This window comes from Metopolophium dirhodum, chromosome 7 (genome assembly GCF_019925205.1).
Source record: "Metopolophium dirhodum isolate CAU chromosome 7, ASM1992520v1, whole genome shotgun sequence".
Classification (NCBI taxonomy): Eukaryota; Metazoa; Arthropoda; class Insecta; order Hemiptera; family Aphididae; genus Metopolophium; species Metopolophium dirhodum.
In genome coordinates, this window is record NC_083566.1 from 14,650,365 (window position 1) to 14,794,543 (window position 144,179).

The 144,179-nt window shown below is 29.3% G+C and overlaps 7 protein-coding genes across 11 annotated transcripts in view; 4 read left to right on the plus strand and 3 right to left on the minus strand.

Moving 5' to 3' along the window:
• Positions 1-918: 918 nt before the first annotated feature.
• LOC132948434 (anion exchange protein 3-like) lies at positions 919-60,687 on the minus strand. Of its 4 annotated transcripts, none has more exons than XM_061018884.1 (24): positions 60,466-60,687; positions 51,255-51,542; positions 26,841-27,024; positions 26,217-26,323; positions 26,036-26,121; positions 19,923-20,110; positions 11,356-11,458; positions 10,541-10,656; positions 8,846-9,000; positions 8,519-8,696; positions 8,243-8,451; positions 7,906-7,956; positions 6,959-7,399; positions 6,615-6,804; positions 6,295-6,519; positions 6,043-6,191; positions 5,748-5,942; positions 5,510-5,625; positions 4,862-5,012; positions 4,246-4,502; positions 3,933-4,147; positions 2,893-3,101; positions 2,350-2,523; positions 919-2,280 (listed from the first exon to the last, which is right to left on the minus strand). In XM_061018884.1, the coding sequence occupies exons 2-24, from the start codon at positions 51,318-51,320 to the stop codon at positions 2,200-2,202; spliced, it is 3,846 nt and encodes a 1,281-aa protein (XP_060874867.1). In that variant the 5' UTR covers positions 51,321-51,542; positions 60,466-60,687; the 3' UTR covers positions 919-2,199. The 4 variants fall into 4 exon arrangements, with proteins under 4 accessions (XP_060874867.1, XP_060874866.1, XP_060874869.1 ...); XM_061018883.1 differs by lacking the exon at positions 60,466-60,687 and adding an exon at positions 59,656-60,413; XM_061018886.1 differs by lacking the exons at positions 51,255-51,542; positions 60,466-60,687 and adding an exon at positions 36,160-36,352.
• A 12,029-nt stretch (positions 60,688-72,716) lies between these two features.
• Positions 72,717-74,487, plus strand: LOC132949097 (ADP,ATP carrier protein 2-like). The gene is made up of 4 exons (XM_061019880.1): positions 72,717-73,012; positions 73,167-73,428; positions 73,527-73,761; positions 74,057-74,487. Exons 1-4 carry the CDS (start codon positions 72,820-72,822, stop codon positions 74,297-74,299), a joined length of 933 nt encoding a protein of 310 aa, XP_060875863.1. The 5' UTR covers positions 72,717-72,819; the 3' UTR covers positions 74,300-74,487.
• Positions 74,488-80,757: 6,270 nt separating this feature from the next.
• On the plus strand, positions 80,758-90,640 carry LOC132948433 (uncharacterized). Its single transcript, XM_061018882.1, has 10 exons — positions 80,758-81,571; positions 82,276-82,635; positions 83,290-83,514; positions 83,628-83,879; positions 84,624-84,791; positions 86,053-86,691; positions 88,954-89,313; positions 89,724-89,948; positions 90,043-90,294; positions 90,424-90,640. The coding sequence occupies exons 1-10, from the start codon at positions 81,040-81,042 to the stop codon at positions 90,588-90,590; spliced, it is 3,180 nt and encodes a 1,059-aa protein (XP_060874865.1). The 5' UTR covers positions 80,758-81,039; the 3' UTR covers positions 90,591-90,640.
• A 1,812-nt stretch (positions 90,641-92,452) lies between these two features.
• LOC132948732 (DET1- and DDB1-associated protein 1) lies at positions 92,453-96,548 on the plus strand. The gene is made up of 4 exons (XM_061019357.1): positions 92,453-92,999; positions 94,079-94,208; positions 94,483-94,544; positions 95,994-96,548. The coding sequence occupies exons 1-4, from the start codon at positions 92,997-92,999 to the stop codon at positions 96,084-96,086; spliced, it is 288 nt and encodes a 95-aa protein (XP_060875340.1). The 5' UTR covers positions 92,453-92,996; the 3' UTR covers positions 96,087-96,548.
• A 2,086-nt stretch (positions 96,549-98,634) lies between these two features.
• LOC132948731 (uncharacterized) lies at positions 98,635-134,039 on the minus strand. The gene is made up of 5 exons (XM_061019356.1): positions 133,761-134,039; positions 107,198-107,748; positions 104,279-104,891; positions 102,560-103,019; positions 98,635-100,740 (listed from the first exon to the last, which is right to left on the minus strand). Exons 2-5 carry the CDS (start codon positions 107,741-107,743, stop codon positions 100,026-100,028), a joined length of 2,334 nt encoding a protein of 777 aa, XP_060875339.1. The 5' UTR covers positions 107,744-107,748; positions 133,761-134,039; the 3' UTR covers positions 98,635-100,025.
• A 4,142-nt stretch (positions 134,040-138,181) lies between these two features.
• On the minus strand, positions 138,182-142,772 carry LOC132948891 (amidophosphoribosyltransferase-like). 2 transcript variants are annotated; one of them, XM_061019576.1, is made up of 9 exons: positions 142,634-142,772; positions 141,727-141,868; positions 141,100-141,221; positions 140,724-140,872; positions 140,284-140,539; positions 139,991-140,197; positions 139,739-139,866; positions 139,334-139,676; positions 138,182-138,783 (listed from the first exon to the last, which is right to left on the minus strand). In XM_061019576.1, the coding sequence occupies exons 2-9, from the start codon at positions 141,858-141,860 to the stop codon at positions 138,644-138,646; spliced, it is 1,479 nt and encodes a 492-aa protein (XP_060875559.1). In that variant the 5' UTR covers positions 141,861-141,868; positions 142,634-142,772; the 3' UTR covers positions 138,182-138,643. The 2 variants fall into 2 exon arrangements, with proteins under 2 accessions (XP_060875559.1, XP_060875558.1); XM_061019575.1 differs by having other exon boundaries at positions 139,991-140,200.
• Positions 142,773-142,780: 8 nt separating this feature from the next.
• Positions 142,781-144,179, plus strand: part of LOC132948892 (bifunctional phosphoribosylaminoimidazole carboxylase/phosphoribosylaminoimidazole succinocarboxamide synthetase) — a 2,553-nt gene continuing 1,154 nt past the window's right edge. Inside the window, exons 1-5 of the mRNA XM_061019577.1 lie at positions 142,781-142,920; positions 143,044-143,266; positions 143,343-143,537; positions 143,667-143,851; positions 144,109-144,179. The exon at positions 144,109-144,179 is cut by the window's right edge and continues 134 nt beyond it. Coding sequence (XP_060875560.1) covers positions 143,245-143,266; positions 143,343-143,537; positions 143,667-143,851; positions 144,109-144,179 — 473 coding nt within the window. The 5' untranslated portion in view covers positions 142,781-142,920; positions 143,044-143,244. The remainder of the gene's footprint in view (positions 142,921-143,043; positions 143,267-143,342; positions 143,538-143,666; positions 143,852-144,108) is intronic.

Genomic DNA, 144,179 nt, shown 5'->3' on the forward strand with positions numbered 1-144,179 from the left:
AATGTTAAAATAATGCAATAATTACAGCCGCATACTAATAATAATACCAATTAAATATTAATATTACCAACTGACTTTTTAAACCAGAAATGCCTCCCATGCGATAAAGTGTGAGACTTTAGCTGTTCCGATTTTAATTTTGCAAAATCCTTAAGTTAGCTCGACATCTCTTTTAGAACTTATTTGTTGTGTTTTTTGAAGTATACTTTCTATCTTAGATATACAGGAGTAAAAATTATTATAATATGGACATTTAAACATTTTATTTAGCAACAACTAAGTTAGAAATTAATATTTTATAAAACGTCTCTATCAAGTTTTAGAAAATAATATGTCACATGCCTTAAAGTTTTTACAAAATTGAAATTGGTATGGCCAGAAACTCATAGTGTACACATAGAAAGGTCTAAAAATATTATATTTTTGACTAACTAGAGTACTAGACCAACCACAATTAAACAATAATAAATAATTTTAATAAAATATATCAATATGAGAATGACAAAGGATACAATATGTTGACAATTATATAGGAAAAAAATGTTTTAGGGTTTGTAAGATCAGTTGCATACACAGAAATTGGGTAGATAAGGTTATATTAAAAAATTATATTAATTGTATCAATATTTGTTTTATAAAAACATTTTCAAGTTTTTGGTATAGGTTTTTTTTTATTAACTTGGTTAATTAATGTTGATTCTATTTGATTAGATCTTTTTAAATTAATAATCGTATAGAATTTTCCACTCTGACATTCCAATTACGCATAACCCATTGCATAAGTGGGTCATCCATAGTATCATAAAATTCCACATTTACTTGTATCATGTACAAATGGAATGTATAAAATTGTTTATATAAATAGGCATATAAGGTAAATAGCATAGACATGTATGTGGGTTGTGGATACCATCTATTATTTATAAGATAATAAAATTAACGTTTAACATTAATTATACCTCTTTATTGGTTTCAAACACAAATTTTCAATAAGATTTAATTACTAGAAAAATAAGGTATTTATGATACAATCGCCATAGGTAACATACATTAATCCATATTCATATTATAATTTACAAAACTATAATTTAAAAACAAATATATATCGAAAAAATATTCAACAATCCAATTACATATAAACAACACATAGGTACCATTCATTAATTAACCTGCAAACGTTTTATTTTAGTCTAAAAGTATCATAATGAAAATAAAAATACTGAACATTTTTGAAACTTAATACATAATTAGGTATTTGCATATAAATATGCATAATATAATAATTCAAATACAATAATATTAATAATAATACAATTCAACGATTATAACACATTTAAATGAGTACATTTTCTATTACTATTATTAATACTCATAAATTTTATTTAAACTACATAAACTCAATTAAAGCTTAATAATATTGCACCACAAATACAAAAATAATAGGACTCAGCAATAATATTATTGTACAATATTTCAGATCCATGTGTTATACGTCTATTTATTTTACATAACATAATATGTGAATAAATATTATGTTAGCAGTGACGAAACGTGTATTTAGGGATTGACAATGTTATCGAGATATACACAAATATATCATTGATTATTGCTAGCTGGAATGTATGGGAAACAAACTTTTGGCAACAAAATGAGCAAATCTATTGACTTTAGCAATAGGTTGAGAAGACTTAAAGCACTTATCAATTGATTTTCAGATTTTACTATGAGCCAGTAAGAGTTACTGTTATATTTGTGTTAGGTTAATAGAAATTATTTTCATAAAAAATCTCCTAATTTATTACATAAGAAATAACAATTAATTATTACCATGACAAATTAATATATCCTATATTATATAATATAATATATCCTAATAAGATCGATAGAATTTAAATTATTTTTAAGCGATTTTGTTTTTAAATAGTATACTGTATACTTGTGTATTATATTATATAAATCAATAATAGTAATGATAGATGCATAAATAGTAAAATGTTTTGAAAGATCGTGGATATGTAAAATTGTTATCCATTTTATGTCAATTTCAGTTGTAAGCCTAAAGTCAAATACGCGCTATTCTTCCAAACCATATAAGGTATGCTGTCGAACATAAATTAATTGTCACAACATTTAAATAAACAAAACATTCATTTAAAAAAAAAGGAAAAAATTGTATTATGACAGTAAAAAAAAATATTATTATCCCGGTAGTCGAGATTCAGCATAGAAGTCGGGTTCGTCTTCATCATTATTCATGTTGGTTGGCTCATTGCTGTCCAGCTTAAGTTGAAGAACAAATATAGTATTAAACACAAAATAAAAAGTAATAATTAATCCAGGGATACTTACTGCTCGTAATTCTTTTGTAGTAAATATTTTATCACATAGTTGAGATCGCACCGGTATCATCATGATTAAGAAAAACGGGAACAACAAAGAAAATGATGACGACTTAACGCTCCACAAAATACACAAACATACGAGTTGAATTCCAGTGAATAGATGCATTTTGTATGTTTGTACCTGAAACGCAAAATCCGCATGAAAACTCATTAATAATTAATCAATTAAATTAATAAGATTCGAAGCCAAAGTAAAAATTATTTCAATATAAATTAATAGTTTTCAAAAATATTTTTTAGTTTATTCCAGGAATCTGGAACATGTATATCGTATATGTATGCACTTGAATTTTTTTATTTATACACAATTAATATAATATATTATAAAGCGTTTGTGAAGCATGATTTATTTATAGGATTTCTCTAAACGTGTTTCTAATACGTTAAAGTTGTATTAAATTAGATATTATATGATTTGATTAATATTAAAAATGTTTACCTACCAATAACAATGAAGTTTGGCTGACATTTAATATATTAATACACTTACATGGCGAACGTACGGGGCTTCTGAATGATGTTTCACAGGCATGAAAACCAATTTGAGACGTTCGAAAAACTGTATACCGTCAATAGACGATATTCCCATGTACAGAAAGACGCCAAAAAGTACAGCCATTGGTATCAATCGCAGTAAAGGAGACATGACAACTGAACAGCCAACCATTATGGACACTAATAGAGAGCTGACTCTTTGCTCTAATAATAAAAAAGTAATAATTTAAAAATGAGACTAAATAAAATAAAACATAAAATAATACATAAGAGCCGAGAACTAATACTTTATCTTTATTACAATAATATTTACAGTCACGAATGGATTACGTTACATAATTTAAATGTTATTTTTGATAAATACCTAGGTATCTACTCCAAATATTTTATAATTTCTATCAGTTTAAAATAAAAACACATCCAACTTCCAGATATTTCAAAAATATGTTTTTTTTTCTTTTACTTAGGTACATCTTATTAAAACTTGTAACAAGCCTGGTACAAGTTAATGATAATTTTTAATTAAATTAAATAAAGTTGATAGAAAAAATTTAAAAAAGTTTAAAGGTAATAGTTATCCTAATTTTTTTATTATACATAAATAGCCAGTAATACGGTTTAAAATAATAAAAAGTAAATGTTTATGCAACATGTATCATCAATAATAATTTTATTATATATATTATTTAATTATTTATAAATTAACGTAACTGGTTATTTTTTAAGTTTATTTATCAATTAAAATCAGTTAAGTTAAAAATTAAGTTAAAATTAACTTAACCTTAACTTTTTAACTCGTTTATGCCCAGACTTGCATAAAGATTTATTACGTATTGATACGTACCTATCTATATTGATAACATTTTTTAATATCGCAAGCCTGTGTTATGTTTTTTTTTTCTAAACCTCGTGTGTTTGGACATGATTTTACTTGGCGTAGGTACTAGGTATACAAAAACATGTGGATTAAGTCTAAAGAAGTCGCAAAAATATTTTAAACTACATTCGTTTGCGATACAATTATTTTGCACGAACCTTTTACTTCAATAATATGAGGCTTTTGGCCGGGGGCGTGAGTTCGGCTCATCACTGTTAGCGATGATACGTGCGCTACGGACCTGACGGTCGCGGCGCTCATCCATGGGGCGCCAATCACTCCACACATCAGATTGATGAAATTTACTAGAACGATATCCAAGTGAAAGCCGCTGCCCTTCTGAAGTTTGCGTTCTTTTTTGGCAATAATTAGCCTGTGAACCGATAGAGTGGTCAGTTATATTTGTAAGTTGTATACATCAAATTTCACTAGCACTAGCACGCGCGTCCAAATTAGTATGGGTATACATACTCGCTGATGTGGGTTTCCATGAACATGAGAATGTAGACTAGTATGGCCGGCACGATGGCAACAAAGGGTACCCAGGGTTCGATGGGCCTCTTTAACCCACTGGGCGATATGAACCACCCACGTGCTGCCGGATCTGATGGCGTTAAACCTTCAGGAACTTTGAGCTTTTCGGTGTAAGTAGTTGGATTGAAATAGTCGGCGGCTACCATCGATATGATGGCTATGGGTACGCCAAAATCACCCAATGCTCTACGGATCTGAAATTATTATGTTACCTGTAAATAATTTATTGCACAGACAGTTGGGAGTACAAAGGGGCATTAATGTTACATACAATCCTAAAATCCATAGCTCATTTACTAAATTTTGTTTGTTTCATTCATTTTATTTGATTATAAATAAACAAGTTAAGTTTTGTGTCCTATTAAAACTGACATAATCATTTGTAGTTATACAAGACAATGCGATCCGTAGGTAGATCCATATAATATTATGTAAAAACCAATTAATGAAACATAATATTGTGAAATGGAATGGACTTAGTCATTTCGTCAATATTATACTCTATACGCACAATTAATGAAGACATATTTTAAAATAATGAAAATGTACTCACATTTCTTCCAAGAAATTTGCTATTTCTGAAATGCCGAAGGTAATAGGCAACGAAAAATGTTCCCAGTGCTAAGATAGTGCATAGTAGCGCAGTATTCGGCTGCTTTGTGATCATAGGTTGGTGATCTATTGGTCTAAACAACTCTGTATCGCTGAACAAAATTTTTATAGGTTCTAATTTATTCATAATTATGATCCACAATATATACAATTGAATGGCAAATAATTATTTTAAAATAATTCAAAAATATATAAATATAGTAAACCAGTTTAAAATAAAAATATAAATAAAAACCTATTAAGAAACATTTTAACAAAAAATAATTATAGTTAAACTTTCCATATATTTGTATTTGTATTGAAGTTTTTAAATATAATAAAAATATTCCACAGTGCAAGAACAAAAACACTTAATAGGTTTTTACTATTTATCGATAAATTCAGTTGTTTTATAACATGTTAATGAACGTTATACTTTAATTAAAAATACACGAACAAAAAAATGTATTTATTTTATTTTGCATTCGAGTACATGACGGTCAGCTATTAATAGTAATAATGATAAGAATATATTGTAATATAAAGAATTTTTTTAAAAAAAATGTAGATAATAACAAACAAAATAGAAGCTAACGAATCAAGCACTCACTTAGATGTCGAATTATAGGAAGTAGAGTTTGAGAGAGAAATGTAATTTTCACTGCCTGATAAATTGTTTTCTTCACAATACTCCTTCAATGGTAACAGTGGATGTTTGATAAATACCTTTAAAAATAACAAATATTTTACGATTGCACATACATTTACATAGGTATCTTGTATGCGAATGTACCTATTCAATGATTAAATAGTAACATGAAAGAAATTACCATCATTATTATACTTACGTTAAAACATTTTGATAAACTTTCCCATATGTAAATTAACGATATGAGAGACGCAAAAATTTCTTCAGTAAACCTTGTGAATACTTTTACTAGAACACTGCCTTCAACGCAACTAACAAGTAGAGCAATGATCACCAACCATATGCCAATGTAAACTCTCATAGGTAAGAATTCGATGTCGTTGCTGCGACAAAACTACAAAATACACGACAAATACGCACGATTTTATTAGAGTGATATTTAGACATAGAAAAGGGATCCGAAAACTATCGAACTGCATTAAACGCAAACTCACAGTGAACAGTGCTTCGTCAAAGAGCAACAAAGGTCCAGTGGTTCCGACTATCAATAATGGCTGTCCGGAAAACAGTGAAAAGACGACACCGGACACAGATGTGGCGACTAGCGTTTCTGATATCCCGATGAAGTTTTTCGTTTTGTCCGCTGAAAAATAATGAGAAAACGTTTGTATACTTAAAAATCAAATCCTCAAATGGGCGGGAATCATCAGTTTGTTAATCTACAACTATTAAGGTATTCTACTGACCCATGAGACCGCCAAAAGTGATTGCTGCTGACAGAGCGGCAAAGTATATAAATATTGCTGATGCTATACACTGCAAATTTAACCCTTGAGTGAAGTCGGATTTGTAGTACGGTAATCGGCGTTTTATGTCCTTCACTAAACCTCCCCAAGGTTTTTTTGTACGTCTCAAAGGGTCATCTTTGCTATCGTCGCTCTTTTCACTTGAAGTTGAAGTTAAGGTCGTGACTAAAAATAGACCATAAATATATGATGGATTACTTTATTTGTTTACCTATTTGAAATGAATCATTGATCCATACCAATAATTGATAATATTTTACCTTTTTGTGAGGCTGCGCGTGTTTTTCGCCTCTTGATCTGTTCGCTTTTTTCTTTGAGTTCCCGTAGAGATAACAATTCTTCTCTTTCCCAATCACATGGTGGCAATACAATACTGCTATCGAGAAACTCATTCAATAAACTAATCAGTTCTTTACGTTCCGCCGCTTTGTACGCTTTACAATGAAATTCCTACAATTATCATAAAATCAAATTGAAAATCGTTTAATTTGTTCGTTAAATATTGAATTTTAGCAGTTTTTATACATATTTCTTAAGCTGTGTTTCGTTCGGTACCTACGTAATTAAATTTGTTTAGTGGTTATAAATAGAGAACATTACTTACAGAATTTGACATTAAAGTTGACATTGATCTTCCAACTTCGTGATAATCGATATCTTTTGGATCAGGAGGACCCAAAAGTATAAACATAAATCGTACTGGTATTGTAACTTCGGTCAATGAAGGTATCACGATACCCTCAGCTAAACGTACAAAAGCTGCGGTCCTTTTTTTTAAAAAATCTACAGAACCAACTAACACCGTAGTGGCTTCAGCACCAATTGGTATTCGTTTAAGAATACTTTCCTTTTGAGCTCTTTTCACCATGTCTTCGGTTGACGAGGTATAAGTCTCTTCTTTCATATCAATATTAATATGATTTTTGTCCAAGTCTAGGAAAGAACGATTGTTGTTGTTATTGATGACGCCAAATTTAGGGCTTGAATGCATTTCATGGCTTGATAAAGTACTTTTCATTTTTGACTTTCCATCGTCATTAAGATTCTAAAATTAAAAACAGGTAAATACTATTGAATTTTTATAGTAAATGTAACGCATAGAATATAACTAAATTATAAACTATAGGCTTTATTAGCTACTTGGTATTATTTGTTTTAAACAATTTTGAAATCTAAAAAATAACGAGTAAACTACACAATTAAAGCATTGCATTTCAAATTGCATTAATTTAAATATATATATTATATTATATTATATTATATTAATGGTAAAAAGCAAATCGTGAATATGTTATAAATCGTTGGCCTATAGCCTCAATCTGAAAGAAGTTTTAAAAAAAGCGATTCAGATATAGTTGTAGCAGGCGGACACTTGTCAATCAAAGGATTTTATCTAAATATTCTATTCTACTATAAAACAAACAAAAAAAATTCTTAAATGTTGTTAATAATTTAAAACGAATGATGCACATTATTATTATTATTATTATTGTTATTAATATTATTATTATTATTAAATATATTTATATCCAATCAAGAGACTTAGTTTACATTGTGTGTAAGTGATGCCGACCGCTTAGCCAGAAATTCTGCCTCAAATTGCTGTCAGAAAAACAATATTCAAACAAAATTATAGACATATACCTATTATTAAATCTTATAAAAATAATCGTGGCTTTCAAAATGTTTTAAATTTAAAAATGTTATGTTTATAAATTATATGCGTTCAGTAGAAACATATAGCGAACATTCTATTTCAAAATTATTACTGTATAATTGATTTTTTTAACAATTAAGAAAAAATCCTTGAAGATAAATAAATAATCCAAATAATAAACGATATTCTGAAGCCATTTTAAAATAAAATGAATCAATAAACAAAAATTACCGTAAGGCTTGTGTAGCTGGATGTGTTTCGTCTAATAAACCTACTAAACTTGTCGCTATCTTGTTGGACGTGTTTATGTCGAAGCAACAACAATCTCATGACCGCAGCTTTGTCTTCTTGGTTGATCAGTTCCTCGACGGCCATTTGTTCGACCACCCGATATATTACACCGGGTAGGTCTTTTTCTTCCAAGTCCAGTAAAATCACACCTTTAGAAATATTACCTGATAAGTGATAGCTCTTGGTGGGTATTGTTAACGTTTTTTAAAAACACACCTGACTCCAAAGACCTTCTCACGTTCAACAGTGAATGGAAACTCAAAGAAGCCACGTGCGGACGTCCCCATCTGTCCGTGCCTTCTTGCACGTCTTCCTCGTACTTTATCCATCGAGCAGTTTCTTTCCATTCTCGTTCTTCTCCGGTACCTTTTAACTCGTCTAGTTGAACAAAAACCTGTACAAATAAGTCAATCATTGAGAAAATATACGCGTGAACAGCTCGACACATAAATAAAAACAACACACATTTTATCTCAAAAGGTGTCTCAACGAGCAATGTACTTGAATATTTTAATCATAATCATAGTAATAATAATAACGTACCGCATGAGGACTATGATCTACGTATTTCTTAATCACTTTTATTGGCAAGCCTGCGATTAAATTCCCCTCTATATCTCCAGCATACGGAACCAAAAAGGAACTTTTATTTTTGCCGCTGAATCTCCTTTTTTCTTTATTGCAGTCGTATCTATGACCTACGAATAATAATTGAAATAATTATATTATATTTTTATCATATTTTTGAAGAAAAAAAAATTTTAATTTTAATTATATTCTAATTAATACTCATGTTATCTTACATCATAAAAAATCTGTTATATTAATTAACGTCACGAATGTCAACAATGTTACTCAGGTGTATGAAATAAATAAATACATCTGAGATTAATATAAGTTATCAAATATGTATGGTTAACATAAATATAGTCACTAAATAATAAAATAATTATTATTACCTACCTATTTAATTTCAAATTAATTAAATCAATTATTAATACGATAACAGGAGTGGCGTTTTAAATAACGGCTAGGTATCTACCTATATTGTCTATTAACTATGAAGTATTCGGTAGTATATGAAAATACAACATTAAGTATCATCGAAAAGATAATAAGGTGTTTAATTAACAATTAAAAAAGTACTTTATCGATATTTAGAACGAATACTATATACATAATACATATAAAAATAGTCTATGTTTATTATACAAATGTTAATATCTAAATTTTAAGTATGTGTTTATTCTTCCAAAACAACACTGTACTGTACCATACAAACCAGTCTGCTTTACGTTTGTCTTCATGTAATTTGTCTAAGATCATATATTGTCATTATTATTTTATGCTAGTTTATAACATTTATACTATGCCAAAAAAAATATACCAAACAGTAAAAATAAGTATGTAATAAAAAATAAATAAATATCAATAATGTAAAAATCAGTCAAAGCTATTTTCAGAGAAGTTTTCATAACTGTAGGTACCTTGCTTCGTATTTTTTAATACACGGGTACAACAACAAAACATTTATATGTTTTTATTTCGTTAGGTACATTTTTATAAATAATGCAAGTTCTGTTGTAAATGTAAAATACGGTAATAATAAAAAGTCAGAAGCCATGTTTTATATAGTCCAATATTCAAATATTCAAATTATAATTTGTTTTTAGAGCGACGGAGTGGCCGAGCGGACTAAGGTATCGGTTGCGATGCACACCGTCGTCGGTTTGAACTCGGCCACGGGTGGCATTTTCTTCGGGCAGTTGCGGTGTCCGAAGAAAGAGGCCGCCATCCCCCACCCGGGCATGGCAGAAACCTACAGGTGCTCACTTAAAAATTCTGCCAAAACAAAAACACACGTGTTCAAAACCTTCAGTACCCTCCTCCACAGTTCCATAGGCTAATGACCTCAGTTGTCGACCCCCCTCCCCCAAAAAAAAAAAAAAATTGTTTTTATTACACAATGTTAAATATTATATGTATAGATTCTTGAGAATAAATTGGAACTTTTAGATAATTATTATATATTTTATTGCCTATTATTATATTTATTATTATTATTATTATTATATAAGTGAAATATTTATTTAAATTGGTAATTAAAATTTTCAAAAGTTTATCATTTTCATTTGAGTAAAAAATGTTGACTATTAACATTTGTATGTGATGTAATTTTTATATAATATGATAGTTTTAAGCTGTTAATCATTAAAAACAATTTTTAAATGTTCTTACTTGTTAAATCGTCTTGAATGAACTCATCTAAATTTTCATCCATTTGTAAATCATCCTTTGGTATAAAAATTTCTCGTTCATTATTCCTATGTCGGCTATGATGACGATGGTGATGTCTACATACAAAATGTAACAGACCGTAAATATAATTAAAGAAGATTTTATGTACATAAAAATAAAAACAAAATTTTACCAACTGTATTGTCGTTTTGATAGATATTATATATAAGTAGACAACATCATACAATTATAAAAGAAAAATGCAAGTTATAAGAGTCTAAACTGAATGATTTTTTGATTTATGGGTTGTCAATAGCAAGATAAAACAGGTAGAATTTGAAATGTTAGATTTAAATTCAAGAAAATTATTTTTATTTGTCAATTTATCGTATACCTATAATGAATGATAAATATTTTAATTTGAATATTATGGAATAATAAATAATAAATTTAATTTAGGTAACTAGATTTTGAAAGATTTGTTTTGGTTGATTGTTTTAAATTGCTCAACTTTAAGGAATAACTAAATACATTTTAAAATGTATGCAAGTAAGAATTTAACAATAAAAATACAAAATTTGAACTTAAAACAGTTCAGTATGTCGAGTTTCTAAAACTTCTATGTCGAGTTTCTAAGGCCGGACATACTTTTTATAAAACTATTTAAGCCTTTAAAAATGCATATGGAGTCAAATATACTATTGCGGCGTATAGATGGTTATAACTTATAACATATAAACTATATTATGCATGCTGTTTAATGTTAATATGACAATGAATATAATACAATAAATAATAAAAATGTATAAAGGTACCTGTGTTTACGTTTCTTTTTCTTGAGTTCTTGATGTGGTCCTTCTTGTGCATTTATATCAAGTTCTCTGTGTTGATTGTAAGCTGCTTCATCATTTTTCTCGTCTATAATTTAAGACAAAAAAGTTGCAATACATAGGTTTTTTACTAAACTATTTAAACTTATCAAACAACTTTTTTCTCATATAGTACTTTTATATACAGGGTGTACCAGACACAGCTGATGAAAGTAATTAACTAAAACAAAAATTGGTGAATATGTGGTTAACGGTACTAACATTAGGAATAATCCAGTACCATCTGTAATCTGTATTATTGATTTTTTGTTGCATTACTAATAATAAGACTATATTATGTAAGCTACTGATGTTTTATTTTATTTTATTTGTATTTCTTTTTTTTATTTGTCACGATTTAATATGTATACTCTGTTACGGGCTATGAATCCTACGAATTCATTGTAATGTATGATTGACTATATATATCTGATTAAAAATAACTATATACATTGTACTTAATAGTAATCTGTACCTAATTGACAACTCACGTGCGAGCAGTCCACTTTTTAATATTATATTTAAGTGGCCCGGTGCTGATTTTTCAAATTTTCCGCAATTCTATAAAATTTGAATTTCATATTTTAGTTGCCACCTTAATTATAATACTTTTTCATTAATCTACGACCCAATGACTATTTAAGGGGGGGAGGGGTTATGATAGGTGTATTATATTGAAAAAAATTACTACACGGGAATAATTATCAGGCCTTGTAGAATTATCAGATTTAAGAACTGTTTTTTTTATCTGAAAGAAGAAAATGTCCTATAGGCCACACTGAACTCAGATTTTTTATTTTATTTCAAATAATGGTAAAAAAAAGCTTAAAATTGGATTATTTATGAAGTTATGTTATAAAGTTTAAGATTAACATATTGAAAAACAGAATTAAATGCAGCCTGTAGAATATACCCTCTATAAGTTAAAAAAATATATAAAATTTGGTTGTTTCTACAGAACAGGGTCATTATTTCCATAGAACGTATTTTTGTGGAAAAATTACTTTGGCACTGCGTGCCTTAATAAAGTTGTTTATATAATAGCTATAACTTTTTTCAAATCAATATACCAATATCAATATACCAATATCAATATATATTTTTTAATTATATAATTTACAATTATCATATAATATCTAAATAAAAAATAGTAGTTATAGTAGTTAGTTAATTACATCGGCTGTGATCAGTCAGATCTATCTCTTACGTGGTGTAAAACCTATATATTATATAGGAATTAAGTGAAAACACGGAATAGGGGTGAAATATTTAAGTTAAATACATAAATATCCTAACGTTTTTTTTAAACATAATAAATATCATACTTGATCTTGATATCAGCATGATAAATAATCATCTCATATGAGAAATACATAATATATTAATAATATCATAATTAGATACAAATCGCTTCATCGTTGAAGCCCCGACCATATTTTATATAAAAATGAAATTATATTTCCGATGGATATCCGATATCTTAAAAATAAAATTCGCAATAGTCAAAGGGTGACGACCTCAGCAGTTGTAGATAATAGATGACCGTTTTTAGAGCATCTGACAATATATTTAGCCCTAGATGTAACGGTGTCATCGCCGAGTTCCTGCATGTTACTTGCGTCCCAAAAAAAGGTATATTTTTTCAGGTAGTAAATTTGACTGGTAACTTGCGTCCCGTTTTGCGTCTCAGTCAGCTATATAATTATTATCGATATTATCTACTAAAATCACTAAAATCGATAGTTTATAAACTGTACTGTATTTATTAATTTTTTTTAAGGTATGAAAAAATTGTGTAGTTCTAAATTGGTCACGATTATTGTTTTTTGTATAATTGATAGTTATAAGTTTGGATATCATAAAACATTAAGGAATAACAATTTTCGATGGAAGTTTATGAATAAAAGCTGTATGAAACTAGATATTCATGACAAGTTAATAAGTGATCCTACTTCACATACTCCATATAAATAATTAACAATGTATTATTACTACATATTATCATTATCATGACAAAATGTTAAACATGAATTTTATATTGTTAATATTATTATTACCATAAATATCATGACAAAAGTTATTATCATAACATATGAGTTTTTTTTATTTAATATACTTCTATATTATAATTTAAAATAAACCATCAATGTATTTTTTTTAAATTTAAATTTTGATATCGATTATATTGATATTTTTGAGACGCAATTAGGTTATAAAAAAAGGTATACCGGGACGCAAATAGACTATGACCTTTTTTGAACTATTTTTTGAGGGACGCAACTCACTTACTGATAATAATTTCGGACACAAGTAGAGTGCACCTGCCGAGTCCCTACGAATGACACTGAGGCCCGAGACAAAATTTTCAATATCACTGTGGAAATAGGTATAGGTATTAAATATACGTTTACCTGGGCGGATTATATTATGTACCTACTTTTTTTTTTTTTCATGCATTGGTTTTTCTCCCAAATTTATCAGATATTTTATATATTAGCTCTATTTTGCACAGTATGTAATCAAATCTGAATTTGATGCTATTAAAAAACTACGTGGAAAGGAACCTTGTACCTATTTCAAAATTTAGTCATCTTAATAAATTCTTTTAACAATCTGATAAATAATATATAAATACAGTTATTTTTTACAGACATTAAAAGTTTAAATTTTAACAAAATTTCATATTAAAACCAACAATAACGATTTTAGTTATTTTATTAAGTAAAAATATTATTCGTGAGTGTATGAAAATTTTAGGCTATATATTATATTTTATACACACAATGACATTTTCAAATGTAATTTGTTTGGCAAAAACGAATTTGACCTACTGTTGTACTAATGCCTAATAGTAAAATAAATTACTTTAATCACAATAATATTGTCAAATATTGTCAAATTATCAATATATCATAGGCTGACTGACCGTCTTCGCTCAGAATATTCCGGAAAAAAATTACAACACATTAAAATACAGTATCTATAATCTACATACAAATCATACAAATTTCATAATAGGTTTTAACGTTAAAAAAAGTGTTTATGAAAAGTGACCAGTAAAAATCGTTAAATATTATATTAAACGTATATAGTATACTGTTATACTTATAACTATACAATATAATATAGTAGTTCAAGTACTTGCGTGTTAATTGTGTAATTTAAATAAAACTGCGATAGTAAATGTTTACAAAAAATAAAAATGAAACGATTCTATAGTAGTTGTGTTCATTAGCTGGAAAATAAATTACATTATGTAAAAATAACAATAAAAAAAAGCAGGTAAGTGCAGCGGGGTAGTGGAAGTTTTAAGGCCCTTCGGTCCTCGGACGGGATATAGTGTATTATTACAGTATTCGATTAGAATGCAATGATTGCATTCAATAAAAAACGATTCTGAGCGGAGGAAAGAAAATTGATGAATCATGAATATGTATTAATAAGTAACCATTAATTGTACATAATATACCTAGTTGGAATTAGGTAATTTTTAAATTTTATTCGTTTCTATGGTAATAAACAAAGCGTTAGAAAACAAATGTTGGTAGTTTTTTCCGTGGCGTTAAAAAACTATTGAGAAAATCAAAAAATGACGTCTCTAAAGTACAATCTTGATCCAATTTGATAAAAGATAAAATACTATATGTTGAAATCAAAGCACTCCTTCTGGTAGAAATTTTGTTTACAGGATAAAAAAATATATATATAATATATATCTGTAGTATCAAATACGAATGCTTGGACTTTATCTAGTTATGACCATTTTTGTAAAGTATCATACACAGCTGAATATATTTCATATCCTGTCCCAGAAGGTATTTGAGGGACTTCAAGAAGTTGTTCAACATTCATAACTGTTGAAATAATTGGCAAACAATCAACATTATTCTTTCCGGTAAGGGCTGGAAGTATTATTGAATCCCAATGGATCACTACATAATTTAATTTTTTTTCGTGAAATTCGGAATTAATATTTTCCGATATTTTTTGTCGATAGTCTTCACGAGACCTTTTAATTGATGTTCGGTTTATTAAACTATGAAGACAATATCGTAAATGTTTTGATAAAAATATGTGCCAACGAAAAAAATAAGATAAGATAAGACTTAGCAATATTATTCAGTGGTAACAAGGGTAACAGAAAAGTTGAATTCTAAAAATAATTATTTCCATAGCCACTGACAAATGTTTACAGTATTTTTTCGACTGATTAACTATTACATATTAAATCAAAATTGTACTGTTATCATACATCCATATATATTTATATTATATGCTTTTAAATAAAAGAGAAAAATGTATATTACAATACATTGAATATTTTTATTATATAGTTTTCCATGAAAACCAATGGATATGCTTTTTTATAGACAATGTTAAAATCTATCATTTAGCTCTTTACATATTTTCGTTAAATACTATACCTTCTGAATTAAATAAAAAAAACAAAAAACTACCCTCTTTTTCCATATTTCAACCCTAATGCGGCACCAGAAGGGGTTGAGTGAGATCTTCCAAATTTTACCCAAATGACTAACTTATATAACTTAACAAATTAAGGGGGTACCGTGTTCAATTTTCAAACAAAAATATTTGACCCATATAAATAAGGACCACCCTAATATATATCATTGTAAAACCACTAGCTTCCTCGCTCCGCTCAGAATCTAAAATTGATTTATGGCTTTGCAAATACGTCGATGACAGTCAAATATTTTTAAAAATAATTGACTCAAAAGCGTGAATAAAAATTATAGAATTTTTAATATTTTGAGTGTAATTAATAAACAGAATAATATAATTTCGTTCCCTTTTTACATGTTAACAGAAAAAAAAATACTCCGGCAGAATTGTAAAATAAATTATAAATAGCATCTCCTAACTCCGTTCTAAATATCGAGTGGTTCAATTTGTCCAACCTTTTATTTCTATATAATATGAACCAAAAAATATTATATTTCGTAGGAAAAGTCATACATCTCTAAACATTCTATGGTTAGTTCTTTTTTTTATTGAAAAAACTACATTAATACACATACACTCATATATTTACAATAATCCAAAAAAAAAAACGACGATTAATTTTAATTAAAAATATCTACAACTTACTTATTTCTATGATAGTATAATTAGGTTAAAACTTTAAGTGTTTAGAAAAACTTATGGCTTTTATATTATGCTAGCAGAACGCAACATCCATCACATAGCTACCCTTTGGAAATGGTCTACAGTGTACTTCAATAAAATAAAAATAACGTAGAAATTGTACAACCTTATCGCCCGACTTACAAATCGTCGTTGATCACAAAACATTCCGAAAATCTTGAGGGCCTGTTCGTATTTAGGTATATTAGTGTTTTGTTTTTAATCTTTTATTAAAATAAGTTAAATCGTACACATCCAATTATAAGTTAAATCAGTTGTTCCGTCGAATTTATGAATTTCTATATAGTTGGATTGAAATATGGGATGTGTTCAAAGTACCTACCTAGATACAAAACCATTATGCCAATAGAATTGTTGATGGTAGAGACTAGAGACCACAGGTGGCCAGCGATAAGAAAGTCGCTAGCCGTACAGTATACTGAAAAATATGGTAGAGCCTTGGCAGGAAAAATAAGGTTCTCAACCATCATAAATAAGATAAAATATTAAATGCAATAAAATTAGTAGAATGCGAAACGATATGGTAACGTAGGTACAATAAAGTCAGATTAAATTTGGTATGGGATAATTTTGTCTTTATTATTACCTATATATTTATATATATTAGTAAAAATGTTTTGCGTCTTACAATAAGACGCGATCCGCTGTTTAGCCACCTCCGGTATAATCTATCTAAGATGACAATGATGATCGAATTGTTACACCGTTATAGTTATAGTTTATACCGAAATAAACGCCACACTATCGCTGGATATAATAATGACTAATTTTGTAGCGATCATTGTACTTATGTTATCTTATATCGAGTTACACAGATAGTAGAATAGTAGATACAGGCTCAGCATTCAATTTATCAACTACTATTTAATAGTTTCATTTCGTCAAAACGTTGTAATTTTAATCAATCAAACATCACAAATTATTATTATATACATAACTGGTAATCAGTACCGGATCTACAAATTATGTAACCCGGGACACAACATAATATGAGCGCCCCTATGCTATATGCTTTATGAATTATTTGAAATTTGCGCTCCTCCCCCCTGGATTCGGTACTGCTGGTAATAAGTTTTAGAATTGTATAGGTACATATTTTTATATTCTTTATGAAATAAGTTTTATCTATAGTATAATACTATTACTAAAAAACTAAAAACTTTTTTTTTAGATCAATTGTTTGCAACCAATTCATTGAACAGAAGCATCATTGGCTTATATTTATTATCATCTTTCAAAATGTATACTGTTAATTAGTTCTTAAGGACACAAAAACATATTTTAATATTTTCCCGGGCCAAACATTTCAAGTTACCCACAGTCTACAACTCTGACTTTAATACTAGAGTGAATTAACCATATTAATCTATTAAAAAACTTAAAGTAACGAACATTGCTTGTGTTTGTACATAGAATTTTTACAAAATTTTGGTTTTTAAACTAGTGACGAGTACTTTTGTAAAAATAAATATTTCAATAAAACAATTTTAGAAATTTTCTTAAAATTTAAATATCGAAAGCCACCAAGGTTCAAATACAGATAATGTTCCTATCTTTAAGTTTATAATATGACAATATACTCTAATCTTAAAAGTAGCGAATATAAGAAAAAAATCAATCGTATTTAATTTTAAGCGAATTTTCGCGGTGAATTGGTGTGAATTTTTTGTTTCACGTATGAAGCTAACAACAAAAAATTGCTTTTGCTGAACACAAACAACTATGCTGTACCTTTGGAAGTCGAAGACAAACAAATGTAGATGTTACGTCCTTTTAGCATATTTTTATAAAATGTACCTATTTTAGTTTTACATTTTTGATTTCTTATTGTAAAGATTTACAAAAATGTACAAAACAATAATTAAAATATATTGTTCTATAACCTCCTTATGTTTGAAATAGTCATATAAATTAAACTTAAACTGAAGGTCACAAATATTCATAATATTTCACGTTATTTTTCAAAGCATATTGTACCTAATTATTCACATCTTATAAATATATAATCTACTACACTTTAATATCAAAATGATCTTATGCATATGTTTTTTATTTAGTTTTTACAAGTTAATATTTGACATTGATTTTGTTGACTTTAATTCATTTTGTACATTCTTTTACTGAACAATGATGTGTATAATATTATAAGTAGGATTTTTTTTAGCTGGTGTCAAATCATATATACAAATTTATTATTTATTATTTTTTAATGTCAACACATAATATATTATAAATGGCCTATAATATAGGTAGACTGTTTAGTGTTTTGTATTTTTGATGAACGTTATTATTGTTTTTGGAGCTCCTCTAGATCCTATCTGACGTCTGATGATTTCAATTTTCATAAATGTGGAATTCACGTCGCTTGTATTTTTGTAACTTAAAAAGTTTGAATTTTAAAGCGATTCACAAGTTTGTATGTCAATACAATTAATTACAATTTAAAAATGGGGGGACGGAGTGGCCGAGCGGACTAAGGCGTCGGCTGCGACGCAGCCGGTCCGAGTTCGATACCTTGGCCGCGGGCGGCATTTTTCTTCGGGCAAGTCACGGTGTCCGGAGAACAAGTGCCGCCATCCCCCACCCGGGCATGGCAGATACCTACGGGTGCCCAATCAAAAATTCTGCCAAACTAAACACATACGTGTTCTTCCCCCAACCAACTTAACAATCTACAAACTAAAAAATAGTTAGTGGCCTCAGCTGCCGGGCTCAAGATCAATAAAAAAAAAAAAAATTTAAAAATGCTCCTGTAAAATGTACCTATATATTTTGTACAATACTAAAACCAAACATTAGATATAGGTGGTATTATATAATATTATAATGTAGTTTAATTAAAATAAAACAAAATTATTAAGTAAACCAAACATATTCATTTTATAGAATATGTATACACGATATGAGAAATTTCGTCGTTCTGGAATTTTGAAAATAATATACAAGCATAACTTATAAGGTAACAAGGTACCAAAACAAACTGGGCCCCTCCCCTTAGACACCGATATAAATATTTATTTTATACTATATACATTAGTATATAGGGTTAATTATACATCTATTTCAAATATACCGATATATTATAGTATTTTTAATTTAAGACCCCCCTTCCAGAAAAATGTTGAAAATATACTACTGGGAACACATATGGTTAAAATCTGGGTGGCTAGAAGTATCAATTAACACGTATTAACATAATTTATTATACCTACGAGGTTAAGTTAAGAAATAATTAGGGGAGTAAGCCCTAATCTCTCCCCAATTTACGTCCATGTGTATTTGATAACTTATTATGCATATATGTAATACGATTAATTAATAAGTTAATTTAAGTTTTTTTAACTTACCGATGTTAAATTGAACGTGTTTGTCCACGGAGTCCTGTCTAAAGTAGTGACTGAAATTTGGTTTTTCGTACATAGGAGTATCACATTCACTACTCAAAAGTCCATCTTCGACCCTCGAACCGTCTGATTCGATGTCCACAAAGTTTGGACTAATGCCAACAGCCATGGAAAGTAACGCACCACTGTTGCTAAACCATATTAAAAAATTATGATCGTATATATTATAATATACATACATGTGTTACAAATATAATATATTTATACAACGTACAAAATAAATTACTGCAATATCCCACTCCTTCAGTTATTCAGTTATAATAAAACATTTTAGTATGTTTTTAGAAAACTTTGATTTGTATAATACATTTTTAATAATTTAGTACAATATAAAATAATTTAAAAATGCAAATATAAATTACTATTTACGTGAGTAATAAATTCCGTTTTCCACGTTTTCATAGCATTTAAGTAATATTTACTAATTGATACAAAATAAAAGTAAGGACTCTCTGAGTTAACATGTCCCATGTTCATGCAAGTAGTAATGTTAAATATTTTGGTTTCAAGTGTGGGTTTAAGGTAGGCAGGTAGGCGATGTGAACAAGTTCCCTTTACCATAAGGCGTAAGCTAGGATTTCATAAATATAGCAATTATGCCGTATTATATCTTATAAAACGAAAGTAAAATGCCAGTGTCGGATCGTCATTCGAGAATATTTTCTAAAATTTTTCAATATTGTTTACATAGACAACATGATAAATCTTAAATGAAATAAATGAATAATATTATAATATAAACGTAATTTATTTACGTTTAAAATATATTATAAACGTCTTGAGGTTGATGTTGAGAATTTGTTAACAATTGAATAAAAAAAAAAAAAAGTTAATCTTTAAGAAACCATAACTTTATATTTAATAAATAAAACAATTTATAAGCACCTTTTTCAACAATTCAATATATTATTATAATATAATTCTCAACATTTTGCAACTTTTTCGTAATAAATTGATTGAAAACATAATATATTTATTGATACGTTGTGTAACTAATTGATTAACTATGAAAATAAAATACCATTCATCAGTTTGAAAAATATTTTACTTTTTTACAAATACCTTGTACTCAATTATAAACGATACCATATCGGTGGTTTACTGATATCACTAATTGTGTATTTTAATTATCATTTAGGTACTACCTACCAACCACTTTATATTTTGACTCATTATTTAAAGAATAATTATCTATTAATTTAGTTTGACAATACCTACATTTTAATTTAAAATGTTTTCTGATGATTAATTTGTTTGTTAATAAAGCACACGCAGACCAGAATGATTTTCCACTAGTTATAAAACAAAATCCAATAAGCATTACATCACCATCATAGCTATAATAGCTAGCTACTAACTATGTATAATAACCTAACAGACATTTCGCCATTTCGGTTATGTCATATTGAACTACAGAAATAAATCTTATTATGTCAGTTACGTCTTATATCATGAAATTTAAAGTGTAATCATATAAAATATACAATATGGTTGGTGTTTTTGCGCAATAAATCTGAATATGTAACATGATACAATTTAATTAAATTGATCAGATTTGATTCGCGTGATTTATATGTATATCTATGTGGTATTTACAACATATTTGTTTGCTGTAGAACCGAACGTTTTTATTAGGTACTAACTAATGTCGGAGTAATATACTATTACCCCAATTAAACCAATAATATCCTATTAAACCAATAGACCATAATGCATTGAGAACATTGTGTTGTAGGAAAAATATAATTGGTATAAAATATAAATTAAATGAAAAATTAAATTATGTGTAATTTTTTTCAAATTTATTACTATTATTATTCTGCAATTAAAAATTAAGTCCATTTTCGAAATGTAAATTCTAAATACCTACATAAATATTATATAATATTCTTATCTTATATTCTTATATCTCGACGAAAATGAAATTAATTTTATTGTTTTATGATTTAATATGACATTTGGAAATTAATACATTCTTCATCTACTAATTTGTCTCAGAAATACTCTTATGTTTGCATAATAGATTTGACATTGTGATAATCAAATATATTATATTTCTGAGCTCTTAATTCATTAGCCAATTAGAGAAAAGACCTAATAGCAATGCGTAGAAAAAAAACAATTTTTCATTTAATTTACGCTTTAACAAAAAATAATTAAGTTAATTAACTGGGCTTCTATACTTGATAGTAAACATTCACTTATTTGACAGTCGTTACATTTATTATATAAGTAGTTGTCAACATTTACACCAACTTTATTTTAAATGTAAACACATTTGAACCAAGGTTCGCGTACTGAGTGTACTGAGTTACTCATGTAAATATTATTTAAACCTAAGAAACATTTCATTAGAAGAAAACGATGTATTTTATAAAACTAAACATTATTATATTCATTACATTATTATTATCATCATATATTTTAATTAATAATTTCCTATTTCAAAAATATTTAAAATTGTACTATATTAAAGTTTAAAATGTATAGTACCTAAAATAAATTGTTAATTGAATGAAAACTGTATGAAAAACCTTTAACATGTACATTGTATAACGGTAATGGCAATAACCTTTTAAACATTTCAAAAGGCGAACACAGAAAATACAATTTTAAAGATGTACCTATAATAATATATTCCTATTCTTTTAAATTCTGATTTTTAAATTGAGGATATTATGATGTTTTGTTTTATTTTTGTCAGTCAACACATTTGGAAGCGTTACATTTTCTTCAGTCTTCAACTTTGAGAGTAGTTCCGAGAAATAAATTTTATTTATTCGGTACTAAGACCCTTAAGGTGTCAAAAATAGTAATATCCTACTAGGTTCCTAAACAATGGCAAAAGTTTCTAAAAAAGGTTTAAGAAGTGGGTACCATTCTACTGTACAGTAGTTGTCAAGTATGTCATTGTAATGGATGTGTTAAATTTGAATTCAATGGTAAACCATTGTATACGAAAACCGATTCTGAGCGGAGACGGTGCGTGTTATCCTAAAATATTTATATAAATAATCAAACTTAATAATGAATAAAAATCGAAAATATATCAAGACTATAAAATAGCGTTACTTTTCGGTAAACTTTTATACTGTTGAAAGCAGAAAAACTTATGTGAAATGTTCTATTCATCTTTCTTCAACAGTATCTTGTTCGATGGGAAAGTGAATCTAGTTGGTGCATTTACGAGGTAAAATTTTAAAATTCTCAATAGTTTTCAAAAACGCCAAGAAAACAATATAAAAATTAAGGAAAAACGGGAATTTTTACGCAAAATAATCGGTTTTTGTTAAAATCGAATTTTAGGTTTTGGTGTAACTTTAAAACAAATTAACGTATATACATGAATTTTTCAAAGGTTGTTTATATTTGCATTTTCTATACTCGATAAAATTTTCAAAATATTTTGATTTGTTTTGAACTAATTAGGAACATTTTAAGTTTCCAATTTTATTAGTATTTTTTTCTATAAATGTCAATAAAACTTTGTTTGTTTGGTAAAAAAGCTTGAAAATTTAATACAAGGCTCCTACTATATTGTTACAATGACATTTGAAAAATATTAAAAATCCTTAGTCACAGTTTTTATTTATAAGCATTTAAAGTTCAAATATTGACAAAATACGAAAAAATCACGAAAATTAGCAAATTATTTTGAGTTGAGAATTCATAAAAATTTTATTTTTAAATCTAAGTTTTGAAAATGTAGTACAAGATTATCCATAAGTTTTTCTACCTTTATCAAAAAAAAAATGTCTACTAGAAAGTCAAATTAAATTTTTATGAGCGTTTGAAATTCACGTTTTTACAACATTTGATATTTACTCGATTTCTCATGTAACGATTTCCTTATTTTGTTGTAATTAAAAAACGTATGACTATAAAAACTTGAAAATTTCACTGAATGTTTATATTAGCATTTTCTATACACGATAAAATTTTGAAAATAATTTGACTCTTTTTGAGCTGTTTACGGACATTGTCATTTTTCGATTTTTTTAGTTTTTTTTTCTATAAATATCAATAAAATTTTATTTGTTTGGTAAAAAAGCGTGAACATTTAATATAATAAGGCTCCTGATAATATATCGTTCTAATAGCAGTTGAAAAATATTAAAAATACATAAGCACAATTTTTTTATAAGCATTTAAAGTTCAAATTTTGACAAAATTTATCAAATTTATAATTAAATAATTATTTTGTAGTTAAAAATTTATAAAATATTCAACTTTTGTAGCTAAAGATTGTAAATTTAAAACAAGGTTCCACGTAAATAGGTAAATATATAAATTACTTTATTCATAATAATATCATCAAATATACTTAGTAATATCATAGGCTGACTGACCGTTTTCGCTAAGAATCGTTTTTCTTATACAATGATATTATATCATTGAATTCAAATTTAACTAATATCATAGGCTGACTGACCGTTTTCACTAAGAATCGTTTTTCTTATACAATGATATTATATCATTGAATTCAAATTTAACACCATCCATTTCAGTGACCCACTTGTCATCTACTGTACAGCAGAGCGACATCCACTTACCCACCTTTTTTTTTCGTTTTTCCTGTCACTTTAGAAAACTACTGTGAATTTTCAATATGGACCTTCCGAATGCACCAACTAGATTCACTTTCCTATCTGAAAAGATGCTGTAATCGAAAATCGAAGTATTTTTATTTCACCAAATGTTAATGACAGACAAACAAAATACTTCTCAAACGCTTTCGGTTATTTAATATTTTGTTGAAATTTGAAAATATTAAACTTTAAGACTTTTAGTGTTAGATACTTATACTCAATGACATTTTAAAAATATTTAGAATTTCCTTTGATTTATTTATACTACTATTCTACTGAATAGTTTGACATAAATAGAGACACATTCGTTATTATTGTCGAAATTATTTTAAGCTACCATATTAAGAAATTACTAATAATATAAATATAGTAAAAGGTAAACAATCTTAAGAAATAGAGCAGCTGATCGAATCATAGTACTATCGTAGAATCGGTTTTTCTGTATAAAATAATCATTGAATTTAAATATATCGGATTCATTACACTCAATGAAGAGATACACTCGAACCTATACAATACAGCAAAATTAAGTTCTTTGGCTCTATATCATAAAAGTACCTATATTAGTTGTTCTGCTTCCTATAATGATGAAAAAAAGCTATTTTAATATTTTGGCAATAATTTGATAATACAGATTTACCATTTGCATTATGTTCGGTATATTTTATCGTTATGTTGTCATTGGGCATCTATTTGATATTTTTATGTATTAAGGCGCCCGGTGCCGATGCCATTTTGTCCTCAAAAATACAGTCTGCGGCAATAACGATACCGTAGAATCAACCAAATTTCATAATTTTTTTTTTAATAGCTAGAGGGGAATATTCTATAGCCCTGCATCGATCTCTGTTTTTCAATATTTTATTCTCAAACATTATAATATGTCTAAAAAAATACAAGATAAAAAGCATTTTTTTTAAATTTTTTTAATACAACTATTTGAAATAAAATACAAAATTAGAGATCGATGCGGGCTGTAGGAAGTCTTCTTCTTTCAGATAAAAAAATAGTCATTAAAATCCGACAATTCTACAAAACTTGAGAGTTATTCCTGAAAGTAATTTTTTTCGATATAATATACCCTATCAACCCCCTAAATAGGTATCGGGTAGCAGATAAGTGGAAAAGTCTTATAATCGAGGGGGCAACTAAAATATAAAATTTGATTTTCAAATTTTATTGAATTGTAGAAAACTTGAAAAACTGGCACCGGGGGGACCCTTAAACTAAATGTAAATGGTACATTTATGTAACGTTTTATTATTATGTTAATATTTGTTATGATTTAACATCTATATTATATTATTATATAATGTTATAACAAAAAAATCCTCGTAATAATTTAGCGGGGATTTAAAGGTTCACATTACCCAGTAAAAAAAAAATCATTACAAAAGTATTTTTAAATTTGAATATTTAATTAGTTTCAAAATGTTGAAATAATAGTAAGTATCTAATATTATTTACCTGGATGTCTGTTGACTTGTGGTTGGCGGACTCATTGCACTGTCAGAATCTGTTACATCTCTATGTTCATCAGTCCTCTTAAATTCCTTAATAATTAATAAAAAAAATTAAGAAATCGTTATGAACATTTAAAAACTATTAATAAAATATGTTAAACAACAATATTCAAAGTAATTTATACCGTCTCTTGATCTCTTGATTTAATTGATGTGGTCGATTGTTTTCTTATGGATTTTGGGATGGACTTGAGTGGTATGTGAACGAGCGATCGGCTGTTATTTCGATGAACTGCAAACAATAAATGTGACGATTGGTAAAAATATAGCTTATTAAATTGGTTTAAAATACGAACATCGAGGTCAAGTTTTAATTAAGAGTAGTAACTATTAACTGTTATAATCCTTGTAGATGTAGATCCAAGATCAATAAACCAGGACGGCCGTTATATACATATTATGATTTTATTGCAAATTCATAGTATTTCTTACTGAGTTGACCGAATTTGGAAAATATTAACCTTGTAATAGATAAATTTCAATAACCACATTTTTTTTATTATCTTACTGATTACAATGTCTGGATTCTACTACATCTGTTATATTGTCTGTATTATAATTGCAAATAATTATGAGGATAATTAACAATAAGAGTCTCCTAGCTTAAATATAATTTATAAATAGGTAGCTATAAAATGGCCTGTCCTGTGATATATATACCTAACCAGTAACCATGAATCAGAATTTTATACTTTTTTAGTCTTTAAGTCCTTATAGAACTATACAATTAATAGTCAACGAAGACATACCAGTGTAATCGTCTTCGCTAAATCGCCTATCCCCTGGCCGAGGTGACCGATCGCTAGAAAATCTGGATAAACCAAATCGGTTAGCATCGGCTCCACTGGAAACGCCGGCAAATACACGTTCCATCTCTTCGTCTAGATCGTGTGTATCTCGATGCACTTCATTAATGGATTTACTGCTCTCAGCCTGTAATAATAAACATTTAAAAACATAAAACTAAAGTCTAAAATATAAACCACATTTATAATGAACGTTCTAAATAACTAAATACATAAATTATCATTGCAATAATGAAAATGCAATAATTATAATCTCACAATAAAATTAAAAGGAAATTATAGATGAAGAAAGTATATTATAATAATATAGTATCCTATATCTATATCTATATATACATACATTTATGAGTTATAATATATATATGTTATACTAATGGAGAGCCGTCAGTCATAACTCACACCTAAGTCATAACTCATAACGTAATATATTGCTAAGCATAATATTAAATACTATATACATCAAAATTTTCATTATGGACTTGCTAAAACAAAATATTATTAAAAACGATTTCCCGGGTGTTTTTAAAATTGTATATAGGAACGAATAACGATATATTTTAAGCTCTTTGTATTATAATTTATAATATTATAACTATAACAGACGATTGGTTCAGAATGCCCAACTATAGAACGATTATATTTTTACCTATGCAGTGCAATGTTTGAAATTTGTTCTCTCATTATGATATGACATGGACCGTCCATAATTGATCAACAAAATATAAAATATGTACCAATAATGAGGATATGTGTCGCTATAGTCATTGCCATGAAAGCAAAATGCAAGTGTCTACTGTCTAATATTAACCGAGAACGCACACCCTTTTGTAACCGCGGGCGATCGATTGTCTACCAACAACGTATTGTCATTAGTAGGTATACCAAATCGCACGGTTAAGCCATGGGACTACTTCGTCGCAGATATTCTACGGTATAGGTACACGATAAAATTACTTTCAACGAATCAACCAATAACTATCCGAATATTTTTTTAACATCAGACTTAGTGTAATGCATAAAAATATAAAATGGTTGTATATACCTACTCGTAACACTATATTACGTTATACTATAACAACCTTTTAGGGGGTGATATAAAAAAACGACATTTTATTTTCAAACTCTATGACTAAGGAACGCCCTAGTGTATATACAGTGTCAGATCTAATAATTTATAATATATATATATATGCACATAACAGGACGTGTATTTATTATAATTATTAAATAACATTAGAATGTAAAAGAGCCAATAAACACTCAACACTGAATATATGACAAGTAGTACCTAGTACCTATACCTATTGATTATATTCTCTAACTCAGGGGTCTCCAATCTTTTTGTACAGCGGGGAAAATCTATGATACGCTTCGGCATCAAGGGCAAACATTTTTAATTAGGAATAGAGAGATAATGAAATTGAAGATAATATATAAGAACTGATATAGTTAAAAATAGGTACGCTTAAAAATAATAATATTGTGTATGTCATACTATTTATTTGATTTGAAAAGTATAAATTTATAAATTTAAAATTAAATGTATTTATATAGCTATTATATATTAATAAAGCTGCTTTTATAATATTCTCGTAAAAATAGCTACTTGATTGTTAAAAATGTATTTAATAATAATTTGAATTATAATATATAAAATATGACACCTACGGCTGAAATAATACATTTCAGTATACTTTTTTTCCAAAATATATATAGGTAGGTTTATATATTTATTATTGTAATATACAGTATACACTATTCAACATAATATGTTAAATTTGAGTGATCATATTTCCAACCATTCCGTAATAAATGTAAAGAAAAAGTAAAATAATCAACTGTTATCGTACACGGTATACAGACACACAGTAAGCAGTACATTATATTGATCCTGCGTATAAACTATATGCCATGCAAACCAATAACGAACGATTAAAACTGATGGGCTTATAACCACGATATTACAGCTAAAATATCAAACAATAACGATCTCCACAAACGAAAAATTATTATTATGTACTAAATATTTCATATCGAAACAAAAAGCTTCAATTTAAATATCTAAATTTGTTACTTTCAAATGTAAATCATTTCAAATGATATTAAAAGTATGAGGAAATATAGATATGAATACGATTATAATAATATTGATTATGTATTAACTACCTATATGGCTATATCCACCTATATTGGATAGTTACCTAGTTGATAATACAATTTCAAATTTTAAGTTTTATTTTTATTTTTTTTATCATACAATCCATACATTAGTAGTATAATAGATAAGCATGAGTGCTACCTTCTAATAAAATAATAAATATAAGTACATGTAATTTTGTTCAAATTGGATCTTGTTGGTACTTTGGGAGGTCAAAAGTAAAAATATTTTTCATAATATCTTCACAAAATCAAAATTGTTTATTTGTTTTAATCCAAAAATGAATAACATATTCATATTAGCGTTTACAAGAAGCGAATATACCTTTGGAAATATTTTGGCTGTTTTTGTGCTATTATATAAATATTTGAAAGTTTCTACTCTTTTAGTTTGTTTTAAATGTATGAATATGATGGGTAACATTTTTGTTTGTGAATAAAAAGCTTAAAAATGTAGGTACTACGTTTTTACGGATTCCAGTAAAATCACGAAAATTAAAAAATTATTTTGTAGTGAAGAATGATTAAAATTTTCATTCTATTAATAGATAAGGCATTAAGTTACACCATAAAAACAAAAACAATTTTTTGAAAAACTTGTTTTGCGTAAAAAATCTCGTTTTTCCTAAACTCCCCCCTCAAATTACTAACTAGATAAAATTTACACACGCTTCTAGTGAGAGACAACCACGAATACGGCGGATCTTTCCCATCTTATTATCTCTTATTATCTCTTCTTAAAATTTATTATCGATTGAGATTAATAGTTCTACATATTTTCGATTACCTATTTGCTATTAATATTTTTAATTTTAGCATATCATTATTAACTATTAATTAATAATTATTATTTACTATGGACATTAGACATTTATGAATTATGATTGATGTTATTGTACGGTTATTGGATTCAGGAAGGTATTATTCAAGAAATTCAAGTATAACCTATATTTTTTTATTCAAATTTTTTAGCAGGTATGTCATGAGAATGGAAGTTGTAAAACTCATGAAACTTATCCTAAAAATTAAATAATATACAGAATAAAATGTATAGTAAAAAAATATTAACTAACATTCATAGTTCATAAAAATAATAAGTCAATAAAATATATATAACAAATATACCTACAATAATATAGTTCATAAAATAATAACTTTTTAGTTAAAATAATCATTCAAGTTTTTTTCATCAGATGAACATTCCATTAATATTATTACTCCTTCATTTTGGTCATTATTATGAAAATAAATAAGAATAAGTTAAATTTTAGTAGTATAAATCGAAAATAATTAGAACTATTATTATTTTAATCTTATTTGATAATACTAATAAATGTTTGTTAAAATAAGAGATAAGACTATACAGTATAAAAGCATAAAGCGACCATTTTACAGTCATTCGGCGTTTCTTCTCCCTAGGGCCTAGACGCTTGTTAAATTTACTACCAGATACCACCCTCAAAGTTGAAAATCAAAGCATTTGTACTGCCTCAAAAGGTGATGCTAGACACGCAAAAAAAAATAAAATAAAAAAAACACATAGTTATTATTGAAAAATCAATTCATTCATCGCTCCGCTCAGAATATAAAATATTCTTAACCTAAACAATGCAACAATCATATCATAATTTATTAATTTGGTGAATTGCACATTACAAAACGCCCACATAAAAGATAATAATGTTAATAAAATTAAAATCCATATATTACTATAATACTTTATTCTTTGGTAGATAAATACTATACACATATTATTATAATCCACATTATAACATAATAATATAATATAAACACATCATATTCATACAATTTGTGTACTTCCGTAAATGATTTCAACGCGTGTTACAAATTACAATAAGAGTCCAGCTGTAGGTATGTTTTCTTTTTCTATTGATAATTCTATAGACCTTGAAATAAATTTGAAAATGGGATGTTAATGACCACTGATTAATTAATGAATTTAAGATTAGCAATTAATTATCTGCACAGTCGATAGATGAAAAAAAAAATAGAGCACTTGGTAACATATTATATTAAAAAGTTTAATTAGTCTGAAACAGTGTATTTAAAGATACATTTTGTAATCGATTAACAAACACTTGACTTATCTTATTCACTTTACATTTTTAAAAAAATTCAAAAACAAAAACGCCTGACGTAAATAAAGCAATTACTGAAGAAGCAATTATACTCGTTAAATTGTTCGGTTTATTTACGATCACACTCAGCATTGTAGTTTTTTTAATTACCTATACCTAATAAATAATAATATCATTATTACTCTCAATCATAAGCGCAACTAGGGCAGGGGCTTAGCCCTCATATCTTGTAATTGCCCCCCAAAATAAATTATTCAATTGTTTCCTAAAATATTAATAAACCTTTTGAAATTTTTTTTTTTTTTTGAAAAAAATGAAATTAGTTAATTTTTATTTTAAGTTTATAATTATTTTATATTGCCCATGATAAATATGGTAAACATTATTAGGTATATGACTGTATTTGTTTTTAAAGAAACGATTTATGTTGGTAAATTGGTACGATTATAATACGTATTTTTACAGCATATTATTATTGTGAAAAATAAAACTTGAGTAAGTAAATATTTGATTTCTTTTTTATATAGTTTTTATATTTTGAAGTGAATAATTTATAATACGAGGGAGGTGGGGTCAACGCCCCCACGGGTTACTTTTTATGTAATATCAGGGGAGCTACACCCTCCCCCCCACCAAAACATTTTATCTCTAGTTGAGCCACTGCTCTCAATGAAAATATTTTTGTTCAAATGAACAGTAGGTATAATCGTAACTTTAATTGAAGAGTAAAGGTTATCCAATTTACAAAAAACGAAAACACTTTTTAAGCTGAATAAAATCCTATCTGTATTAATTATATAAATTACCTAATTACTAAAAATGAAATTTAATTTGAAGCTGAAATAAATATTTAAAAGTATTCTATTTCATTTTATTTTCATTATTATTATTGTATTAATAACGATTTTTGTACCAACAATTTACTTTGTTACACAATATAATAAAGGTGGGCATAGATTTTTTTAATGTATTACATTAATTCATTGTTTATGCCAGTTGTGGAGATCAAATTTGAATAAAACCCAAATTTATTATTTGCATTGTAAATCAATATGTATTCAAGGAGTAAGGACACTCCTAAATAATTTCAACGCTTATATATTTTAATAAATATGTATAATACTTTAACCGATAAGAGTAGTTTATGAAGTATTTAATGAATATTATAACGTGATTCATAAAGTGTCGTTTTAAACGTCAAACTATGTTTTTTATAATAATATTAATATGTACTTTATTCAGTAGATAAAAGCGTTTTCTAAAATGCATGCCAATTAATAATACTGGTACCTAATGGACATCAATTTCATTTAAAACTCAAATGTAATAATTCATATACTATACCAATGTACCTAAATAATATAAAGTCTATAAACCGAGTGTTTTTTCTAATCAAAGACAATAATTTCCTTAGTGGTTTTCTTCGTTTTTATTGTATTTTTATGATTTTGAAATATTAGAGCAATACAGTTTTTTGAATAGTAATATTTGTTTTTATACTTAGTATTTATTTTACGATATACTGAAGAAAAATGTTTTCTAAGAATTTTGTAAAAGTAGTAAAATTTCAAACAATGGTCAACTATTTTTATACCTAAAATTATAAATATTATAAATTTAAAATAATACAACTACATTACACATTGTACATAGTTTCAATAAAAACAAAATGCTGAAATATATTTTGATGCAAATACAAAGACACGTGTTGGGAAACTACCTCGTTTAGCTCACGCCTTACCTCTGCAATACAGGATATAAAGCAGTGTGCCAGTGTATTCAATTATTACGTTAATTTAAATCAATATTAACTCTGTCTTTGCATTCAAAAAATAATTAAGAGTGAGGTTCATATAAAACCACACCAACATTTCTAAAATCTTTGTCAATATTCTCCAAAGTCTTAAGAAAGTTACTAAAGAAATCAAAAGTTAATGTTTTGAAATCGATGGATTGTAACTTTTGGAGATTTTGTTCTATTAGAAAAAGATACGAACCTATGAATCATATATATACCTCACGACTACCTCCATAATAATTTTGAAAGTAACCATATTTTTCAAAAACACGAACCCCAATTAGTTAACACCCTAACAAAAAAAAAATGTATTGTACTATTTATTATAATAAATACCTAATAATATAATGTAGATAATAGACCACACTCGTATAAATACAATGCGACACCAGTCTATAGGTCAAGGGCGCGTACCGAATTCACAGACTCGACGGCTCTAACTGGCTGCTATACAGCGGGTGCATGGCACCGAGTTCAAGGTGAAAGACTTTGATTTTCTTTCAAAACCAAGGTTATACTCCGCGTACATGGATCACGCCTGTACATTGAAGACCGGCTTCGGCAATCCGAACAAATCGAACGCATTGTAATTTTGCATCGGCATTATTATCCATATATAATATATATAGTAACTAGTAAGCATGTACCAACATCCTACATAGTGTATGCTGCGCCTTGTAGCCCCACCTTATGTGCCTGCAAACGAGCGTCCGTGCAAATTTATTCAACTGCACCCGAGTCCAGTTTAATATTTAAGACATGATATGGTTAGCAACTATTTATTATTATTTAATCATATGTATAATAAATCCTGTATGTATTTCAATTTAAATATGCAACGTAACGTGGTTAAATTATAAAGTTAATTTAACAATAATTTTCAATTCATACAAATGCACAAGATTCATAAAACCAATTATATTAAATTTGAATACCTAAGTTTATTTAAAGTCAGGTGAAGCTAAGAAATGCTAAGCTAAACTTAAACTATTTTCCGGTCTAATTTTTTAAAAGCTCAACTGTCTTACTCTTTAAAAAACTATTAATTAATTTAGTATTCAGGCGAGTTATGACTTATGAGTAAGCTAATCAATGTAATATTCATAAATCGAATATACCTATACTTAAAAGATTAATGAAAATACTGGTATAATACTTAATTAAAAAAGGTAGGTAATATTTAAAACTATAATAATAACACTACATTATATTTGATTATTTATTGATATTCATATTAAATAAATTAAATATATGCAAAGTAAACCACATATTCCTATCTATATAATGTATCATAGAAAATTGGTTCAATTGAATCCTTAAAAAGATTTGGATACCAACGTCTTTTTCACCTTTTGGGGATTACTGCTCACATAGCCACATTACATTTTGGATTTTTACACACCTACTTTAATAACCAAGAAAAAATCCCTTAAATATTTGTATTAAAATGTGTTTAAATAAAATTTAATTGTAAAAAATAAATTCAAAAAATATTGTCGTGTGACATTACAATACAAATTCTATAAAACGCAGACCTTGACCTATTGTACCTGCATGTTCGTAGCAGTATAAGTATCGATATTCGATTAATATAATTATTATTAGTTAGATAGTTGTTTATTATTTTTTTAGTAATTTGCAACAAAAATGCATTTATATAAGCCCATTGTTTGCGGAAATAAACAATTGTGTTGTCTACAATTATTATGAAAGTTAAATAAGTACTATCCGAGAATTAGATTAAATGTATAATTTAGCAATATAATATAAAATATCTTGTTCAAGCATGAAACTAGATGTATATATTGACTATATATTAACTAGATTATATAAATTAACATAGAATCTAATTTGGTAGAGAACACAAATAGTATGAATGTACTAGGTACCTATATGTAAGGTATGTTTATATGTAATAACTAATAATATATCTAAAATGTAACCATAACAATTTTATTTTAAGCAAATTAATTTTTTACAAAGGGTAAAATAAAAAAAATAAATAAAAGAACAATGGTATAGCACAACAGTTATAAAAGAACCTCAAGCTGTTTTTCCAATTTAATAGATATATTTTTAGTCTATAATTTGTCATACAAAAGGACGTGATGGTATTTTTAATCCGATCGTTCGTAATAAAAAATATTAATTATAAAATGAAAACATAAAAATGTTAACTAAGATCTAGTATGTAGTTTATTCCAAATAAAAAAATTTAAGTCCCATAAATAATATATAAATATGAAATAAAACTAGAACCTTAGCTAATGAATTTAATTACATTTTTTTTTAGTAGGTAATAAATTATGTTATTACGTATAAGTTAAACCAAACGAATTAGAATATTGAATAAATATTTCATAAGCTATTAAATTATAAATAAATCATTTTACTACAATAACTCCCACATATGATTTTGTAAACACAACGATTGCTTAGGTATTAAAATATTTATAAAAAACAAAACAATATGGCAATTATTTAAAATATATCTTGCCAAAACAATGGGGATCTCAGTGCTGATAACTTTAAATAACAGCACACTGTTGCAAAATATCGATTTTCTGACAATTTGTGCATACGTTTACTGTCTATTATCATTTTTACAAACATAATTAGAGATTTCACACACATACTCATATTTATGGCAGATCCATAATGCTTCTAATATAAATAATATATTTAATTATACAAACTGAAATAGTGGGAGCAGATCATTTGGATTGTAAAAATAATTTGATTTTCGATTGAGATACATTTTGCACCAATAACCATTATATACTACATAGATAATACAAATTACAATACTGAATAATATTATAAATTAGTAACAAAACAGTATAATTATTCATTAAAATAAAATCAAATTAAATTAAATTAATAATTAACGTAATTTTTAACCGGAATGGTGTTAGTTTTTTCTAAAGTAGAATGTGAATTTCTAGTTTTTTTTACTAGGAAAACAAGAACGAACTACTCACATAATGGTCGAAAAACTGTAATAAAAACAAACCGTCTGAAATTACCGTCAGGCAAAATATAATATTAAACGATGAAAACCTATGAAAATAATAATATTATGTTCGGGCTGCGCACGCACACACAATAAATGTCGTGGATATAGGTATTTTTATTGTAATAATATCGTGCAGCGACGAGCATAATAATATTCGCGATTGTCTTTTATCGTCGCGGTTACGACACTTACTTTTCGCATGATCGGATTTCGATTTGTCTTTTTCGGTCTGTACGACGGGCGGCGCGCGTGTTACAGGTAGCGGCGGCAGCGGCAGCGTGTATCGCCGGTGATCATGTCGCGGGTGCAGGGTAGTAACTACGCGGTGGTGTGTCGGGGGGCGCTAGGGGTACCTACGCAGTAAAATTGCGAGGCGACTGGCGAAAAGATAAAAATACGTTAAACTTTCGTGTCAACGAAAACGATAGAAAGAACAGCGAAAAAAAAAACAAACGACGGACAACGAAATCGAAAATATTAAACCGTCTCTGGTGCAGTGGCGGAGGCGGTTCGGCGGGGGTCGGGCGCGAAATGTTGAGGCGAGAGTAATAGAGCGGCTGGCCGCCTTGGCGTCGCGGCGCCGGCGTGCTGGATGACGGGTGGGGGTGGGACGCTGGTTGCGGGGACGGTTGCGTTTGGCGGCGGGGAGGGACGGTACCCGCTATTCCTGCACCGTTGGCAAGCCGCCCTTTCGCAGCTGGTCCCGGGAAAAAACGCACGAACAACAGCTGTACACTACCACCGCTGCCGCCGCCGCCGACGATGACGACCATACCCTATCGCAAAGGCGCGCGCGTCAGCATGTCGCATGTATACCTCGGGTATATTGGCGCGGCCGCGGCACGCCGGTCCCCGCAAGGTCGCCGGCAAGTTCCCGAGGACGCACGCTCGATAAAGACATTTTGTAATAATCCGTTGATTAGATATTACTATTTACTACCATCGTTCGACATTTTAAACGCACTGTCGTTATTTGTTATAAAACGATTGACGATATATTATAATACCTAATAATGATGTGATGGCTGGTTTGCAAGTACACCACCACCAACATTAATGACCAAAATAACACACTTTTGATTCCTTATCCGTCTTCGATCGATTTTGAGCCCTCCCGGAAGCCACAGAACGTTTTCTTTTTTCCCGCCCCCACACGCAAACTTAATATGGTGCATCAGCCCCATTTTTCAAATACCTAATTAGATTTTTTATATCTTTTAAGGAGTGTTCTGTGATGTTACATTTTTTTTTCAAATGGGATCCATACTGACTTAACACAAATATGTTAAGCAGACAATTTTTTTGAAAATACCAGTGCATCAAATCGAAATTCAAATGAGTGGTTTCAAAATCATTAATATTAATTTATTAAGAATAATAGTTTAAAATAAACCTAATAGTAAATTAATTAACATCAAATATGAAATAGAATAGATGTAATATTTATTCTAGTAGGTAACTACTTATTATACTTGAGCATTTTTTAAATTATAACTATATATAACTAAACAAACTAATATATTTTCAAAACATTATATCTTACATTATACATTATGTCCCCATATTATCTTCTAAACCTATATATATTATTGTGGACTATTACCCTTATTATATAAAGATCAATAACTCAGAAACTACTCGTCTGCTCATTTTAAAAAAAACAAAGTTTGTGCCGCCACACATTCCTTAGATGGTCTAAAAATAAGGTCCTAACGTATACTAAATCATAATTTGGATAAATGTATTATTAAAGGAAATGGAAGTAAGCATGATTGGTGAATAAAACTGTACAAATTGATATCGATCAGATACTATTTTTTCTACTTAATTACAATATGTATGAGATATTATAACCTACCCCAATCGTCTTATTTTTCTGAACTCCAATATGGAATGAGATAAATACTACCACTATTTCTTAATATAGGTATATAATTTATAATGTATGCATGTACCAATATGAATATAATATGATATCTATATTTTATGTATAAAGACCTCTTATAAAACCACATTTGGTGTGTATTTTGTTTGTATTTTTGCTTTAGGTACATATTATATAATACCACCATTTGCAAACCACTCACCCTTCGTTTTTATTCATATAATTAAATTTTACATGTGTATGCGTGTTTGTATAAGAATGAGGCAAATTATTTGTAATTTTATATAGGTATACCTAAGTAAAAGCAACAAAGTGATATTTCAATAATAATAATTGTTTTGTTATAGTATCAAGCCACTTAAAAACTGGTTTGTGTAGTATCAACTAAATTGGAAAGTCATATACACCACTTACGAACTCTAAATTTCTAATTAAATAACAACCTAATATATCTCATACAGAACACAATAAATTAATTCAAATTAATGTAAAACTGTTAGTGGCAATGAAAAATACATGTTAATGAAGCCCGTTGAAAAGTTGAATAGAATATAATATAGTATATACGTAATATAAAAATATTTCTTGAAAATACGTCTTTAATCGTTATAAATTATAATTTATTCCAATAATTACGTTACTCATAGAGTGTGTAGCCATGTAGGTACGACTATAATTCAATAGGTGATAATGCAATAATAATAATAATCAATATTTTGGTTTTACGCACGTATTCGCTATGTACCAACCTATTATTTTCACTAGGCAACGCGTTATGTTAAATACATATTATAATATTATAATATTTATGTTTCCAAACATAATTTGAAATACTTACAACAATGTTATTTAGTCTTTATAAACGTTAAATTTAATATTAGCTATATTTGGTTTTAAAACTATGTTACTTTTGAATATTTGAAAAATTTCTCTCTAGAATAGTTTAAACAAAAGTTCTTGCCAATTTAAATCAATGCAAAAAACAAAAGTTTAAATTTTCTTTGAATAATATTATGTGATTCTTGAAATTGATGTATGTTTTATTTTATTTGTGCCTGTCATCAGTATCACGTTTTGTGGCAGTAAAAAGCATATTTTCTAAAAAGGGGGGGGGGGTAGTAAAAAATGTCCAATAGTTTTCATGAACACCGGGGAAAACAAAATAAAAATGAAGGAAAAACGGGAATATTTGGCATAACTCTAAAACAAATGACCGATACATGCAATTTTTATTGGTTGTTTATATTTGCATTTTCTATACACAATACAATTTTCAAAATATTTATTTGTTTTGAACTGTTTACGGACATTTTCAGTTTCTAATTTTTAATTTTTTTCTATGAATGTCATTAAAATTTTATTTATTGGGCAAAGATTAAACATTGAATACAAGGCTCCTAATATATTTTTGCAATGACATTTGATAAATATTAAAAATCTTAGACACAGTTTTTTTTTATAAGCATTTAAAGTTCAAATCTTGACAAAATACGGAAAAATCACGAAATTTAGCAAATCATTTTGAGTTGAGAATTTTAAAATTTAAATTTATTATTTGAATAATTTTTAAATCTAAGATTTTAAAATGTAATACAAAATTCTTCAAAAGTATGTCTACCTTTATCAAAAAAAAAATGTCAAATACAAGAAATACCATAAGTTGTCCTACATTTGACATAAAAAAAAGAAAGTTTACCGGAAAGTCAAATACATTTTTTATGAAGTTTGAAGTTAGACGTTGGTCATTGGGTATTCACCCGTAAAATAACAAATCTTCGTGAATTTCTTATTTCGTTGTTATTCAAAAACTAATAAACTAATACTTGAAATTTTCATAAAATTCTTATTTTATCATTTTCTATACCTACATAATAACATTTTCAAAAAATTTTGAGTTAATTATAGATATTGGATATTTGAAATTGTTTTTTAGTTTTTTATTTCATAAATGTCAATAACATTTTAGTTGGGTCGATATATGCTTGAAAATGTAATTAAATGTTCCTCATTCAGTAGTTTTAATATCAGTTAAGAGATATTAAAGATCCATAAGCATGATTTTTTTTTATAAGAATTTAAAGTTCAAATTTTGACAAAATTTAGCTGAATCTCGAATATGTTCAAATTATTTTGTATTTAAAAAGTTTAAAATATTAAATTTGTATAGCTAAGAAGTAAGAATTGATAATTTAAAATATGGATTCTTATAAATATTTTCTACCGTAAACGAAAAACCATTGCACACTAGTCGATATTTTTCCTCTACAAGGAAAATCTATGAATCATATAAATATGTTTTTGTTAATAAGAAACTATGACAACGAAAACCTTGCGAAAATCGGTCAGAAACATTTTTAACGTGTATCTAACCCAATAACATTTTTATGTTAAAAATCTTAAAAATATTTACTCATTTTTTTTTTAGACATTTGAGTTCAAATTTAGACGAGTAATTAGATATTTTAATAAAGAATAATGATTGTAGTTTTATTGTTGTAATTTAATAATATTATTCGTGGATATATGAATGTTTCAAAGTATATTATTATATTGTATACACACAATGACAATTTAAAATGTAATTTTTTGGCAAAAATGTATTTTACATACTGTAGTCCTCCTGCCTACTTGTAAAATAAATCAATTAAATCACAATTATATCATAAAATGTACCTACTTAGTAATATTATAGGCTGACACATACTGACACTACCAATTACTTAGCTAGGTAATCAGTTTAAATTTAAAAATATCTTTACTTTATGGGTACAAATATTATAAGAAATAATAAACTTTAATAGTTCAAATAAATAAGTCATAACAGATGAGTAAATTAAATATTTATATTTTAGTAAACTGTGTAAGCGTATTCATAATAATCAACACTAATAATATTGTTGATCATATTTATAATATTGGTAATGAATAAATATTTAATAATCACCCCTATTAGAAGAATTAATGTAGATACTATAAATGTATAATTACTTAACAGAATATGTAATAGAATAATTTTGTTCAGCAAAAATAAAAATCTATTATATTGTGGTCAAAGTATAGAGTAAGTGATAAAAAAATAAAATATATCCGGATAAAAGGATTTTTTTTTTTACTTGTTCCAAACAAGTTTTTCAATGAAAATGTAAACGATATTAATATTAAAAATTAATAATTATTCTACTAAATACGTGTAAACAGACATGCAGACTTATAATTTTATAATTTATATATTTATCCCAAAAACGATCAATGTTTTTAATAAAAACTTCCTCCTAGAAAAATAAAGAAGTTCAGAACTTTTACGCAATTTGTTTTTATTATTCAAGGTTTCTTAATTCATAATACATAACAACTTGTTTTATAAAAATGTTTCTGAGTATACATTATAGTACATAAGATACTCCAATAGTCCAATTGTTTGCATATAAAAAAAAAATGAAATAAGATACTCAGGTCTATTTACATTATATTTAGATTAAAAAAAATGTAACGTGTACACGGTTTGTTTGTTAAGAGTACCTATACACAATATACATGCACATTATCACATTTAAGTACTATGCAATATTGTACTTAGGGCAGTTTGGGCCAATTCGACATTATATAATATTATATTATATAACTATTCTATACCAATTTTTATGTTTTAGTTCAAACAGTATAATAATAATTATAATAGCTTTTAAATAAATTATTCATAAAGTAGAAGAAGGTTGATACTTGATTGAATACGGAGTGTAAGTAATTTTTCTTGAATTTCTCACATCAGAAATATAATATATTACTATAAAATATGTAACATATGAAAGTGCCAAATAATCTAAATTAAAAACATTTAAACTCGAATGAACGACTGTTATTTTTTTATACAGAAACACTAGATAAGCTTCATAAAATTGATAAATTACTCCTTTCTCAATTCCTTACATAAAGAACAACTTTTAATTTTAAAAAGATCCAATTGGAGCATTTTCCCCTTCAAACATTTTTTACACAAAAGATAAAAGTATAAGAGGTACTAGAACACTAACTACATAATAAATTATAACCTTCAAGATCCCACCTGCTAGTGAAATTAATAGGATTTTCCATATCGTTTGAAATTCATATTGAATTCGGAATAATAATTTCTAGTGAGATTATAATGTATATGTCATACACCAAAATTTGGAAGTATATAATTACTATTAAAACTTACTACACCCAGAATAAAACATGGCATGAAAACAAAAATATGTGTACTTACTAAAATAAATGTTAAACTATTTTATTTAGCTAGGTTTTTATCGATACGATTCACTTCAGTGAAACGTCAAGTCATGCAGAACCGTAGATGGAATATTAAAATAGAAAACCCAATAATAATTGCAAATTATAATTAAATTTTAAATAATTTATATTTATTATATTATATACGTATTTGGCATTTGTGATATACATAATTAGGTCAACCTGCTAGTTATATTTTATTTATTTACTTGTTGGTATATACAATATTTTATCTTAAATTTTAAAGCACAACATAGGTATTGGAAAAATCTCTAATGAGCCATCAGTAGTTGATACTGAATTGTTTTCTGATTGGCTCACTAACTGTTTGGCCATCCCTCCAAGCCGGTTACTGTGTTAATTGACCGGTTACAACGAATGCTCGTTATAACGTATAGGTTAATGCGATTTTGCCTATAACGAGTATAACGAGCTACCGGTTACAACGTAAAAACTAGCTGGCCCTTGAAACTTGTTATAAGCGACTTCTACTTTAATTAATAATTTCTACATTTGAACTGAAATATATTTAATAGTGTGAGCTTTACCAGTTTATCTCTTTTGTTTTTGTTATCCCGTAATATGTATACGTAAGTTAATTGTCGTGATATAATAATTTTATGTTAAAATCTCAATAAAGGAAAAAAATTGTAATGGTTGTAGGTACTAACGAGTAACATTTCAAAATTCATAAATGTCAGAATAATAATATAACATTAAGAACTATAAAATAGGAATATAATAGTAGTAATAATTTAATTGATAAAATAATAATTCATTTTAGAAAATAATTAAAGTAATAACGTATCTATTATTATCTTATTTTTAAAAAGATAAAATATTTAGTGACATTGAAGGTGAAAATACCGCGAAAGAACTAGTCTAATATTAGCATACACAGAAATACACATTTATTATGTTTTTGGCATGCGACGACAAAACAAATTAAATTGACAACCCGACAGTTTACATACTCTCAAATATTTACTCATCAGTATTCACTATATGGCAATACTAACAGTAGCACGAAATTTCGAAGGTCCAATACTTGTAGTTTTGAAGTTTGCATATCGAAAGCGCCCAATATGCACAAACATAATCATGTTATATAGGTAGGTATATTATATTAATGATAATGAAAATATTGAAGTATGCAACAACATTCAATTTCGTACTTTTTATAACTTTTGAAGTAAACGTTTTGGGGCGTCTATATTGTAAGTTCGATAATTATACAATTAAAAAAAATGTTAACTTTTATAGTTAATAGAAGGTACATAATATTGATTTGGTTAATGGGATCAATAAAAATACAACATTTATACCGAGTTGCATAAAAAATTAATTAATTTAATGATTCAATAAAATTTAATGGACCAATCATGGGCCACTAAATCATGTTTAAGTTTATTGTTAATTGTATCAAACACTAATACAATATGTTTAATGATTGTTCATACAACCCGGAATTAATGATTTTTAGATAAAATATCCATGGTGAAAACTGATTAGTATATATAATATGCATAATGTTAGCAACATTTATCTTATTATTACTGAAATTGTAGTCATCAATTAACAACCAACTTAAATATATATTTGTATCATATTAGTTAGGCACATAGTATTATTAGTTATTAGTTATTACGTATTATTATTGTTGATATTGAATTTAAGACATTGTTGTAAAACGATTTTGATGTTTTCAATTATGAAACACTATTCTTATGTATACAAGTAAGATCCATTTAAGTTTCTACACACATTATTTCTATAAATTTTAATTTTTTTAAAACACAATTTTTGAATATAGTTACAAATTATATTTTCTAAACATTTTTTATGTCATCATTTTTTTTACTTTATTGATAGACAATATACATTTATAATTTCATATTCCTAAGCAGAATAATTATTGGAATATCCCTATACATATAAATAAGTTCGAATAATAAGTTCGAATAATAAGTTCGAATGAGTAGACAGTATTTTAAGTATAATTATTTTATGTTTATATAAGCAGTAGGTAGTGGATCAATATTTTGCAGTGAACCTCTGTGCCACTCTATTCCGCTATTCCACTCATCTAAACCTTAAATACCTACCTATGTATAACTAATTAACCATACAGTATACACGATCGAAACTAATTTAAATATATCAAAATACTCCGAAAAATATTCTGTTTCAAAATATGAAAATAAAAATGTAGTTTGTCATTCCAAAAAAAAAAAAAACTTAAAAAAGGTGGGTAAGTGGATGTCGCTCTACTGTACAGTAGGTTACAAGTGGGTCACTGTAGTGGATGGTGTTAAATTTGAATTTAATGATATAATATCATTGTATAAGAAAAACGATTCTGAGCGAAAACGGTCAGTCAGTCTATGATATTACAAAGTATATTTTTGATGATATTATTGTGAATAAAGTAATTTATATAATATAACCTATTTACGAGGAGCCTTGTTTTCAATTTTCAATCCTTAGCTATAAAAGTTGAACATTTTATACATTTTTAACTACAAAATAATTATTAAATTATAAATTTGATAAATTTTGTCAAAATTTGAACTTTAAATGCTTATAAAAAAAAATTGTGCCTATGTATTTTTAATATTTTTCAACTGCTATTAGAACGATATATCAGGAGCCTTATATTACATTTTCACGCTTTTTTTACCAAACAAATACAATTTTATCGATATTTATAGAAAAAAAAACTAAAAAATTTGAAAACTGACAATGTCCGTAAACAGCTCAAAAAGAATCAAATTATTTTCAACATTTTATCGTGTATAGAAAATGCTAATATAAACATTCAGTGAAATTTCAAGTATCTACAGTCATACGTTTTTTAATTACAACAAAATAAGAAAATCGTTACATGAGAAATCGAGTGAATATATCAAATGTTGTAAAAACGTGGATTTCAAACGCTCATAAAAATTTAATTTAACTTTCTTGTAGCATTTCTTTTTTTTTTGATAAAGGTAGACAAACTTATGGATAATTTTGTATTACATTTTCAAATCTTAGATTTAAAAAAAAAAATTTTTATGAATTCTCAATTCAAAATTATTTGCTAATTTTCGTGATTTTTCCGTATTTTGTCAAGATTTGAACTTTAAATGCTTATAAATAAAAACTATAACTAAGGATTTTTAATTTTTTTCATCTGCCTTTGAAAAAATAACCTAGGAGCCTTCTATTAAATTTTCAAGCTTTTTTACCTAACACATACAATTTTATTGATATTTATAGAAAAAAAAACTAAAAAAAATGGAAACTGAAAATGTCCGTAAACAGCTCAAAATAAGTCAAATATTTGGAAAATATTATGGTGTATAGAAAATGCTAATATAAACATTCAGTTAAAATTTCATGTACCTACGGTCATTTGTTTTAGAGTTGCACCAAAAACCAAAATCGATTTTCTCGAAAACAGATTTAGCGTACAAATTCCCATTTTCCCTTAATTTTTCTTTTGTTTTTCACGTCGCGTTTGAAAACTACTGAGAAATTTTTACTTTTGACCCCCAAAGTACCAACTAGATTCACTTTCCTATCAGAAAAGTTACTGTTGAAGAAAATCCAAGCAAAAGATCCTAAAAGGTGATGACAGACACAAAAAAAAATCATTAGGAGTAGATACATTAAAGATTCTGTATCATTGACATAAACAAAATACTAATCAAGTAAATTATTTATACAATTTAGATTTAGATGGGCAATGCATTGGTTTTACAGTGATGTGTTTGTGTTTTATAGTATAAAAATACTTTAATCTTTAAATTTGAGGGTGTTTTTAGGTAGAATTTAACTATAGTTAGTATACTTCCCGGGATCAAAATTAGAAAATTACGCATATTTTACTTTAAAATCGGGACAAAACTAATAAGAAAGTTAGTATAGGTTACGCAACCTCAAATTTTTTTAAACAAAAACAAATAATTGTAGATACTTTAAATTTCCATTTAATATTTATAATAGCATTTTCTATATTTTTTTTACATTTAAGGGCTTTTTGAGCTATTTATAAACATTTGAAATTTTTTAATATTTAAATTGATTAACATAATTATGCTAGGTACATCAAACAGTTTGAAACTGTAATATACGGTCCTACATAAACTGAACTTAAATAGCAATTAAAAAATATTGAAAATGCATTGGCAGAATTCGTTCGCATACGCATATTAAGTTAAGTTTTTCGTTATTGGGTATTTAAACGATTTAAATTAGTTTATTATAATTCAAAAAGTATTATTTTTATGGTTCTGATACTTTTCCCCGCAACATATTATAATATCATTATTTACTAACCACAGTAAAATTTTCAAAATATTTAGTTTAATTTCAAGCCATTTATACCACGAACCTATTTACACCGTTCTACAATACATCAGTATTGACTTTTATAAGTTAACAATAGTAAGTTATAGGTATTATACAAAATAATATTATAATTATTATATCCACTCTGAATCGTTTTTCGTATAAAATTATTTATCATTGAATTCAAATTGAACACTTCCATTACAGTGATCAACTCGATGATGGTCACTCGATACCTAAAACTATACCATATAACGCGACTAATATTAATTGATTAAGTGTACCTATATAATATATATAATTTATATTTTATGATTTTTTTAAGTCATTATAAATAAAAATTACATACAATTGACATATTAAGCGAGTTTCACTTATACCACATAGAAAAAACATCAATTAACAATACTATATTCTGTACTAAATCAATAGAGAAAACCATAAATTGCATAAGTCCTAATTAAAAATAACTGCCAAAACCTCTCAAATTGTATGCTGAATAGGTATAAAAATATTTGAAACAAAATACCTAAAAAATATCCACCAACATATTATAATGAATTAAATCATTGTTAATTTTAACTAGGTACTCACTATAAAATATTAAATACCTAGTGAATATATTATCTAACTTCATTATAATTTACTAAAAAAATGTATTATTCTAAAAAAAATGTGGATTAATTGAATTTAATTCAGAAATGTACTGGACACTGATATGCATAAATTCTTTTTTTTATTAATAACTTCTATGGTTATATAAATTATGTAATTACAATTTATAATATACTTCCTTGAAGTATAAAACATATAATAATATGCTATACAAGTTTTTAATAATATACACTAACTTGGTATATTAATTATTAAACTATATACAACTTAAAAATCATATAAATAATAAACTTAAAATTAACAAAACTATACTTTATAGACCTTATGTCTAATTGGTAATAAATTATTAATACATATTAATACCGATAGTACCTATAGAACATAATAAATGATTAATTATATAATTATATAATTATATGCTTATACACTATGCGTATCGTGTATATGGTATAGAATATACCTATATGTAATGAAATTAAATATTATAGGAAATATTCATTTTAACTTAACAAAATCGAATAAACAAGTACCTATCCTAGAAATCGACCTTCAAATTCAATATTGTACAATACAATACGAATGTACTGAATACCTATTACGTTTGCGATATATATAATGGTAGTAAACTGTAAAACAATAAATGTTTTTTATTTGTGATACCTAGCTGTTTTAAAATTGTCCATAAATGATATTTTAGATCCTGAATAAAGTGAGAAATAAATTGGTTTTATAGTTTTTTTTATTGTTTATAATATAAACAGATATGGTGTTTAAAAAAAGGTATTTTTTTGTCTTGTTGATACTATCAATTATTTCACGAATCATAAAAAAATAACTACTGACAACAATTTAAAAACAATGTCCGTAAGCGCTGAAAATTTAAGAACAGTTTTTCATATGCAATGATTACTGATTTATCATTGCGTTTAATTTTTTTTTTATCTCAACACAACTACTATCCTACGGCGATGTGTAAGAAGCAAGACGAGTAATCTACGCCTGGATCTTGTTTGGTAATTGGATTATACATTTGCATAATATTTTCATTTTTTTTTTTGTTTGTATAAAACAAGCTTGTCCTTGAGATCAATCTCTAATATTTTTAGTACCTGCATATAATTATAATTATGTATTATGTCACGAGTACTAAAGTCATACTTCACTTTTTGTTGGACGTCATAATATGCTTCATAGAATATGAATTAATATACTACGAAAAGATCGCGTATAAATATATGTAGACATGCAGTTATACAATTTTCCTTTATCATTTATAGTACAATTCCTTTAATTACATTTATAAATATAAAATGTTGAGCTCTGTGTTTATTTATAATAAAACAACAAATAACTGCAGGTAAATAGGTAATATTTCTCAATACAATTTTTGTTTTATACACAACACATTTTATAAACATCTAAATACCGTATAGTTACATATAATATATGTTATATTGGTATGTTTAATTACCTAAAACTAAGTTAGTTATAAATTATAAAGAACAAAATATAATGTTTCAGCAGAACCATTATTTCCTTGTAAAAATTCTCTAAACAAACAATATTGTATATTGTATACAAAATCAATATTTATGGCATACAGTTTTCCTTAGGAACAAAAATTGTATTTCATATATGTGGTAGCGGTACCGTATATAACAATAATAACAAGATCTCAAGGTTCTGTCGTGAATGATTCTGTATGGCTTAAACTAGGAAAATATTTTTACAAATACATTTCGAGAAAAAAATACTACAAGATGCGCATAAAAAGAATTATTTCCATCAATTATTTATAATATGTGTTTTACCTCTTAAATCGATGAGAATACTCGAGCCAAAGTTAATACCAGAAACAACATACTGTGGAAATTTTTGAATTCTAAATGGGGAGCTGATGCAAATACCTTGAAAACCTCAGCAATAGTGATAAGCTTATCAGCCGCTGAATACGCATGTCCAGTCTGGGGTGCGTTCGAAAACTCAACTCTAGTTAACTCTATAAAAAAAATAGTTACCCAACTTCGTTCGGGAACGCAGAGTTAACTCCGTACTACCGTTCGGTAACGCCGAGTTGTTATACTCCGGGTTAACTCTTTGACCCGAGGGTAGGTTGTTTTAACTCCACTAATAATAATGCCTATCTACGAAGATAACAAAATCAACTCTACTCTAACTCTAACCTACTCTAACTAAACGTACTCTACTCTAACTATTCATATTCGAACGCACCCCTGGTAGGCATCAGCAGCACATCCGAAAAATATTGATGTAGCGCTCAACGATTTTTGTAGAACCACAACAGGTTGCCTCAAATCAACAGAGGTATATAAACTTTATACCTAAAATGGAATAACAACTCCGGACACACGTAGGTCTACGAAAACCAAAAATGAAAGATACAAATGCAGGATGCAATACATCCACTTTACGGGTACACTGCTGAATCTATGCGTCTCAAATCGAGATGAAGTTTTATGCACAGTACAAGAGAGACAACACAAAAACAACACAAAAAAAAACAGAATAATATAATATGGAAGGAAATTAATGTATCAAGATTTTATGATTAATTAACCGATATAAACAATAGAAAGCCTATCGCCAGGACAAAACATAAAATATGAGGCATAGAAAACACTTAATCGACTATGAGCAGGGGTAGTTAGAACTAAGAAAAACTTAGGAACTTAGTGAAATGGAGAAAAATAAGATAAAAACATACGCCAATGTTGAAGCGTCCAGGTGGAAAAAACATTTATTGGATATCCCTATGATGGGGACTCAATAAGAATGGACCACGGTCCGCGATTCATTTTGTTCACCCACCCAAATACCTAGCATATGCTATGTATGCTCGTGTGCAAGAAAAATATATAACAAAAGTATTTTGTACATATTTTAACGAATATTTTGTATAAGTTATATAAAAAAAATGAGCATTGCAAGCAAATATGTATTTTCATCCTTTCAAGTTAACTATTTTAGAGAAAAATATATAATATTTATTTCAGTATAGGTACTATATGTATGATATTATGTACAATTTTAATTTATAATTTGTACCTACATCAAATATATTTTAACAGTAACACGCACTTAGTCGTTTATACTAAACATATTCGCTAATTATTCTACCACTTACGTTCTGACTCATAAACATATTTTCGATGTAAAATTCCTTTTGTTGCCTAATAGTTGCGTGATACCCAATTAGAATTAATTTAGAGCTTCGCTGTTAAATTAAAGGAATAAAACTATAATTGTTTCAATAATTAAACTAAGTTTTAATTTGTCTACTTAAGAAAATATTAGCTTATACGTATTATAGTTTAAGGTTATAATATAACTCTTCAGAAAATAAGTTTTCTTAACTATTACTATTTTTTGAAGAAATTTATGGATATCAATAATATTATTATGTTTCTATTTTATTGAATCACATAAAATTATATCATGTAACAATTAATGATGAAAATTGCATAATCAATTAAACTGATTAGTCAACAAACTATTATAACACAACCGATGTCTATTTAGTATTTATTAAAATACCCTTTCATTCAATTCGATTCGAGACATAGCCAATATTCTATTTTTTATCATTAATTTGCAATCTTTAAGTCAATCAGCTAAAAGCAATAAGCTAGTGTTAAATATTATTTTATTTTTGAAGCAAATATTATATCTCTGTATATTTTTTTTTTTTATTGATCTAAAACAACACTTTGGTGACAACGGCCATTAGCTGTTGCTGTTATAATAATTACAATTATTTTTTTAATGTATATTCTTAATTATAATATTTTAATTCTCTGTATATTTTTTTCTCTTAGGTATATAACATATATTGATTTGTATTAGGTATATATAAATTATAAGTATATGTGGCGTCCAAAATGTTTTTTTAAATTGTGTTTTATATTATTATTACATATACTTAATATAAATAGGTACCTATGTATGTATATATATGTATTATTATTACTTAGAAAAAGCCACGGAAACTAAGGCCATTGACTACTAAAAATTATACAAATTATATTACATTATAAAGACGTCCCCTGCCACGTTGTCGTAAAATAATAATACTAATAATTTTCGAGTTTATCATATATAAATACGCATATACGATAACCTTTTTTTAATTCATACAAGATAAATACATAGTTTTAACACTCACAGCAATATTCGCGTAATCCATTGATGCACTGGGTTGGGTCCTGTGTCTCTTTTCGTTTGCGCTCATGTTGGGAAATAATATTTAGGTATCCTTTATGAATCTTATAATTGGTGCACAATATTACCAAACGAAAAACAAAATTGAAATCGTATACGTTGAGAATTTTTTTTTCTTGGAGCTCGTCCTATCCTTACTGGCCGATAGGTCGAACTCATTGATCGCTGTACCGGCGTCCCTTCCGGTGGTCCAGATACTACAGGTGCCGTTCTGGTGTAATGAAGTACCTCACTATAAAATAAATACACAACATGAATTATAATTAAATGTTATCGTTTACAATTTTATTTTAAGACATTTTAATAAGAGAAATCGTAATATGTGAAACATACAGTGATATATTATACATTATAATTATTGACATAAGATTTATTACTACGAACCACTTTTGTACTAGGTATGTTATAATACAAATAATTGCAGTTTTTTTTACACAGTAACGTGTTGATCAATGTGCATTACTCATTACTTTGCAAAACGTCAGTGTTATTATAATACTGCATTGAAGAGACTTATTATAGTCACACAAACATATTATGTTACAACTTACCACATTATATATTTTGAAAATATTTACTTCTTATTTCTAAAAATGTTTAAACGTAGTACAATTTCAGCATTTTAAGAACCTTAACATACATTTTTTATTTATAAACGCTAAGAGATCATTTAATATTAGATACAATCATTCTCTGTATGTAATAGTCACCTATTGTGGAAGTACAAATAATAAGCCCTTAAAAAATTTTCTCAACATTTTAGTATAATTAAAATTAAAATTGTATTATAGCTTATATTATAGCCTGTATTAAGTCAAATTTAATTAAGGGTAATAAATTTAATTAATTTTCTAAACACTATTTAAAAAATTTTATTTTATTAACCATTCTCTTTTTATGTGATTTCAAATTCTAAGCGGAGCGATGAATGTATTGATTTTACAATGATGTGTATTATTTTTTGTATGTATAATTGATATGTTAAAAGAAAATTAGACATTTAAGAAATTATGACAATTGCTAATAACGGAAGGAAATTATATCATTGCTTAGTACATTTTATCGTTTCCTAACGATATTAGGCAATGATGCCATATTATTGCTAAACATATCACCATACCATTTTTTTCTTAGATATTTTAATTCAATTATTCTAATTTAAATATTACTTTCATCTTACATAATTATTAATAACCCTATTACCTTAATAAATAATCAATCAACATTCAATACAAAATCAAGACATTTTTTATCAATTTGTTTATAATATAATACATTTTTTAAATATTTTAATTTATACGTTGAGCACTTTTTTTACATTTTTTTGTAACCACGAGTGACGGAGAGTGAAAATAATCATTTTATGATAAAATACTTAACCATAAAACCCATAAACACAACGATTAACGAATATTCACATATAGTACACGACTGGCTTTAGATAGAATAGTAGATATGAGTTTAATCGAAGTAATTCTATCTAAAATCAGTTGACAACTATATTTATGTTTTTAAATAAATAACTGTTTTATAAATGCAGGATTATAATATTTTATTAAACATTACATTTTAATATTTTTAAAGCTAAATATACATAGTCGATAAGGGATTTTTTTTATATTTTCAAAACTAATAAGAGTAAGAAAGTGATAATATTGCCTTATAAACCACGGAAAATATGAAAATTCTTAGGCAATGATTTCTTTTCGTTCCGTGATTAGCAATTATTGTCATAATTTTCATAATTCCCTAAACATTTTCATCTGCCTAACTTAGTTACACTAAGTTGAACTAAAGATTTGATTTTCAACGTAATGACCATCCTCGATCAAGCATCTAAATTCTATAAACGATTCTATAATAAACTACTCAATCATTCAAATTTTCTCATATCCAATTTATTCTCCCTAGACCTTCCCGATATAACCCTTCGACTAAAAAGAATATGGTCCAGGAACCTTTTAACCTAATTAGTAGTAACCCACACTTAATTTATGTAAAAGAAAACTAAAATGTTTCAATTGCCTTTTACCAGTGGTATATTTAGGAAGGGTCTCATAGGGGCAATTTTTCGGGCGCTAAATTCTCAGTCACATCATAAAGAGGGGCCGGTGCTTGGGGTTCAAAATACCTAACACCAATGATGAATTTTTATTTTAACCATACACTGTGTAAAATAAAATAAAATATATAAAATAATAGTAGCAAAAGTAAAATTATGCCTGCATAATATACCTACTAGTTGTATTTCAAAGATATAACTACAAAAAAGGTCCATTTCGAATTTCCCGGGGTTTTGTACGTTACATACTTATATCCGAGTTCTTTTTATATCTGAGTTGAATATTAATATTTACCATTTTAAAATGTGTCTATCATTTATTCATGCTATTAATATTATAATATTATCGTTCCCTTTTAATATTAACGACAGTCGACTACCATAATAGATTTCTAACATATTTTTAGGTATATTTTAACATTAATGTTTTATTGTTCATCATTTTAGACATGGCTATCATATAATATTATCGATGACTGTTTAATAATGACAGTTACAAAATAATTTAATACAAAATACTCGAATTTCTGAAAAAAATAATAATAAAGTGTTTAACAGTGCCAGCCATAACGTTGATTTGAAAAAAAAAATATGACATAAATTTAAAATAAAAACGACAAAACTACATTTTTAACCTACTATTCCTATACTAGTCTAACAGTCAACTGTGTAAAAATTTGAAAGAAAATTAAGTTCCGAAATGTATAATGTTTATTTTTATATTTTATATTTTTAATTAGTATGTATCCAAAAAACCTGGAGTACAGAAAAAAAAAGCAAGAAACTCCCTCCGAAACTCAATAATTAATCGATTGACACAACTCTAATTGAAAACGGTACAGCAGTTTTTGAGTCTATAGAGGACCAACAAAGAAATATTTACTTTTTTATACATATAGATTATAGATTAAACATATTATATTGTACCTAAGTTACAATTTGTGACCCCTCAGCTTCACAAAAATATTTCCTAGTTGGGTATATTGTGTATGGTTTTCATAACTATATAATATATTAGTACCTAAATGTTATTATCTATGTTATGACTTATAATTTATAGGTGTCTATTTGTTTGTGGAAAATGTCCATAGACAGCCAATATACCACAAAAGTAAAAAATAAAGTATAACATAAATTGGATATGTTTTAGAGTGGATACAACTTTTTTTTTTCCAACTGATTTTGCGTAACGATTTACTTATCACCATAGAAACTCAAATCAACAATAAAAATAAAATATATATGATTCCTCAATTTTCCTTGCAGAGGAAAAATGTCTAATAGCGTGCTAAATTTTTTTATTCTTCAGTTGTACTTTACAAGTTGACTACCTACTAATATAATATATAAATATATTATTTTTTTTTTTTTAAATAATGAAAATCTTTTTTACGCAGAACGTCGTCATCGCAGCGGCACGGATGAGGGCGTGAGATTGTTCAATTTACAGCGTTATGGCCACTGACGTACGAAACGGAGAGGGGCTGGCTAACAGGCTGACCCCCCCCCCCCCCATTAACCACATTATTATTTTTTAAATATTTATCAAGTTTCAACTGTATAGTCAACTGGTAAACAAGAACGTAAATTATTCATATACATATAAACAGATTAACTAAGCCTAAATATATGAAAAAAAAAATTAGATAGTTGGAACGCCTCTGCTGTACATTAGATGTCGAGTCACTGTAATGGATGTGTTAAATTTGAATTCAATGATCTTATAGCTAGCTATAATAAAAGCTTATGAGAAACCTTGCATAAAGTTATTAAGCTTTTTGACCAAAAAAAACATTTTTTAAAAAAACTTTAATTATTCAAAAACAATCTATAATCGAAAACGGTCAAACCAAGGTTACCAAACATTTTTTTAAATAATAATATTGAAATTTTAGTTAATTTTTTTACAATTATAAAAGTACTAACAATTTTTAATTTCGACTTTCTAAAAGTAGCAACTAGTTCCAACAAATTTCTACCAAATATCTCCATTGAAGTTGGTGATTGGAGTATTTTTTCTACTAGAAAAGTTGAGAAGTTGAAGTTGTATACCTACAATCTCTTTCAAATACCTCACCTAAACGTCTGAAATTATTAGACTAGACAAAATACAAATAAAATTGTAATTATTAATTTTCAAGCCCCCCCCCCCCCATTAAAAAATCCCACGCATGCCATTGGTTATATCCCTATAATTTCCGCTGCAAACGTTGGTATATCACATATTCATTGAAATAAATAATATTACTCTAGATAGAAACGATTTTGCGAGAAATCCAATGCATTATAAGTCCGGAATGTAGAGCAATATATATTTATAAATATAACGTCATATGAATTGTATAACAGGAAATAATCGAACAATCTCTGCAGTATTTGTTACACGTAAATATAATTAAGTTACACTCAACACCGATATTATGAACAATGACATCTAACACATTGAAATATCTTTAAGATTAAATTCTCAAGAGCTCAAGGAGCTGTTAATTTCTTTTATTAGAACTTAAAAAGTGTAGGTACTTATAGACGGTTAATAACGAAGCAAAATAATTAATTTGTTAATTTTTAATTTATAGGTTTTTTCCTTAAAAGGGTGTCAATGCACTGTTTGTTTTTTCTCTCTGGCCAAAGCGCATCATAGATGAAACGCATTTACGCAGAATCAATTTTTTTAATGTTTTGAGTAATCTTTGAATAAAATCACTCATTACAAAAATAACAAGTAGTAACTAATATTTTTGATGGCTTATCGGTTTGTCTAAATATTGTTCCAAATTTAAACATCATTTAAATGTACAAAAAAAATAATATTTAGAAAGTCAAATAATAATAAAATATAAAACCGATATATCAAACCCTCAAAAATATAATCCTCTATAATTTATGTATCTATTATTGTCATTATTTTAAAAATAATTGTGCTTCAAAACTGTCTTATAGCACCTTTCATGACTGACAACCTAGTCAAGATAATAGATAATTTTAAGATGTTATTTCTCAATAGTTTCTATATGCGTATAAAGAAAAACTATCGTCAGACATAAAAAATGTATAAAGAATGCGGTTTTAATAGAGCGCCACTAGGGGTTAGTTCCCAACACTTAAGATTTGTATGTTTTTTGGCTTTTTTATTTTGATAAAAACATTTTAAACTTACAAGTAAAATATTGTCTACAATAATTATAATTTATGACAAAATAAATATATATTATATATAATTTTAGAAAGCATTATAATATTAAATATAATCGTTCAAATTTGAATTTTTATAATTAAGGACTATTATAATTTGTTTGGTAGAATTAAAAAAAATAACTGAAATGTACCGTTTGCTTTATATATTTATTTATTTAGTTGTCATTAAAACTACGCGAAAAATAAAAATAATAATTTTCTGAGTTAATAGATTAATTCTATTTAAAGTCGATACTAACCGTCATATGAAACTTTTTATGCACTACCATTCAACCCAAATACGTAATACAGATAAAACAACAAATAATTTAAAATCCAATAGCATCTTCATATTCGTATATCAATCAAAATAAAAACTTAACGATTTTAGTTTCTAAAAAATTAACTTAGCACCTCAGGAATATAGATATTGACTATACATTAATACGTTCTGTAATACCTATTATGAATGTATATCGTACTTGCACAGTTGTAACCACGGACTAAGATATAATGGACTGGAAACGACATGGTGGGCGGGTGACGGGGGACAGCCCCCAAAAGGTTCCTCTGTTATCATCAACACTTATAATTAAATGTTTTCAGCGCTACCAGTGGTTTTATTTAGCGTCACATTTTGTATCTCAGTCCGTGTTTTATACAGATGGCGCTGTAAACTCTCAATTATGATTGCGATCCCCGCATTTGTCTCTTGTACATACTTTCGATGCCACTGATGAGCTGCTCGTTCCCAGTCCATTATATTTTAGTCCGTGGTTGTAACTCATGTCATATAGAAGAAGATCTCTAAAAGTTTCGTGGAAAAACTTTTTAAATAAGAAAATTTAACTAGTTTATCTAAAGAGATTTTGGTAATAGATTCCCATTTCCCATGCGTAGGATAAAACTGTCAAAAACTTTTAAAAAATGTTATTTATTTATTGTATAACTAAATAACCGTTTAAATATTATATGCACGCGTTTTAACAATATCACTAACAGTTGTATAGGTTGTTATTTTATTGAAATTCAAAAAATAATAATAGAGAGGCACGCAACATTCTTGCCAATTATTTGATTTAAGGGCGCGGAGCCGGTGCGGTTCTTAGTACAAAAACCTGTCGTACAGGAAAAACTCTCACGCCCAGTAGAACAATTGGATTTCTTTAATTTTTTTTTATTTAAAATAATAAAACATTTTGCAAGTTGGATCAAAGCCCTATTTTTAAAATTAAAATTATAGAAGCTAAAATATGCATTTGAACAATGCACAATATTTGTTCTTTTTCAAACGTATTTTTCTACCACTATTTAAAGTAAAACGAAAATTCGGCCTACTATCCAACCTGAAAAGTTCTCTTCTTTTAAATAAAATTAAAATTAATGAAATACGACTGTTCTATAGGGCGTGAGAGTTTTTCCTGTGAAGTCATTTTAGTCGATATTATACACCGTATCAACCACCCTCCCCTCCCCTCCTAAATAGGTATCGAGCTATAGATTAGTGGAAAAGTATTATAATTAATGTAGTAACTATAAAACACGAGCTAAAACATAAAATATAATTTTCAAATTTTATAGAATTTCGGAAAATTGGAAAAACCGGCACTGACAGTCATCAAAACCAATTTTATACATGATATTATATTTATCAAAATACTTTTGAAGTTTTGGCTATAAAAATAAATTTAACATTTTTACTAATATTATTGATTTTTTAATATTTATATAATTCACTTTAATTTGCTTTAGAACTGTAAATGTAATTAAATTAATACAAATTGTAATAATGTTTAATATTTATGCATGAAATATAGTAGAACATTTATTGTAAAACAATCTACAGATTGATAAAAAAAAAGGCTTAACAATGAATCAATTCAAGGAATATTATCAAAATTCGTACAACAAATCCCATTTCGTAGGAATAATATAGGTACGTATAAAACACCGTAAACACAGTAAACGCGTCGCAGGTAGAACGTAATTATTAGAATGCGGCAAATTGAAGACGATAAAAAGGATTTCTTTTACTGTGCGCATACCTTTTAACGTGTTTCTATAGATGTACAACACAGTGATGTAATTGCGAGAGGGCAAAGATATCATTTCGCCCTCTCAGATATACCAACATTTTTATTAATAAGCTCGAATTATGTGCTTAATATTATATTATACTTAGACAACTACTTATATTACTATACCTTCAATTTGTTTCTAAACCATAAAATAAGTCTTAAGACTTTTGTAAGAACAAAGAGTTAGGTATTAATAGAATAAAAATATATTTAAACATATTAAACTGGAGAGGAGGGCCAGGGTTTTGATTTTGATTAATGAATTATTTTGCTCACTTAATTTTTTTCTTGGTTACGCCATTGAGTTCTATGTACATATTCGACTTATAGGTAAGTAGGTATACTCAAAATATACGTACGAAATTAAAACAATAACTACTAACATGCTTACCACAATCTTGTGTAACAATATGATTTAAAAACACTTTTACTTTCGGTGTCATATTATTATGTTCTATTGATTATAACAAAATATTGTGTCATGTGCGATGCGATGCATATTATATAAACGTGTTCGTAAAATCTGGTTTAATAGTGACACATAGCGCACATTATAGATGATGAATTATATAAATAAATATTTAAACAAATAGATAGTTGATGTTTGACGAAAGTTCATATCATTACACTGAAAAAATTCGATTTTTTTTGGTTTAGGAACCGAATAGATTTTATTCAAGAGTGCAAAAATCTATTTTCTTTAAATAGAATGAACGTCGATAAGGGGTCATGGGGAGCCTAATCCTTCTTTCAGAACAACCACCCGAACATTTCTTCTCGCAAATTATTATATTATAGAATGTAATTGTAAAACGATAAAAAATAATGTGATATGTTTTCGTGCAGAATAATCGACATGATACAGATATGTGTAGGTACTTAGTTATGTGATTTGGCCGCTATGACATCTGGTTAGGAGACGGGGAATGGAAACAAGGTGATAAAAAAAAGCAATCATACACGAACGGGACTGCTTAAAGATATTGATATTTTATTATATTTTGTTAGGTATTGTGTCGGTTACGTACCCCAAAACGAAATTTGTTGGCTCCGATGATGGTAAGTAGATAGATACGTAGATAGTTACCTACTAGATATAGGTGAGTAGTTAATAAAATAAAATACAAAATATGTAAATAATTAAAATAAATACGTTGACACTATAATATTATACAGATAACACTTTTATGAAAAAAAATACAATCGAATCGATAAGACGATGATAATTTTATTAACAAAATGGAAGGACACGTACGGCCGGGTTCCAATAATGGACCGCAGAAAAAAAACGTGAGAATAAGCGGTATAAAGAGTGAGTGGAGAGAGTGTGTATGAGAGTGAGAGAGTGAGTGTCAGGAAGAGAGTTATTCGCCGTCGTGGTAAATACGAAAACGCGTGCCGTGTGTTGCGCGTGGACTGCGGAGAACGAAACGCGTACAACCATCCGACGCCGACTGACTGACGAGTGACGACCGGTCCGCTACGACGGTGGTGGCAACGATGACGGTCGTTGTCGTCGGGTCGCGTTCCATTCTGTTGTCGGCGGCGACGGCTGTACGTTGTACTGTTCTACTAATACTTCGTCAAAATTCGAATAAAGACGGCGCGCATAGTACGCCCCAAACAACGGAGGTATGGAAATAAAAATATAAACAAAATCGCAACAATAACAATGTCGAACGAAACGAAATAACTTCTGCGGACATGTATAGTGTGCTGTTCACGTAGTTGCGCCGTGCGAGGAGATAATAATATCATAGGGCGTAACAGATTATATAAATATAATATAATATTTCATACAGGTACTTAATCTGTGATATTACGTTATTATAAATTACCTATTGTAATGATGATGATAATAGTAATAGTTTAACGTGGATGCGATCGACACAGCGGGGTGAAATCGTGCGTCTCGAAAGGTGGTTGCGCGGTTGGTGGTAGTCCCCGGACGGTGGTTTCGTTTATGCTAAGGGTGAATGGGGATCTCAGTCCTCACTCCTCAAAGCGCCGGAGCTGAAGGGGATGTTCGTGAGTCTTCGGCTGCGATCGACACGTTTCGACAGTGATGCGAGTGCGCTCGCGCCATGCGAATGACATCTGCGAATAGGAGGCGATCACACACTCACACCGTCCGCCAGATGCCGTGACTATCGGCACGTCCCCGGGGCCGCGCCACGTACTACAAACAATATTTTTATCGACGCAAAACGTATTTTTTATTATTTGCCAAAAACGTTGTTGCAATGGTCAGTGGTTTACATGGAACCCGAATGGCGAACATCCACCAGTAAAATCTCATCAACAGATCTAATATTAGGACCAGGTGGCTTGACTCCAAGTCTCCAACATTTTTTTTAAGTACCTACCGAAGTATTTCAAAATTGTTATCATATTTTTTCACTAGAAAATAAATACTATTTATTGAATTTAATAGGTAAGAGAAACGTTATCAAATCATAAGAACAAGAATGAAATACAGATGCCTCTTGCCTTTTAGCTAAGCACTATAATAGGTATATACTGTCAGTTATGTCTCGTGAGACTTCGACTGTTTGATCTTAAAATTCTTTAGTTATGCTTTTCTTAATATATAAATAGATGGAAATATGTTTAAAGTCTACTAAAGTATTTAAATTCTTAGGTATAGATATTAGGCTTGAGGAATATCTCATGCAAGGACTTAATTAGTAACCTATACTCTATAGGTACCTACTATAATATGCATGTGGTATATCTACAACGGTTAAGTGTTAAATACCCTGTGGAGACATGATAAGTGTGCACTATTTGAGTATCTATATTATTATAAATTAAAATATTGGTACCTAAAGTTGTATGACACTTTTCTATAGAACCATTCCTTGGCAGCCCAATTCGCCCAAGTGGAAAAATTATAAATGATACCAATGATTATGGGTCTTCTAAAATTTTACTCTAACTGTTATCCATTGTCTAATATATAATTATAAAATATACGTATATACACATATAATAGCTATTAAACACTATTAAACACTAAAACTTCTCTGTTATATCTCTCTTATATCAGTGTGAAAGAAAATATGTGAATCTAAGGTATATCCAAATTTTTAAATCGTTTATAGTACCTACCTATCCTACTTTCTAATATTAAACTTGATCCATTTTCATATTTTACATATTAACTTTCAATCGCATGTTATTCATATAATGTTAAAGTACCTATGCAATTATAATAATAAAGCCCACTATTTATTTACCTTGTTACGTCAACGTAAATTATAATTATTTCAATTTGATGTTTCTCCAATTTGTTTGTACGTCATACAAAATTACACGTCAATATTATACACCTATACGTCATGAACATGAAACAAATCTTTATAGCGCACTATTGTGTATCTTTGTATCCTTTGTTAAGCCTTATACCTATATTATTATATGAGTAGATTTTATGTTCAAATTTACCTATTATTAATTTTAAAAAACAAGTTAGAAGTTTCAAAAAAAAAATCTTTTTTTTATTTAGGTACCAAGCATTAGTTACAAGCTATTTATCTAAAGAAAGGTGTTATATCACAAAAATATGTAGGTGTATCACCCAATTATAAGTGATACATTTTCCAACAACATTTATTTTAGTTTATTTATAATATTAATATATGGCTACCAGACTACTACTTCGAGTACTAGGTACCTATTTAAAGATTAAACAAATTTTTAACATATTTATTAATTGATATTTATATATTATTTGAACAATTTTATTGACATTCTAATAGATTGCATTCAAACGAGTGCCTTTTCCTATTATATTATAATATGATAACTATGGCTGTATTTTTATTGTAAATAATATTCACTATCGAACTTATAAAGGCAATTGTTTATGTCTTACAGCACTTGAAAATGTAATATAGACGTAGCCACGTAGGTAGGGACATTATATTATATTACATAACTAAATTAACAAATTAATAAAAACAATATATTGAAGTAGTAAGTGACAAAAATTCATTATCCTAATGCCAAATACCAAAACTTACAAACCTTGAAAGGCTTTAGGAAATATTATTCTTAATTGAATCATCTGAACTAGATGGATTTCCAGTGTTACCACTATTATCAAAAACTGAATTGAAATAAACGTGGATGCTCTACTGTACAGTAGGTTACAAGTGAGCTACTGTAATGGATGGTGACATGGTGTTACATTTGAATTCAATGATATAATATCATTGTACAAGAAAAACGATTCATAGCAGAGACGGTCTAAAAGTCAGCCTTTATTATAATAATATGTTTAAATCACAACAAAATAAGTAATAACTAAAATCGTTATTCTTCGTTTAAATATCTAATTTCGTCCAAATTTAAACTTAAAATAACTATAAAAAAAAATTGTGTTAATTTATTTTTTTTAGTTTTTTTTTAATGACATTATGAATTACTTATGAGATACCTATAAAAGCTGAAAATGTTATACATTTATAACTAAACAAAATAATTTAAAAATTTTCGAGATTTTGACGAGTTTTGTCAAATATCAAAAGTTTTAAATTTAAAAAAAAAAACTTGTGTCTATGTATGTTAAATATATTTTAATTGTTATTAAAACAACTAATTAGGAATTTATTGCATTACATTTTCAAGCTTTTTGACCAAATGAAACAAATTGCATTGACATTTATAAATAAAAATCGTCGTTTTATATAAAGTGGTAATCGGGTGACATAAACGTACCTAACACGCTACTCTATATTTTCCACTTCTTTATTGAACAACAATTTATATACTTACAATCTGTTTTTACAATTTTACATGTTAAACAATAAGTAAATTTGATAAGGTGGCGGGAGGGGGAAGTCACCCAATGGCATATTATATACCTACAGTCTACAGAGAGAATTAAGTAATTTTATTCGTTTTTATGGTAATAAACAAATCGTTAGAAAAAATCGGTTAGAAAAATAAAATATCTATATACCCAGCCTAAAAACATATTTATGTTAAAAAACTAAAAATGTATTAAGACAATTTTTAGTCTATTTATCGCTCAAAACGATGTATAGACTATAATAAAATAAATATTTAGTGGGGGACGGAGTGGCCGAGCGGACTAAGGCGTCGGCTGCGACGAAGCCTCGCTGGTTCGATACCTCGGCCGCAGGCGGCATTTTTCTTCGGGCAAGTCACGGTGCCCGGAGAACAAGTGCTGCTATCCCCCCACCCGGGACATGGCAGAAACCTACGGGTGCCCCATTAGAAATTCTGCCAAAACACAACACACACGTGTACCAACCTACCCAATTTAAAAACCTACAGTTCCCACCCCCACACCCAATGGCCTATGTTGTCAGTTTTCAATTTTTTCTATAAATACCGATAAAATTGTATTTGTTTGGTAAAAAAAGCGTGAAAATGTAATATAAGGCTCCTGATATATCGTTATAATAGCAGTTGAAAAATATTAAAAATACATAGGCACAATTTTTTTTTATAAGCATTTAAATTTCAAATTTTGACAAAATTTATCAAATTTATAATTTAGGAATTATTTTGTAGTTAAAAATGTATAAAATGTTCAACTTTTATAGCTATAAGGATTGAAAATTGAAAACAAGGCTCCACGTAAATAGGTTATATTATATAAATTACTTTATTCACAATAATATCATCAATTAATATACTTTGTAATATCATAGGCTGACTGACCGTTTTCGCTCAGAATCGTTTTTCTTATACAATGATATTATATCATTGAATTCAAATTTAACACCATCCATTTCAGTGACCCACTTGTAACCTAATTTACAGCAGAGCGACATCCACTTACCCACCTTTTTTCTTGTTAAAGGTATGACGTATGAAAACATATGAGAAATCTTGTATTACATTTTCAAATCTTTAAAAATATATTAAAAATGTGCATAATTTTAAAATCAATACATTCATCTCTCCACTCAGAATCTAAAATATATAATACCTATATTAATATGTACCTATTTAACGACTACTTTTGCTTTTCACTTATTTATTGTACTCTTACCCTTTCGGGTGTTATTATTTATTTATATAACAATAAATTAACTATAATTTTTATTATATTAATCTTATTATTCTGTACTATATTTATTATTTATTCTTTAGCTCCCATCTAATAAAGTTATTTTTTTAGTAGAAGTTTATAAGTGCATAGTATTCACATTATACAATTTAAAAGTGAAATGATAAAACAACGTACATAAAGAATAGGTTGTTAACTAATCAATCGAGTTCGGTTGTTGTAGATATTCGGTTTTTTCTGTTAAACTAATATAAATAAGTGATATCTGCAGCTATAAATTCGATTCATACAGCTATATAGGTAGGAAAGATAACAATTATTTTTCGTTATACATACCTAATAAATAATGATTTATATGGTCTTATTGATTTTTAAAATTACATTAAGACTTATTTTTTAATTTTAATTTTTAAGGTTTTTTCTTACAAAATTAGTTTTTTGTACATTGGAAATCTTTTCTTTATAATTTTCTTTTTTTTAATTTCTAACTGCTAATCGCTAAACCACAAATTTAATAAAAATTTTATATCCTAAAACTTTTATTAGTTACCAAACCATAACCTGTCAATTTTCATAGTTACTAGTAAGTAATTACAGTTACTAATATCATATAAATACAATATTAAATTGTATATTATAAAATACTATTTTTTTTATTTACTTCTTTTATTTATTGTGCACCTGTTAAATTGACAAATATTGTTCATGCGTGCTTAAATTAAAAACAAAGGAATACCTACCTACACAACATGCGAATAATTTTAATAAATAAATTAATAATTTTAATAATTTTAAGATATATCAATTATTAAATGAGTACGATGTTAATTGTTCATATTCTTTCAAGTTTCAGTATAATGTATTATACTTCTCTAGCTGATTTATTTTAAAAATGCAAGCTTAATTCTTTTTTAGATAGGTAGGTAGTATATTAGTATTTAATGTAGGTTGTCGGTGGGTACAACTATACAACTCTGGAGTACAACCTATTCCCTACACATAGGGTACCTATCCAGAATTTATGTTTTTGTTATTATTATTTATTAGTTAATTATTATTAACGAAATTTACGTAACACATACACGTTATCGAAAAATAGTTTGAATAAAATTACATAAGAATACTTGATTGATAAACTAACGAAACATCGACGTCTGATAAGTAGACAAATCATGAGTAGATGTGAAGAAAAAAATTTTAAGTAATTAATTAATTACGATTATAATAATAAATATTAAAAATAATTATAGGTACTGATTTTGGTGATTTTAATAAATTATGTTTGCCATCGAGTTTTGTTTTTGTTTTTTTTTTTTGAGCATGTCATTAGATTACCAAGTTATAAAAAAATAATATTTAGTTCTTGTAAATTAAATCAATACCAATTATTTCAATTAAAAGTATTAATGCATATTTTACTTAAGTTTAGTGGACCATAATTAAGAAACTATAGCTAACCAAAATGAACAATTTGAGTAACAACATTTTCAGAAAAAAAAGCTTTAGGTGATTATAATTTGAAAAAATAAAGTTGATTTTGCTATTGGTGAACCTACGTATTTAAACATTTTGAAATTGTTATAAAAAAATTGCATGTTAAAAATAAAGAAACACGTCTTTTTTCGTTTTTTCGAAATTCCATATCATCGATCTATAATTGTTAAAAAAAAAATCGCGGACAATGACATATGATACACCCTATATAAATTATAATATAGTGTGTTAAAGTGTTGTAAATATATTTTAATATGATTTATTTTTGTTACTTGGATTTATCTAATATAATATTTCTATAAATATGTAAATACATTAATTACATTGTAAAACGTGTGTCTGTTAGTAGTTTTGTATTTTTTGTAGTAGTTTTTGAAGTTTTGTACAAGTTGTACACACTTAGTTTACAAAACAATTTTACATTGGTAGGTATACCTTCACATTGTACAATATACCTAGACACCTAGTACAGGTAATACAGCACTACAGCAGTACCTACTATATTATTTAACAACGTTTATTTTGTAAGTATACGTAGGTATATATGTATCTATTTAGATTATGCCAATCTATAATTATTTAAAATTACCATATATTACAGGTACCTACTTCAGTAAATAAATTATTGATGTTCATTTAAAATGTATATTTTCAACTATGCATACAACAAAAATAATAATTATAATGAAAAATACTCAAATTAGTATAATTTAATAATCAATAAAATATAGCAAATTTGTAATGATAGAAAAAAACGTTAATCTTATCGATAACGAGTTAAGGTAATTTTAATACAGAGTAAAAAAAATATAATACCTAAACTAAAACTGTCACAATAATTTGTATTTTCATATGAATATTAATTATTATCTACTATATAATATGGCGTTTTTCATTAATTCTTAAAATATTTTTTTGAAATATTTCAAGATCATCAACCTTAGACATTAGGTACACTGGTACAGGTTAAAAATATTATTTTCATTATATTTATTTTCTAATATACCTAATTTATTTATATTTTCATATTTTTTATGTAAGACATGTTATTTATATAATGACAGTTGACAGGTCAATCAAATATTGTTGCCATTCAATGTCACAAGCATGGTTATCTACAATCACTTGATGAGTGATAACTATTGATAGGTATATCTAACTAAAAAAAATTGTACTTACAATAATGTCGACAGCATAATTAATATATGTATAAGGATAATATACAAATTATTATTTTACATTAATCAAATTTATTATAATTATTATTAACAACATAGGTAATTAGTTCATACTTACCGTGAACCTATTATATTTATTTATTATGCCATATCAGAGGCCTAACAACGTTGTATGTAAAACCTTACTGTAGTACAAAGTATAAACAAAACCAGAATATGAAACGTGACGGTTAGGAACTGACCTTTTATAAGTAGTATTGATTAGGTAGGTAATTTTTTTAGCTTTCATTGTTGCTCAGAACTCTTGTAACTACGTATTATTCTTGTTAAGGTGTAGTAAACGAATATGATAGTCGCAAAGGTGCATTTATGGGGAAGGGAAGGACATGTGTGCCCCTCCATTCTTCACGTGGACATATTACATTACATTATGTAATAATTAATAATTATTAATAACAGACTACTAATAAGCTATTACAATTTATATAGTCTACTTGCCTCTTAGCCTACTTGTTGATATTGGTAAATAATAGTTTATAACACAATGTTATAATGTATAATACTATAATATGTAACTCTACAATATTTTGTATCCTGTGTTTTACTGTTCATTACTATAATATTGTTAATGACTAGGATGATTCTTGTTTCCATGTATTTTTTACGCTGTCGCATGTCGATATCTTATCGGTTATCGATAACACTCAACCATCGAGATGTATATACTACACAGTAGTATATACATCTCGATGCACTCAGCACACATTCATACATAGCCAGTTGTAGTCACTCACATATTATATTGTTATGTGTATACTATTATACTAATACAGTACGCGTAAGTGTGTGTGATAGTGCGGCCACACTACAAACGCACATGAAACAAAATGCCTGAATGACATCAATGATATGTACCAAAACTAAATCTAATTCTTGTTATAATAATTAAAACGTCAAATAAATAATAATACATTAGGTATATAATTAATTATACATAACATATTATTTGTACATCCATAATATACTAAATTAACGCATTAGTTAAATGTTAATAATTAACAACAATATCACTAACTTATATGCAAAGAAAGATGTGTACCGTTATATGAGACGGTTTCTCAAAGAAGTCACACACACTCAAACCAATACTTCTAATTTGGGAAGAGTCTGCTGTATTGGTGACAAAATAAATAAATAAACTATAATAATGGAAACTCGGAGACTATATTGTTATTTCTAAATCCTTAACTTACAGAAAAAACAGACCCAGCTGGCAGCCATCTCCTTCCATATACATACAATGTGTGGAGAGGTTTTTGTCTGGTAACACTTAGACCTTCTCAGGAGTTACCGGTTTCTGTATAAAAATAATTCCTAATGAGTAATGACTAATGAGTGACAATCTAGTCTAAAATTCTCAATGCTTTATTGAAGCATTTATTGAATAATGTTTTTAATGTTAATAAATATTCAAACAATCTACAAAAACATAATTGTAGTAAATTTGCAGATTATTTAAAAAAAAATCTCGTGATACAAAATCACGATCACTTTAATATTGTAGCGCCTTCTCGGCTTTTGAAAGCTGTAAATTATGTCTTTTTTAGTGTATATTTAGAGGCATAGTTGGCTCCTGAGTTTCAAATAAAATGTAATTTTATACAAATTATACTGTTATTAGAATTTATTAACATAAATATGTTTTTGGACTGAATACACGATTAGATCTAACTGACCGATTTTTTGTAAGTTTTTCGTTGTCATGCTAATTTATTAACAAAAACATATTTATGATTCATAGATTTTCCTTGTAGAGGAAAAATATCGAGTAGCGTGTTATGGTTATTTCTAGTTACAATCTTCATATTTTATATTTATATGTATTCTATAATATCACTTTTGTCTGTGATTAAATAACAAAAGTATGTTGTTCTACTATTAAGTGTCTATCATTTGTAAATTATATTTAAATTAATTTTTGCGAGATTGTACAATTAATTGTATACTAAATAGATTGCCCAAATTAAAAAAATATATTATCTGCTGCTGCTTATTCAGTATAACTTTCAAATACAATATTATTAGATTATATTATTATCTCCTGAAAATCATTATTGTACATTACACTTCGATTAATATTTTAATCATAATAAATTATGTTTTATGCAGATTAAATGTGGGTTGAGTGATTCGATTATAAAAATTATATAAACACTGTCTTTTCAATAAATATTTTAAGTTCAAATTTGGACGAAATTAGATATTTAAACAAAGACTATCGATATTAGGTATTTTGTTGTAATTTTAAAATATTATTATTGATTACTTGAAACATTTAATCTATTTTATATACACAATAAATTTAGTATATTATACTATTTTATACACACAATTTTACCCACTTTTTTAGCTGTTATTAGACATTAATATTATTTTTTCTTCGATTTATGCGAATAAATATAGAAATTGAATAAAACTATTTATTTTATTCAAATGATTTTTTTATTCCATTGTAATTCATAAGTATTATTTATAGAAACTTGAAACATTCCACAATTACTAATAATAATATAACTTTATATATTCGGGAAAATTTTCATAATATTTAGACTAATTTTAAAAATTGTATAGACATTTGATATTTTTTAACTGTCTAATTTGCTTAGTTTTTTATTTATATTGGGCAATGGCTCTATATATAATACCATTGATTATAAATACTAGAATGATAATTCTGTATTATAAGCAAATTATTTTGAAGAACCTATAATTGGTATTTCCAGAAACGACATAATATAAGAGTTTTAAAATCACCATGTATTACTGTTGTAATTTTTCAATTAGTTATTTCAATGTTGAAAAAATTCTTTTAAAATGGTATAAGGATATTAAGATTATCAAAATCAAATATAATAATAAGTTAAAATGAATTTAAAACAAATCAATTGTAGTTAGAATTATTTAATAGCATTATGTTTTAGTAGAGTATATTATTCAATGTATTATACTAGTACCTTGTACCTTGTACATATTATATACTAATAGTTTTATATCCATTACACTTTTACTGCCACTCAAAAAATAAATATATTTTTTATGTAAAATTGTATGATACACACAAACACAATAAATAATTTAAATATTGTAATACATATAGAGGTATTAAGGTATCTACTTCAACGGCTCATCGAAAAATTACTGGGGAATATTTGCATATGAAATAAGTTAACAAAAATGCAATTACATAATCATAGTTTGTAGTAATAAACTGCCAAACAATTTTCATCGTGCATTTTTCAAAACATCATTAAAATTTGATTCTGGCTATTCGCCTGCTCTATTTACCAATAATAGATAGCACCGTTACGATTAAATTTATCATTTATGCAATAATGGTAGCTACTAGCTGCTAGGCTGGTATTAATCACAATATTTAAAAAGGTTAACTATCTATATTTTACATTTTTACTAGGGGATTAATGATTAGCGTAGGATATTATTGTATACAAAATTAAGAACAATTATTATTGAAAAATAGTTGTCCCAGAGTATATGGTATATAGTAGGTATATACGATATCGTATGTAAAGAATATTTAATCTTTACATTTTATATTCCTTAAAATATATTTTGTAACGCAAATTTTAAATGAAACATTTTTTCACTCAGAAAATTACTTATTAAAGCAATATTTTATTTATTAAGTTGTCTTAAAATTTTTTCAGGAATTACCTATTTAAATATTTTTCAAACGGTATGAAAATATTTGTTTTTATTTTTTAATACATGTGGGATAAAAACTTTATTAAATACACATTTAAAATCTTTGTTTTTATAATATGAATACTTAAATAAAAATAAATATCATATTCTAAAATTTATTATTATGGGTGAATTGTACTAAATTGTTGAAGTTCTAAGTATTAAAGTCGTAATAAGGTAACTGTCTCCATTAAACAATATTGTTAAGTGGAAAAGTGTAATCCATGTAGTGTGTGGTGAGATTCTAAGATATCATTCGAATAACGTTGAACGATTTGTTAGCGTTGGTATTTTTATTATATGATTAAATTTTAAATATAAAACAATATTACTTAGAACGCTTATAATGATCGAGTATTTATTATTCTGAAGTAGTGGAATAGCTTGTTTGAAAACCTGGTCTTGAACGTGTAGTATGCATTTCTTAATTTGCTTCCAATACTTATCTACTGGGCTTTAAAAAAACAAATCAAAAAGTTACACTTACATTTAAAACAACGATTTATAATAACCTGTCGATCAGTAGAACTAGGTATAGAATGACTAAATTATTACAATCGAAACCAAACGAATGATTGTTTGGCAGCTAGCACGATTTTAGTCCCTGACAAATCATTTGACACACCTAACGACCTTGAGGAAAAAAATCTAATAATTAATTGCCAAAATTATTTCGGCGTAAAAATGATGATGAAATATCCGTGGTTTAAGGGCAATATTTTTATTTATTTTTTTTGTAACCTTATATTACGATAACAACTAAAATAATATATAGGAAAATATGTATACTTTATATTATGTTGTATGTTTTCTTTAAATAATTTTAATTGATCTTAATGTAAACAAATATATGAATTTACTATTTAATTTAGGTACCTAATTGATAAAAAAAAATGCAATACATATTAAAGTTAGTTAACATTTGATTGAATATACAGTACCTATGTTTTAGTCATTATACTATTCTGTATTAATGGGTAATATTTGAACTATATTGTTTATAAATAAGTATAATATTGTTACAATATTATATAGAGTTAATATTAAGTAAAGAAACATTGTATTAATACTGCAAAATACTTATAATATTGCCTTGTTAAATTATATTTTAGAATATCACAACGATTATAAAAACAACTTTGGGGTTGAAATTAAAAATTGCCAAACAATTTTTAACTATATAATATATTATATATAGGTATATTATAATTATAATGATGATAATAATAATAATAATTATTATTATATATTAGGTATATATATTATTATACTATACCTACCTATTTATTTAATTAATTTCATATTAAATAATCCGAAATCGTAACTAAATTATAATATGTAAAATACTAAAATATAATATAGTGCATATAAATTATTTTTGAAGTATAAAACTATAAAATAATGCAATATTATACATATAATTATTCTTACACAAAAAAATAATCTTATTATTAAGAAACAATTTTTCACATTAAATGGTTTTTTTTTAATTTTTACTTTTGATTTTACACAATAATGATATCAATGTAAAATTAACGCAATAATAGCGACCCAAAGCGACTTGGCATTACGCCGGGTGGCCAAAAGCCCAACGATATAAGCTCAGCTGCGTCGCTCTCAGAGTCAGTCGTGTCAGTACCTTCTCCGTTGCGTGTGAGTCAGTTTCCGTTAAATTTATTTACCTAACAGTTTAACACTAACATCAAAAAACAATGGCTCTGAACAAGAAAGAAACGCATATGATGCCTGCCTTAGCTGATCCGATGTCTTTCGCAAAGGATTTCTTAGCCGGTGGTGTTTCCGCTGCCGTATCTAAGACAGCTGTCGCTCCCATTGAACGTGTCAAATTGTTGTTACAAGTACAACATATTTCCAAGCAAATTGCACCAGAAGATAGATATAAAGGTATTTTGGGTTTTACAATAAAATATAATTTCAGTTGACTAAATGTTCTTCTATAATTCACTTTGGTGGCTAATGTTTTTACGGAAAATGTATAAAATATATGCCTATACTTCTAAATTATGTTAACACTAATACAATAATTATCAATTGTTAGGCATGGTGGACTGTTTTGTACGTATCCCCAAGGAACAGGGAGTTACAGCTTATTGGAGAGGAAACATGGCCAACGTGATTAGGTACTTCCCGACTCAAGCTTTGAACTTTGCATTCAAGGACAAATACAAGCAAGTCTTTTTGGGTGGTGTAGACAAAAACACACAATTCTGGAGATATTTTGCCGGTAATTTAGCATCAGGTGGTGCAGCTGGTGCCACTTCCTTATGCTTTGTATACCCATTGGATTTCGCTAGGACCAGGTATATATTCAGAAATAAGAATACAATTTGATTAGTGATTACTACCAAAAGTTTTTAAAAATATTCTTTTACAATTTATATCTTAAATATTTAAATAGGTTAGCCGCTGATGTCGGTAAAGCCGGAGCTGGTCGGGAGTTCAACGGTCTTGGAGACTGTTTGTCCAAGGTCTTCAAATCCGACGGAATCACTGGATTGTACAAAGGTTTTGGTGTATCCGTTCAAGGAATCATCATTTACAGAGCATCATACTTCGGTTGCTTCGACACCGCTAAGGGAATGTTGCCAGACCCAAAATCTGCTGGATTCCTTGTATCGTGGGGTATCGCTCAGGTGAATTAAATAATTTACTTATTATCATATTAGCGTAGCTAATACGATTCAAATTATTCTTTAATAAATTACATATAAATTAAATCATCGGTGGACCATATAAAGTGTTCAAAAAACATAAACTTTCTATAATTTCATATAGGAAAATAAACAAATTAAAAATGCATACTTTTTAACATCCTGATATAAGTTTATGTTTGATCAATTTTCTAAATCAAAATACGACAGATTTAATATGTTAAAAATATATTTTAACAATTTATAATTATTGATTTACATCTATCCATTTTTATAGGTTGTAACAACTGTTGCTGGAATTATGTCCTATCCCTTCGACACAGTCAGGAGGCGTATGATGATGCAAAGTGGTCGTGCTCAGTCTGAAATCGTTTACAAGAGCACTCTCCACTGTTGGTCAGTAATTGCAAAGACAGAAGGAACTGGTGCTTTCTTCAAGGGAGCTTTTTCAAACGTTTTGAGAGGAACTGGCGGTGCCTTAGTATTGGTGTTGTATGATGAAATCAAAGCCCTCCTCTAAGACAAAAAAATTCCAATTTAGTAACCAATTGATGGGTTAGTATGTAAGAAAATTAAACAGCCTATTCCACCCAATTTGCACATACATCTATAGCAGATTGGAGAATTAAGAGGATATTATATTTGTATCATAAAAATCAGACTTCATTATTGTTATCGTGTAAATAAATGGAAAATTGTTACCTAATAGTTATAATTTTTATTTCGTTATTATTTTGACATCTGCAATACCTATACAATTTTCTCCCAAAAAAATTTTGTTTGAAGGATATGATAGTTTTTTTTAGTTTTCTATTTTTAAAAATTCTATAGTCTGGCGGATGCTCAGCCGTACTTACACATTGTAACAAGCCAGGAGAGCATTATCAATGTCATTCTATATTTAGCGACCCAGTTACATTGTTGCCAAAATAGAACTTCAGTACCAGACGTAGCAGAGGTTAATATTTGAATCTTACATCTTATATTATAGTTTACATGGCCACATATAGGTACCAACTAATACAAATATATAGATATAGTAGAAACCAGGAATAAATGAACTCGTGTCTCGTAGTATTCAAATTTTAAAACAATATAAATTAAATAATTTTTAAACATTAGCTGAAACGTTTATTGATTATTAGTTAGTTATTTCTGTTGATTTTTTAGCAATACCTATGTTAGTTTTAAGAAAAGATGATTAAAAAAAAATATAAATATTTCCGATAAAGTCTACTATATATTGCAATATTTGTATGCAAAATAATAATATAAATTATAGGTACATACAACAATCATAACAACTTACTTGGATAATTATTATAAGAAAAGGCATTAGTGTATTAAATATAACATCATACAATATAATAAATGTCTATTTTATCCAATTTATTGTAGTTATAAATGTATAACCCAAGCGATCTTTCATTGAACGTTACGTATTTGCAGGACTGAACGTGTAATTTAAATAAATAAAATCATCACAATTTTTACTGTTTAACATAATAAAATTAAAAATTATAAAAATGAATTTGTAGCACATTAAAATAAAATAAAAACTGTTAAATGAGAAAAAAATAATAAAAACTGTTAAATGAGAAAAAAATAATAAAAAATTTTATCAGAGAAATAGTAACCTACTAACCTAATAGTAGCTAGGAATGTACCCAAAAGTGAGCGACAATAATCGAATCGAAGACGATGACTCAAATAATTCCTAAAATTTGGATTTTAGGATGGTTGCCTAGATATGATTTTTTGGGCTTGCTTATCAGTTATCAGTATTTGAATGTAGTCAACCGGTAGTGATTTGATGTATAATATATGTGATTATATAAAATAGAGGTCGACAACTCGACTTATACAAAAGTCTATATACTAATTATACCATTAAATATATCTAATGTATCATTCTTATAAAGTTGTATATTATACATTAATATATTTCACATATTTTGTGGTTTCTACAGTCTACAGTCTACAGTCTACAGTTTACAATGAGAACACACACAGAACTACGATGAAGGCCCGAGGCTTATAATATTAGTCTTTACAAAACTCAAATTAAATTATTGATTTTACTTGAGTATAATAATATAGGTTGGTAGATTTTAAATGTTTTGCAGCAACTTAAATAATTGTACGTTGGCTTACAAAATGTTAAGGAATACGGATACTATAATATTATATACTATACGTTTTAAACATAATAATAATACCTGTATTTGATTTAATAATGGTCAACATTTGGTCAACTTTTCTTAGAACATGAACATTTCAAGTTTTCCGATTTTACAATAGATTGTTATGAATATCAAGAGATACCCATTAAGGGGACGTCACATCCGTATGTGTTTACGCAGTATAAATCACTCAATTTTGGTTCTCGAGTAAAAATAAGTAAAAATACCTATTTTAAAATTGAAATGTGACAATATTTCTATAAGGGCGAGTAGTTGCGTTTTTTCCATTACACCCAATATAACGTAAGTACCTACATTATATCGATTAGAAATAGCAAACATTTTAACATTTTTAAAATACCTTTAATTTTTCAAATTTTTTTTTTTAAGCTTTGTCTAAAATATTGTCATCTTTTAATTTTGTAAGAGGTGTTTTTATTCTCTAACATCAAAATTGAACAAGTTCTGCTCGGACTGCGTAAACGCGTTTTGTCTATGTAGTACGTGTGTAAGACGGAGACGACACATGCGGGTGTGACGTCCTCTTAAGCAATTAATATGTACCTACTTAAAATTTATTTGACCCAAATAGTAATCAAATTCTGTGCATTATAATAGCTGTAGTTTTAACCTTTATAGCATTTACAAAATACTTATCTTATAAAATATTTATCATATTAAAACAAACCGATCAAATAACATAAATAGAGGAAATATAATATTTGTTATTTTCTGTAAATCACTACATTAAATATATATATAATATGATAATATATTCATTTAAAACTTCCATGGCTAGTATAATATATAAGAAATCCTATTACGTAGGAAATATTATATTATATATTTATGCCTGCAATATTATATATAGTGACTAATGACTACATACAGTTTTATTAATTATATGACGTTTTAATATATACATATTTATTTTTAAAAGATTACAGTTTAACTTCATTAGTTACCTATATCATACATGAGTCCAATATTCACTAAATTAGTAATATATTATAGAATATTAGTTTTATTAAAATGATAATAAAAACCAATAATTGGCTTTATTGATGACACATAATTTTATTCGGTATTTTTATCCTTATATTTTTTTACTTTTATGAATGAAAACATAGAGTTTTAATTTCATTTTCCAAAGCAGAATATTTTTTTAAGTATTTTGATACATAAGAATCGAATTTAGGACGAGCAGTTTATGAGTTATAAGTATTTAAAGTTTAGACAAGCGGAGTGTGGACAAACATTTTGCGGGGTAACCCCATACCACTCAACTCCCCCCATCTAAACTTTAAATACTTATAAGTTATAACTCATAAACTACTCGCCCTAAATTTAATTTTTATGAATCAAAATACTTAGAAAAATATTCTGCTTTGAAATATGAAATTAAAACTCTATGTTGTCGTTCAAAAAAGTAAAAACTTAAAAAATTATAAGGATAAAAAATATATTTTTTTAATTAAAACGTTGTTTTTTAACAACTTGAAACTATGTAAAAAAATATTTTCAAAAAAATTAATACTTTTTGAGATAGTGAGTGTTTTACGCTTAATGAATCACCCTGTATAGACTCTTATCGATATTCATAATATTATTTTAAGTGATGATTTCATAATCCAATTTGTCAGCAATAACAATAATAATTCAGTTATAATAATATAATATAATATATATATAGCTATTTCTAATAATTGATGATTTAATATTTTTAATAGGTACTGGATTTGCTTATTATATGCGTAGTTACAACCGTGTACTTATTAGGAATCAACTGTACATTGACATGCAAAATTTTTTTAAATAAATTAAGTTCGTACGTACTTATAACGGATTTAAATTAAATATTTAACTCTTAGAGAGTTCATGAATAATAATTTAAAAAAGAAAGAAAAGAAAACTAGCATGAAGGTGCTACGTTTCTACTGTTTCTAGTGGTTATTTCATGTCTAAATTGGGTTTCCCTGAAGAGGCGAAAACGCGCATTAATAATCATAGCAATAATTTTTCGACTGGTTATCGATTGAAATAAACAAATATACTCCTTATATTAATTTAATGATGAACAGCTCGGAACAAATGTAATAAATTTATAATTTATGTAATTTTTTTGTTTTTATATACTATAATTATGTATACTGCCCTACTAAGGAAGAATGCAGCAAGTTTCCTTCATGCCATTTTAAGTAAAATTAATTTTATATTTTGTAATTATTGGTAGTTATATTTTCATAAATATAATATTATTCCCCGGCTCCCCAAAGTTAAAAATAACCACCCAATAGCCTATGTCGCTGCTGGTTAAATAATAATTTTTAAAAAAAATTTTGTGTACCTACCTACTCAATTTCAATCTTCGTACAATATTTACGACAAAATATTATGGATAACTGAGGCCCAATTCTTGAACCAAATAATATGTGTATGATGTAGCAGTTGTGTACAACAGCAAAATCCCAAAAATTATCAGTAATATAAAATGAAATTATAAGATTCGGCATAATGATGACCATTTTCTTTAACAACAATGCCGTAAATATAGATTATGAGCAAGTGCTATAAGTAAAACCACTGTACCTATATGAATTAAGACATACGGCAATATTTCTAAGAAAATTGTATAATAATTTAGGTATGCAGTTATACCTATCAACATAACTTAGCCCTTAGGTAGGTACTATATTTTGAAGTGAAAACTTCTTTAGCGGCGTTGTGCACTTTTTTGTGATGGGTAAAAAATGTTAAACTCGCGTCAGGACGAATGCGTGCATATGCGAAAGAAAAATAAACATACTTCTAGAAGTCCGATTTCAATTTTGAAAACTAATTTGAATTCAATAACTTCTTTTCTATGTTTTGTAGGAAAAAAAATTTCATTTTTTTAACTCGTTGAACCTTTAAAGTACAAGTTCATTTTGATAAATTAAGTAAATTAATTTTCAACTGTACTACAAAAACTTTACAAAATATCGAAAAGATATTTTCTACCAAACATAGAAAAGAAGTTATTGAATTCAAATTAGTTTTCAAAATTGAAATCTAGAAGTATGATGATTTTTCTTTCGCTTTTGGCATCATTATTCGCTCTCATGTAAGTAGAAATAAATAAATAAATAACTGACTATATAATTTTTATTTTATTTTCATATGTTGCACTTGTTGATATTTATTACCATATTAGATGTTTTATCTAGTAGTCACTTGTTATTGTTAGTGTCTAGTGGTCGTTTTGTTCAATTACCAACTATTAGCTAAAATGAATAATTGGCGTAAGGGACGTTTAGGTAAAAATAACGTAATATACTATCCGCACCGTGAAAAAAATGACGGCATAATTTGAAAAATTTATTTGTCAAAAAGACTGAAACTGCAGACACCAACAATATTCAGGTATCTATGAATTGTGTTTATTTTATTACAAAAAATACCTTATAATGTTATAAAATTGAATATATTATACTATACATAATATTAAATACCTCCTATATTATGCATTGATTTTTGAAACAAATTCCGAATTATGGATGTAATTTGATTTGTCTGAGGGATAAACTTTTTAATTTAAAATAATTGTAATAGTTCTGAAGTGTTAAATTTTTAATGTTATATAAATTGTCATGTTTGTGTACGACAGCGCAATAAATTAATATTGTATTTTACCACATAAATGATAGTACTTTTATACTGATAATTAAAGCAATTCATGCAAAATTATTCCCTAACCATTCCAAAATATCAAAAATGCACGACGTTAATATTCAAGTTTTCACTTCTGCCGGCACTCACGGAGTGCAACCCATCCGTTTTTTTCAAATATAGTATATAGTATTGTCTTAATATATTTTATTATATCTTACTTTTGTTCATCACAAGAATGTTAATTTTACTACTTTGTTTATATTGTTTCCGTTTGGCGTTTATTTTAATAAAAATAAATAAAATAAAAATTAAGGTTCCCCGTAGAACTAGATTGTAGTGAACTCTAACTGTAGTACAGACTATGGTTAATGTTTCAAAAATATCACACAAAGGAGCGCAAAAAAGAGTTAGGTTAGAGAACTTCAATTTTTAAACCGAACCAATAATGGGTACAACACCACATGAGCATCTATATCTGAACCATCGCAAGTAGAAGTGACCAAAGTTATTGCTAAAATTAAACTTAAATCTGCTCATTTGAGTGTGAATCCGTCTCAGATTTCTGCTCAAGAAGTATCTGAAATATTTATATTATAATTTTAGTTTTTTTCCGTGTACCGTTATTACGTACCTACTACCATGTACCTACCTACTAATTTTGTCCAATTATACTACCATAATAATAACTCTACCATCCTCTCCATACCTCTGCATCCTTCAATTTTGTTCGGCGTAAGAATGACTAAATGACGTCACGTTGACAAATACATCGGGTGTATACCTATAATAGATTGCCGTGTTACTCATAAATCTGAGTAATATATAAATATACAATATACATAATAATATATGATACATCGTTAACTATTATGTAATGATGATGATTTGCGTAAATATTCAAAACTATTTTACTATATTAGAAAACGTTTGCACGGGCAATCATGGTAATTATTTCTGAACTTTGGTTCTATAAAAGTAAAAAAAAAATATTAGTCGACCACTACAATATTGCTATTATAATACCCTCTCCTCTTGTCAATCATAATGATCATAATAATAATAATAATAATAATAATACGACAGACGCAAACGCATGCGTAAATTATATTGAATAAATAAAGCAGCAATTTTACTTTACCTTCAGTTTACGCGTTGAGTTGCTACGATCACGATTGCCGTCACTCGAGTTGTCTTATACAGACGTGTTCAACAATAATAAAAATATTGATACTGTTCGACGACGGCACACCGATCAATCCACACAGCACCGTTGCAGTAGTTACAGTTAGGTAAATGAAAGGTTACACGCGAGATCTGTAAAGGTAATCTTTATAGATCTTGCACTGTGCAGGTGGACCTGAACGGCAGCCATAGCGTTACCGTCTTAGCATTTCCGTCTGCAGCTAGCTGTGCAGTTGGATTCGCCATGTCGGGCGTGTGGTCGATTCCGTTCGTCCAACTCTTCGCCGCCACAGTTCTACTCGTGACGTTCCTGGGTTACATGTACTTGACGTACCACTACGGAAAGTGGATCGGGCTCGGCGTACCGCACGCCGCGCCGTCGCCGCCGTTCGGCAGCCTGCGTGACGTGGTGATGGGCCGTGTACCGCTCGTCGACGCCATCCATTCGCTGTATCACCGATTCGACGGGCAACGGTATTTCGGCATCTATGAGGGACGCCAACCGTTGCTGGTGGTCTGTGACCCCCAGCTGGTACACACTATCATGGTAAAGGACTTCCGATCGTTCGTCGACCGGAACGCGGGCAAGGTGTCGTTCGTGCACGACAAGCTGTTCGATCACTTGGTGAACCTGCGGGGTGAACAGTGGAAAGCAATTAGGGCCAAGTTGAGTCCCACTTTCTCGGCCGCAAAGCTCAAGTCCATGTTGGGTGACATAAATGTGTGCACGGCGCGTCTGATCGACAACTTGAATGGGCAGATAACGAAAAACAGTGGTAATTATATTATAGACTAGGTACCTAAATGTAGCTATTTTATAACTTTTATGTAATTGAAGATATAATATGTTTATAATTTATATACACATTTATATACACTGCAGCCTGCAGGTAGGGTATATCTGCGATATTTATCATTGGCTATACTCCCGTCAAATGTGTAATTTGTTCATAAAATTCGTTCATCGTTAGTTCGCATAATATTCTATTCTATACAGTATAGGTACAAGAACAATAAAAAAAAACAAATTCCGTAGGCGTGCGATGACCGAAAAACGAGTGTAGGCCGTGAGATATATAGGTAATAACCAATAGGTATGTATGCCAATAATCTAATAATTTCATTTTATATTACTGATAATTTTTGGAATTTCGATGTTGTACACGACTGCTACATCATACACATATTTGGTTCAAGATTGGGCATCAGTTCCCCATAATATTTTGTCGTAAATATTATGCCTAATGCCTATACGCAATAGGACTATGTCTATGTGTAAGCAGCAAACACGAAGCACCCGTTTCCTATAGACGCTAATATATTTTATATATTACAAAATATTCAAATATTTTAATATTAAAATATATTTATTGTTATGTGACCAAAAGATTGGTGCATAAATTACCTTCCTAGGTACCTATTATGTACCTATTATGTGCAATAAATAATAAATAAAGACAAGAATATAAATGTTTTACAGGAATCGTTGATGTCAGTGAAGCGTCGGCTCAATTTACAACTGATACTATTGGCAGTTGTGCTTTTGGACTAGACTGCGATGCACTGTCAAATCCAGATTCAGAGTTTCGTCGTACAGGACGAGCCATTTTTATGCCAAGTCTTCGATCGACTTTACTAAATATCACCAGATTAGTTGGTTTTGGTCGACTTTTAGATGTATTTAGGATACGTGGTATGTCTGGAAACATATATGACTTTTTTGATAATCTACTCGAGACTACAATGGAACAACACAAATCTGGAGAAAATACACGTAACGATTTTATAGCACTTTTAGTAAAGTTAAAAGAGGAAGAAAAACAGAAGGAACCCGGACAAAGTAAGACATTTAGATTTTAATATTTTATATTAATTAATAGTTATAACTTATAAATCTTTATTAAGTATTGTTTATTTTTAATTGGTAAAAGCTATTACTTATTAAAGGTCTATATTTATTGAATTTCAATAATTTATTAAATTACATAAAGATTCGACTATTAGCCATGGATCACTAATTCAATAACTATAGAGTAAATAAGTAGATAAACATTGAACATATTGAACATAAATATATTATATTGTACTTAAATTCAGTAATTTTAATGTAGGTACCTACCTAAATACATAGTTATTAATGTTTGTTAATTATTTTAATAAGCATATAAATGGTCAACAATCAATAATAATTTATATATTTCTAATACATAGGATCTTTTTATAGCTTGAATAAAAAGAATACACTAATATAAATCATTACTATTAGCTATAAGTTAATAAGTTGGGTAAAAATTATAACTATATTAGCATTAGCTATCTTTATGATATAATATGATCATTAAAATTAAGAAATTAATTTGACTAGTTTCAAATACATTTGGACATCTACTACAAAAAATACTACAAAGGGCATTGTATTAATTCTAATAAAATCTATTTTGAGAAAATATATTATGCCATGCATATTATGATTTAATTTTGTATTACTTTTCAGAACTATTTACTGATGACATATTAGCTGCAAATTCATTCGTATTCTTTGTTGCTGGTTTCGAAACTACAGCATCAACAATAAGTTATTGCTTGTATGAGTTAGCCATGAATCCAGAAATTCAAGTAAAATTGCGAGAAAAGATCAAGAAAACATTAGACGCAAACGATGGAAAGCTCGCATACGATACGTTAAAAGACATGAAATATATGGATATGGTAATAAATGGTTAGTGCCTATAATATGTTATGTTATAAATCTATACGCAGTAAATTGAATAAAAATAGATAAAATATATTTATAAATTTATGATCAACTTTTTTTTATCAACAAACTTTTAGAGACATTTAGACTGCACCCACCAGTTCCTGTTTTAAATCGAGTGTGCACTCAGAAGTACACAATTACGGACAGTAACATTACACTAAATGTTGGAGATAAATTAATAATACCCACATATTCATTACATCATGATTCTAAGTATTATTCAGACCCAGAAATATTTGATCCTGAACGATTTACCGAAGAAAATATAAGTTCAAGACCACACGGCACGTTCCTCCCGTTTGGCGATGGACCTAGGATATGTATCGGTATGTAACCTTTACCTATCAAGCCCGATTTAAGGGGGGCCAGGCGAGCCCACAACGAATATCAAACAATAATGGGCCCCCGTCGAGTAATACGTTTTCTATAATACATGGATAATGGATAATATTATGTTATTATTATTATTATTATGCCATCATAGTATTTTCTATTTTAAGCAGGAAGATCATGATAAGGAAATAGGATTTATGCAAATACCGTCGATTACGAATTTAAACTTCATTACTAGGTAGCTATTATAAATAATATAACTATAAAACTGTTTTTGATGATAAAAACATAATAAAGTTATTTCTCATTAGCCAAACGAATTTTATTTACGTTGTTTTTGTACGAAAGGTTGATTAGTCGATAGTTAAAGTCTTATTATACTCATACGTAAAATTTGACTGTTAGCACTGTGCCACTGTCTATGCCTGGTCATCGCGATAACGTTATAACTTATAACAGTGGAAAACGTTTACGTTTTTGTGACTTAAGTAGTGTTTTGTTTTACAAATATAAGTATTGAAGTAGGTATATCATTAATATTTATAACATCAACATTTTTTGTTATCTCTGAAATATATTTATTTGTGGGTCAGTGATACCGCCGATACCGGGCTTGATACTAAATAATAATACTACATTTCATACTACATTTCAATTATTTTTATAGCCATGAGAATGTATTTTGGTGTCAATACATTTTAATATTTTAAATATAATGTATATGTTTATAAACGTAGGTTTGCGATTCGCGATGATGGAAGCAAAAACAGGACTAGCGGAAATATTGTCGAAATTTGAAGTATCGCCATGTAAAGAAACACAAACTCCGATTAAAATTAAGCCAAGATCAATTTTACTCACACCAAACGAATCGATTCATTTATCATTCAAAAGTATTGAACAATAATATAACATCCTATAGTATTCAAGAATAAGAGTTAACTCAAAATTCAAAAGTATTAATAAATTATTGTGTTATCACGGCACCTGCACTGTGTTATTTTTTCCCATAGGACTGTCATCACTTCAGTTCTCAAGACGATCACTCAAAGTATGCAAAACATACAATGCATAAAATATATTACACCAATGCGCATTAATTCGGGATTTAGAGGCGTATAAACACCTTTTAAAGCGTATTAGACTAATGCACATTCATTATTTAAATCGAACTAACTCTCAACTCCTGGATTAAAAATAAATATAAACAGGTTACAATTAATATTTATGGGGAAAAAATTAATGTAACATTTACTAGTCCAGCGAAAGAACACTCCAATTCTAAGTATTCCCCACGTGACACGCTGGCATCGAGACTGAATCCCCTATGGTGCTATTACAAGGTATTGCGTGGAGATACGCTGCGGAAGAACCGAATTTCGTCAAACCGTGGCGTGTTCACTCGCTGGATAGAGCATATAGTAAATTAATATTACCGTGATAACTATATTGATCATGGAAGATAATAGGCATAGATCACAGAATAAAAAAATATTGGTATTAACTTTAGTTTTAAATTAACTACGTAGATAGGTATTTTCAATCCTGCTATTTTAGATGCGTGTAAACCAGCGTTTTAATGTGCATTGATTATTTCAGAATAAAATTGGTTGTCCAAATATGGGTACTCGCAATAATATACTAACAATTAATATTTAAGCATCGCGTCCAAGGCGGACTACTCTACCATCCCGTTATTAAATATAATAGGTAGGTGCCTATTCTGCAGGTACTTGTGTAGGACCATCCCCCCCCCCCCCCATTGGCCCCATAAATACTTATCTAAACATCTAATATATATATAAATATATTCTGTAGCGGAGCCTCCCACTTAAATGTGTTTGGAAAATTAGTTTGACCCCCTCCATGAAAAATTCCTAAATACGCCACTGGTTACCTACTGTTTCTATAATTATATTATATGTATACGAGGCCAAAACAACGATTACTGCACCGCAAAACAATATTATTTTATCATTATGATTATGGATGTTTCCCAGAGATGGTGGGGTACCCCACTATAGATTAAAAAGTAATGACGGTATATTAAAATAATAATATTAACTGCTTCGTCGTTTACGTCAGCACGTGCAGCGTGCAGTAGTAACTATGAGTAGTAACGAAAGTAACTGTAGTAGTGCCGACGCCGTCATCGGTGGCAGTGAACGCACTTATTAAGTGCGAAAATCAGTATCACATTATCACCTATAGCAATCGTCACGCTGGTCCGATTTGTACCTGCGCAAGTGCATGCACTAACCGTATGTGAATCGTTTGCGATGATCTGCTTCAGTTGTTGGCTGGAGATCGTGCCGATCGCCGCTATTGCGTCAGCACTACTGACGTACGTGTACTGCACGCGCTACTACGGGCACTGGACGGCGCTGGGCGTGCCGCACACCAAACCGGCACCGTTGCTGGGCCACTTCGCCGGGCCTACGATGGGTCGCGAGTCGGGCACTATCACCGTGGACACGCTCTACCGGCGGTTCGCCGGCCACCGGTACTTCGGGGTGTACCAGCTCCGGCATCCAATGCTGGTGGTACGCGACCCAGTACTGGTACACGCGGTGCTGGCCACGGAGTTCGGGTCGTTCCACGATCGGGTGATGAGCCGGACGTCGTTCGAACACGATGGGCTGTTCAACAGCCTAGTGAATCTAAGGGGCGATAAGTGGAAAGCTGTCCGAGCCAAGTTGAGTCCCACGTTCACCGTGGCCAAGCTCAAAGCCATGTTCGCCAGTTTACACGTGTGCACCGGCCAACTCACAGACAAACTGATGCTCCTGACGTCCGGTGGCCAAGGTATTCAATTTCATAATATAAACCTGCAGTATAAGATTATACCGTCAATGTCATTTTTTTAGCCAATTTTGATAGTTGATAGTGCCTATAAGTAGGTATTAAACTTATACTGACAATAGCTATAGAAAGTCTGAAAGTCGCCAATAGCCATTTAAAATATTATTTAAAATGAGTATAGGTTATTATTAATATAAAGATAGTAGATACAGACACATAGGCACTCCACGCACGTGCCTTTTACACACACCAAATGAAAATTACTCCCTGTAATTCTAAAATTGTGAATACACGGTTAAAATAAATGTATCAAAGTCTATAGTAAAAAACACTAAAAACAATTATAATAAAACAAATTTTTATCCGATTGTTTACAATTTTACGTAGATTAATTTATCATACCTATTACCTATACTGGCTATACTTATTATTGTATAACATATTATCTAAATTATGATAATTGTTGTCAGTTAAAAGACAAATACATAAAGCTGAGTAATAATATAAAATTGTCTACTAATACTCATCTATACTATAGGTAAGCATAGTATTTTAAACAAATATCATAATATTATGTATTTTTAATCTATACTATAAGTGACAGAAACTTAGAGCAATTCTATATGAATATACGACTATTATATAGCTAATACGTGATAATTTCGTATTGGCGTTATATAACTTTGTATCGATGTATCCTATATTCCTATATACTGAGGAAATAGAACTACAATACAGTACCTATAGTTAAAATATCCTCTGATAGTTGATACAAATATTGGTATAGTATAAACCATTTAAGTAACCAAGAAGGTACTTCCTACTGTCACATAATTTTATTATTGATAAAATATATATCATAATATGAGTTTCGGCTCCATCATTAGATACTGACGAAACAATATGACATAATATGGGTATGATTACATTTAATATATAATTTGGAGCCTTGGATGTTAGCAATTTATCAGTTTATCACATATATGATTAGTGTTTACCTACTTACTTCATTACTTTAAAACAAGTAAAGTCTTAAGTTACTACAATATTGATAAAACTTTTTATGAAAATAAAATAAATATTGAATATTTTACGATCAAACTGCTGGTTAAACATTGAACGGATAACATAATATGTCATAGGTACACCTGCACGTTGAATAATAAGTGAAAGCTGTTTAAAATCTCTCTTGTCGAGTGCATACAGTAAATTTTAGGTATAGATTGTAGGTTAGTTTAGTTCAAACTTTAAACTCAAATAGTCAAATGACTTTATCAAATATCAATTACCGTCTACTGATCAGACATATTTTATAGTATAGGTAGTTTAGTTTAGAAGAAACATAATAGCTGATATATTTGTGAAATTTTAATTTTTTTTAACATCTTTAAAAAAAAGTGGGTAAAGGGAAGTCGCTCTACTGTACAGTTGGTTACAATAGTGGGTGACTGTAATGAAAGGTGTTAAATTTGAATTCAATAATATTATATCATTTTATATAAAAAACGATTCTAAGCGGAGACGGTTTGACAGCCTAGGATATTTTATATTATATTTATATCGTTATTATTAATACAGTATAGTCGGTTAAGTTGAATTATTATATTATTTATTTATTATCATATTTGTATATAATAATATACTTTAGAAGTTTCAAGTAAGTACCCACGAATAATATTTTTTAAATTTAACACAAAACTATGTACAGACATATTATAACCTTATAACCTCCGTTATACGAACCCTCTATCATCCGAACTATAATTATTAGCGTATCCGAACGTTCTGTTATCCGAACATGAAAACTATATTTAGTTTACAAAACACTATATACTTTGATAAATAATTATAATGATAACAATTATTTTACTTTGTGAATTAAAATGTTTACCACATAAAATTAATCGTGTTATTTATTTATGTCATATTTATTATTTAATACCAAATACGATTTTTTACTTAATATAAGGATATCAATTTAAGTTGTATTTATATAAAAATACATTTAAATTTCCACAGTAATTGAATAATATTTAAGTCATATTAAATATAAATAAAGAAAAAAGGAAAACTTAAGTATATAGACTGCGTAGTAAACAACATTTTATTATGGATAAATAATGGTGATATATAATACAGGATATACTAATATATTTGTTTCAAAAAAGACAATAATATATCATACACACCAATGACAAATACACCATTACACCATGTATTTAGAATTAATAATAACTATAGCACTATTATATTTTTTGTACACAGGTATTGTTAATGTCACTGATATATCATCAAAATTTACGATAGACACAATTGGAAGGTGTGCTTTTGGGATAAATTGCAATACATTGTTTGACTCAAATACAGAATTTCAACGAGCTGGACAGGCGGTCTTTACACCCACACTGAAATCGTCTGTGTTAAACTTCATGAGGTTAATTGATCTCGGATGGCTAGTGGACTTGTTTAGATTACGTAGTATGCCTGATCTCGTCTATGAATTTTATTTAAATTTATTTCAAGACACACTGGAGCTGCGTAAAAATGAGAAGGAAGATCGTAACGATTTCGTTTCGATTTTGATAAAATTGAGGAACGATGAAAAAACAAACAACAGTCGAGTTGGTAATTTATAAGAAAGCCATTTTATTATTTTAAAATCATATTAGTTATGTTTTGTATGTTAAGTTATTACATTGCGGTTGACTATATAGGTATTAAACTAGTAAGTGTAATATATCCTTATAATTCCTTATAATATATAGTTAATAATGTTATTATTACTGCCAGACACTCAAACCTGGTTTTATATTTCACACTTTATACATACAAAAAAGCGGGGGATATGCCGAAAAGCATTCAATCCGGCGTAAGAATAACACAAATACATTTTTTTTTAAAACAATTGTTTGCCCGGGAAACATCGGATGGAACGCTGCTATAATAGTTGATCAATTGAGACTTGAGATATATATATATATTAACTCTCCTTATATTTTAATCGATACATATTAATAAATTCAAACAATTTTCAGAATTATTTACGGACGATGTCTTAGCTTCAAACGCATTTATATTTTTCGCGGCTGGCTTTGAAACCACTGCATCTGCAATGAGCTATTGCCTGTACGAGTTAGCTTTGAATCAAGACATTCAAGTCGAATTACGCAAACAAATCCAACATACACTAAACGAAAACGAAGGGATTCTTACTTACGATGTGCTAAAAGATATGAAGTATTTGGATATGGTGTTGAATGGTTAGAGCGCAAGTTTAGTGTACAAAAATTCAAAGATGTTAAATTTTTTCGAAATACTATAACTTATAACTACAAATACTATTGTCTAATTTAGAAACGTTGAGAATGCATCCACCTGGGCCTGGTCTACTGCGAGTGTGCACCAAAAAGTTTAAAATACCAGACAGTGACATAACTTTGGACACCGGTATGAAAGTGCTTATACCAACATATTCGCTACATCACGATCCCGCGTATTATCCAAATCCCGAATTGTTTGATCCGCTGCGGTTCACAGAGGACAATAAAGCTTCGAGACCAAATGGAACGTTCCTCCCATTTGGCGACGGACCTAGGATTTGTATAGGTAAATATTGTTCACTTAAGTATTGCACTATATTGTATACTAGTAAACTACGTAGTACGTATTCACTAGAATATCAAAACTAGACAAATAATATAATAATTAATATACCTTGTTTGTTCGGCGCTATAGGTCTGCGATTCGCACTGATGGAGGCCAAAACCGGACTAGCAGAAATAATATCAAAATTCAAAATATTTCCATGTAAATACACAAAAATTCCCATTAAATTAAATCCAAGATCTATTCTACTGACACCAAATGAACCAATAAGTTTATTGTTTAAACAAATTGCATGATTTTTTAGTAAAAATAAAATAAAACACTATATTTTTTTATCATATTATTATATTTTTGTAATATTATTTTATCATTATATTTTACTCTTTATTGTTGCTTAAAGTATTAGATACGAGATACCTACTACTCTTATACTGTAGGTACCTAATTATTGTACCATATTGTTCATTTTGAATTCAATAAATTGAACTAAGACACTAAGTATGCAAACTGTAATTTTTATACTTTATGGTGAATCTATGGTGTATTTACGATTTATTTCTCAAGGATGATAATATAGGTTATAAAAAAAAATCGGCAATTGAACATTTATCGGTCTCCCAGGTTTCTTTATTCGTTATATTACATTTGTGTAAGGTGCATTTACTTGTATATATGTTACCGTAAATGCCCGATCACTAGGTAAACCTAAGTTTTACTTGTTAATGCTAGGTTTTACTGTTTGTACTCAGTAAATGCTGAAATTCTTAATTTTATTCGGGCTTTTACTAAACACGTTGTGTACATCCTAGGATATACAAATTGACTTAGTAAAAGCTGATCAATACACGACACATAACAAAAATATTACATTAATTAAACACAACTCAATATAAACACTACGCGCACAAAACATATTACACTGTTATACAAATAGATCCGTCTATCACGTAAAATCCAAACAGACTGAACATGTACCTAATAAAACCATATCTAAGCGATAACGTATATGTTAGTGCCACCAATCAATATATATCAGCTATTACTAAGTTATAAATGTCCAAAACAAAAATGTCTGAATACGGCCTTGATTGAAACCCATATACAAACACAGATAATTTTCTCATCATCAAGTTAGTCTAATTTTTAAATTAAACGTGATAATAATTTTATATTATTGTTGATAATTGTTGAGTCAATTATACCTCGCCTTCTGTAAAATAGTGTGAATATAGGTTTATTTTTTTAATTGTTACCTATGTAATAGATTAAAGTTTAAAATTAATAAAAATATTTTAAAAAGGTCATTGCATATAATATATAATTACAGTGAATTGTATTATCACAACGTTTTCACCATACTCTACGTGCGCAAAAAACAAAAAAAAAGTGGCTAAGCTTACGGGGAATAGAGTATAGTAATAAATATTAATTAAATATTTTGAATTTTATAAATTCTTTGAAAGTGTCGTTAGCGTGCGTACTGTGCAGCAATGCTGTGGTGACCGGTAGGTGTACGTAGAGGTTAGACGTACCGTGGTTTAGTGTTTCCCACGGACTAAGATGTAATGGACTGGTAAAGATGGTCGGCGGAGGTCGGGGGACGGCCACGAAAAGGTGTCACTTAGCTGATAAGAATACTGTTCTTGAAGTTTTCAGCGCTACCGGTAGTTTTATTTGGCAACACAATTTGTATCTTAGTCCGTGTTAAATGCAGAGGGCGCTGTGAACTCCAGGAACACAGGCGACCCCCCGCACTTTGCCTCTTGTACATACATTCGTGGCCGTGATAAGCTGCTCGTTTCCAGTCCATTATATCATTTTTTTCTATTATTGTTTTATGATTATATCTTAGTCCGTGGTGTTTCCAAATTCCAACATTGTAAAATAAATTGTTCTCGATATCACTGAACGATAGTAACATACCAAATGATATCGATCATCGTCTGGTCCATAGACCTATTATAGACCTATTTTTTTTTATAACTAATTTATTTAATAGGTCTATGGTCTGGTCCATCACCAATAAATAACCATTGGGCATATTCACCAATCACCACACTACATAATCTAAGACCGTGACACTTTACTACCACAGTACCACACCAAGTTGCACCCGCGACCCGCAACTCACCAGTCGGTTATCAACACGTTTTTCATAATTTTCCAGCATTATTTTCCTTATCAAACCTAGCCCATTAATTTGTATTTTGTATTATTAATTATATATTTATTATTTATTATTATATTTAAATATATAATACCTAATTACTATTCATTTATTTCCTACGACAACGACTACACTAGTAGTTAGTACACAATACCAGTCACGCTGCCACGGTGGTCAGTGATCACGTTAATACCTTATCCAGTTATCCATCAATCATCACCTACCAGCCTGCTGCAGCCCATACCCAACAATAATTCCGACAGACGGCGTGTCGTACTGTAGTTAATCGACGATTAGCGTTTATACTTTATTCTACTTTCACTGCGCCGGACGGATGGTGGCAGTCGGCAGATATCGTGGTTGATTACAAGGCAATAACATTACGTCATTAGTATTATACTAGCATTTCGCAGTATTTGAAGATAATATCCAGCGTTCCTCGTTTGGCGTTCGACAATTCTACAGTTTCCAGAACAAGCGTTCGGTTTCCACACACGCTTTACTGTGCACATTTTGGACTAACCGCCGTCCCAACATGGTAAGTACAAAATACACAAAATATGATAATCACGAGTAAACGACTATTACAAAATGCCTCATCCCTTACACATACATTTACCTACTTATGCCGTTCCGTTATACGTTTGTTTTAGGTTTACATTTTTTTTTTGCAATTCTTGATTATTAAATTACCTGTGCAACTTAAAACGAACATAACTCCCTAATAAAATTAAAATATTAAAAAAAGACCTATGAGATCCCCTAGATAATATTCTTATTTGAACATTTTATAATATGATAATTCACTTTAATATTAAATTATTAAATATAACAGGGTTAAATGGATTAATCAGAATGTACATTTATCAATGTTATCCATTTGTAAGATGACGAAAGCGCATGCGGGTGCAGCGTCCTCTTAAGATAATTGCAGATAAAATGATTCTAGAGCACGTCATATTTTTTGACTATACATTAGTATAAAATTAACTATTCCAGCTTAATTATTTTCTCTTCTTGAATAGTTGCTATAGAATTTTACTAGGTACCTATTTTTTTTTTTGCGATTGGTAGTATTTTCATATAATAATAAATAATAATACACCAACTGATACATTATATATTTTTAAATTCACACCATCTGAATCTAGAGCACATCATACCATGATACTTATATAAATCAATGGAACATTAGTATATTCCAGCTGTATTGTAGCTTTTATGAGTATGCCTATCCCAAATCAATTGTTGTCTTTGTTATACAGGATCCTATCTGAATTCTCTAATTTTAAATCTGTGTAAAAAATATATAAGTTCATTATATTGATAAAAATGTTAAATGTTTGTCTATCTAGGTATATGACAAAAATAAAATACCTACTATTGAAGCGGTTATTTTATGTAGATAAAGAAATTGAAATCATTTTATTTTAATAATAGGTAATAGGTCTGATATTTTTATATTTAGCAACATAAGTATCTTGTAGTAGGCATACCCTTTTATTTTTCTTATCACTATACTCTATTCAGAATAAGAACAGCCTTGCGCAGTGACTAGTTTTCGTTTCTCAACGGTTGGACAAAAACTATATTTAATTATACTTTTATATATTTCAGTCTATAGCCGAATTCTTGGATGGCATGCCATCCTTTGACGAACGCAATTTTTCCCGTTTCCATTCAGACAATGGTCGAAGCAAGCGTGTACCAGTTTACATAACAACCGATGACCAACCTTGCGACCAAAGTTTGTAGTTATTCAATTATATTATAATACATTTTAATTTTTTTAATTTGATTAGTAGTATCTTTCTCATATAATTAATTATATATTATAGTATAATGATAAAACTGAGGATAATACTGAATAATAAAATATATTATACTGATACATTATATATTTTTAAATCATCACTGGTTTTCAAATACTAACTCAATATTTGTATGTCATTTAATATAAGTATACAATGTGTTAATATTTTTATATTTTAAAATTAAAATTATATTATTTTTAATTTCAGTTATTGTTACTGACAAGTCAAATTTATTACTCCGGTATTTACATAACCAATGGGATAAAAAGGTAAATGTATAATTCAGAGAACCTATTTAACATACTTAACTTCTTCCTAACTGGTTTTTCAATATATGATCTTATTTTAACGTCTAATATCTTATAATTATACAAAACATCCATAGTAAAATTTCAATTTTTATTAAAAATTTTATAAACAAAAAGTTAGAAAAGTATAAAGGTCCCCACGCATTGCAGCGAGGGCGCTAAATTCTATTGCCTTGGCTTTACCACCGCGGTGAATGGTCAAATATGTCCTACAGCAATTCACCGCCATCGCTGCAGTGTATGGGGACCTTTATATAGCACAGGAATGCAGTACAAAAATGTAATTTGTTAAATCGTAATTTAATTTGTAATCATTAATATATTCCATATCAAGCAAGTAATTTTAGTAGGTAGATACAAAAAATTTAATTCTTTTATCTTTGAAACATAATATTTGATATTTAAACATACATTTAATATTTCTTTTATTTTTGCTCAACACTTTTTTGTACCATTACCTATGTGTATATTTGTATGCGTTTATGTGAAAATGTGGAGACTATGCGCTAACGTCGGAATATGCAAAAATATGCAGTATAAAATGTTGATATTTAATCAATCAAGTAATATGATATGATGTTAAAAATAATAACATGCATTTTATGCAAAATCCAGTCTTTTGTTATAAGTTATAACTAATAAACTATGTCTGTTCAAAATTAGATTTTTATAGATTGTAATAGGAACTTCATACAATATTCTGTTTCTTTTGGAATATGAAATTGAAAATGTCATTAAAAATAGTCAAAAATATCATGTTTTCCAAAAATTTTGTTTTTTTACTAGGTACCTTAAATAATGTTAAAGAAATATTTTTAAAAAATCTAATGTTTTCCGAAATAATGAGGGTCTTGCATTAAAAGGATCTCCCTATATACTTAAATTGAATGTATAAACAAAAGTATAGGTGATTACTAATTACTCATTATAAGGATTTCCAAGCATGAATGAATAAATTATCTTTTTCAACTTTTAAGTGATGTAGCGTAGACTTTTTAAATGTAATAATTCAATGAATGGCTATTTAGTATTTACTTAAATCTGTCAAGGAGTTCCATCACTGGATGGATTCTTCATTCATACCTCCAACTCATCAACTCCCACAGCGCTTGTACTTATTGTAAAAAACACATTTACAGTTTGTATAAATAAATATTGCAACAAAAAAAAAAGAAGAAGTATTTACTCAACTTTCATATTGTTTTAGAATATAATATATTTCCAACAAAACCACAGAAATATTACTGTGTATTCAGATAGCCATATATAATATATATTTGGCCATTTAGATCATTTGTTCTTTTTGAATCTTTTATATCTATTTGTATATAATTATAAATTACAGTAAAATCTAATATGAGTTACACTGATAATTATGTTGTATAATAACATGTATAATTTATATTCTAGCATGGAGGTAAAAAAAGGGAATTAGTTGAAACGGGCGAAGAATCTGGCTCATCATCTAGAAAACGTCCAAGAGTAGATGTGCCTATATTGTAAAACTTTTTGCAATAAAATAATTCCAATGCATATAAATTCTCTAATGTTTTTGGACTAAAATTCCTTATTTGATTGTTTTTAAGAGAAATACAATTTGCTAATTTAATGATGTATTTAGTAATACACATGGTATTATTTTGAATGATTTTTATAGTTTGCAATAATATTCAATTTACAACTGTTTCTTTTGATATTCACAACTTTTATTGATAATATTGTATGTCTAATAATAAGTCATTCAGTTGTTTAAACCTTCATTATATTGTATTTATAATATATGTTAATTGTATTTAATGTGTAACAAAATTGTGTACTAAGAATATAAGTAACTCAATATTATACTTTATCAACAATTTTATGTTATAACTTACAATACAACACTATTGTTTATTTATGTTCCACCATTAGTGTTAAATATTCTTATATGAAACAAAATTCAATACATTTCTATTTATTTTGACATGTCATTTAAGTTTATTATATTTTGTGGACCAGGTGTACACTCCTAGTCAAAAGTACCACACTAAAAAAAATTATACATTCGTCTGGCTTATACAATATTATTATAATTTTTTTACTCAATATTAATTTAATGCAAGATGATAAAATAATTACATGGTGGCCATTAAGTTATACTAAATGATTACATATTTATTTGATAATAATTTTGATTATAATGTTAAAAATAAATCGATTAATGATTTGAGTATGGGGTTTCTCAATAAAATTGTACAAAATTCCTATATTTTGTATATTATAGTGAAACATGTGATGTGTGTTGTTAACTTAATATTAGACATTAAAATGAATTGACTTATTGTCATATTTAAAGGTAAAGTTAATCAAAAAATAGGGTATCTTACGGATTTATATTGATATTTAAATTTTAAGTTACTACTGTTAAAGGTAGAAACTCATAATTGGTTTTGTAGAACGCTAATTTACTATGATGTACCTACCTTTGTAAAACAACACAATAAGTAGGTGGGTGTGTCTGTGTGTCTGTGTCTGTGTCTGTGTCTCTTCATAAGTCAACAATTCAAATTTGACTATATTTTACAATAATATTGTACTCGTGTTTGTTTATTGCTGAATATAGTCTTATTGCTATAAGATAATATCAACGCCCCAGTTCAGAACTGCAACAACTCAAAATATTGGTTTATTGGGTACCAAATGTGTTTTCTATATTGTTTCTCTATGTAACGTAATGTAAATTATGATATTGAAAATACTCTCTCGTGGTCAATAATTTAACTTTATTTTATTTTATTCTTTAACTGAAATCGTCATAAGATGGTGTACATAACTCGGATTTGTTATATCTCGAGTTGTTGCAGTTCTGAACTGGGGCGTCGATATAGCCTTAGCTTATACTCTATAAGTCTATATCCATTAAAATTTAAGTATATGATACTATTTTCATAAGTAGGTTCTGTTTTGTAACCCTGCAGTGTTATACAAATAGTGTGCTGAATATTGAAATCTACTGCAATCATTTAAACTTGGCAATATTGACTATTTTAAGCTAAATAACCTAACCATAAACAAATATCAGCTAGAAAACTTGTGTATCCGGTATTCACTATTAATTTTAATTCATATAAGAATTGTAAAAATTCCTAAGTTTGGATATAAAAAATGGAAATTGATTTCTGTTGTTATCATACCTATGATAAACTACAAAATATGATAATGTATGGCTCCATATATATTAGGTATATATGGAATATGGATACAATACCAGGATTGGCCGGTTGGGTAATAACGTAACGAGAGTAACGTGTTACTGTAACGGCATTACTTTGTTTGTTTTCTCCAAGTAATTATATAATTATCTCCAAGTAACGAAAATGTAATGGATATTACTTTTGATAAGTAATTTCTATAGTATAACGCATTACAAGTGTTTAGTAGACAGTTGTAGTAACCAGTAACGGCAGGTCGGCAGCACTAAAGTTTGAAAAAAAAATATTATTTTCAAATTGTTATTTTTGTCAACGTTACCAGTTACATTAATGGTCAAGCCCATTAACACTGATGCAGTGATGCCGTAAACTTATTACATTAGTACCTGTTGCCTATTGGGAATTGAGAAATAATAATAGGTAATACTATAAAGTAATGTCTATAAATATACTTATCTAATGTGGGTATCAAGTAGGTATATCAATATAATATATATATTTAATTTTAAACCGCCACAGTTCAGTTTTCTATGATTTTGACACGTCTACTTGCACCGTATATTACGATTAAAATTAATTAAATGTAATATTAAAATCAATTTCTTTAAATACGAAAGTACGAAGGGGAACAAGGCGAGTCGAATTCCCCCTCCTAGGTTTTTAATTCTGTTTGCCTATGTTAGCCCACCCCCTGCTTCCAGAAAAATGTCTGCGGACGCCTGCGCTATGATGGTAATAGGTAATTAATAAATATCGATCTCGATCGTATTTTCGTATTGTTTTTTCTATGTAAAAAATAATAAAATAAGGTACAAATTTGCTTAGTTGTACGATGGCAGCTTGCATAAATTACAACAGGATTAAAAACGGTTAGATTTATTTTCAATTAATAAATATAAAATATGATTAGGTACAAACCAACAAAAATCTTTCCATGTTATAATACAGTACAGTTATAAAATATATTATATTATTAAATGTATTTACAGTGATAATAATCGTTAGTACTTTTTACAACTAATTATTACTCGTTTTTACATTATCACAATATGACTTTCTTTCCACTCAGATACTATTTTTATCCATATATGTAATATATATTAAAAATAGTGTTAAAAATCAAATTATACAATACAATATAAAAAAAAAAATATGTTACAGCAATGAACAAAACCACAGAAGTTTTGTACGAAAAATAAATAAAAATATAGAAAGTAACTTTAAAGAAATAGAAGATGTACTGTAATATTAAGATGAATTTTAACAAAATATTGATACAATATTGATTTAAAAATAATAATAAATACCGTAAGCCTATTAAAATACATTTTTAACATTTTGTTAGTAAACATTGTTAAATAGTGTTAAATTAGTTTTCAGTCTTATATTGTAATATACCTACTTACCTATCGTAAATTTGTGAACTAAGTTTGAGGTGTTTATTCTGATTAAACCACCTATTTATAGATTATTGAGTATTGACAATGACAAATATTATAACAAATTCTGATTAAACACGAAAGATGTAAAAATAATCATGTCATGATAAATGTACATATATGGTTTGTTCGTATAAAGTATAAACACAACTTGAAACGTAGTATAACCACAGGGACTAAGCTTCGCACTAAGCTCCCAAATTTACTACAGTAATATAGTAATCCATGTGTTTTTTGGAAGGGGTGAGGGGGTATTCCCTACATTATGTACGCACCATTTGCAGGATTGTTGACATTTCATCACCTGCCAATCTCATAGTGGTTCCAAGTTGCAACGATTTAATATAAAATGTCCGTCCATGAATTCAGTCGATAATACACATTACGCTGCATGATATAATAATATAAGCATCTAAAGTACCTTGATTCAAACGTAAACGTCAACATTCAAATCATTATTATTACCTATATATTATAATACCGCGGTGATATTTAAAATCATACCGTCGATTTCGTCAAGACTCAAAAGGTTTAACAATCAATATGGCACATTGAATAGACATACTTAATTAAATAATATTAAAAGCTCTTCAGCTGACTTACGCGATTCTAAAAACAAAAACAAACTTAAAAACTAGGTACGTTATACGCATATACAATATTCTGCAATCTGCGGAAAGCCGCGAAATCCGGAGCGATTGACCGCGGACTACCAAAGTTCCGGGCTGGTCGGCGGTGAGTTCCGGGAGTGATGCAGGTGCCAATCGACTTTGGGGTGAGCTCTGGATGAACTGAAGCAGTGACCCACCAGGTTACAGGACGGTTGTGGCCTGAAGTTTCACGTACCTGGTCCGGTGGGTGCCGTTGTCGGGCGGCGGAACGGGCAAGAAGCATTGGTGCGTTTGGACGGTGTTCGCGCGGCCGGCGGGCTTCTTGTTGTTACACGCCCGGCACGCGGTTCTGTACACCAGCAACACGAACAGGAACACGAGGGCCGTGAACGAGGCCGACAACAGGAACGCGTAGCTCTTGGCGCCCAGCACCGCGAATAACCAGTCGGCCGGGCCACTGCCTCCGATACCGCCCCCGCTGCCATCCACTGACGTGCACACCATGGTCTCCTCGTCGTCCTTGGGGAACTTTGAACCGATGCTGGCACACACCTGATACGACCGCTCGGCTGGCAGTTCCGCGACCGTGGTCCAGGGCGCCGTGCAGTTCAACCGGTGGTGGGTCAGGGGCCTACCCATCGTGTACACGGACACCGTTATCGTGCACTTGCCGGCGTCTGGGTGCACGGTCGACAGGTGTACGGCCACGAACAGCGATGACGGCGGCACGAACGTCGTGGTCAGGTTTTGGATGTCAGGCGGGTCCGCTGCCCCAGTTGCCGCCACCGCCCGGTTGTTGGGCTGCACTGCTTGGTTCGCGTTTGGCACCAAGGCGATGATGTCGCTGCAACCCAACACCATGGCCGATTCGTCCGATTTGTCCGTTGCGTATCCCTCCACCAGTACAATGCAATACCTGCAAATGACAAACAGTGCCATTAAAATCTTGCAGAATTAAAAATAAATTTATTAAAAAAAAATTAGAAAAGTGAAGTGAATCTAGTTGGTACTTTGGGGGGTCAAAAGTAAAAGTTCCCCAGTAGTTTTCAAAAGCGACGTGAAAAACAAAAGAAAAATTAAGTGAAAACGGGAATTTTCACGCAAAATCTGTTTTCGAGAAAATCGATTTTGGTTTTTGGTGTAACTCTAAAACAAAAGACCGTAAGGACATGAAATTTTGACTGAATGTTTATATTAGAATTTTCTATATACCATAAAATTTATAAAATATTTTGACTCTTTTTGAGCTGTTTACGGACATTGTCAGTTTTCAATTTTTTTAGTTTTTTTTCTATAAATATCAATAAAAAATTTTTTGTTGGGTAAAAAAGCGTGAAAATTTAATATAAGGCTCCTGATATATCGTTCTAATAGCAGTTGAAAAATATTAAAAATACATAGGCACCACTTTTTTTTATAAGCATTTAAAGTTCAAATTTTGACAACATTTATCAAATTTATAATTTATTAATTATTTTGTAGTTAAAAATGTATAAAATGTTTAACTTTTATGGCTAAGGATTGAAAATTTAAAACAAGGCTCCACGTAAATAGGTTATATATAAATTACTTTATTCACAATAATATCATCAAATATACTTGGTAATATCATAGGCTGACTGACCATTTTCGCTCAGAATCGTTTGTCTTATTATATCATTGAATTCAAATTTAACACCATCCATTACAGTGACCCACTTGTAACCTACTGTACAGCAGAGCGACATCCATTTATCCACCTTTTTTTAATTCTCATGTTTATAAAATTCATTATTTAAAGTATTGTTCTACACAGGCGTGGATCTAAGGGGGAGGGGGGCTAAGGGACTTTAGCCCTCCCCTTTGGACGTGTATATACTTATATATTATATTTTAGAATAATATACTACTTTTCGAGCAACAACAACTGTTCGATGTCGGCGGATAGCCCCCCCCCCCCCATTTCATATTTCTAGATCCGCCCCGGGTTCTACAGGTATTACCAATTGGCAATCAAAAATAGTTTAGATACATAATATATTATCAGTGTTTTAATTTATCGACCAAATCGATATAAATATAATTTTTCTTTTTTTTAAAGTTAAATTATTACTGAAAATCACGAACACCAATAAAAAAAACATCCGGGCAATAACCCCAATGATTGTCCAAAAATAATAAAAATGTGCTCATCTTTTATATTTGATTGGAATGTAACTATGCAGTACCTATGCGGCTATGCGCATATCACAGTATAAATAATAATATTATAAACTAATATGATCAAAACCTCAAACATTCTAACTAAATTGTACATATTGTATTATTGTTTATTATGCACTATACACCTGTAATACATATTTTAAACGTTGAACTATATTGTGGATTCCCATTAAGCGTACAGTTCCCAGTTCGTATACGGTATACCTATATGATTATTTAAGTTTTCAAGTTTATAGGCAGTTCGATGCAGGTAACACTGTGACAGGTATACCGTACGGCGTACATAAAATGAAGTATTTAAATATCAGCATCTATTTATACAGTTGAGTGACGAGTGATGTGCACTATGACATTTGACAAAAACGCGATGACAGCGTTGAAACACTCTATGTAAAAACTAACTACTAAGTACCACTATGATACGAGTACCTATATTATTATATACATATTATTATGCAGGTTCGAATACTAATATCGTGCTATAGGGTGCGTATATTCTCGCTGCAGTATTTATTAATTATTATAATACTAACCTGTAACTGTGCGTCGGTTGCAGTTCGTTAGCCGATAGTGAAAGCGTCAGACTCCTAGCGTCGGGTAACTGAGACGAATTGCACCTGACCGGCTTCGAGTCGAGCAATACTTCGTGGTTGCCGATGTCCTCGTAGATGACTAGCGCGTTGCAGTAGTAGGATATGACCGGCGCTACGACGGTCCAACCTAGGCTGATGCGGCTTCCGTCGAACTGGTAGGAGCGAAGCGAGATTTTCGTACCGGAGTACGGCTGCATCGAAGCGAGTGGACCTTCGGGGGGTGGCACGCTGTCCTCGCCGCCGCATGTCAGCTTGGACACGGGCAGATCCTGAAGCAGACCGTTCTCCAACGACGGAGGAGTGGCGCACACGGCCGTGTCGCCGGCCGCATGGGTCGCGCTATGATTGGACAGCCAACCGGCGAAGTACAATAGACTACAGTCGCAGTTCAACGGGTTGTCTAAAAGTTCACAATAAAAATACATATTTTAAAAAACCAACATAAAGATTAGGTACATTGGGTTCATTGTATCATACGATGGTGATCATTATTATTAAATGGTTTTGGGTTCACATCGGTTATCCTCGTCGCCACTCGCTGTGGTATAGACGCATTTTCTGGTTTACCGCATATAAAATATTATATTGTTAAATTTCCATGTATAACCAACATTTCATGCGGACCCTAAAGGCGGGTTTCCACTATACACGTTCGCTATAATCGTTTACTGTGATTGGTTGGTTAGGTTAGGTTACCACACGATTAACTATTACCATGTTATTGGACATTGCTGAGCATTTTTTGTATACACGGCACACCCTTAACATTGTACGCGTGCTTATACATAAAACGTTGTTCTATTATGTTGACCGTTGCCGTTGCGTGCAGTGCTAAATTTAGCCACGGCGGCTGTAGGGAACGGGACCAAACGAGGTTTTTTTCACAGAGAAAGAGTACCTACTTACATAATATTTTTACGACTGTACTTGAACTATACAGCAATCGAATAATCGAACCAGAGGAAACGAGTGAACTTATGTTATTTTTGAGTTTTACTTGTAATAAAAACACTGCAATAATAATCGATTCAAATTGTGCGCGCTCATTTCAAAATGGGGGGAGGCTAAGCACACCCAAAACCCCAAATTGCGCCTATGGTATTATTGTTTGATAAAAAATATACCTATACAATAAGCTCCGAAATTCCGATACCGGTAGTTGACGAGAGAATAACTGTTAACCAATTAATTAGTACCGATTTTATCTCTACTTATCAGTTACCGGCTTACCGAATTATCACGATTTAAGATAGTTGGTTGCACATCCATTAGTGATAAATTGACCAACAGATTAAATCATTAAATCAATAGAAATTTTCGATTTGCAAATAGCGTTCCAAGTGAATAAAATATTCAACCCTAGTACTACAAAGGCCAAGAAGGTGGTAAAAAAAACAAACTATAAAATCAGATTATAAGGCGCGCTAGTAATAGATCGAAACAGCATTAAATTCTGTTACCATAGTATAAAGTCCTTATCACTGATGGTTTAGCAACCATACTATCTTAAATCGTGCGAATTATTAGGCGTAATAATTATATTATGTATTTTTATAAGTATAAATAAAAACGACGTTAACGTTGTTACTCGTCAGAGATGAATATATCACTCACTATTTAGACACAGTCTATTTTATATTTAATTGATTTTGGTTATACCTGATAAAGAGATGCTCGTTATGTGGTTGCCGGTGTTCAGTGCGCCTTCGGCCACAATAGATATGTCGTTGTCGTCGAGCTTTATAACTTGGATGCTCTTTAGTGGCACGATGAGATCAGATGTCAAACTCCTCAGAAAGTTATGAGACAAGTCAAGCGTTTTGAGTTTGGTCAAATGGGCGAGTGAAGCACTGGACACCGCCACGATGCGATTGTTGGCCAAGTCCAAATGGGACAATGTAGGCACTGCTCTAAAGCCGTGATCCTCGAGTACGTCTATCTGATTGTGGTTAAGCGTCAGGGACACGATACCCTCGAGTCCGGCAAACGAACCACGCCTAACGCTGTTGAGCTGATTATGCGCCAACGATATGATCTGTAAGTTCGGCAACCTAGGCAACGTGCTAGGGCCCAGTTGACCGGCCAGTAGGTTGGAACTGAGGTCTAACTCGATTAGTGACCGCAGCCCTTGGAGGTGGGAAGTCGAGGCTGACGTAAGCAGATTGTTTTGGAGTCTGAGCACTTTCAAAAATGGCAGATTAACGAACGCGTCTGGGCTGATGAAATTAATGGAATTATTGCTCAAATCCAAAAACGTTAAATTCGGCGACCCCTGCAATTAAAAACAACATTTAATATACTAAAAATGGATGGCATGTAGGTATATGTATATGCTAGGCCTATATAATATAGTCTATAAGACCTAAGCTATAACACCCTTTGTTTTTATAATTTACATAATTATGAATTTTTTAACATTATATAATAATAAATAATAATTATGTAACCGTAAATTTATAACTGCTATAAACAAATTTTAACTCATTATTAAGTTAAATCGATTTCTCCTCGAATCACTTTGTATCGATCGGTACGATTCACTAAAAGTACACACTTTTACCGAAACATAACAATCATAATGTGGTCAAGTCATATGTGGGGCCCATTATCTTCTTGAAGAATAAATAAAAATAAAATAAATAAATAAAATAACATTATTTATTTAGGTTACGGACGCGACTCGCGAGTCATTATCATACATATACGACATACCTATAAGGCTATAAGTACTATTTATTTATCAATTAAGTCAATACTTTGTTCATTTACTTCACCCACCACAGTCCATAGCTACATAAATTATTTTCATAGCCCCCCCTCTCCTAGATTTATACTGGCCAAAAATTGACGAAAAATATTTTTTTAGTGAGGCAAAAAATTTTTTTCAAATTTAGTTATTCTCAATATTGAAAGATATATGTTGTCGATTTATTAAAGAATTACAACAGCCCCCCCCCTAATTACAGGGATTTGGGCGTCGTATCCCCATGATTTTTTTTTAAAACTAGCAAACCATATTATAATTTATAGGTATTAGGTACCACAATATATTTTATAGAAATAATAGGTAGGTACATACATAAAAACCTGACTCCCCTATGATAGCTGTACAAAACTAAGATAATATTAATTCATAATAAACACTAATCACTATTTCGCAAATATATTGAAATTTGTTTTCGGAAACCTATGTATTTCACCAAGAACAATGTTAAGTTTCAAAGTTATAACCTTTTGAAGTTTGTAATTTTGAGTATTTTATGCCTACGCAGATTATTCCACAAACCTGTATAACTTTATAAAATAGTATATAATTATTTATTTCAATACGACGTGTTTTGTGTATATGCATTTATTATAGGTATACCTACATGTATTTACATTATAAAGATCACAATTGTCGTACTGAGGGCATACGCCACTGAATGACAATATAGGTATGATTTAAATTTATTACGGGATGTATAGGGAAGATGTTCTCACGAAGGAAATATGAGGGCTATCCCGTCAACAAAAAAAATTGTGTATATCCTGAAGTTGTAACTATATGGCACCCACATACGTCTATAGGTGTACTCTATACAGGCGCGGACTGGCTGGGATGCTAGGATGCTACAGCATCCCTTGCCCTAAAATATATTTGCCTAATATTATTTATTGTATATTTAAAGACTCTAGACACCTAGTGAACAACAGATCATTACCAACTTACAATTATTAGTAAACTATAATATTGTACAATTTTGATTGAAAGTTTGTTGTAACTTGGTACTTATTTACGTTTTTAACGTATATTCAATATTTTTTTAAGACAAAATAAAATGTATTTATATTTTATAAATAATCTACATATTTTAAATTTGCCCTTTAAATTGTGTAGCATCCCGTGCCCTATTTTACCAGTCCGCGCCTGACTCTATATTCTATACAGCTTTAAGTTTTAACATAAGAAAAAACAGCAACTGACTACGTGGACATATTATATTTACCCAGGTGCAACGTCTGTACTTATTTACCTATACAGGCTGCAATAGCGTTCACCATATGGTAAATCAGAGCCTGCTGTGTAACCGTGTAGGACGTAAGTATTTCCGACTTCCGGTATAATTTTTGTACACCGTGTGTCCGCGTCTACGCAATATCCGTGTAATATAGTTACTATGTAATAATTGTATGTACCATTTGTAGTAAACAAAACACAATAATTTATTTATTTAAAAAAAAAAATCGATTTTAGTGAGATTGTGGTGCCCCACGCAATATTTGGTGGGTTAACTAAACCCAATGACATAATTATCTATTATAATTATATCGTAGGTATTTTAAATATTTTTTTAAGGTTGAGTTATGTACAATATTACGTTGTTTAAGGTTTTAAATTTTTTAAATTTATTGGTGTAATATTGTAACGGCAGGATTTTCGTAACTATTTACATTAGTTAGATACGCATTTTGAAGTTAGTTTTAGATATTGAGCGGAGCGAAGGATCTAATGGTTTCATATTATTATATCTACCTAAATACGATATACTCCAATAATCAACCATAGTCTATAATACACGCCTATAACCATAATACCTTGAACGAATTGTTGTGAACGGTGTGCAAACGGTTGTGGGACAGGTCGAGACGCTCGAGACCGCTGAGCATGGCCAACGCTGAGCTGGGGACCCGCTCGAGCAGGTTGTTGGGCAAGCCGAGCGCCTGGAGTGGAGACCCGAGTCCGTCGAACGCAGCGTCCGACACAGACTTGATCTCGCCGGACGACACGACCAGCCCGTGCAGCGACACGCCGTCGAGCATCTTAGCCGGCAGCGAGCCCACGTTCTGCACGGTGCAGTCCAGAAGCGATATGGACGACGTACCGGACAGACGCCTGAGCGCCCGCGCCACCGTCTCGAACGTCGACTTGCCGCCGGTACAGCGTAACGTGTGCGGGAGATCGCATGCGCACGACACGTTTCGCACCTCCGGGCACTTCCATTCACCGCCCCCGCTGCCGTTCATCTGTCGCTGTACATCTTTATGCCGTTGCAGCAGATCTTCGTTCTGGGCCTCATGCAGCTGACCGCCGGTAATTCGGAGTACCGCTAGTACGACGGCCGTCGTCACCACACACAACATCTTTCCTGCACAAAATAAATGTCACCAAGTGTTATAATGAGTTGACAGTCATTTTTTTTTAACATAGATAATAATAATATGTTTTTGGTCTGAGTACAATGTCATTTTTTGCTGACCTATTTTTCGTTACAATATGACCGATTTCGCATCGTAAATTATTTTGGTGCATTCTGTTGGCGGTTGCCTCCCAAAATATACGAATAGCCCCCCATATTTAAGTAAATAAAAAGGTTAGTAATTAGTATACACTAGTTGCCTCTGATGATCAGATATAGTTCGTTATTATTACGAGTTACCTCCCAAAAATGTTAGCCTCCCTATCAATATATAATACATTGATACAGCATTAATACTGCACTTATTAATAAATAAACACTCTATAATAATTAATATTTAATACATTACATATAAGTATATAACAGACAACAGTATTATATAATGATTACTAATTTGAACTAAAATAATACATATTTAATAAACAATATTTTATTATTCAGCACTAAAAGATGGGGGGTAATTCGAGTGTGCTCTACTGTCCTAAGCCATGTATGATCTATAATATATTATATTATATAGAGAGAGAAATTATTAAGAATAATTATAGTTATAACTAAATTATTATTAAGAATAAGTGAATATGTCTTTAAACCGCTTCAGGTCTAAAATATTGACTGTTATTCGGTAAAAAGCCCATAGATCCATTACATTAGCACATGGTAACTTCTGACCATAAACGATTAACCGAAACAGAGCTTACATAGTATTAATTTATTGGTAATTATGAGGTATAGCGCTAACACGTACGCAAAGCGTATTACGTACCTATATATTTTTGAATCTCTTTTAGTCGTATACTACTTAATATGTATAGTATATATTATTGATGTATTAAACTATGTATTATATACACTTAATTACATAAAAGATAATTGTGTTTACATAAAACTATATACGATTTATTATACGTTATTATGTATAAATTTATAATAACGTATTAGCGTAATAATACATTAATACGTTAGGTATAAGTATAACTAGTAATAATATAGTACCTATATTAGTATATACCTACGCGTACATACGAAACTTTACAAAACATCTAAACCTATCACTATTCCAACATCATCAGATAAGTAAAGTTAAATGATAGCAATTATTTTTTCAGATTTAAAGTCCACGAAGAAGACTTGAAATTGTGAAATCTTGTAAAACTTTTTTTTAATTTGATAAAAATTATATTTTGTTTGAAGTATAAAAATAAATTAAGAGCATGTTATAGGAGCATTATTTTGAATGGATATAAATGCATTTTTTTTTTAGGGTATTACATTTCCAGCCTTTTAGTTATTATTTAATATACTTATTGCAGAGCGTATAAAATATTAATTACGGGTAAATGTATAATATTATGTATAGTTAGCTAGTATATGTATTTTATATTTAGTAGGTAGACAGGTACCAATCTTGTTAAGTGTTTGATGTAAATGTATATTTAAATATTTTCAGATTAATCTGATTAATTATTTCAAATACTTTTTAAATTAAGTATTTGGAAAGTATCTATTTTAAATACTGTCTTGGACGTATTTGTGTTTTAAAATCAAATATTTGTATGTAATTAATTTTTAAAATTCAAAATAGTTATTCATCACATATCATTATAGGTGTGCGCACGGGAGTGGCCAGATGGGCCATGGCCCACCCAGTGAACTATACCATACTTGTTAAAGATTGCAACTTAGTTCATATACATAGTAGTATTGTCTTATTCTATGGTATAATCATTGTGATTTTTGATTTTTTATATCAAGAAACCTTAATAATAATTACCTAATTAAATATCTAGAAAAATTAAATTATTAAATATTATTGATGGATGCTATTACCTGTAACGGAGGAGCTGGTCTATCTACGAGTATTTTATGATGTTCCCGTAATATATCTTTTAATCTTTTTTTTTTTATTGATTTAAAATTGTATTTACAATCTATACAATACAAATAGTCCAATGAGTAAATTTGATACTTGGTTATGACCAGGAGGTTGCGGTTACGGGTAGGCACTTAGCAGTGCCACCAGAGTAGGTACTTTTTGGATATTACCTATTGTTTTATTTATTTTTATTTTAGTAGGTCTCTAAAATCTAGGCCACTGGCTTTTGAGTCATCTATGTACATTACCGGGAAGTGCGATGGAGGATAGTTGTTTGACTAATAGGTTACTGTGAAAGCTTAAGTTAGTATGAAATTTAAATTTTTAAGTAATATATTTTTTTCTAATTGATTAAGGAAAGGGATTTCTAAATTTTTGTGAAGATTATTATTTGTGAAATACAAAGGAAAAGACGTTACTAGTCGTAAGGAAATGGATTGAAACGCTTGAAGCGTTTTGGTATTGGATAGCTTTACAGAACCCTATAACTGAATACCGTATGTCAAACTGATCAAATTAATGACTTGTATATTATGGTAAGTTTATTGGAAGTGAGAGTTTGGATTTCAAGAGTGGTCTTAGGGGTATCTTTAATCCCACTAATCACTATGAAGTTGGTGGTACAAAGTTATAATGATACTTAAATACTTAAATGTGACATTACAACTTTAAATTAGTAATTAATAATTACAAAATTAATTGTCTTACCTACTTGTACAACATGGCCTAACATCACAGAATATATATTATATTATGTAATTATAATTTCTAATATATATACCTACCTACCGTGTGTCCGAGAAAACTGAGTACACTCTATAACTCAGTTACCTACATTACTCAGTACCCTATTCATATTTTAGAATTGTCTTCGGGAGATTGATGATCCAATAGTTTAGTTTCATGTCTCGCAAACAGAATTCAAAAATATGTAAAAATACAATCTACCCTGTTTTCGGGGACACACGGTATACATTATACAGGTAGATATAGGTTTCGAAAAAATATAGTCCAACGATAAGTGGCACAAATGGAGGGGGCTTTGTCTCTTGCAGATGGTCTTGGGGAGCTCTCCCCCCTCAATAGTTTAACAAGGACCCTCAATCAATACACGTGGGATATACTATATATATTTATAATATGTTACACATATGTTGCGCATAAGATTCTCAAATGCTTAAAATAATGTTTTTTAATTTCAATTAGAATTGTTTACAATCTTCAAGTATATACTATATAATATAGTATGTAGTACTGTTTGCGCTTAATAATAGTAAACCAACTCTATAGACGTGTCACGAGTGGATTAGGTATATAGGTACCGTCAGTATTTTTTTCGAATTTCAATAATTTATATCGACAAATGCTTAAACCCGATAACCTGTAGAGGCAGATACATATATGGATAGTAGAGTGTTTAAAAAATATAATGACTGTGCATTTTTCGACAGTAAAAACAAATTGAAATTAAAAAAAAACCCTGAAGGACGGACGTATAAACGATCGGCAGTGCTGATGTCAGTATCGGCTGTATTTATAATAACAATATGAAGTATACCCTAATTACGTATTCACAGACATGAACTTGTAGCTAAGTTCGTCAGACGGCAGTATATACCTGCGTGTGTACATACGAGAACGAGTCGTTATAACCATATTGGACGACTCTGTTCGACTGTCGGTATGTTTGTGTGTGTGTACATTATTATTTATGGTCGTGTACGACGTCTTCGAGTTACCTAGTTAGAAGAGAGACTCGTATACGCGTCTCTTGCAATAATTTTACACACACGCACTTGTTTGTTATATATTATATTATTATATATATGTAAGTATAAGTACCTACCTGTATATATTATAATTTCATCAGTGAACGTACAACGTTTACAATCAATGATCGTCCGTCTGATATAAATCTTCCTTTTCAATTTGCCCCAGAAAACTACTGGAGTCGGTAGGTTTATTAATAATACTTTTATAATTTATACTTTATAAGTTATAACGCGGTAACGTAATTTTTCAACTAGAGCTATAATATACGAACACGCAAAGTGCCTATATTAAAATAATAATATATGTTTTAATAATAATATTTGCGCCGATATGACTATATGAGTACGATAAGCATTATAAATTATAATACGTCGACATTCGACCATCGTCGAATGTTTGCCGACGATACGCTTTTTTAATTTGTTTTTTTTTTCATAAAAATGTTTTTAACGCCAACAGGTACCGTCAAAAATAATTCACGAAAACGATGTGTACCTTCATAATATAGTATATAATGATAATTGATAAGTGATAACTATATAATTTTCGATCCGTCTGAAATTTTTTGAATGATGAAAAATATTCCCGTTATAAATGCATAAATAATAAATATTCGTTTAATTTCTCCGGAACGGAAAAATGTTATGTTTTTGATAGTTTTTTGTTTGAAATGTGATGGTATATGTGTCAGGTGTCAAAATCCAGCGTGGTGATACCGAAAACGCATTACTGAAAATTGTGCACAAATTTGGTTCGAATAATTTATTGTAAATGCACATTTTACAATTATTAATATAATATTATGTTGTCGTAATACATTTTACTTTCAATTTTCACACTGCAAACTTAAAATCACCAAAATGTCACTTAGTGTTTAAACCTATATAAACAGGACTAAAAAGTACGATAGCTCTCACCGAATAGTTGATGTGACATGTGACGCTTATATAGGTACAGTAAAATAATAATATTAATAGTAATAATACAAACTAGAGTTGTAGCGTTTGTCCAAACTTAAATTTTTCAATTTATCGATAAACGGTTGTTGAAACAACATTTTCTCACTGTTTATATATCAACAAAATTTAGTATAATATTTTCGTATACCTACACTTTCAATGCGATTAGGGTGTGCCCGAGCAAACCATAATTATATAGCTTCGCCTGTGAAAAAATATATATATATTATATATTACTATATACGTATAAGTTTATTACGCGGAAAATCTTCCCACGTGCTGTATCGAATATGCTGCACTCTCTTATTGTACTTGTATTGTTTTTTTGCTTGAAGTATTTCGAAAACATAAAATTATAAGCTCGTTAAACGACGACGGGGACACTGAATATAATAAAGCAACCGTGTACAGACCGATGTTAGCGTGAAGAAATAAAAAAACACAATATTATTGTGGGTAGGTAATTACACCAACTGGCAATTATATAATATATTTATATATCTCAGTATAATATATATATTATAATATTGTGGTATATTTAATTATTATCGAATGACAAAACTTCGTACGGATGTAACCGATATTAATTAGAACAGTCGTCTGATTTTCATTTTGTATAAAAACAGTTACTTATAACAAAATTCTAAAACAAAATATTTCATGCGCGGGAATGCTTTACTCACACTTATACACATATTTTAGGTATACAAGATTATACGAATATCGAATTTCTACTTTTCACACGCATTATACACGACCGTTTGATATAATATACTAAGAAATCGGACAAACGGACGTAGTCAGACATTTTTTTTTTGTAGGATCCTATATAAGGACTCAAAGAAAAAAATACATTTATTTATGTATTGTATTTCCTGCGACGCGCGTGATGGGAATGAAAACGCATTTCGAAACCTTACGCACACACAATATCGTACATCCGTTTGGTCCTAAGTCGGGTAAACTGACTTACGGCACGTAAACGTAAATTCTATGTACGGCGATCGACAATAATAATAATACTTTGTATATTTTGTTATATTATGTATTATATGTGCGTGTCTATATAGACTAATCGGTTTATTTACGAGTATAAAGGTATAGCCCGGTTATAGGTCCTGAGCACAGCTGGTCTGAAGGTTCATCGTACATATTATCCGCTTGTGCTATACGATAAACAAATATTATACTACGAATACTGTAGCTTAACCTTTAGATATTTTAGCAAAGAAATATAAACGTAATTAGTGCAATATATTCATTCGTCGCGTTACGTTGGTGATAACGTGTATAGTAATTAATAAATGGTTGATAATTGTTAATTAATAATACAGCATTATAATAGCGCCATAAAATTAATAATTAAGTCGTTGTAATAAGATATGAAAAAAAAATAATGATAAAAACGTCTATAAAGAAAATTACCACAATCGAAAAAAACGTTTTTGGTATTAAAATTTTCAGAAAAATCACGAAAATATTCTGGTAAAACGGTGTATACATCTACGAAAAATAAGATAGCAACACAACATATCCAGACGCCTTTTTAAAAATTAAAATAATCTACACAAAACTGTTGAGAGGACTTATACAGTTATACCACATCGAATGCGTCCTAATTGTTTACAACCTACACAGTTCGTAACAATAATTATGATTATTTCTGTTTGTATATTACCAGATTGAACAAAGTGGTTTTACTAGGTTACACACTGAACATCACTTGTAACACTTGATAACAATTTTCCTTTCGATTGCATAATATTATCAGTTAACAATTAACCGACAAGTTAATAGATACAATATAGTATAATGTATATATATACAAATACTGTATAAAATTAAAAGGTCGTTTGTAGAAATAAAAATGTTAAAAGGACTTATACCACTATTATTATATGTTTTTAGAAGGGCGTTTATAGAATTCAAATTGTTAAAAGGGCCTACAACACATTTTTTTTTAAAAAATTAATATAACATTAAATATAAATTTAGGTTAAGCAATTTAATAAGTCATTTTAGTTTCATGGAGTCTCTTTTTAATATAATGTATAAATGAATGTTGTATCTTAAAAATTGAGTATTTAATCAGTTTTATTTGTTTTCTGAAAAAAAGTAAAATTTGGTATATGCCCTTTTAACAAAATACCGTCGATATATTATTATAGTCGAATTAATGAGTCCAAAATGACAAATGTTAATATATAATATTGTTCTACAGACATTCTGGGGTCTTTACATTATTTCCGCCTTTAAGCTAATGATCTGGTAACCATTATATAAGTATAAGTATTTATTATTAAAAAATCATTTTGTATGTATAATGTGTGAATATAGAGAAAATGAGAAGGAAATAACTACACTACCTACCTAATAATAAAGATATTCTAATGAATGATGAGGTGGACCGACATGATCATTGAACGACGATTTACGAATACATTATTATTTAAACATCGACAGCGACATACATGTATATACTATAATGCAATAGTAGGTAAATACGACAATTTTAAGATAACACGATTAATTACTACCATTTTGTACACAAAAAGTCAAGTATTTAACTTAACAAGGTGTAAGTGTTTAATATACAGTATAATATAATATAGTTTTTATAACACTCATCTACTTAAATGATTGAAAACTCGTATTGAATATATTAAAACTAGAGCAACACTACAAAATTACGCGTGTACAGAATACATTTATTTTTATGAATTTTTAGTTAAGTATTTGTCTAAGAAAATAATAACTTTTTGAAATTAATAAAATCTATACTAACTACCTTGGCGTTTATATAAGTGTATGTTGTTTTTTTTTAAAATTATTTAATTATAGCTCCTTACACGAATGAAAATGATAATACCTAATTTATTCGTTTGACGAGTTGTCGTTAAGTATTCTGCAGAATATCAATAAAATTAAAATATAATCATCAAGTTCCTTTACACAAACTCGACATGAGGTGGCAAAAAAAAGACGTATTTTGTAACCGAATGCATATTTACAAAACTAAACGTCCATAATAATTAATAATAATATAATGAAAATTCAACGGTTCTAAATCGCTTATATATTATAATAAGTAAATATATGTGTATAGTAATGTTGTCTTATAATCAATCCAATTGAACTTTGTAGCGGTGGAGGCAGAGAGAAAAACCCATAAAAACGTTGGGAAATTGGTTTTCGACAGTAAATGTATATACGTAGTTATATTAAACATACTTAAGACTTACCTATAAATATAATATAATTTATACACATATATTATTGTGGTCTTTTGGAACTGCTGTACACACATTACATATACATATTAATATATTATACTGCAGAATGTCTTGAACGAGGACCCGTACTGCTGTGATATTACTTTTTTCGCATGCGCTTGAATATAATATGTGTGTCGTGTGTGTTAGTGCGCATCTATATGGCTATATTATACTTATTGGCTATTATAATGTACCCATAATATGATAATACATACCTACAATAATATAAGCCTCTGTGGCGCTCGCCCGCCTGGCCACTACGAAGCGAGGTGTAGGCGAACGGAAATTTACATAAAACGCAGGTGTGTCTTTTCTTGATGATTATTATATTATTACAATATACTATAATATGTATACTCATATTATGCTCGAACATGGACCGGTCACGCGGAGGATTATTCCCGTGGACATAATAATATTATTATATAAGGAAGGTCTTAAATATTATATACATATTATGTTTATATATAGGTACTATGTGGTATACCTACATCCGAGGGAATACAGTAAAAAAAAATAAAACAAAAAATAATAGTACGGGTATATCACGGTCTATTTATATTTTATATACCTACACATTTCGATTGTACACTCGCACATACACCAACACCACACTAGTCACAAAACATAATAATATATACTTTATTATTTTTTTTGTCATATGTTCAAACTATATACTTCTAAATTACTCGAACAGCTGCTGCACGGCCTGCACGAATGCCTTGGTCGCCGCTGCTGATGCTGCAGTTGGTGGGGCACGCTGTACCATTACATAATATTAATATACTAGCTTGATAAATCGCCGCAAACCGTAATTATATTTAAGTTGAGTCGACTTAAAGATAGGTACGATATGAATGATTTCGAGTGTATTTACACAAACATGTAGTTAAACGGTTTTTGTTGTTATTATAGTAATAATAATTATTATAATATTATGACACACATCGCATGAATGATGACGGATTGACAGATGTAGATTGAGGAGTTGATCGTCTTTATAATATATTATTATAATAATTTATAGAATAATATTATTATGTACTACGAACGACCGCCATGAATCACGGAATATTTGTTTGGATAAGTTAAAGGCGGTATTATATAGTTTATAATGATTGATACAAAATATTTGCCAGCTATTATACCATTTTTATTATACCTATTATAAACCTATACTTACTAATTGATAATATATTGTTACCAACTTCATCGATGATTTCTAGTAATCTTACAATTTAAATTAGAGATACATGTATAAACTGTAGACAATTTTTCTTATTCGACAAATAATAATTTTATGATTCGCACCAATTATTTATTTGACTGGTAAATAAATAAATAAATAAATAAATCATTTCCTGTAGTTAAAAATGTATTACAAAATGCATTAAATACATAAAAAAGGCGGGCAAGTGGATGTCGCTCTGCTGTACAGTAGGTTACAAGTGGGTCACTGTAATGGATGGTGTTAAATTGGAATTCTATCATATAATGTCATTGTATAAGAAAAACGATTCTGAGCAAAGTCGGTCAGATAGCGTATGATATTAGTATATTACTAACCAATTACTAATTTTTACCAATATTTTTATTGACAGACATAGGAAAATAAAACTGAAAAATTGAAATTTGAAATTGTCCGTGAACTGCTCAAAACAAGTAAAAATATTTTTTAAATTTTATGGCGTATAGCAAAAGAGAATTTAAACATTCAATCAGATTTTCATGTAACGACAATTATTTGTTTTTGAATTATAACAAAATAACAAAATTGCTACATGATAAATCAAGCGATTATCCAATGACCCAATGTTGTAAAAATATGAACTTTAAACGCTCATAAAAATTTAATTTGACTTTCCGCCTTCCGTTAGAGATTATTTTGTTGATGAAGGTAGACAAACTTATAAGAAATCTAGTATTAAATTTCAAATCTTAGATTTAAAAAGAAAATTTTTTATGAATTTTTAACTCAAAATAATTTGCACATTTTCGTGATTTTTACCTGTTTTTGTCAACGTTTGAACTTTAAATGCTTATAAAAATTGTTTAATTAGGTACTTGAATAATTTTCAACGCCATACAAAAAATTTAAATGCATATTTTACATATATATTTTTTAAATTTTTCTTTAAATTGGTAAAATTTTTTTATTTTTTTTGACCCTAGTTATGAGTATTATCCATGGCTACCTACATATGAAAAACCAAAATCTGTTTTATCAGTAATTATTTTATAGATTATTTTAACTGTTTTTTATAAAATATATAGTATATAATATACAGAAACTATTTACATACCTACAACGTGCAGTTTCTACAGAATAATGTAATGTAAGTAAATAAAAGATGTCCATAAACATTTTGTCTGTAGGTATATATATCCTCGGAACCGCTTTCACATTAACTAACTATGTATATTATAACTATATGGGAATACAGCCTCATCATCGTCTGTAATATTATATGTATACAATCAACGCTGCGGTAACAAGTAACAACTGAGTGTTCGCGACTTATAAATTAAACATGACGAAAACGTCTTAATTTTCAATTATTTTTTATGAGATTTTTATTTAAATTGAGCACTTATTTATAATCACCTTTCAATATATCAAAATATATATGGTTGTGACGATCGCATCATATTTTCGGATACATATAATATTATATTATACAGGCAACAGGCTGCAGTTGTATAACATATAGTGATAGTAATAATAAATTATTTTTTTTTCTATGGGGCAACTGTTGTGAACTGCAATAGCATTTTCCATATTATGTTAAATGTGAATTCATTATGTTATATTAGACTTAATGAGTTAATACCAATTACAAGTTCAACGTTTTATACACCCTTACACCTGCAAGTACCGACTACTATATAAATATAATTCATTAATACAACTTAAATATAAATTTAAATCTAAAATAAATTTACGAGTGTCGTAAGTATAAAATCATTACACTGCCGAATGAACTTCGCTCACGACTGCAATGGTTTTGCTACAATGCTACAACTAAATACGCGTACCCGTATACACGTGACACTACTCATCAATTTTACAATATTTAGTAATACTAATACACTAAATAAGCATAAGCGCAATTTGGGGGGATGCTAAGCACCCCCAAATTTTTGATAGCCAGATCAAATTTTTATTGACTATAATATTATGTTACATGTATTTGGATACATTTATTTCTATGACCTTATCACTTTCATAATAATAATAATACATAGAACATAGGTACTTATCAGAATAATAATATAGATTAAAGTGTATTATGTTATAGGACTATAGGTAATAAATAATAATTTATATTAAGATTAATGCGAAGGTGTATACAATTGTATGAAAAGAGGGGGTGTATCACTTTAGTTGACATAAATCTAGCACCCCCATAAAATTAACCCAAATTGTGTCTATGTAAATAAGTAATAAATATTACAGATATTACATTCTAGAATTTTAGTTATTACCGAACACATATAAAAGTTTTTACAAGATACAATGGAAAAAACCTATGTATATACCTACTTATAAGTACATAAGTATATGATTACGTAGGTAAATAAGATGGCTTGAATGCCTTTGACATTATATAAACAACGGCTAATTTATTAGAGTTATTGTTTAGACTTTAGAGTGTTGTTACGTTAATTTATTTAGTCATATACTATCATATCCAGTAAAATGAAGTATTTAAGTGGTTATTCATTTTTACGTTCAGTATAATTTTGAATTTTCAGTTACATCAATAGTCTATATACATCATGTAATCATACTATTCAATTTTTTTATAAAACCATTTATATTGTTGGTGACTGGTCTAGTATAAAGTATATAGGAGGTATACCTTATACCTATTTATTATAGGTAATATATTATATTATTGTATCCATACATATAGGAACGCGGAGAAACGTTGCGAAATAAAACTAATTTCTGCGGTACTCAATCAAGACATGTAAATTATATCAATTGCCAATTTTTTTTTTATTCATCCGTCTCCTCTATAGTACATATTTGAAATTTTTATATGGACTGAAAACTTTCCATTATTAATGATTATTTTAATACATTAATTCACATCGGACGTCATCACGGACCACGGACCGTGCTGGTGCACGATGATAATAATATATTATATTATATATATTATGTACGTAGAAGCAGCCCCTGAGCCTCAAAAGGACTCACACATCGCCGTTGTCTGATTCCATTATAATATACTTATTATATTATATGTTATTATTTATAGCCGAAAAAAACATAATATTATTTCACGGTGGAGCGTGGACTATATTATGTCTATTATATACAAATATTAACATATTATAATTTTAAGGAGCATAATATAAAGCAAGTTGTGATGAAATCTATAATTACTATTTTGGATAGGCACATACAGATGCAACCAGTCCCTAAAATTGTGTGTACTACGACACACTTTGTGTAGTACGAAAAGTGCAGTGTGTAGTACGAAATTTAAAAGTGTGTTATTCTAATTAGGTAAACCTTTATAATAATATTATGTATAATTTTATATCTTCACATTTTTTAAATATTTTAATGGTTTTTGGCCAAACCACATTTTGATTATTATCTACATTCTACACAGACACACAGTAAACAATATGTTGTGTTGTTACGTCTCATACTCTTATTATAGCTATTATAATAAACTATTCATTGTTATTGAGAGTAGCTACTTTTATTATTATCAGCTTAGTAGTGAATTTAGATTTGACCGATTTAGGACTATGTGTGTAGTACAAAAATTTGAATATTTTAGGGACTGAATGCAAATTTAGTAGACAAACTGAGGTCTCTGGAGTGTGGACTAAAGAAAGAATCAAGTGAAAAATTCACACCTAATACTAACATAACCTACTAACCTACGTACCTAATACAGTAAACCTATACGACTATACATTGGAATACTGCACAACAATAATGATATATATACTAATAAAAAGTATGTATAAAAAAGGTGGATAAGTGGATGTCGCTCTGCTGTACAGTAGGTTACAAGTGGGTCACTGTAATGGATGGTGTTAAATTTGAATTCAATGATATAATATCATTGTATAAGAAAAACGATTCTGAGCGAAAACGGTCAGTCAGCCTATGATTTTACCAAGTATATTTGATGATATTATTGTGATTAAAGTAATTTATATATAACCTATTTACTCGGAGCCTTGTTTTAAATTTTCAATCTTTAGCCATAAAAGTTAAACATTTTATACATTTTTAACCACAAAATAATTAATAAATTATAAATTTGATAAATGTTGTCAAAATTTGAACTTTAAATGCTTATAAAAAAAATTGTGCCTATGTATTTTTAATATTTTTCAACTGCTATTAGAACGATATATCAGGAGCCTTATATCAAATTTTCACGCTTTTTTACCCAACAAATAAAAATTTATTGATATTTATAGAAAAAAAAACTAAAAAAATTGAAAACTGACAATGTCCGTAAACAGCTCAAAAAGAGTCAAAATATTTTCAACATTTTATGGTGTATAGAAAATGCTAATATAAACATTCAGTGAAATTTTCAAATATCTACAGTCATTCGTTTTTTAATTACAATAAAATAAGAAAATTGTTACATGAGAAATCGAGTAAATATCAAATGTTGTATAAATATAAATTTCAGACGCTCATAAAAATTTAATTTAAGTTTCTTCTAGACATTTTTTTTTTGATAAAGGTAGACAAACTTATGAGTAATCTTATATTACATTTTAAAATCTTAGATTTAAAAAGAAAATTTTTTATGAATTTCTAACTCAAAATAATTTGCAAATTTTCGTGATTTTTCCGTATTTTTTCAAGATTTGAACTTTAAACGTGTATAAAAAAAAACTGTGACTAAGGATTTTTAATTTTTTTCATCTGCCTTTGAAACAATAACCTAGGAGCCTTCTATTAAATTTTCAAGCTTTTTTACCCAACAAATAAAATTTTATTGATATTTATAGAAAAAAAATTTAAAAAAACTGAAAACTGACAATGTCCGTAAACAGTTCAAAAAAAGTCAAATTATTTTCAAAATTGTATTGTGTATAGAAAATGCAAATATAAACAACCAGTGAAAATTTCATGCATCTACGGTCATTTGTTTTAGAGTTACACCAATAACCAAAATCGATTTTGTTAAAAATCGATTTTGCGTAAAAATTCCCGTTTTTCCTTAATTTTTCTTTTGTTTTTCACATCGCTTTTGAAAACTACTGGGAAATTAAAATTTTGACCTCCCCAATGCACCAACGATATTCACTTTCCCATCGAACAAGATACTGAAGTCGAAAATCGAAGCATTATTTCGACTACTTATCGTGTACACAGACACAAAAATAAAAAATAAAAAAAAAAATAAAAAAAAAAACACACATCATTGTAAAATCAATTCATTCATCGTTTCACTCAGAATCTAAAAATAAAAATTAAAACCATACCTTAGTGGAACAACAGATGTCGCATGCGCGATAGTGACAACAATGCAATAAAATCTAGTACCCTAGGTACCTATTATTTGTTTGTCGTCCGTAATTTTAGCTTCTTAGTAATACAAATATAAAGATAAAAATCCCACAGCATGCGTGACACCATCATAATATTATTATACACATTATTATATTTGCACACCACCACCATGTGGCATGTACACGCCGGTGGTCTGTTTACGAAGATCATCGTTAGGTAATGTGATGATGATCAATGATTCATTACACAGTTTATGAGAAATACTTCAGCTATAACGTATACGTAAATGTATACGTTGCGCACTGGGATCGAAATGTAGGTAGGTTTATAGTTTATACCCAATAATAATATAATATAATAGTCGGATATCTATAATAATGTGTGGTGTCCATTTGTAATGTCGAATGTGGAGCTTTTTTTTCTCTGCCATCATACTCGTCTCGATTATTTTATACTCTCCATGTTATATTGTATCATGTTTATATATATTATATTTATATATACGATGTCGGGATGCGTGTATCGTAGACGAGGTCTGTCATCGCCGGGAGAGGAGAGAAAAGAGTTTAAAAAAAATAATAAAAATAGTGTAGGTACACCGCGCCAGTCGACAGGCCGGCGAGCGCGGCGGTGTCGGCGTACGCCACTTGAATTCTTAATATTATTAGCTAGCTATATATGTTATATGCGAGCGCATAATATGATATCATATGCGGCAATATGTATTATCTATATATACGTATAGATATCGTACATACCGGCGGAACAGTAGTTGTCGTGGAATTTCGATTTTTTTTTCCACCCGACCGAAATCAATTAATCTCGTTTGTTTTCCGAGTATACGTAATGCTGTTGCTTCTGCTGCTACTTTATACGTCGTATAAATAATTGATAGCGGACCATTTGTCCCCTCTTTTTTCGTCCCAACTCACTGCGTCGTCCATATAGCCGACCGCGACGATGCGTACAGTATAAATGTATAAATGTATAATAATATATAATATTATGCGACCGGTTCGCATCAGGACCTATATATATATATGTATTGTATATACGCGCATAATATCACGGCAGCCTTTAAGGAGGTCCTTACCGTGTGCGGGAACGACTTCGACGAGAAACTTCAAACTACGTATATATCCATTATAGGAGCATGAGACTTATAAAAACCCGTATATGAGGAATAGAATTACAATACAATGGGGCACATATTATTATTATTAAATTGTATACCCATGTGCACGGCGACGGGGAGGAGGACCGGTTTCGATTTCTCGACGGGAAAACGCGAGGCTCCGACGAGCGTGTGTCGATCATTCGACTGAGTCGGCTGTCCCGCGTAGAACGGGCACGCACGTCCGTCGTTCGTCCGTCGCCGCCGCCGCCACCGCAAGTCTCGCGTGACATCGCGGATCCTTTTTATGTAACGAGCAACAACAATGGCAGCTCGGCGGTTGACGGTCAAATAATATTAATACGAACGTGCCGAGAGCTTATATAATAAGTTATAAACAATAAACTTATAACGTACACGAGCATTATACATTTATACTAGACATTTTATTTTATTTATACCTAGATAATAAAAGAATTGATAGGGCATGTATATACTCTGTACAGAATGCAAGTGAGGCTGTGATCTGTGATTAGAATGGTGTCCAACTGAGGCGCATTATCATTCTAACTACAGTCTACAATGGTTATACTATGCAACCTCTCCATTATAACCATTAACCCCCTTCCTAATTTTAAATTTCTTTACTATTTAATATTCATGATTTCGTTAAATTCTATATTGTTACTTGTTAGAGGTGACATGTGAGAAAACTCACCCGACCCTTGGCTACAAATTGCAATTCAGATTTTTGGGCTCCGTGAGTGGAAACAAAGTATATTACAATAATTGGGCGTGTACCAGTTGCATGCCCTCAATAGTACCTTTTTTTATACCGATTCCCCCTCGAACTGCCTAGAGGACATAGGTGCAAATAGGGGGGGGGGGCTTTAGCCCCCCTTAGAGTTTCTATAGTCCCCCAAAAAACTAATGATTTCACTACTCTAATTTAAAAGCATCATAAGAGTTTAAGTATAGACCTGAGCTCCAGCCCCCCCGCAAATTTCAAACTCTATTTACGCCGCTGCTAGAGGAAAATGCACCAATTTGGGGCCATGGACCAATAAATTGCTCCTAAAACAAAGTTTTGGTTTAGAGTCAGTGTACCAATTGCGTTTCTTATATTTTACTGTCAATACTCAATATATTATTTGTGCTTCTATTCAAATTTGCCTAACTTCAGATATGAAAATATTGTCATTCGATCTGATTCCATCAACATCAACATAAACAATCTACACATTAAAATGCTTAAAAATTGAAAACTTATTTATATTGATCAATTGATTACTGGTTGAAGTGACTGGGAATTTAAGGTAATTTTATGAATTAAACATTTTTAAAATCAGTGTGTTATTAATTATTATTATTGTAAAAAAGTTTAAATATGAATTATAATTTAACTGGTATAACTTTAATTTTAAATAATTGACGATCAAAAAGTAACTTATTAAATGTGAAGAAAAAAATTATGTATTTATTTATATTATAATATTATGTATTATTATGTATTAATACTAGCAAAAAAATCGGTTAGTATACTCATTTATTATATCATTATTACTAACTAATACGTTTTCCTTAGGTATTATAAAAAGTTTAGAACGAAATAATAAATTGGTACGTCGACCCTATGTTTAGAGCGCAATATTGGTATATGAAAACAACTGAAAAGGTCATTTTAAGTGCAATTGGTAAACTGCCTAGCCCACAACCAAATATACTAAATGTGCAGTTATTGCCCTCACATATTATATACACAATTGCAATACCAACCCATAAAAATATTATTTTTTTTTAATTACGTTATATGTAGCTTATAACTACAAACAGTATATTTATTCTTTGAAGACATGCATTTGTTTTATATGTGTTATATATTTTTTACATATACTATTACTTATTACCTTTTTATTTTACGACTAATGTAATCAAATATATAGATAATATGTGAGGGAAAATGATATATTTTTTAAATACCGAAAACTGCCGCTGAGGGAGACTGGTCAACACCCATTTACCAGTCCCGATCAGGATATAAGATATAAATTTAAAACTTTAAATTATTTCTCTAGTTGTATTTTTTAATGCACGACATTCTTCAAGGTCGGATTGTTGACCAAAAAGGGATGGAGATGCTGTGATGGTACAGGCCATTGGGTACTTATGTCTTATAGGGTTGTATTAGTATTCGTATTTATAGTAAAAAAGACGCCAGCAAAATAAACACAAAAACCATTTTTAATATTTCACACGTCGACCCCATGAAATATTATGTTGAATTTGATATGCCAAACGAAACAAATCTTGGGAATATCAATGGACAATGATATAATGTGTTTGAGTATATAATATAGTATCTACTAGTATAATATTATTAATATACATACATCATATGTATACGATACAATATTATTATTATGTGCGCGTCGTGCGTGGTTTAGGTAGTCACTTGTGTAAGCCACTAACTCGTAAGACACCATCGTCCGCTCACCCGTCTTATAAACTGATCGTAACTATCATAATATTCTATATTTCTATAGCTGGCGGTATTATAGGTGCGTATTACCTATAAACCTATAAATAATATATATACATATTATATATTATTTTCTATATAGAACGACAGCGAGGCGATGACGACGGTCGTGACCCGTTTCGGTAGAATCGTATATAGGTACTTTATACATACCATAAATGCGTTTTGGATATTTCAGCTACTCAATTTCCCGATAATGAGTGTATATAGTGGTGTGTTTAAAAAAAAAAAATAAAACACGAATATATTATATTAATATAATAGTATATACACGAAATAACACCTTCCCACGCGCCAAATCGTTTATACATGTAGGTACCCTATTCAGACGTAATAATAATATAATAATACAAATGTGCAGACCACAGGGCCCCTCAGGGAATTAGTGCACAAGCGTCGTGGCAATCGACAATATTTTCACGTTTATGTATTATAATACATAGCGTATAATATTATTATAATGTCCGACGACGAGAGCCCACCGAGTTCGTTTTAATAATACATTTTTTATCTGCAGGATACGCGGTTTGTCGTGGGTGGTTGATTTAATTTTAATATCGTTCGACGACGACTGCCACACGAATGCCGCGCCGTCCGCACCTACACCTAATTGTTTCATTTTTTTGGTTATAAATGCGCGGGCTGGATCTGGTTACATATATTACGAGTTACGACAGTTAAAATATATATTATAATAATTTATAAATGTAAGGAATCAAAAATGCGCATATTGTACTGTCGGAACCCGGAGCCCAGAGCCCGGAGGACGTCTGCTATGTGTCATTTTGGGCTCGAAATAACAATAATATAATATCGCGACATCGTGGCTTAGTGGTCCACGGCCTGACATCAATTTTCCATGCTGGTTTGAATGATTTCACAGTATCTATTCAATATTTTAAATTTGAATGCAACAGGCTGTGCATAAATGTGTATAATAATTGATGTATATTTCACATAATCACGTGCATAATGCATATTGCATATTGTATATAATTATAATTTATGACCATTGATTATAATTAGTATAGTATTTATAATCAATGTTATAAGTTATAACAGAAAGTTGTCTTTCTTGTATTAGTTATTTCATTGGTGAATTATGATCACAAAGCGCCGATTTTTATATTATTTTATGACAAATATAATTTTTACTCTGTTATAATAACCTATCTATGTATATTGTATGCATACCTATTACCTACTATATTATTTTAAATTGTATTAGTCCTTCGATAATATTTCATTAATGTTTATTACAAACTATTAAACGGCAATGCTATTATATTAGCTAGAACCTACCAGATACCTATAGTACCTATACTTATTTTTTATACACATCTCAGAATGAAATAATTGGATATTTCTTTGATAGTTTAATACTTACCTACCTACGTATATCAGGTCGATTACGAGAGATCAAATTACGTCCATGATGGATTTGATAATAATTTATGTTACATTTTGAAACATGTAAAATAGATCAAAATGAAAATATTTTCAACTTGTATATTGATTAAAAATTAATTATAATTCATGATTAGTATTATCGTTATTTGTTACGTATATTAAAGATACAGATAATATATATATATAGGTATATTACATAATATTAATATTTAATATGAATAAAACATACGTTATAGCATATTATAGTAATATTATAATTCCTAATTTATAAAGAATAATTATGGGACCTACACAATCATCTTATTGGGATCAAAAAAGTACGATCGATTAAACGGCAATATTATTATACAACAGATTTCACAAAAAACTCCACTATAGGTACCATGAGAAGTCTACTCATTGAAAATCTCGCCTCTATAACTCACCCGGGAGGAGATTAGATACACCGGAACTGGTCCAGAAATCTTCTTTTGTAAAACTTCTTTAAGTTAGGTGTCTCACCATGAGACTTCCTATTCATGAATTTAAAAAATTGTTAACTTCTAATATGTTTTCTAATATTGTTTAATTGTTGTACTTTAGACAGTATTAGAATTTAGAGTAGGTATCTATATCATATATTTTATAAGTTCTCAGTACGATTAATAAAGAAAATTATGTGTATAGTTTATTATACACGTGTATTGCATAAAATAATTATAGCGCTGAGTATAAAAAAAAATAGTAAAAGTAATAATAAAGATAACCTACCTACTTAGGTATAATAATGATTATGTAACATTTTAAAGATGTTTCATTGGGTTTACGTAAAGTGGCTATATATGTAGCTAAGTGACTCTGTTAATAATATTGTTACATTATTTGTATTATAATTTATAAGTTATGCTATATATTTTATAGAGAGTCGGAAGTCGAAACCCGATACCCTATAAATTATTTTAATGTGTGAGTTAAATAACGTTTTGGTAGGAAAACTTTGTATTTTATTCGGCAATTATTAAAGTGTTAATATTAATATTTTCGTCAATTTGTATTATAAGATTATTATTATTTTATACATTGTTATTTTCTTTACTGTGCATGATATTTATATTTATGATATATTCACAGATGCCTTATATTGAACTGATGTTTAAACCAGCCGATTATAATAACCACTGTAAGCACAACTACTCACAAGGTACCTGGTACAGTGATGTATTCGGTTACTTATTGGATTTTAGTATAAGTAAATCGTAAATGTTGTTTATATCATGCACGAAACCATTATTAACAGTCGTAACTCGTATTAATTGCACAGCTCAACTACGGTATTGGCAATCTGTCACATTATCATCTATATTCTAAATAAGTAAATGTAATAATACTAATAAAAATACAGACAGTTGTAGTAGAATAAAATGGCATAACATACCATGTTTTTGTTGTTTTGTTAATTATTATTAGGTATTTCGTAAAATCTACCAATATTGAGTAACACGCTCAATATTTACAAAAGAAGGAGTTAAAAAACAAAAGATATTTATTTTTATTTTTTTTTTTAAATTGACCCGTGGCAACTTAGGCCATTTAGCGGTTTTTACTGTGGGGGAGTTTTTACTGTAAGTTTAAACACGTGTGTTTTTCGTTTTGGCAGATTTTTTAGTGGGCACCCGTAGGTATTTGCTATGCCCGAAGTAAAATGCCGCCCGCGGCCGGCATTGAACCGGCGCCGGTTTGCGTCGCAACCAACGCCTTAATCCGCTCGGCCACTCCGTCCCCCAATAGATCTATTATATTAAATACTAGATAGATCTCTTAGCCCCGACATGATGGTCAATGGTCATGCATATATACCATCGAGTAACATATAGACGTATCTTTGTATAATATATGTTATTGTCTAATACAAATTATATAATATTATGTATTAATAATATACGTGATCTGTCGTATACATTAATACATACTCCAAAGTCAGAGGTGACCGGGTCTCAAATATTTTACGCGATTTCATTTAATCTCAAACACAACATTTTAATTATACTACATATATTATATGCATTAATGATGCGCATGCACATTGTAATATAACATATTCTATTGTTCTATACTGGAATACAACCGCTTCAGTAAATACCTACACACATGTGTATTTTAATAATTTCATTAATTCATTTAGTTATTTAGGTACCCACCTTTAATACTTTACATGCGAGCATCTACCCACATTTTCCGGGACCTTCCTATCTCGCGTGCAACAGTACACATTGTAACTGACTGGTAACACGAATTTTTACATATCATTTAATATTATTATAATAATCGTTTTCGTAAACGAAATCTCTCCAAAATCAAATTCCTTTTGCCTATGTGTTATTATATAGTTAACATCTTTCAAAATAACATTTATTATGTGTTGACCGTTGTCATCACACCTTGTCGTCCGTCGACTTGGGCGTAGATACCTCATACCTATAGTCTACACCACCCATAACCCATTCAAATCATTTCCTGTTTCTATCTTACTGTGGCCCTTGTATAGGCGGCCATCGCGTTGGGACACTTCTACAGAACAGACAATATACATTATACACGAAGGTATCTACTTACTTATATATTTATGTATTTAGGTTCTTATACAAAATAATTTATATGTATTAGGTAGATAATATTATACTGTATACAAGTGGCGCGCGGTGCAACGACAAAATCGGGTTCTTCGCAGATCTTTATAGAACTTTCCCTTCGTATAACTATGAACATTTTTTTTTATTTCTATCGCAAGTTATACCTCCTAATTTATTCCATATAGCTATTTTTGAGCTGCACGATGATATCGTCACGAAAGCGTTTCTTTTACGAAACGAATACAGTATACACACTACCCTATAGAATTTCATTCGCGTAGTTATAATAGAATGTCCGCATTAGCCAGTCGTTTGCGTACATGTGTGTGTAATTGATATTTGGCACCTATGCTTCCCGTAAAAATCAGAACTATTACCAGTTACCACTATTCTTTCCGTAGTCCGTATGTACCTAACCGTTCTAACCCATATTATATTTGTTTGTACATTATACTATAATATAATATGGTATAGTATTTATACGAACATGTTGTTATATAGTCAGCTGTCGGCGTGCGATTATATCGACACCGTCGTCTTCGCCGCCTCACACGAACGCCACCTCCGCACACGGTATTCAAATTATTGACTTGCGCGCGCGCACACCCACCCACCCACACACTCACATACAAACAATATATATATATATATATTGGATCATTTTAGCGTCCGGTGAGGGTTATGCGCGCCCATGACGGTACACGGTACACGAGCCACGCAATTCCATTACGAGGCACACGTAGACGGTAGACCCCGATTTTAACGACGACGACTTAAACGCATGCACATCCGGAGAGAGGCTTTACACAATGACAATAATGATAAATAAATAAAAATAATAATTATTATTATTATTCTTAACCTGTTCATCATTGCGTTTCAATTTCAAAACAGTCGACGATGGTTATGTAATAGGGTCATTTTTAAACCAACCGATAAGTCATCGGCGAGTATCTGCAGCATGGGACAAAATTAAAAATAACAAAACACCCAAATGCAACACGGTGTTGTTTACCCACACTCACACATACACACACGCGCGTAAAATATACGTACACTGTAGCCACAATATGTATTACGTGTGTGTATACATGTTATAATATAATAATAGATACCTACTATATATATATATATACACAGAGACACACGACAATACCATTACGAATTCATCATCGACTATTCAACTGTTCGACGGTAAAGTATATTATGTATATTATAATAGGTATACATATATAAGAAACACTCGTATTGTGCGTAGAGTGAAAAAAAATTACAACGGCACAAAAATATCATATAGGTACCTATAAACGTATACGTCTAAAAATTTTGTTGTATTTTTTCGCGGTGGGCGTATTGTGTGAGTGTATAATATAAAGTGCGTAATATTGGCCAACTCTCGCCATTACATACAACATACCATAATACATATATAAATTATTATTATTATTAATATGGTAGGCATGAGTTTTATTATTATTCGTTTTAAATATGCGCGCGCGAGAGTTTCTCCCGTGGCCCTAACCTGTACGAAGTGCGTGGGCCGTATAACCTGAATGGCGAGCCCACTACTCATAGGTACAGTGTACACAATACACACACACACACACACACACACACACACACACACACACACATCCTTGGTCCGTATAACACAAAAAACCTTCGTTCAAGTTTTTTTTTCATCATCTCCAGCTCTGTCTCTTGTAGAGTTGTAGAGCGCCGCACAATCGCGCCTCCGCTTAACGGTATACCTATAATGTATATACGTACGCCGCGTCTGTCACTCATCCGATAGAGGAGCGTCGTGTTTTTCCATCGCTATGTATTCCTATACATAAAATATATTACATATATACAATAGTACAATACACACACACGCACACATGGAGCATATACTATATTATATAGGTATAATTAATTGAGTCCGGCGGCTGCATCCCGCTACTGTGTGGTCGACCGATGCTGCAGTTTCTGCGATTGACGTACATGTCTTTACATATATTATGCATAGGTATTATTCAATTGTTTTTAATATCTATTATGTATTTATGTGTATGTATGTAATTATATATATATTATATATTTATAGATAAGTAGATAGTAGTCCCAATACATATTAATATAATATTATTAATATTATACTAGAGTTTTTATACAAACATTAGTCGACACGATAACGGCGTGCGACGGAATTTCTATATTATAATTTCCATAGTATTATACAAGTATAATATATTATATTATTATGTATTATATTACACTACTATCCTACCTATAGGCTATAACACGATGACTTTTTGAAAAAGCGCCGCAAATTTAGGTGTAAATTTCTATTGTTTCGATATTTTGTGACTGAATTATAGGTATAGTTTATGAATGAGGCATCCATGGGTTGTGCATACACCAGGTTTGAATTTAAAACTATTATATACCTGGTTAGTTTCAATACGCTCTCTTAATATAGTTAATATAATCATTGATTTTATATTATATAAATTATAAATATATAATTGAAAATACAGCCTGGAAAATACCTTTTGGACAGTACTATCAAATAATAGGCAATAGCCACCTATGTCATATGGAAATTGCTGCGTGTAACTATCTAAAGATTTATTATCTCTATCAGAATTAATAATGATAAAAAAAAGGTTCCAATATATTATGCTACAATCGCAACAGACTCTCGTCTAAATGTCGCATGGACCGGGTGGGTTGGAGGAGAAACTCGGGAGGTTCGTCCTACGGACTGTAAAGCGAAAACGTGAAGGCGTGTAATTTATTTGACATGCGTTCAGCAAACATTATATTACAGCCGAGTATAAATGCATGGGTATACGAGGTATTCAGTTATGTATGTGGTATTAAATTTAAATTGTAGATAGATGTATTATAAAAGTAAACCTACGTTAATGATAAAAAAAAGTTATCTCATGTGGAAATCGAAATTGACCGATGCGCCACGTTTTTTATTTAATCGTATTTGTCTAACTGTCTACGACAAATTTTTCTTTCTTTTTTTTTTTTATTAATTAACCCGCGGCAACTTAGGCCATTGGGTGGTTGTTTAAACTGTGGGGGAGGGTACTGTAGGTTTTGATAAACACGTGTGTTTTTTGGGTTTGGCAGAATTTCAATTTGGCGGCAGTATTTTTCTACCATGCCCGGGACAAATCTTTGAACTCGAATACCTATATTTAATATATTATTGTGCCCAAAATGTCCGTATAAATAGTATATATTTATATATTATATAAAAACTACACGTTGAAAATAATCATCATCTGTGATTATCAATGCTAAAAAAAGAGGGGACGAACGTATAAACAATAAACATAATATACATAATATTACCATCAGGGGCGGAGTGGGAACAAAATTAAAGCCATTTATAATCAACGATATTACTTTATTTTATCGATTATTCCATAAGCGATTCCGCGCCGTGCGTGGCGTGTAATCCTTAGTCTCTAAAAAAACCGCCAACAATCACTCGGTACCTATTGGCTATTACTGTCAAAACTATATTATGTATACACGTTCCACATTTTCGTTATTTTCATGAGCTATCGTTCAAATCTTTTTATTATAACCTATGAAAAGTATTCATTTTTGGACGACGACTACAATGCAGTGGTGCAACTAGGGAGAGCTAGGGAGCTTAGCCCCCCTGACTACGATTTAGCCCCCCAAAAATATCCCTTATTAATTTTGATATAAGCCCTCTCTATGGGTTACTTTTAATAAATAATTTTGTTATAGTTGGGCTTTAGCCCTCCCAGAATTTTAACCCTAGTTTCGCCTATAATATTTTAGTATTTATAGTTTTCTGGTTATTATACCATAGGTATTATATTATTATATAAATATGTTGGTAAATATATATTTTGGTACTTACGTGATTATCGGAGATCACGTGAACCGTACAGGCAAATCGTAATAAACTTTCGGCGTAACGGCGACAAGAATTATAGTAGATCCCATTTCGCGTGATTGTACACAGTTTTATCAATCGGTAGGTATATTAATAGTCACTTGTAAAATGAATCACAGCGTGCGCGCGATGTTTTTTTTTTGTGAAGAAGAAATAATTGTATCTACCGCGAGGGTAAAGGTGCCTCAATACCGCACGCGACCAACGACCGTACAGAACTGACTGCGGCCGCCGTTTTTTAGCACACACGCGGTGGCGGCGCGCAACGGATAAAAAAATATAATAATATACAATATACATACAATAATATTATGGATATAATATACACACGCGTATCGGGTGGGGCCTCTTCTCACCGCCACCGCCGACGGACCGGTCAACCTACGGGGACAAACGAGGCTATATCGAGCTCCGCACATTGTATGGATAATGAACGAGATACACACACACACACACACACACACACACACAATATGTAATATAACAAACTGTATTTTTTTTTACGTTTTTATATAATATATAATATGTGTAGGTACTTGTGTGCGGAATACTACGTTTACTCCTGCAGCAGCAGACATCGAATTCAATAAATAATTCATTTTTCCAATATTTTGCCGTCGTCGATGGTATAATATTATTTGTAAGGTTTTTTTTCACTGTTCAAGTGACCGACCTCCCCCGAGCGAAATCTACCATCTACGGGTCCCATTAATGGTTCATTATAAATTAATGATAATTAAAGGAAACCGTCGGAATGTTCACGAGACACGAACGTTATACATATACTATTCATATTCAACATACACCTACATTAATATTAGGTATAGGTTATAATATATAATAATTAATAATAATAACAATAATAATTTTTATTTCGGAAAAAAAACTCTGCATGATAACATTTGACATAGGTAGGTACAATATAACTATGGAAACACCAAACACCCAATTTTAAATTATATATTTTGAATTTTTATTTTCTTTAAGTGTTTACTTTTTTTTTATTGATCATCAAGGCCGGCAACTATATGGCCATTAGCTGTTTGTTTGTTTGTAAGGGAGGTTACTGTAGGTTGGTAAACACGCGTGTTTTGGGTTTAGACAGAATTTCAAATTGAGCACCCGTAGGTTTCTGCCATGCCCGGTTGGGCGATGACAGCCTCTCTAGCTAGACTGCAGTTGCCTGCCCAGAGACAAAAAGCCGTCCGACATCCGTGGTCGATATTCGAACCGGCGATGGTACGAATCGGAATCGATGCCGTAGTCCGCTCGGCCACTCCGTCAGCCATAAGTGTTTACTATTTAAACATAATCTGAACATTTAATTTACTAATATTATCAAAATTGTAAATAATCAAAATTATCAAAATGTTTAACAATGTAAATAGCTATAAATAGCTCAACAAAGTCAAAATATTTTTAAAGTATCATCTCAAGTATCTTAGGTTATTCGTTATTGAATAATGAATTACAATAAAATAATAAAAGCGTTCCATTAGAAATCCAATAAACGTTTGCCTATATAAATAGCTCAAAAAGTATTTTTAATCTGCTCTCCGGTTTCGGAGATCCATCTCACCAAATGAAAATGAAAATTAAATTCAATTCAAATTAAATTTTTATGAGCGTTTGAAATTCATATTTTTACAACATTTGATATTTACTCGATTTCTCATGTAACAATTTTCTTATTTTATTGTAATTAAAAAACGAATGACTGTAGATACTTGAAAATTTCACTGAATGTTTATATTAGCATTTTCTATACACCATAAAATGTTGAAAATATTTTGACTCTTTTTGAGCTGTTTACGGACATTGTCAGTTTCCAATTTTTTTAGTTTTTTTTTCTATAAATATCAATAAATTTTTTTTTGTTGGGTAAAAAAGCGTGAAAATTTAATATAAGGCTCCTTATATATCGTTCTAATTGCAGTTGAAAAATATTAAAAATACATAGGCACAATTTTTTTTTATAAGCATTTAAAGTTCAAATTTTGACAACATTTATCAAATTTATAATTTATTAATTATTTTGTGGTTAAAAATTTATACTTTTATGGCTAAGGATTGAAAATTTAAAACAATGCTCTACGTAAATAGGTTATATATAAATTACTTTATTCCCAATAATATCATCAAATATACTTGGTAAAATCATAGGCTGACTGACCGTTTTCGCTCAGAATCGTTTTTCTTATACAATGATATTATATCATTGAATTCAAATTTAACATCATCCATTACAGTGACCCACTTGTAACCTACTGTACAGCAGAGTGACATCCACTTATCCACCTTTTTTTATTTGAAGCTTAAAATGTTGACACAATTAGATACATGTACCCAAATTCATGGGTACTTGAAACTTTTAATCTATTTTATACACACAATGCATTTTTCAAAGGCAATGTTTTTATAAAAACGAAATAAACCTACCGTATGACTATAATAGTAAAATAGCGGTGAAACCCGATTGAGCACGGTCCATATTTTTAACAACCCGATTGAGCACAGTCAAATAAATTCAAAGTTGCCAATTTTTCTTTCCGACTACAACCAGGCTACACGCGTCTTTTGAAATACTCGTATACATAAAGCCGGTGGGAATATTCGTCAATTTATGTGCTTTACAAGTTGTATGGGAGGTATTTAACCGTATAGAGCATGGCAATTATTTTCATTTGTGGTTTTTACATACATTTTTATATAACGTAATTATATTAAAAATTACTTCTATAAATTAACTTTTAGACTAATATGCAGGGTTGGGATTTTATAGCACTTAAAATTGCATAAATATGCGCTATAATATTACCTTGAGTAACGCTAAATATATTGTGCTAAAAATATGCAAAAAAATAAGGAAATTTACTAATTAATAATTTTTTAATCACTTACGAAAAATTATAGGTAGTTACTTGAGATTTAAAATAATTTATAGTCACTCTGATCAGAATCCAAATGAATTAACTATACAATGCATTCGACGGTCGTTCGTTTATAATCGGCGATTAATAACCGCAGTAGAAATCGACAAAAAAAACCCAATTAAATCAGCGATAACAAAAATTAGAACCAAATACTGAAATACCTAATACGAAATAATCGTAATAATTCGATTGGAAAAAATCTAAACACTTTTAGTAAAATTTAATTTCATAAAATATGGCCGATTTTGATTCAAAAACAGGTAAAAATACAAAAAGGTCTCAAAAAGTCCAAAAAAAGCACTGAAAACTAAAAATCACAAAATATGCAAAATAATATTTTTAGTTTGAGTTCTATGTATCATGAAACACATTTTTAGCTTACTCTGCTATTTTTTAAGCAACTCATAAGAAATATGCAAATGCTATAAAATCCCAACCCTGATAAACTGTATTGGACATAAACTATATAGTATATATATATTTATAAAATAATTTAATTTTATACTTTTATACACTAATTAATACTTAAATGATAATTATAAAATAATTCCTGAAAATATTCCATTTTTTTTTTTAAAATTATTATTTTGGTGTGTGGGACGGCAACGTTGTACGTATTTCTATGCTCAATCGTGTTATATTTTGGATTTCTATTGTTTAATTGTAAGTATCTGTGCTCAATCGGGTTCCAGCCGTAAAATAGCAATGTAATTATGTCATAAAATATACTTAGTAATATAGGCTGACTGCTGAGAATCGTAATTTTAAGAAGATAATAATTTCATTAGGTACAAACAATGACATTTTCATGTGTAATGTTTTCGGCAAAAAATTATTGAACCTACTGTATAGTTTTATAGTATAATAAATAGTTAAATAAACTAATTTATTAGCAATAATATCATAAAATATACAATAAAATATAGGCTGAGGATATTCATTCAGAATCGTTTTTCATATATTATAATGATTTTATATCATTGAATTCAAATTTAACGCATCCATTAGTCATTAGTCATTACAGTGATCTACAAGACACCTAACATACAGCAGAAATGTACCCACTTGCTCACCTTTTTGTTTGTTGTTTTTACCAATTATTTTAAAACGTACTAAGAAATTTCCTATTATAGATCCAATGTGTTATCAGAAACCTCCTTCGATGATGATGCTTAGAGAATTTTTCTATTAAAAAGTGTCTTCAGGTAAAAAAAAACCCCACATTGTAAATTCAATTCATACATTGCTCTGCTCAAAATTTAATACAACCCTCACAAAACAGTTTTTGCTATGATGTACATTTGTAAGACCGAGACAACACATGTGGGTGTAGCATCCTCCTAATGCCTTCTCCATTCCTTTAGAAGAGGGACCTTGACTCCAGAATATTACCATAACATCTTAAATAATCTTGAATAATATTACCACCATGAAGATAAAGATATTATACAATTATAATTAAATATTAATACAAATATTTATTTATAAGTTTAAGACTTAAATATATTTTTAAGAGAACTTATATATAAAGCTCTTAATAGACAATATTTAAAAAAAAAACAAATTTTGATAATCATTTAAAAAATATATATATAAATATAATGACGTAGGTATAGTAAATATTTTGTTATTTATATTTAATATTATTTATGCCTATATAACATTTGGATCTATACCTATTTTAGATTAAGAAGAATTAAATAAAATACAAACAATAGTTGTTTAGAAGGCAGATCTTTAACAATTTTTTTACTTAAGTTATCAGTACCTCGTTATTTAAAAATTTGAGAAATCTATTGTCATCATATAAATAACTCAAAATGCTTAACAATTATAGACGTACAAACTTTAAATAATGTTCTTACTAACAAAATGAATTACAATAATACTTAGATATAGAGACATTTTTAACATTTAGAAAGTTAATTCTTCGGGGTATTCTCCAGTGAGACATGCTGTGCAATGCCCAACTTCAACTGCATTTTTGTTTGGCATTTTTTCGGTAACTGCTTCTTTGAGTCCTTCGACGGATAAATAAGCGAGGGTATCAGCGCCTACAGTTTATATTAATAAATTACATTATTGCTGAACAGTTTTAGGTAAATATATATTATATTTTTACATTTCAATTTAAACTATATTATATTTCACATCTTAGCACGACCAGTGGACAAAACTGTACAGGGTTTTGCAAATACCATGATCATATAAAAGCACTCAAAATTAAAAAAAATTAAGTGTGATTAGGTGCTATATAACAAACTTTAATATTTCACAAAAGAAAATTTTTATCATTCCTATTAAATATTATTTTAAATTTTCCGAGGATGTGATATTCAATTTTTCGTAAATTGTCCTATTGACAAATTTAAAAGTAAGAATATTATCTGGGACATCTCAGGCTTTTATTGACATTTTAATTTTAAATTGAAATTCAACTTATAAGTTATAACAATGAAAATATTACAATTTAAACATTTAAATATCAATAAAAGCCTGTAATATTCTAAACTTTGATATTAGGTCAGTTCACTCTAATATTGAACATAACATTGCAGAATTGATTCTACAAAACACAAATTTGTTTCCTCTAAATACACTTACCTATATGTTTAGCCAATTGTTCAATAGTTAATTTATTAGCAATAAGTTCGGCTTTAGTTGGTATATTAATTCCCATATTACAAGTGAATTTAAGAGGAGGAGAAGCAACTCGTATATGAACTTCCTTGGCTCCTGCATCTCTTAGTAATTTTATAATTGGCCCCATTGTGGTTCCTCTTACAATGGAATCATCAATAAGAATCAATCTCTTGCCAGCTACATTTTCGACAATAGCACCAAATTTTTTAGCAACACCTAATCTTCTTAATCGTGCATTTGGTTGAATAAAAGTTCGTCCAACATACCGATTCTTATATAACACTTCAGCAAATGGAATATTGGACTGAAAATAGAAGTTAACCAAATAAACCAATAGTTCAATATAATAAAACAGTAAATACTCACTTTCATTGAAAATCCATGAGCGGCAGCAGTTCCAGATTCTGGAACTGAGCTTACAATATCAGCTTCAACAAAACTTTCTCTGGCCAACACAATACCACTCCTCAATCGCACTGAATAAACCATTTGTCCTAAAATTTATAATTATACACTTATATTTTAAATAATGAATCAATATTTTAATAATAATTTATTTTTAAGGTGCATTGAAAATTAAATTAAATAAGGGAATTAATTAACTCATTTTATATTCACCTTCATATATACTATCAGGTCTTGCAAAATATACATATTCAAAAATACAAAATGCTTGAGGGCGATTGTGAGGGCGACCCATTACGGATACAGTATGAAATCCTTCTTTTGTAAACTCTACAATTTCTCCAGGGTAGACATCTCTCACATACTTAGCTCCCATTGAGAGGAAACCACATGATTCAGATGATACAACCCAACCTTCTTCTGCTTAACAAAGTAGAAATAGAGTAATTATTTTTTTTTTTTTAATGACAGTTTATAATTAAATTAAAATTTTCAAAAATAATTACCTTTATTTGGTTCAGTTAAAGACATCAGTTTTCCAATGCAGAGAGGTCTATTACCATATGGATCACGTACCCCAAATATCCTATCTTTTTCCATTATAACAATTGAATAAGATAATTTTGTAAGTTCCATAAAATGTCTAATACGAGCTGGCCAATCAGGACCATCAATTTCAATATCAGGAGGATTCAAACATAATGCTTGTGTAATTAGTTCACTATCTGAATGTGTTGAAAGACCAACCCCTCTAGCTAATACCTAAATATAGAATATATACATTTAATAAATGAAAAGCTAATGATAAAGTGTAGTCGTCATTTAATGTCAAACACGTCATGACAATTTAAAAACATGACTGAGACCTGCGGCTTGGCAGGCATGACATATGAATTACGTACGGATATCAGCATGTTAATGTACAACAAAATTATGTAATATTTACCATGCGTCTTAATCTCCCCGCATTAAATAATTCACCATTATGAGCAACTGCTAAAGCACCATGAGCAGAGTGAACAACAAAAGGTTGACAGTTGACTTCTTCAGAACCAGCACTAGTAGAATACCTTGTATGTCCAATTCCAAGATTACCTACATGGTACAATTTAAATATACTAGGTCAAGAGAGATAACACTTAGCAGCCCGAAAAAAATTTGGTTCTTCTGCGCATTCCCATGCGACACCCTGCCTTGGTAAAATCGGTCACAATGGCAGAGTGTCGAGTAGAGATGTGCAGAATAAGTGTGTTCTCTTGTTGAACATAATTTAGTAAATAATAATTGATCAGTACATATTATTATACATTGATAATTAATACCTTTGAGATTTTTTGTTGCTTCATCATTGAATATATTACTGACCAAACCCATGCCTTTTTTAACATTAAAGTGTGTATGATTGTCACCTTCACTCATAGCAATACCAGCACTTTCTTGGCCTCTATAAAAATTTAAATACTTATTTGTATTAGCGATTTAAAAAAAGTGTACATTTAAAACTTGTAAGGAAACTTTAGTTAGGTTTGGATTAATGCACAGTAACAAAATTGCAACATTCCCTGTCACCAAATAGCCTTCCAACACCAGACATTTCTACCACAGTTGTAAGTGAGAAACACTTCTAAACTCTAGGTGGACAAAGCATATTATTATATATTGTAATTTATTTCAAGGTAAAATATAGTAATTTTAACTAAAGATGAAACATTTTAAATGTATTTGTGTATTAAGTATTATACATATTGTAAGGGTGGTATTTTTATTGACGAGTTACATACAAATATTATGTGATAGAATGTTGTCAAAATCATAAGCTATCGGTTGTTTTGCTATAAATAGGTATGCCACTGATAACTTTTGCATGAGGGCCTTCACAAATGTTTGCAAGATATTATTTAATTCTTAAATCTGCACACTATAGATTTAAAATTAAAACATGAGATTACCGGTGCTGGAGTGCTAATAATCCAAGAGAAATAATTTGGGCTACATCTAAATCTGTTGGCCATGGATCAGAAGCTATGCAACCAAATACACCACATTCATGGCGCAATTGCCTATCATCTTCTTCAATAGACATATTTGACTCTAAAACAAAATAAAATAGAAACCATCACATATGTTAAGTGTGTAACAAATAAACGTTTATGTGTATGTAATAAATATAATTAACTACATTTTTTATAACAATAAAATAAAAAATAATTTTCTATTAACATTTTAAAAAAATTGTACAGTTATTGTGATGAGTTTTTATAATTTAAACTAAATATAATTAATCATATTAATGTTATGCATACCAATTATTAATATTGAGACCTATTAAATAAAGAAAATGTAAAAATAAATAGGAAGTTAAAAAAATTAGAGTATTTTATGTGAACAACAAAAATGTGTTGAAACAGCAGAAATTACAAATAAAATTATCATCGGTGGTCATAAAACATAAGTGGGCTTCGGTTTTTTTTGTATGTATACCTAATATTATTTTATTATATAATATTTGTAATATTGACCCATGTAGTAGTAGGTGAAGGAATAACAATAATAATAATTGTTACACACTGTAATTAGATTGGCTGTAGGTCATCTGGCCATGAACTGAAGAGTGAAGATATCATAGTTTATCAGGAAAAAGGAATTGATGTCTGAACAATCAACAAGTAGCTTATCTCGATAATGGTTTTTAAAAATAGTTACCACGAAATCAATTATAATTTTTAATCGAAAATGAACGAATGAACTATGAATAATATATTGCTGAACCATAACGTTTTTAATGTCGTAAAATATAATTCAAATAGAAAAAATTCAAAATGTATAAAATAATGTAGGTAGGTACTAGGTACTTACAGGTAAGTTCAGAATTTGAAACACTTAGACGAGATGGGCCCAAAGAGAACTGGCGCAATAGTGCAATAATTTCTGCCGTCTCTAGTAGTCAGATACTCTGCTCCAGACTCCAGACGTGTCTCCGACACTCGTCTACGGCAGTGTGGACTGTGTGGCTATGCGTCTATTGCGCATTTGCGTTTCAAATTTTTGATACCCGTTTCGATTGTTTCAAGCACGTTTTTTGTTTACGTTTTCAATAAGCCGCCAAACTCAAGACCGGTTTGAATGCAATAAACGATTTTTAGGTTAGTATGTTATTCGTTATCAGCCCACAGCGCGTAGATATTTGGTAGTTGGAAATTGGCGGGATCCGGAAAATGTTGGGGTTATAGTTGTAAATTGTTTCGACTAATGTTTTAAAACCATAGGGCCGAGCCGCCGAGGTCGAGTAGGACTGGTAATCATCGTCGTCCAAGGTCCAATTGTCCAACACGAACACTCGGCACTCGCAGATACACATACGCCAATCTGTGGTTAGCTTTGGTCGTTGATCGTTCAACTTGAAACAACCTCGCCGGCATCTCTTTTGCACGGACAATTTAATTTTTTCATATATTGACGTTTTCGTAATGGCTAAACCCCAAAATAAGGGTGATTATAAAATAGATTATTTGGTTCGATTTTTGAAAAACTTGCTAACGTTTATTTCACATTGTGGTTTGTCAAGGTATTGGTATGGGTGAAATGATCATCGAGGGAAAAACCAAAGTTGTATACGATCTACCCGGCACGGACAATGTGTTGATGGTAAGTAAAGACAGGATAACCGCTTGGAATGGCGCCAAGGGCGATGAAATGCAAGGTAAAGCGGCTATATCTACTGAAACAACGACAGCTATATTTAAAGTTTTACAAGATTTAGGTAGGTTATGTACAATGCACACTATATATTAATAAAGTATTTATTATGTACTCTCTTAACACTTATTCAATTTTTAAATACCTATATATTACATTTACATATAACAACTCATTTACTTTTCTGTTTTAGGAATAAATACGGCATTTGTTTCAAAAAACGGTTTATCTGATAATACATTCATTAGCAAAAAATGTAGTATGATTCCGATTGAATGGGTATCTCGTCGAATTGCTACAGGATCTTTTCTGAAACGTAATCCAGGAGTAAAAGAAGGTTATAGATTTACTCCACCTCTGGTGGAGACCTTTTTCAAGGTATGAGTTCTTAATAAAATATATAACTATATTTAAATGATTTGATAACTTTTCTATGAATTTTCATAAATTATACTTAATACAATGGTATTAAGTATTGAAGTTTCAACCTCATACATTTAACCTATCAAACAGTATATATTTTTATTCTGTTTATTTAAATTTAAAAATGTTAATCATTTAAATATATTTAATATTAAAGATTTAATTTGAAATATCCTTGTTAAATTAGTTTATTTCTGTGTTTGTTTGAGTAGGATGATAAAAATGATGATCCTCAATGGTCTGAACAACAGTTGCTATCCGTAGAGTTTAACATTGGAAATAT

Excerpts from the sequence above, each read along its gene's own strand:
- LOC132948434 (XM_061018884.1), bottom strand. The coding sequence starts at position 51,320 with ATGAGCGCAAACGAAAAGAGACACAGGACCCAACCCAGTGCATCAATG. Across the intron at positions 5,013-5,509 it reads TCCTATAATTCGACATCTAA|CGATACAGAGTTGTTTAGAC; the intron begins GTGAGTGCTTGA and ends AATTTTGTTCAG. Across the intron at positions 4,503-4,861 it reads GCAAATTTCTTGGAAGAAAT|ATCCGTAGAGCATTGGGTGA; the intron begins GTGAGTACATTT and ends TAATAATTTCAG.
- LOC132949097 (XM_061019880.1), top strand. The coding sequence starts at position 72,820 with ATGGCTCTGAACAAGAAAGAAACGCATATGATGCCTGCCTTAGCTGAT. Across the intron at positions 73,013-73,166 it reads ACCAGAAGATAGATATAAAG|GCATGGTGGACTGTTTTGTA; the intron begins GTATTTTGGGTT and ends ATCAATTGTTAG. Across the intron at positions 73,762-74,056 it reads TATCGTGGGGTATCGCTCAG|GTTGTAACAACTGTTGCTGG; the intron begins GTGAATTAAATA and ends CCATTTTTATAG.
- LOC132948433 (XM_061018882.1), top strand. The coding sequence starts at position 81,040 with ATGTCGGGCGTGTGGTCGATTCCGTTCGTCCAACTCTTCGCCGCCACA. Across the intron at positions 82,636-83,289 it reads ACAGAAGGAACCCGGACAAA|AACTATTTACTGATGACATA; the intron begins GTAAGACATTTA and ends ATTACTTTTCAG. Across the intron at positions 86,692-88,953 it reads CCTGACGTCCGGTGGCCAAG|GTATTGTTAATGTCACTGAT; the intron begins GTATTCAATTTC and ends TTTTGTACACAG.
- LOC132948732 (XM_061019357.1), top strand. Across the intron at positions 94,209-94,482 it reads TGACCAACCTTGCGACCAAA|TTATTGTTACTGACAAGTCA; the intron begins GTTTGTAGTTAT and ends TTTTAATTTCAG. Across the intron at positions 94,545-95,993 it reads ATAACCAATGGGATAAAAAG|CATGGAGGTAAAAAAAGGGA; the intron begins GTAAATGTATAA and ends TTTATATTCTAG.
- LOC132948731 (XM_061019356.1), bottom strand. The coding sequence starts at position 107,743 with ATGTTGTGTGTGGTGACGACGGCCGTCGTACTAGCGGTACTCCGAATT. Across the intron at positions 104,892-107,197 it reads TTCACAACAATTCGTTCAAG|GGGTCGCCGAATTTAACGTT; the intron begins GTATTATGGTTA and ends TTTTAATTGCAG. Across the intron at positions 100,741-102,559 it reads CAACCGACGCACAGTTACAG|GTATTGCATTGTACTGGTGG; the intron begins GTTAGTATTATA and ends TGTCATTTGCAG.
- LOC132948891 (XM_061019575.1), bottom strand. The coding sequence starts at position 141,860 with ATGTCTATTGAAGAAGATGATAGGCAATTGCGCCATGAATGTGGTGTA. Across the intron at positions 141,222-141,726 it reads TTATTAGCACTCCAGCACCG|AGGCCAAGAAAGTGCTGGTA; the intron begins GTAATCTCATGT and ends AAATTTTTATAG. Across the intron at positions 139,677-139,738 it reads CTCATGGATTTTCAATGAAA|TCCAATATTCCATTTGCTGA; the intron begins GTGAGTATTTAC and ends TTCTATTTTCAG.